The sequence below is a fragment of the Gymnogyps californianus genome, chromosome 22, assembly GCF_018139145.2.
Source record: "Gymnogyps californianus isolate 813 chromosome 22, ASM1813914v2, whole genome shotgun sequence".
NCBI lineage: Eukaryota > Metazoa > Chordata > Aves > Accipitriformes > Cathartidae > Gymnogyps > Gymnogyps californianus.
In genome coordinates this window covers 3,977,692-4,115,914 of record NC_059492.1, presented here as the reverse complement: position 1 = coordinate 4,115,914, position 138,223 = coordinate 3,977,692, and the positions used below count along the sequence as shown (strand labels likewise).

At 51.3% G+C, this 138,223-nt stretch overlaps 5 protein-coding genes across 7 annotated transcripts; 4 read left to right on the top strand and 1 right to left on the bottom strand.

Moving 5' to 3' along the window:
- Nucleotides 1-1,178: 1,178 nt before the first annotated feature.
- ZNF683 (zinc finger protein 683) lies at nt 1,179-4,438 on the bottom strand. Its single transcript, XM_050909705.1, has 5 exons — nt 4,292-4,438; nt 3,759-3,893; nt 3,312-3,440; nt 3,064-3,218; nt 1,179-1,248 (listed from the first exon to the last, which is right to left on the bottom strand). Exons 1-5 carry the CDS (start codon nt 4,436-4,438, stop codon nt 1,179-1,181), a joined length of 636 nt encoding a protein of 211 aa, XP_050765662.1.
- An 11,040-nt stretch (nt 4,439-15,478) lies between these two features.
- On the top strand, nt 15,479-28,377 carry LIN28A (lin-28 homolog A). The gene is made up of 4 exons (XM_050909997.1): nt 15,479-15,509; nt 16,392-16,570; nt 26,757-26,941; nt 28,164-28,377. The coding sequence occupies exons 1-4, from the start codon at nt 15,479-15,481 to the stop codon at nt 28,375-28,377; spliced, it is 609 nt and encodes a 202-aa protein (XP_050765954.1).
- A 4,527-nt stretch (nt 28,378-32,904) lies between these two features.
- On the top strand, nt 32,905-46,642 carry DHDDS (dehydrodolichyl diphosphate synthase subunit). Of its 2 annotated transcripts, none has more exons than XM_050909880.1 (9): nt 32,905-32,940; nt 34,394-34,477; nt 35,423-35,539; nt 36,199-36,341; nt 37,732-37,848; nt 38,047-38,148; nt 38,814-38,928; nt 40,885-40,992; nt 44,074-46,642. In XM_050909880.1, exons 2-9 carry the CDS (start codon nt 34,415-34,417, stop codon nt 44,308-44,310), a joined length of 1,002 nt encoding a protein of 333 aa, XP_050765837.1. In that variant the 5' UTR covers nt 32,905-32,940; nt 34,394-34,414; the 3' UTR covers nt 44,311-46,642. The 2 variants fall into 2 exon arrangements, with proteins under 2 accessions (XP_050765837.1, XP_050765836.1); XM_050909879.1 differs by lacking the exon at nt 32,905-32,940 and adding an exon at nt 33,195-33,292.
- Nucleotides 46,643-47,634: 992 nt separating this feature from the next.
- HMGN2 (high mobility group nucleosomal binding domain 2) lies at nt 47,635-50,830 on the top strand. The gene is made up of 6 exons (XM_050909878.1): nt 47,635-47,998; nt 48,929-48,973; nt 49,335-49,364; nt 49,688-49,738; nt 50,092-50,187; nt 50,640-50,830. Exons 1-6 carry the CDS (start codon nt 47,984-47,986, stop codon nt 50,673-50,675), a joined length of 273 nt encoding a protein of 90 aa, XP_050765835.1. The 5' UTR covers nt 47,635-47,983; the 3' UTR covers nt 50,676-50,830.
- Nucleotides 50,831-67,933: 17,103 nt separating this feature from the next.
- Nucleotides 67,934-110,268, top strand: RPS6KA1 (ribosomal protein S6 kinase A1). Of its 2 annotated transcripts, XM_050909856.1 has the most exons (23): nt 67,934-68,040; nt 74,696-74,740; nt 91,769-91,822; nt 96,564-96,680; nt 97,791-97,872; nt 98,169-98,249; nt 99,052-99,131; nt 99,736-99,842; nt 100,445-100,482; nt 100,617-100,759; nt 101,320-101,390; nt 101,640-101,728; nt 101,950-102,014; nt 103,023-103,125; nt 103,426-103,553; nt 104,043-104,168; nt 104,632-104,721; nt 104,970-105,128; nt 105,350-105,511; nt 106,146-106,222; nt 106,393-106,510; nt 106,941-107,078; nt 107,419-110,268. In XM_050909856.1, the coding sequence occupies exons 1-23, from the start codon at nt 67,978-67,980 to the stop codon at nt 107,539-107,541; spliced, it is 2,259 nt and encodes a 752-aa protein (XP_050765813.1). In that variant the 5' UTR covers nt 67,934-67,977; the 3' UTR covers nt 107,542-110,268. The 2 variants fall into 2 exon arrangements, with proteins under 2 accessions (XP_050765813.1, XP_050765814.1); XM_050909857.1 differs by lacking the exon at nt 74,696-74,740.
- Nucleotides 110,269-138,223: the final 27,955 nt, after the last annotated feature.

The window sequence follows — 138,223 nt, the reverse complement described above, 5'->3', positions numbered from 1 at the left end:
AGGAAAATCAAGGATTTGGTTTGGGTGGCTGCTGCGCAGGCTGGGGTTCATAACGAGGGCAGGGGAACCACCATCGCCCCTCGCTGCCCCTGCCTCCCCCCACGCCGAGCCCTGTCACCGGCAGCCACCTGCCCTGTGGGGAGGAGGGGGACAGGGGTGACAGGGGAGCCCCGCTGTCCCCCCAGCCCAGGTCGCGAGGCCACCAGAGGTGGAGGAGCCCCAGCTCGCTCCGGTGGCTCTGGGGACACACTTTGGTGGCAGGAACGGGGATATAACCCCAGCAGCCCCCCAGATTCGGGGACTGAAGGTGAGAGGGACAAAGCCGAGCTCAGCCCCCACCTCCCAGCCCCGTCCCCCCTCCCTGGCCAGTGCTGATCCCGGGGGAGCAGGTACCCATCCCAGCACACACCAAGCCGGGGCATGGATCCAAGCACCAGGCAGCCCCCATGGGTGGCAGCCGGGATGGGAGCACCGGTGCCCTCCGGCTCCCAGCACCGCGAAGCCTCCCTCCCCGCCAGCACCTGCGCAAGCCGGGCCGGCCCAGGCAGCCCCCTGTGCCCGGGGGCCCCCCCACCCTGCACCCCCATGTACCTGCTGGCCGAGGGTTCTGCCGTGCCGGCTTGGTAGCGAGCGGGGTGCCGTGCCGAGCGGGGCTGGGGGTGCTGCTCCCTGCACGCCACGGCTGGGCGGACCGGCAGAGTCACCCGCCGAGCACCCAGCCCTCGCAGAGCACCCAGCCCTGAGCACCCAGCCCTGGCGCAGCGGAGGTTTGGCATTCCTCAGGTGCTGACAGCCGGGGAGCCGGTCAGGCTGGTTCCCCGGCACCCAGCTCTTCCATTTCCTCCGACTCAGCAGCGCCGGGAGGAAGCCTGGCCGGCCTGGGTGGCTTTGGGCCACCCAGACCCCTGCCCAAGCACCCCCTCCCCACCACCCATCTCGGTGAGGGTGATGGTAACGTCGGAGGGGATCTCAGCGACCAGCTTTGCCACTGCACCTTCAGCCAGCCAGCCGGGGCACCGCGTCAGCTGGGCTCGGCTGGGCCATGGGGCTGCTGGGGTCCCAACACACTGTGGTGAGGGGCTGGGGGGTCCCCAGGGCTGTGACTATACCCAGATGAATCGGCTATGTGGAGGTCCCACGTGGAGCCCCTGGCACTGCAGCACGTTCCTGGGAGGCTCCTAATGCTGGGAGGTCTCCAAGGTCTCCAAGGTCTCGGAGAGCTGGGGCTTTCGAGGGGCTTTGCGCTGGCTTGGGGACGGAGCAGGGGTCACAGTAGCCCTGGGCCACTGTGGGAGACCTGACCCCGGGGTGCAGGGCCCTTTCCTGGCAGGGCTTGGAGTGACAGCAGAGCCAGCACCCGCCCTGTATCCTCACCCTGCCCTCCTGCTCCTCCCCAGCACCCGTGGGTGCCCCGCTGCAGTGCCAGCCTCGCCCCGGGGCCACCACTCCCGGCTGCTGGCCCAGCCCGGGAGCCTCCTCGGCCACCACCAGTCCAGCGCAAGCAGCCGCAGTCCGGCTCTGGTTGGGATGCCCGGGGCCACCCAGCTCTGGGTGCCACCACTTGCGTGCTGGGGAAACTGAGGCAGAGCCCAGCTCCCTCTGCACCTTGGCCAGCAGGACCAGGGTCCGGCCAGGGATGGGGAGCTCGTGGCTCAGCCGTCCTCCACCCGCTGCCAAGCTGGCTTTGCCATCCCAGAGAAGCGCCAGGTCATGGTGGGGGCTGGAGCGGGTCGGCCAGGCTCTGCTCTGTCCCTCCCTGCCGGAGCCGGTGGGATGCAGTTGTGAAACCCCCCGGGAGGAGCTGCGTGCCACTGAGGACACCCGTGGGGACCATGTCCCCGACCCTGCCTGGGCAAGAGCCTCTGAAGCTCCCCCCGTGCCGGTGGTCCCTGTTGGGGAGATCAGCCTGTTGACCCCCAGAGCCATGGGGAGGGGGGGCTCCAGGCAGCCCTGCCAGCCCCTGGCCCCGGGGGCTGCGGTGGCAGGGCACCAAGCCATGCTGCCCACCGGCACCAGAGGAAGTGGCTCCATCCCATGTCCCATGCCCTTCCAAGGGACACTCGTGGTGATGTCCTGGGGACCCTGGGGACCCTCTCTCCCCTCTGTGGGGAGCTGCACCAGGCTGGGGCTGGGTCCTGCCAAGGGCGGGTGAGCTGCAGAGGCAGAAATGTTTATTGAATAAAATCACGGGAGGGATGCCACTCACCAGCCCCAACCTCGGCAGCAGGTGAGGACAGCCGGGGCCGTCGTGTCCTTCGGGTGTCAGTGAGATGCTCGGGGTGCCAGCAGGATGTGGGGAGCAGCACCCAGAGGTATCAGAGATGGAGATGCCCACCCTGGCATGGACGCCCCGAACAGAGCCCCGGGAGGGTTTGGCGGTGGCAGTGAGCCGAGGAAAGCAGCGACGGGCAGAGCCATGTCCCTGCGGGCGCCTGGGAGCTCAGGGTGCGCCTGAGATCGAGGGGGCTGAGAAATTAAAGCTTTTTCTGTGGAAAGAAGGGTTTGTTGCACCCCAGGCACAGCCCCGGGGTGGTAATGCTGCAGGGTGGGGGCACGGGCATGGCCTGGGACGTGGGGCTGGCCAGGGAGACACCCTCCCCGAGGGCTTTGGGGACAGGGGGCTGCTTGACACTTTGGGGGGACCCTCCTCCGTCCTTGTCCCCGAGGCTGGGGCAGCGTTGATGGAGCTTGGGAGTTGCAGTGGATGATGGTGGCGGCTCCTCCTGGCACTGAGGGTCCGGGGCTGGGGGGGACCCCCCGCCCACACAGCCCCCGGGGCTGTCCCAGCTCAGACAGGCCCTGCCAGGGGACATTGCTGCTGCCTGGGGACACTGTGGTGGGTCCCCACGTCCACCCTTGCCCACCCGGGCAGCCCCTTCCCCACCTTCCCCAGCACGAAGCCCTGCAGCAATGCCATAGCCTGGCCGGGCTGGCTCCCTCCTTCCTCCTCCTCCTCCTCCTCCTCCTCCTGCACCGGCCACCCGGCATCCAGGCTGGAGCACCCACCGGCCTGGGTGACGCGGCTGTGCGGGACCGGGGGGCTGGGGGGGTGGGTGCCAGCACTGGTGCAAGCGCTGGTGCAAGCGCTGGTGGAGCTGGAGGTGGATGTGCTGGGAGAAGCGGCTGTGGCACTGGTGGCACTGGAAGGGCTTCTCGCCCGAGTGCAGCCGCAGGTGGGTCTTCAGGTTGCTGCTGCTGCTGAAGCGCTTGTGGCACGTCTGCAGGGGCGAGAGGATGCGGGGCGTGGAGTGGGTGCTGCACCCTGGTTCAGGACCCCCTACCCACCCTCCCAGCACCCAGTGGGCACCTACCGGGCACTGGTGGGGCTTCTCGCCGGTGTGCACCAGTTGGTGCTTCTGCAGGTGTGCCAGCTGCGTGAAGCGCTTCTTGCAGATGGGGCACTGGAAGGGCCGCTCACCGCTGTGTACCCTCAGGTGGACCTGCCGGGGGGGGGCACAGGGCTATGGGGGGGCACCTAGGGAGCCCAGGAGTCCGGACTGCCCCAGCCCCCCGCTCCTGGAAGCATCCCGCAGCCCCCGAGACATGGCTGGAGCACAGGGAGGTATTTCCACAGCCCATCTTGGAGCACTTCACGCTGATGGGCGCTTTGCTGGGGGGAAACTGAGGCACGGGGAGAGGCGCACGACCTGCCCACACAGCTGTCCCTTGTCCCCAGCATGGGCTGACCCTAGGGAGGCAGGAGGGGTGTGCTGCCAGGCTGGGGGGGGGGGTAGCGGGTGCCGGGGCACCCCGGGTACCTTGAGGTTGGAGAGCTGCCCAAAGCTCTTGGCGCAAACGTTGCACTCGTACTTGCTCCTGCCAACGTCCTTCCCCAGCGGGTACGGCCTGGTGCCGGCAGGCGGCTTGGCCACACCATGGCTGGGCACCTCCGGCTGCGGGGCAGAGCAGGGCATCCCCCTCCGTGGCGGCGGGCACCCCTCTGCCCCGCAGCCGGGGAAGGGGAAAGGCATTTGGGGGAGAGGGAGAAATCCCACCCGTGGCTTCAGCAGCCCGGGAGCACCCTGCCCGGGGGGCAGGAGGGTCCCGCACAGGCACAGGCAGGGTGGCAGCTGGAGGAAAGCACTGCCGCAGCCCTGCAAAGGTGACACCGGGGTCCCCATGTCACCCAGGTGGGCGAGGGGCACTGCGGGCTGCAGGGCCAGCAGGAGCGGGGGGCAGTGGGTGCCGCAGAGGCAGAGGCACGGCTGGGGCAGGAGGAGGGGGCACAGGCTGCCCCAGCAGACCCTCAGCTCCCTGGGCAGCGGGGGGGTGGCCAGACCCCCGCCGGCACCGGCTCCACTCGGCCAAAGGGCTCCTTCCTCCAGCCCTCCGCGGCTCCCTGCAGCTCTTCGGCCTTGGCTCTCATCTCCTCCTCTTCCTCTGTGCTGCCGGTGAGGACGTCTTCGGTGCAGAGCGGCCGCGCTGGTGAAAGGGCCATGTCCAGCCCCCCGGGGGTCCCGCAGCTGGTGGCCCTGGTGGCATCGGAGGAGCAGCGGGGGGTCAGCAGGGAGCCTGGAGGGGATGGGGAGCTTGGGGACAAGGGGCTGGTGGGGGGGGAGCCCAACACAGGCAAGAGCAAAGCTGTGTCTGTGGGACAGGCAGGAGCACCCGCTGCCAGATTTGTGGGGCCAGGGGTGCAGGCAGCTGTGAGGGGAGGCAGGGGAGGGTCTGCTGCTGGGGAGGGGGGGGCGGTCTGCCGAGCCCTTGGCCCTGGCCAGGAGCCCTTTGGGGGTAGCTGGCGGCTTGGCCCCAGCCCCTGGGGACGAGGGGCAAGAAACCGGCCACATCCCAGGGAAGGGAGGGAAGAGGCAGAGGAGGGCAGGGAGGAAGAGCAAGGGGAGGAAGGAGTGCGGGAAAGCCCAAGCAGAGAGCACCATCCCCTTCCTGGCCACATCCTCACGGAGCCACGGGGACCACGGCGGTGCCGGCGGTGGCGGTGAGTGCTGGGTGGGCTCCCGGCTGCGCTCCGCAGGGAGCTCGGGGTGGGTGGGCAGCGGCCGCAGGCAGCAGAAGTAGACGCCAAGGCTGCTGGGGCAGAGCAGGAGGTCGGGGACCACGGGGCCCGGGTTCACGTGGCACATCCAGGTGCTGTGACGGGGGCCGGGGTGGTGGTGGGGGACCGGGGGTCTCCTCCAACCAGGAGACCTGCGGGGGCGGGGGACACGAGCTGGGACCTGGAGCAGAGTTATGGGGCTGGATCCCACAGACACCAGCTCTTGGCATAGAGGATTTGGGGTTCAAACCCCAGCCCTGCAGCTTGGGGGTGGTTTTGGAAACAGGGGGTGGCCAAGGACCCCTCTGCCTGCAGAGCAGGCTCTTTGGTTGTCACCATCCTACCACCGCCCCACTGCAGTCGTGCCTCAGTTTCCCCTCTGCAGCAGCATCCGGGGAGAGCTGAGCCATTCCCTGCAGAGCCCAGGGCTGCAATGGGGGGGTTCAGGGTGTCCCCGCAGGTGCTAGAGGTGAGGGGGAGGTTGTGGGGTGACGGAGAACCACGGCGGTGGCAGCGGGGTCAGTACTCACCCTCCAGGAGGGCTGCCGGTCAGATGTCCCCTCCGGCGTAGATGTCCCCGAGCAGCGACCAGACCTGCGTGTCCTGTGGGATGTGCTTGCCGTTCCCCACGGCCAGTTTGGGGGGACACCGGCCACCACTCAGAGGGGGCTTGGGGAGGCTCTGCCACCTCCTCGCCCCACCCTGCACCCCCAAACCCAACGGGCTGAGCCCTCACAGCGGGGCAAGGCTGGGGAGCAGGGCAGGACCCTGTCCTGGCAGGGCCATGCTGGGGGAGCGCTGGGGGCTGCGTGGGGCCCGGCCACGTCCCAGTGCCCTGGGGACGGTGCTGGCACCCAGCCCCGGCACCCCAGTACCGACCCCAACCCTGAGCATGAAAAGCCATCGCCGGGGGAAAAATGGCATTTACAGTAGGGTTGCCCAAACCTGCCAAGCATGAACCGAGGGCCGGGCAGGGAGCAGAGCCGGGGCTGGGACGCGGCCGGGCAGGGAGCAGAGCCCTCAGCTCGGCCCCGCTTCCCCAGCCGTTGGAAAGCAAACAGGCATTTTTTCCCCCCTTTGCTTCTTTTTGGGGTAACTAAACCCAAAGCAACAGTCAAGCCTAAAAACCAGGTTTGCTGTGCGGGCTGGGGAAGTCAAAGCCCGGCAAGCGAAGCCGTACACCGCCCGGCATCACCGTGTCCCGGCACCGAAGAGCTCTCTCCCCCCCAGCCGATGCTGCACCCCATAAAACGGCAAACGGCGGCGATGGCAGCCCCAAGCCGGAGCGATGGGAGCTGGGGTCTGCAGGGGAGGCGGAAAAGGCAGAGCCGGGAGGGATGCCCGCACGTGGGGACATCCCTGCGGGACACGGCAGTGTGGTGGCTCCTACCTGCTCTGCTCTGGTGCCGTGGCTGCGGATGAGCCCTGGCCGCTGCCGCGTTATGGTTCAGTGGCTGCCGGGAGCACGAACAGGAAACCTCTGGGTTCGGGGGCCTTTGCTAAATTTGGAGAGGCAAAGCGAAGCCTCTTTGCGGGGAGGAAGAGGAGGAGGTGGGACCGGGTTGTCTCTAATAGACCCGGCCCCGCGGCCGGGGACTCGGCTCCCTTGCCAAGGCATGACCCGGCATTGGGAGCCACCGCCGGTGACACCGCGACAGGGACTCCCGGGGAGCAGAAAATCCCCAGGAAAGCAGAGGGAGGTCACCCTGTCCCCCGCCCCGTGCTGAGGGCACTGGGGGCACTGGGAGCCGTGTGGGATGGGATGGGGACACAGCAGGGCCCCAGGCCCCGCACAGTCGGGCTCTCCTGCCCTGGCTGGGGGTGGCAGAGGTGCCATCGCCACCCTCCGCAGGGGTGGCGGGACCTCAGCCACTCGCCAGCCGGTGTCACCAGCCCTGGCTGCATGGGGAGCCTGAAAGAAAGTGCCAAGAGCAGCAGCAGCCTCGGCTGGGGCTGGTCGACAGCCTGAGGCCGCATGAATGGCTCCCCTTAAACAGGGTGTTAACTCTGAAACCTACTGGTGGCTAACACGGTCACTGCTTTGAAGAGAAGCACTCAGTGAGCACACAGAGCAGCTCCCAGCTGTGATGGCAGCCCCAGCCCCACGGTCCCGGGTGGGGTCCCTGACCCACGGGGGCTGCCCTGCTCCTGTGACAGTGGAGAGGGGACGAGTCCCACACCCACTCCCGTACCTCCCAAAAAGCTGCCCCGCTGGGGAAGACCAGAAAAAGCTGATTTCTCCTTCTCTGCTGGGTTTCAGCTGAGCCTCCGGCCCCCCTCCAGCGCCCTTCATGGCGAACGTGGTGGCTTGAGAAACCACGTGCAAAACACAACCAGGTGGGGAGTGGCAGGGGAAGGGTTTTGGGGCAGAAACCTCCTTTCACACTGATTTGCTTCGGGAGGAAAGGTTCCTGTGTGGGGTCCCACAGAAAAGGAACGCCGGCAGCTCCTGCCCGGCCACTCCGGAGCCACGGCCCTGCTTCTGCGGTGGTACCAGTGGGTACCAGCTGAGTCCCCTCGGGAACAGCCCCAGAGACAGAGGGGACACAGAGGGGTCCCCAGCAACCCCGGGGAGCCCAAGGGCGGCTGAACACCCATGCGGGGCCCGGCTGCCCGTCCTCGTGGCCCCGGCACAGGAGCAGGATCCAGCCCCTGCATCCCTCCAGCACCGTGGGCTCCCATGATGGGCAGCGATGGGGGGGGGGCTGGTCCTGGGAGCCCCGGGGCTGGCTGCAATGTGTTAGTGCGTGTGTGCATGCGTATGTAAGCGTGTGCAAGCGTGTGCAAGCATGCGTACATGCCAAACCAGCCGAGCCAGCTGGCTGCGGCTCTGTGGGAAGTGGGAGCTCCCTGCCGCATCCCCCAGCACCGCCGGGGCTGGCCGGGGAGGATTTAGTCAGCACTGGGGAGGGTCCCCCCCACGGCAAACCAGTTCCCCAGGCACTGGGGGAACTGGAGGGACACTGGGGCGAGCCTGGGACTTGAGTCACTGTGTGCAAAGGGAGGGACGAGGTATGGGGCAGGCTGCAGGGAGAGGGATGGGCTCAGCCACAGCACCCGGGGGGGACATAGGGCCAGAAGGAGCCCCACAGCACCTGGGGGTGTCCCAGGGGGCTGCAGGGGGGTCCTCACTGTCACCCTCCCTCCAGGCAGGGGGAAACGGGAAGGTGACAGCGAGAAGGGGGAGGGAAAGGAAAAGTAAAAGGAGATTGAGAGAGATCAAGACATGAGACCAAAATAGTGCCGGGGTCGGCGGGGGGGGCGGGCAGGGCTGGGACAGGGATGTGTGTCCTGGGACCCCAGAGCACCCCAGCACCCTGGGGAGAGCCGGGGGAACTGCAGAGTCTGGAGGGGATGGCAGGGTGCTGGGAGGGGTGACAGGGTGCCCAAGGAGGTGGCAGGGTGCCCAAGGCAGGGGTGACAAGGTGCTGGGAGGATGACAGGGTGCCCGAGGGGGGGATGGCAAGGTGCTGGGGGGATGATGGGGTGCCCAAGAGGGTGGCAGGGTGCCCAAAGAGGGGATGGCAGGGTGCTGGGGGGATGACAGGGTGCTCAAGAGGGTGGCAGGGTGCCCAAGCGGTAGATGTCAGGATGCTGGGGGGGATGACAGAGTGCCCAAGGAGGAGATGGCAGGGTGCTGGGGGGATGATTGGGTGCACAGGGGTGCACAGGGGGCAGCTTTGCACGTCTTTGGGTGCATTACAAGCAGCCAGGCGATGGTTAGCAGCCAGCAGGGCAGGAGGGAGGAGGAAGGGGGGTGCCGGGTGCTGGGGATGGGGAGGTTGAGACAGCAAGTGCTTGGGGACCGCAGCGAGATATCACCGCTTCCTCCCTGCCAGCACTTCAAAAAGACAGCAGGCACCACCATCACCCCTGCCTGCACGCCGAGCTCACAGCACCCAGCACCCACTCGGTGCTGCTCGGCACCTGAGCATCTCCCCCTCCAAAATTTCACACCTTCCCTGCCTGCCCATGATGGCTCAAGATAAGCGTCTCCGGCAGCAGCAGCTCGCCAGCACGCGGCTGGAGCTGAGTCCTGACACACTTATGCTATGTGTGACCTGCACAACCTCCCCCATATCCCCCCCCCCCCACCTTGACCCCTCCAGCACCCAGGGATGTTGCTGGCATCCCGGCGGCAGCATCATCCACCATCGGTCCCTGGACCATCCATGGAGCTGGGATTCCTGGCAGCATAGGGTGCTGGTGGCATCCCATGCCCAGGGGTTGGGACAGGGGGGTCCCCAAACCTGCCCCTGTGCTCCCCCTTAGCCTGCGGTTACTCTTGGCACGGGGGTGGCCCCAGCAGCGGGCGCCTTTCCGAAACACCCCCCAGCCCTTCCCGGCCCTTTTGCACTTCACTTGAGTTGGGTTTTCCTGGAAGGGCCTGAGAGCTTAAAATAAATTGAGGTGTTGATAAGAAATGGCTTTGGGTCCGGCCGCTCAGCTGACACCCGGTGGGGAGAGCGGGGCTTGCTGAGGTGCACTGAGTGCGTCGGGTCTCTGCAGCGGCACACGGGGATGGGGATGCTCCAGGGAGAGGCCTTTGCCCATGTCCCCCAGGCTTTTGGGGCACCTGCGGTGGCAGGGACAGAGCCACCTCAGCCCCTGGGCTCCCCCGGGTGACGCTGAGCTGGGGTTTGTCCCTATGAAGGTGCCTGGTGTGGGGCATGTCCCTGTGGACGGTCTCAAAGCACCCGAAAGCTCCTGGGCATGAGGCCCATTTTATGGGTAGGGAAACTGAGGCACGGCAGAAGCAGGGACATGAGAAGGGTCCATCCGGGCTGACCCAGACCCACGCCACCCCCCCGGGCTGTATTTTGGGGGGGGTTGAGCCCCTATGCCCATTTGCACCTATGGGCACACAGGGCTGTATCACCTGCAGGCAGAGCACCCCCCCCCCGCCCCCCCAGGCTGAATGCTGGGTGCCCCCACCCCATCCCCATGGGACAGGCACCTGGAGGGTGCTGCTCCGGCCACACCTGCAATGAGTTTCCAGGTCTCAGCTCTGGGGAAGGGGCTGAGGGCAGGGTGGTGTCGGCTACAGCTGCTGGCACTCGGCAGCGATGGGCTGCGGATGTGCCAGCCGGCCGGCTTCCCTGGGACTTTGGGTGGTGGGGGGTCTCTAGCACCCCAAGAAAGAGGAAAGCCCTCTTTGCCAGACCACCGGTGAGAGGAGGAAGACGCAGGGCAGGCCGATGCTTTGGGAGGTGAGATTCAGCTGCGGGAGGAGAGGTTCTGCCTCCTCTCCCCAACCTCCTGCCCTGGCCCCGCATGTCGTTGTCCCCCCTCCCCAGCCCAGCTCCCCCCCGGAGCAATTTTCTCTCCCACTGCCTGGGTTTGCTGTCAGGGGGAGCAAGGCTTGAACCGGGGTGGGGGGATTTAGGGGGTGAGGGAAGGCTTGTGAGCCCTGGTCTGCCGGAGGCTGCTACCTTGGAGCAATATCTCTTTCAGCTATCGATTTCCCTTTATCAGAGAGCAGGAATATGTATGGGCCTGAAATCCTGATCAATCCCCGCTCTGCAGCCGATCGATCAGCTGCTGCCCAAGGGCTTTTATCGAAGGGAGCTGGGGATGCGAAGAGGAGCTGCCGAATTCGGGCACAGCCCATCGCTCCAGGCCAGGACTGTCTCTACCTGCCTTTACCCCCTCCTGCCTTATCCGAAAGGCAGCGAAGCTGCGGGGAAGACTGGCACCGGGCAGCATCCCGGCATGTCACCCCCATGCGCGCTCCTCGTCCTTCCCTCCTCCAGTGCCGATGCCCTGGGGAGCCCCGTTGCTGATGGCAGCAGGATGGCCACGCTCCATCCCCACCATGGGAACCCCAGAGCCCCAAACCCAGAGGTGTGGGGCACCCATTGACACCCCGGAGCTGGAAAGCAGCCCCAGGGGAACATTTTTGGGGTGTTGGGAAGGAGGTGCCTGGTTAGGGCATCCTTGGGAGCACATCCATATCTCCAGGAGGTCAATGCAGCCCCAGCCCCGTGTCCCCAGCACTGGGAGGTACTGGAGCATCCCTCAATCCCGGCCGTGCTCGTTAGAGGCACGAGGCGAGCGGGGGGTGTGGGGAGCCGGCGAGGGGGAGGAGCGGCACCGTGGCCTCCGTTATTGATTGCTTCGTAGCCAAAGGTCAGCGGCAAGCGTGCAAGGATAGGGAGGAGGGAGGCGGGTGGCGCTGGGATGCGAGGGGCTCGCTGCCAGCACCGGCCCTGTGCCATGGGGGGGCAAGTGCCAGCCTTGGGGAGCGCAGGGCACCAAGCTGGCGTGGAGAGCCCGGCATGAGTTCCTATTGCACAGGCACCCACTGGTCACGGATCCCCTTGTGCCTCAGTTTCTCCACCAGCAGATCGGGTGGCGAGGCTGTGCGGTGGTCGGCAGCGCCCTGGGCTATGCGGGTGGGGAAGGAGACGCTGGGGGCTGTGGGGAAGGGTGGGAGGTGGAGGTGGGCTCAGCGGGGGTTGGAGGAGGTTTGTGCACGTCTGTGTGCAGCCAGGAGGGCTGTATCTCCGGGATGGGCAGGGAATGAGCTCAGGTCTCCCCGATGGGGACTCAGAGGCTGCTTTTGAGCTGGTCTCTACCTTTCTGATGGGCGGGTGGTGATGGTGACTGTGCTGGGAGATGGCGCTGGAGCCACAGCCCCGATAACACCATCCCCAGGGCCCTTCGGTTCCCCAGGACTAGCCCCTGATGGGGTCTGCAGCGTGTTGAGGACACCAGTCCCCATCTCTGCCAAAGCCGTGACGCATCCACCCGGGCTTTGCACATCCCCCGGGCCTCATCCTGCTGGGCTTAGGACCTGGCCAGAGCCAGGCAGCCCCCAGGTAGCATCGTGCTGCCTGTGCAGGGGTCCGCGATGCCGGACCATGGGCAGCACCGCCGGCGCTGGGCTCCGGCAGAGCACTGCCTGCCCTCGCCCCGGCCATGCCGCGAGGGGGAAGATTTACAGGCTGTCAGAGCTGGGGCCAGAGGTCAGCAGGGGTCAGAAAGTCCATTTCGGAGAGGTCACTGTCCACTTCTTTCAATCTAATGAAGCCATTATTTGTGAAAGCAGCCGCTTTGCCGGCTATTCCCTTGAAGCCGAGCAGGGCACAGCGACCGGCTCTGAAAGAACAGGAAGGAGTCCCCTTCCCTTTCGCATTTGCCATTCAACAGGCCCCAAAAACAAATACACCACACACAGAAATATGACGCGGGGCTGTCGCTGCTGCGGGGCTGTGTCACCGGAGCTGGGGGAGATGAGGTTGGGATGTAAAGGGACGCAGCCTGGAAGGGCCATGCTCGGGGATGTGGCTGCGTCACTTGGATGGAAAGTCACCGAGGATGGGCAGAAATTGGGGGATGCTGAGAAACTTGCTGCTGAGTTTAAATAGTTACAGGAAAGTGTCTCTGGGGGCTGCCGGTCCCTCCCATCCATCAGGAAGGGGCTGGGGGGGGGGAAGTTGGTGCGCAGTGATGGATTATTTTCTGAAGGATTCATTTTGGAGAACGCAAGGGCTCATTCCTCCTCACATCCTTCCCCCATACCCCCACACCTCTGCCCACCTCCCACCCCACTCAGGGTGTCCTGGCTGCCCCAGGGCACCGTCTCCATGCCGTGTGGCTGCTGGTACTGAGGTGTCCCCTCCAGGGACAGAAGGGACAGAGCCAATTCTCAGGGCTGCTCTGCAAACCTTGGCCCCAGCCCTGCCCAGTGCCAGAGGCTTGTTCAGGTGCCCCTTATCCCCCACGAGTGGGCTGGGGTCGTTCGTGGGGGTTTTTTTGCAGAAGCATGGGAGCGAAACACGCAGGCAGCCGGCTCTGCCCTCCCCAAATCCCAGGCGAAAGGGGGGAAGCGGGGAAGGAGATGGGCTGGAAGGAGGGATGAGCCGAGAGGAACGGAGCCACACGGAGGGGTCTCCCGCAAGTCTCGGGGTTTTTTTTCCGCCCCCCTTCTTTCCTCTCACCCCAGTTATCCCGCAAACAAGAGGAGAACGAGAATTAACGCAACCCGCGGACCTGGCCCTCGCTGGCCAGGAGAGGGTGCCAGATGTACCCCGGCTTCCGCAGCCACCGGGACGGTCCCGCAGCGGATCCCCACCCGGGACGGCCGTGGGTGCCGGCAGGGAGAGGGGGAGCGTGAACGTGAGCAAGTGTGAACACGCACCGTGGTTTCCCTCTTGCCAAGACTGTCCCCAGCCCGGCGTCCCCTCCGCCAGCCCCACACCCCGGGCAGGGAGCTCTGCAGGCTGCCGGAGCCTGGTCGCGGGTGGGAGTGGGGATCCCGGTGTGTGCCCGGGAAGCACCCGGCCGGACTCTGCTCTCCTGCTGTCGCAGATGAGGGGCTGCTCGTTGGCTTTGGGGATTTGACTCAAGACTGATGCTAAGCATAAGAGACCAGTGGAGTTTCCTCCCCCCCGCCCTGTCTATCCCCATTAAAACCAGCGTAAAGATGAGGTGACGCCCTATTAGCGTCATGGAATTATTAGCGCTGCTGTGGGCGGGTCACAGGCACCTCCTGCCCCACCCGTGCCCCGTGGGACCCTGGTTCACCTGCACTGCGGGAGCTGGCAGAGCCCTGACGGGCTGGGGGGCAGGCTCGGGGACAGCTCTGCCCCAGCCCCGGCCGCCTCCTCCCGAAGGCTCACCCGCCTCCTGCCTTCGAGTTGCCCACGCAGAGAAAAAAACATCCTCCTCCTCCTCCTCTTCCTCCTCTGCCGTCACCCCAAACCCGCGGGTGGGAGTCCGGCGGGGCTGCTCGGCTCTGCGGGGAAGGGGCAACACGGAGTCCCCGGGTGTGGGTGGCCTCGGTGGCGGGCGGGGGGTGTGCGGGGCAGGAGGAGGAGGAGGAAGGGCAGGAGGAAGGGCAGGAGGAGGAGGAAGGGCAGGAGGAAGGGCAGGAGGAGGAAGGCAGCCGCCCAGGACCCTGGACAGGGGCGGCGCCGTTCAGCACCATGGCCAGCGCCGGCGGCCCGGCGGCCCCGGGGGCGGCGGAGCCCTCGCGCGGGGCTTCCCCACGCGGGATTTTGCCGGCAGCACCGGCCCGACCTGGGGGGGGGGGGTCCCCCGTGTGACCCCCCTGTCCCCGGCATTCCCAGCCGCCGCACAGTGCCCCCCGCCCCGCTCCGCGCAATAATACCACGCGGGGCGAGTCCCGCGTGGGGCAGCCACGGTCAGCTCAAACGACCCCCTCCACTCCCCTAGCTCTCCCTGCGGCGGGCGATGGGGGGGTACTGCCGGCTCTATCCCAATTCGGGGGCGGGGGCGGGGGCGGGGGGCCCCCCACGCACACCCCACACCGCCCGGGAGGGGCGGCGGGCGGCGCTGTGCCCCCACGGGCCGGGGCGGCAGCGGGGCATTGTCCGCCCGCCGGAAATGGAGCCGCTGGTCACTCGCCCTTTGTCCCCGCCCGGCCCGGGGGGCGACAGGCCCCCGCCCCCGCCGCGCCTCCCCTCCCCGCCGCCGGCACCGCCTCGGCACCGATCCCCCGCCGGCGGGACGGGGGGAAGCACGGCGGGCCTGGGTTGGGGCGGGGGGGGCACGGCACCCGGGGGGTCACGGGGGTTGCACTGCACGGGGGGGGACACGACAAGGACACGGAAGGGGTTGCATGGCCCGTGGGGTTGGATGGCCCGTAGGGTTGTACGTCCACGAGGGTTGCACGGCCCCGTGGGGGTTGCACGGCTCCGGGGGAGCGCACGGCCTCGGGGTTGCACGGCGCCGGGGGTGCACGACCCACTCGCGGGACACAGGATAGGGCTGGGGGCGCAGGAAGACCCCGGTGTCCCGGAAAACCGGCTCTCCCCGTTCCCCGGTGCCTCAGCCCGGCCCGGTCCCGGTTCCCCCGCCCCGCCGTGTCCCGGGGAACGGGCCGCGGCTCGCAGGTGGCTCCGCTCGTGGGGGCGACCGCGGGGGGGGTGGGGGTGGGGGCGCGGAGAAACAACGTGGAAACTCCCCCCAGTCCTCGGGGATCCCACCTCCTCACCCCCCCCCCCCAGGGGTCACGTCTTCCCTGACAGGTGGCCTCGCCCCTAAGTGGGGGGGGGGTGTCACCCCCCCCCCAAATCCCTCCCGGAATGTGTCGCTATTACCGGGGGGGACACGACGACGTTAATTAGGATCACGTGGGGGCGGGATGGCGGAGCGGGGCCCGGCGCCCCCCGGCCCCGCGGGTGGGTCCGGGGGGGGCGGGGGGGGGGGGCGGGGGCTGCTATTGTCTGCGAGAATTTGGGAGCCTTTGAAAAAACCCTCCCGCTCCCTCCCACCCCTATTGTTGGAGTGAAGATGGAGTCAAACCTCTCCCGGCTCCCTCCCGGCGGGGTCTAAGCTGGGGTTTTTTTTGTTGGGGTTTTTTTTTTTTTCGTTTTTTTTCTTTTTTTTTTTCCTTTTTCCTTTTTTTTTTTTTTTTTTTTTTTTTTTTGGCTGGGCTGATACCCTCAAAGCTGGCCGAGGAGGAGGAGGGAGGAGGCGGTAACAGCCACAACTCGGAATTTGCAAGCGAGTGTCGGGATGGGGTCTGTTTCCAACCAGCAGTTTGCAGGTTAAGTTATATTATTGTCGCAGCCCGCCTCGGCTCCGCGATTATTAATAACGGCGGCAGAGCCCGGCCGGGGGCGCAGGGACCCCCCCCCACCCCCGACCCCGGCCCACCCAGCCCCGCTGCGCCCCAGCAGCGAGGCCGGGCCCGGCGTGGGTTTGCTCCCCCGCTGCAGTTCTGGGGGGGCTCGGAGGGGTTGGGGGGTATATATATTTTTTTTTTTCCCCCAACTTCCCCGCTCCCCCCCCCCCAGTCCCAGGATGAGCCCAGAAGTTTGGGGCCGGTGGCGGCTGCTGGGGTTGTTTGGGAGCGGGGGGGTCCCCGTGCAGCGGGGGGATGCTGACGGCAGGGGAGAGACTCTCCAGCGTGGCTTGCTGGGGGCAGGGGGATTTCGGGTTGGTATTTCGGGGGAGGTTTTCCCTTTTTTGTGTTTTTTATGGGGTTTTGTTGCTTTTTTTTTCTTTTTTGTTTGATTTTTTGGGTTTGGGGGTTGTTGGTTGAGTTTGGGGTTTTTTTCCGTTTTTAATGTTTTTGAGGGGAGAACGGATTTAGGGCCCCAACCCCACGCACCACCCGGGTCATGCCGGCAGGAGCTGCCTTCATTTCCCCCCGCTCCCGGGGCGATCCCCACGCACACGTGGAGGCAGAGCTGACCGCTCTGTTTGGGTTTTTTTTTGGGGGGGGGTGGTTTTTTGGGTTTTGGGTTGTTTTTTTTTTTTTTTTTGCCTTTTCCAGCCTGGGGAACCCGAGCAGGATTTGGGGCTCCTGCTGCGGGTTGCCCGGCTGGGTGCGTGGCGGTTGAGCTGGGGACGGGGACGGGGGGGGGTGGATGACCCACGGATCCCCCAGCCCCTCGGCTCAGCGGCTCGGTGGGTCTCTCCCCAGGTGCCAAGCCGGGCGAGGAGCCGGCCGGAGACTCGCCCAAGGCCGAGAACGAGCCCCAGCCGCTGCACGGCTCCGGCATCTGTAAGTGGTTCAATGTCCGCATGGGCTTCGGCTTCCTCTCCATGACCGCCAAGGGCGGCGCGACCCTGGACTCGCCCGTCGATGTCTTCGTGCACCAGGTACGGGGCCGAATCCCGCGTGGGGTGCAGGAGGTGCAGTCCCTGGCACACCCCCCCCCCCGGGGAGGATGCGAGGCGGGATGGGGACCCCCACGCCGCCTCCACGCGTGCTTACGGCTCCCCCCCCATCCCAGCCCGGCATCCCGGGGGAGCCGGGGTTTCCCGGGCTCGTTTCCCCGGAGCGAAGCGGGTGGCGAAGGGCAGGCACAGCCGCTCGCCCCGCCGCAACCCGGGGGCTCCTCTCCGGGGACCGGCCTTGTAAGCTGATCCCCGAGCGATTTCATTTTCCCATCATGGTTCCCTGGGGAGCTCCTCGGGGCCGGATCCAGGGGAGCAGGTGCCCGGGGGGGCTGAGCGGGATGTGCCGGAGCGGGGATGCTGCTCACCCCATGGAGGGACCTGGGGAAGAGCTGGTTTTCCCCCGGGGACAGGGTCCTGGGAGCCCTGAGGCAGGCAGTGATGCAGGATTAGGCTTTCCCCAGCTGTGGCTCGTCCCGGGGTGGGGGGGGAATCTCTGCCTGAGCCCCTTGTTTCGGCTGTGGCTGGCACAAAGGCGTGCAGGGTCGCCTACATGCCCCTATGGATCCTGTACGATAGTGACAGCCTCATATCCGGATTTGACCCGCACGCACCTTGCTGAGTGGGGAAGCCCCACGCGTGTTGGTGATCCTGCGCCAAGGGAAGTCGTGGAGTCGAGTTTGTGGCTGCTTGAACCCCCCGCTCTGGCTGGCGGGGGAGGATCTGCCGGAGGACCCCATTTAGGGGTTGGAGGAATGGGTTTGGAGATGGTGCCCAAATCGGGGCCAGCGCTGGGAGGGACATGTGGGGCTCAGCGCCGGCTTGCATGGAAAGGGGTCTGTGTGATGAGCGTGGCCCGTGCCCCCTCGCCCCGGGAAAGCAGCTGCTGTCAGGGCTGGGGGGCAGAGTGAGCACGAGCAAAGGGGGTACAGGCGTCTCTGGAGCAAACACAAGTGGTTTTGTGGGTACGGTTGGGAGCAGGCGCACAGGATTCAGCCCGAGGCAGCGTGATGGTGGTGGCTCTGGGGAGACCCTCGACCAGCTGGCTTCGGTGGCTGCGGCTCTCCATGGGCCCAAATTCCCCCAAATTGGGGTCCATCTCACGGTCTGCTGACGGGCTGGGGGTGCAGGACTGAGCCCCTGGGCCGCGCAGGGCTCCTGGGACTGGGGGCTCCCAGGGGTCTCTCACCCCTGCCCACGAGGCAGTGGCTGCTCCAGGCAGGGCTACGGCGATTTGGCAAGTGAATGATGACCAGGGGAGAAGCAAATCCCTTCTCCTTTGGCTGTGGCGTGGTGAAAGTGCCTTGGTAGGAGCTACCGTCCCGGGTCAGAAACATGGCTGGGTTTGGAGGCGAGGGCTCCAAATCAGCCAGGGAAAACCGAGATCCTGGTGCTCTTGAGAGAGCAAATGGGTCTTTGCATCTCAATGTAGCACAGCGGGACCCAGGGCCTGTGGGGTGAAGCCTCCCGCCCTCCCTCCCTTCTCCTGGGGGTTTATTGCCCCCAGACAGTCTGGTTTCCTGATTGCTCTTGCTCACATTCTTGCAGGAAAAGAGAATTAGCTGGGGTGTCTCTGCCGGGAGCATCCCACCATCCGGGGAGAGGTGCAGCCTCCCGTATCCCCCATTTTCCGGGGCCGGGGGAGCCATGGGGCAGGATTTCCCTTGCGCAGGATTTGCTGCGTTCAGGGAATACAGTGAACGCTGGGTAAAAGCGGGTTATTTTGGGTAGCAGAGGGCAGCGTGTGTGTGTGTGTGTGGTTCCCCTGCCGCAGCGAAGGGCAGGGTGCTCCCAGCGTGGGGCTTTGCACCACCAGAAGCGGGGCAGCTTTGGGCTGATGTCGAGTCTTTCTCCTCCAGGTCAGGCTTTGCCTCCTGCCCCGCTCACTGGTGGCACAAAATCGCTGCTCGCCTGCCACGAAACAGCCGGGGCTGATGCCGGCGGCTCTCCCACCACAGAGCATCCCGGCACCAGCTCAGCCCCGGCTCCTCCTCGGAGAGGGACCAAACTCACGCTCCCACCCCGGCCTCGCCGCTTTTGGGTGGCTCGCGGGGAAACGGGCCCTGCTGCCGATGTTCTCCCCATCCCAGCATCCGTGTGCTTCCCAAGAGCCGGTGCCGGCTCCACTCCCCGGGGAGGGAGTCAGGCCTGGGAGGGCAGAAGCCAGCACCGGCCAGGGGGGGAAAACACACAGGGCTCAGGGTGCCGTGCCCAGCACCCACCGCCCACGCCACACAGGGTGCCCCAAACCAGCCATTGGGGTTTAACACCCCAGAGCCCCCCATAACCCGCTCCTTCCCCTCTTCATTTACATATGTGAATGATGACCCACAGGAAGTAATTGTGGGAGAAAGAAGGGAATTGGCCTCTTTAGATCTATTAAATCACTTTATTACAGGAACCAGGTCTGAATGGCCCTTCTCCGCAGGGAGTGCGTCTCCATCTCCCTCTCCCTTTATCTGATCACAAAGAGATTAAAATCTCGGCAGGACAGGAGACTAACAGGGCTCCTCAGGGCTGCCTTTCCCTCGCATTGTGAGCTAAAAATGAGGCATTTGGGTTCAAATGCCTCCCCTGGACACTGGAGATGGATTCATTTGGGGGCTGTGAAGAGACAGGGGGGATGAAGCACAGAGGAGCGGAGCAGGTCGTCCCCGGGGAGGCGAAGGGCTGAGCAGCACCCGTGAAGGGGTGGGAGACTCGAGGTGGCAGAAATCAGGCTGGTGCTGGTGAAGACCCCAAAGCTGCGATGGTTCCCCTGGGAATGTGGCTCCTGGGCTCGCACCGTGGCTCCGGGCATCGCTTACAGGAGTGTGGGGCTGCCGGGGAAGGCAACCTGGGAAAGGGAGAGGACAAAATCTGGGCACCCCGTGGCCCCAAGGCTCAGTGTCGCTGGCCGGAGCAGGAGGAGCGAGCGCAGCCCAACAGGGCTGGGGTTTGCAGCCCAGCCCCAAACCTGGCCCTGCTAGCCCTGGCTGAGAGCAGAGGGGAAGGGGCTGCTCGGCCCCCGGGAACCGCTGCTCCCCACAGCTCAGCTCTGGGTCTCCAAGCGTTTCTTCAAGCCAGCAGGTCTAAATCCTTGATAAAGGCAATGTTAGCTGGGGTTTCTTTTTTGTTCCTTCTCGTGATTTTGGCAAGGAGAGCTTCTGGGCACCGCTGGGATTGCTGTGGCCGCAGGGCATTTGGTGGCATCTCGATGAGATGGTCCCGCATGTCCTTGCGGGGATGTAAGGCTGTGCCCGTGGTTAGACCCGCTGGGGCTGGGATGTGGCACTCCTGCCCTGCCCGAGTGCCCAGGGCAGCGTGGGGCCAGCCGGGCACATGCCAGCACTCGGGGGGCTTTGGTCCCCCCGCAGTCCCCTGGGTGCTGCCGTCCCCGGGAGCCTCGTGGGGGTCGGGGTTGGTAGAGTGGCTCCATCCCCGCTCGGCCGGGCAGGGGACGGGGCAGAGGGGGATGACGGCTGCCATTCGGCCGTGGATTTCGGCTGAGCTGACCTGGGCTGTCGCCCACCTGCGCTCGTGCCGTCCCGCTGCGCGTGGCCGGGGACAGAGCCAGCCAAGACGCGAGCATGACGTGAGGTCTTTTAAAAAAAAAAAAAAAGCACGTGTTTGGAGGCAGCTCCATCCCTAACTGCACAGGAGAGCAAAGGCAGGGGCACAAGGGATGATTTCTCGGTTGGGGAGCAGGGTCCAGCCTTCCCACAGGGTCCTCTGCTGCCTTTCCCCTGGGCAGGATCCGGCCAGGGGGATTTGGTTTGTGCAGAGCTGGGGTGGCAGCGAGGGGAAGGGGGAACCCGCTCAGAGCAGCGGTTTGCATTAGTCGGTGTGTTGGACCCGTGATGCTCAGAGAGGCACAGGACGCATTTAATATCGCGCTTTTTCTGCTTTCTCGTGTGCATCGCTCCTGCGTTTGCTCTCTGCGACCAGGGTCACCCTGCAGCACTGGGTGGGCACCCCAGGGCACCGGCGTGGGTGGCTGCAGGACCCGGGAGCACCAGGGTTATGCATGTCCCTGGGGAAGGGATCCCCTGGGGCAGAAACACAGGTCGGCATCCCTGCTTTCGGGGAGGGGGAGAGGGGTAGAAGCAATTTCTTTGTTGTTTTTTGTTTTGTTTTTCTTTTTAAATAACTGCTGGGATAAAATTTATCGCACCGCTTGCGCGCCACGTCCTGATGGCAAATAGTGAAAGAGAGCGGCTTTATTCCACTCCTGAAACTCCCTCAAGACGCACACAAAAAAAAGCCTCCTGTCTCTGTCTAAAGATTAACTGATGGCTGCAGGCACATCCCTTCCCCCAGCTCCCCCTCTCAGCCCCAGGGTGAGGGGCAGGGAGAGAAAACACCCTTAAATGGTCTCCCAGATAAAATGGCCCAAATGAATGGGATTGCTGCCGTTAAAGCCGGGAGGCTGGGATGGAGCCGAGGAGAGCTGGGATGGAGCCGCTGGTTTGGCGAGCCCCTGTCCCTGCTGCCCCCAGCTCCAGCGTTTCCTTTTCCCTATTTAACTTGTTCCTAAGAATAAGTGGGATGAAGCCGAAGTCACTGACGGAAGGTGTGCTGCTGCTCCCGGCTGTGGTCCTGCTTTAAATACGGGAGTAAGAAATTAATATGCAGCCGCTCATCCCAATTAGCTGCCCCTTGGGAAGTGCGGGAGGGATTGGCACCCTCAGGGTGGGGAAAAATACAACTGAAGGAGCTGAAAGCGTGGATTTAGGGCAGATAGCTGATGGATTAAACTGTGGTGAATGCTGGGTTTTTTTTCCAGAATTAGTATCTAGCATTTAATTTTACTGGCTTATGGTGGAAAATTATGAGCAAGCGTAGTTACTTTGGCAGGAAAGTGGCTTTATTTTGGTTTTACTTGAACTGGAGAAAAAATCCTTGGGGATATTGCTCCAGATGACAGTAGGGAGACACTGGAAAGCCCTGGTAATGTTTTGTTAGATCCCCTGTACTCTCCCCAATGGGCTCCCGCAGGCATCGCCCTCTTTATCTCTGCACCAAGCCCCCGGAGCTGAGGGAGGACCCTCTTTCCTGAGCAGCATCCACCGGCCGCTTGCACGGGGGCTGAGCCGCAGGAAGGGACCACGGGGCGATTCCTGCTCCGAGCCGTACGCGCACGAGCCCGAAAATAGCAGCAGCGCAGTCCTCCAGTGCTTGAACTGCCAGCACCGGGAAAAGATTTGCTGTGTGATTTGGGGAGAGGGAAGGGCTTTGCTCGGGGATGGATCCAGGCGTGGGCTGTGAAGGCAAAGGGACGTTTCCCTGCTGGCCTCGTGGCCAGCGGTGGGGAGCTGAGCTGGTCCTGCTGCGGCACGGGGGCTTGGGTCACTGCTCCGCGTTGGCAGAGCCCCGACCCTGCTGAAATCTGCTTTGGGGGCTGTTTGCCGTCGGGCAGCGCCTGGCTGAGGGGAGACCTGCTCTGCCGGAACAGGGCTCAGAGCTGAGCTGAGGTTGCCGCATCCAGTGGGATTGCAATGGCATCGCCAGTGGCCATCGGAGCCGTGCCCCAAAAAACCTGGGCGAGCGTCAGCCCCCTGTACCCCAGCTTATTCCCGGTGCAGGGGCCGAGGAAGGGGCTGCTCTGTACTGGCCGTGCCAAGCCTGAGCCCTGCGCGGCCGGGGGTGGCTGAGGGCTTCAGGCTGCTTCCCCGGGGATGTGCTTCTCCCCTGGGATGGGTCCTCGGGGGTCGTGGAAGGGGGAAGGTGGTCAGGATGCGTGGGGCTCTGCGGGCTGCCCTGCACCCTGGCCAGGCCGGCTAATTCATCGAAGCCGGCAGCACAGGGCCAGCTTGAGCAAATCAAGGGATTTGGGGGGACGAGGACGCTGCAGGTCTGGGGGACAGAGGGGTGCAGAGGCTGGTGGGGCAGCACAGTGGCTGGGGTGCCCTGGGTGCGGCTGTGGGTGCCGGCTGAGCAGAGAGCACTGAGAACGGGGTACCCCCAGCCTGCGGGTGAAGGTGGGGTGCAGTGATGGGGGCAGAGACCCCCTGAGGGCTCAGCAATCCCTGTGCCCACCGTCAGGACCTGCCCGGCGGGGGGGTGGGGGGTGTCCATCTTTCCTGACCCCTGTGGGCCACTTCCCCTCCGCAGAGTGGGGGAAACTGAGGCACGGGCACTGGCTGCAGTGGGGTCGGGCTGCCTGAAATGCTCTGGGCACGGCATGGCCATACCCCGGCGCAGCTCGGCATCACCGCTCGTGTTCCCAGAGTCGGTCGCAACCCAGCATCCCAACCCGGCTTGTTTTCCAAGGGATTTGAGTTTAAACGGCTGCAATGCTCCCGCGCTGGTAAGAGGCGAGGTGCAGCGGCCGCTCCGCCCCAGGCCCCTCTGGACACAAAGATGGTTTGATTGAGTGGCCGGGGCTGGCTGGGAATAAACGTCCCCTTGTGTCGCGCTGGGGAGGCCGCGGGGACAATGGTGACCCCGGGGCTCGCCGAGCCCCTCTGGAGCCTGGCGGGGTGGGGGCAAACCAGAGCCCGGTGGTTTGGGGAGCAGTGGCCGGATTTGGGGTGCTTCACGGTGTCACCCCTCTGGGAGGAGAAGCAGGTTTAACTCTGGGATCTGTGACGAGGGATTTGCTGGGTGGGAGGAAGAGGAGGGATGAAGGCACCCACGTGCAGGTGGGGAAGGGGTGAGGGTGGGGGACACCCAGCGCCGTGGGGGCGGTGGGCAGCACTTCGCCGCTCATGTGCTGCGTCTTTGTCTGCTGTAAATGACCGCAGAGCTGCCGGGGTGCGGGATGGGTGGAAAGCGGGGAGGTGCCTGCTGTGACACCCAGCGAGGGGGTGCCCGGGGGGCTGCAGAGAGCTGGGTGAAGCGGCGCCAGCTCTGCTTCTGTTCCTTGTCCGCTGGTTAACTCTGGACTCTAATGATGACAAGTGAAATCCCTGTTGCTAGGATCTGCTTTAAAACAGTTTTATTATGAGGATGGCAATGCTTTGTGATCCCAAGCCCAGAGAGAGCCCGGGGTCACCCTATACCTCCCCGTGCCAAAACCATCCCCCCAAGACTAACCCCTCAGCTCCACCACGGGACCCAAACCCCAGCACCCAAGGGGTGAGACCGGCTCTCCCGCAGCGGGTGAGCTGGGCGCAGGGCTGATGTGCGGAGGGGCCGCAGGGGGTCAGAGGGGCCGCGGCCATGCCGGCCACCCTTCCTCCCCCCACCGTGGCCTGGAACTCCTGGAATTTGGGCAGCGGGAGCGGGGCCGCCGCCGGCCCTTTGTTCTCGCTGGCCGGTGGCTCCCGGCCCTGGCCCTCCCCTGCGCTCCCCCTCATCCCCAGCATCCCCGGCTCGCTCCAATCCCCCCCCTTCCTCTCTTTATTTTTGGGGAGGGGGTGTGTGTGTGTGTGTGTGTGTGTGGAGGCCTGGGAAGGCTCCGGCTTTGTGTGTGGTGTGGGACAGGGGCTCTGGGCCCCTTCCTTTCAGATGCAGGAGGTATGCAGCTAATTCAATGGGCTGCAGTTTGATTACCTATCTGATAACAGAGGAATGCCAGCAATGTGTGTGTTTTGGGAAGGGGGCAGGGGGGATGCGCAGGGACCACCAGCCACTCTGCAGCTCACATCAAAAGGTTGCGGCGGGGGGAGAGCTGGGGTGCCCCGGCCGCTGCCCCCCCCTCCTTCCCCGGGGAGAGGGCGTTTCCTTTGGCCTTTTGGCGGAGGGGGCCGGGGGGCCAGGGAGGCGGTTGTCATCCTCACCCGCTCCTGGAAAATAAATCGCTTCCCTCGTCATGTTGCGGCAGCTTCTGCCCCAGCCCTCCTCTTCCTTGAAATGGGGGTAACGGATGGCTGACGGCGGGGGAAGGAGCTGGACCCCCGGCACTGGGGGTGTAGCGGTTTGGCTGCCCACAGGTGATGGTGCCCAAGGCGTGGGCTGAGGTGGGGGGGCCCAGCCTGTGCGCTGGGGTCCCCCCTTGCCATGGCTCGGCTTTGTCCCCAAGCTTGGGGCCGAGCGCCTGGGAGTTTTCATCTCCGCAGTGTAAACACAGCTGGGCCGGCTGGGGCTGTAAACACCCCCGATAAGGATCGCTGGCTCTCGTCCCCCAGCCTCCGGAGCTGCCTCCTGTGCCACGGAGCGATGCTCAGCCCCTCTTCGCTCCCAAAACGCCACGGCTGCTGCTGGAGCGGGGCAAATTCGCCATCCCTGGCAGCCCCCGTCACCCAAACCGCCTCACACGGAGGGGTTTGAGGGGCCGGTGGGACGGCACGTTGGGGACGGGGCAGGGTTGGTGGCTGACCCCAAGGTGCCGAGGCTGAGCCAGGCACCTCCTGGGTTGCGCTGGTAGCTGTTTCAGACACAGAGCTCCTGCTTGGGCGATGCTTAGTGTGCTCCTGGTGATGCTCAGCAGTGGGGGAAAGCTGAGCTGGGGTTGGGGAGCAGTGGCTGGCCATTGCGCTGAGCACAGCAGGGTGTTTGCCAGTGGTAGGTGGTGACGGGACTGCACAGACCAGCCCCAGACGGGCAGAGGTTGCTGCGAGACCCTGTCATGTCCTTGTTGTCATTGGGGACCTCATAGCTCGTGGTTCGGCTCTCCCTTTTGGGAGCGGGAGCGGGTCAGAGAGCAAAGGTTTCTGATGATCCCATCTGGCCCACCCTGGACCCCATCCCAGTAGGCAAGTGGACTGGGTGGATGTGTGTGACTTGGCCCAGTCCATGGGGTCTGTCCCACCCGGAGCTGGGCCCCCAGACACAGAAGTGGGGGGGAAAAAGCAGCAGAAAAAGGGGCCTCAAGGGTTGTTCCTCGAGCTCTGCTGCATTCCCACTTCCCTCGTGTGCCCACGGACACATGCATGTCCTGCAAGACCCTGCTGAAAAAAATTCACTCCTAAAACCCAACCACTCCATTTCCTCCCTCTCTGCTTTTACGCAGGGTGTTTCCACATGGGTCCTGGTGAGATTTGGGGTGGAAGAGGGGAACCGACCATGCCTGCCCGTTCCCAGGCAGCGTGCGCGCGGAGGCTCGGTGCGGGAAGAATGGGCAGCCACGGCCCACGTGACGGGAACTCGCCGGGCCATGAATGGGGGAGATGCTCCATTCATAAATGCAGGGTCCCGCTGCAGCCGCGCAGGCGTTGGCGCCGGCTCTGCCGGGAATCCCCAGCCCGCTGGAGCTGCTCCTCCCTCTGCCAGCAAATCCCCCTTAACTCTTTGCTCACGCTCGTTAGGGCTCCGCTAACGAAGTCGAGCGAAAGCCCTGCTCGAATCGCTGCCCGGGATGCAGTGGTCCTCTGGCAGAGCAGGCAGCGATGTTCACGGCAGCGCTTGCTGGCTGAGATGTCGGCTGCGTCGCCCAGCTCAGCTCCTTATGATTTTGTTCTGCTAAAATGGGCAGAGCTCATGAAAGCGGAGTGGATTTTTCTATCATCTCACAACCCCCCTCCCCAGCCTGGTTCTTTCTGAACTCCCGAGTTTGATTGCACGGTGATGACCAACGTGGTGATCCTGGGAGGGACAAGAGATGCTCCCAGCGGTGACAATCCAGGGCCAAACAGCTACTTGATTAATTATTGGAGGCAATTAAAGGGCTTAAACCGAGGTGAGCTGCAGTGAGGGGGCTGGCTGGCACCCCGGGCTGGCAGCACCAGCTCCCAGCCTCCTGGCCTTGCTGGGTGTGCAGGGGGTTCAGCCCATGTCCCACGGGTCCTGCTCCTCCGCGGGGAAGCCAGCAGGACTGCACATGCCTGTGCAAAGCCTCGAGATCCTTTTGTCTTTTTAAAATGATGTTTTTGGATCTCCCTATGAGCATCCCCAGCCCGGGGTGTCGGGAGGTACAGAAGCAGCTCTTGCTCCCCAGCCTGGGGTGTCGGTGGGAGAAAGGGGCTGTTTTGCAGGCTGAGAGCCAGCGTTTTGCAGCAAATACTGTTGAAATTTGGGGCAGGGCTGGCTCTGCCAGCTCGTGCTTGCCAAATTAGCGAGCCCTACCTGACCGGGTGTCTCAGCTCACTGAAGGCTCTGCGTTATCAAACAGGGCTCCAGAGATTTTAGGGAGATGAAGGTGCCTGGTTGAGCTCAGTCCCTGATATCCAGCCCCTCACAAGGGGCAGGTACAGGATGTTGGCAGCTCTCGTGCCACGGGAGGTTTTTGCTGGGCTGGGGCTTGTCGTGTGCCTGGCAGACACCCCAGCTCCGTGCTGACCCCCGTCCTTTCCCTGTGTCCCCCCAGAGCAAGCTCCACATGGAGGGTTTCCGCAGCCTGAAGGAGGGCGAAGCTGTCGAGTTCACCTTCAAGAAGTCATCCAAAGGTTTGGAGTCCATCCGGGTGACCGGCCCGGGGGGTGTCTTCTGCATCGGCAGCGAGAGGAGACCCAAAGGCAAGAGCCTCCAGAAACGCAGATCGAAAGGAGACCGGTAAGGGGCAGCCGTGGCCTGATCCGGGGCAGGGTCCAAGCTCTGCGGGCACCAAGAGCTGCCCGGCACCCTGCCCACGGCATGGGGACGGGCTCGGATCCGGCGGGGTGGGCAGCGACCCTTCCTCTGGGAAAAGCGGCTTCTTTCGGTGGTTAATGAGTGGCAGATGCAGCTTGGTGGGGAAAGGGCAGCAAACCAGCGGTGAAAGGGCAGAGGTCAGGGACACCCCGGGCGGCCGCTCCCTCGTCTGGGGGAGCTGCTCTGGGCAGGGGTAATTTTCTCGAAGAGAAACCCTTCCTTGTGGGAAGGAAATGGCCGGACGTCCTGGCAGCATCTCCCACGGTGAGGCTAGGAGCCCCAGGGCGAGTTTCTGGCCAGCCCTTCATCCCCCCTCTCCTCTCCCATCCTCTCCATCCCGGCTGCCTGGGGATGCCTCGTCCCAGCTTTCCCAGCGGATGCTGCCCTCCCCACCCGGCTGTTCTCACAAGCAGGTTTTAAAATTAGTCGGAAAGGAACTGGGAAGGAAAAGGAAAGAGCAAAGGGTTGTGGCCATCCTAGACAGATGCAGGATTTAAAATGGGCACAAGGCAGCTCCCTCTGCCCACGCCGCTCTGGTGCGAAGGTGGCACCCGGGGGACAAGCGCTGCAAGGGTACAGCCGTGAGAGAAGTCACGTTTGGGGTCGTCCCCACACCGATGGCCACGGTCCCTACAACCGTTCTCCCAGCTCGGGCTGTCAGTCGTTTGCTGTTGCTGACTGTTGTCAGTCCGATTGCCTGTTCCTGCTCTGCCGCAGGCTTTTGGTCCATAGCATGTCACCCTGGGTGCAGGGACTGTAGACACAGGAGCCAGAACCATGATGGAGCCAGAGAGGTGGAAGCCCCCGACATCCCTGATTTTTGTCCCCAAGTGCTGCCTGATTTTTTGTCCCCAAGTGCTTGGGGTTTCGGTGCGGGGGTTTGCTGCCATCTCCTGGGTACCAGCAGCACCACTGAGCCAGGTCCAAACTGGCCGTGCTGGAGCTGGGGCTCTGTGGGGACCAAACCCACGGCCACCATCCGCCCCAAAGAGCCGATCCCACATCCCTGCAGCGACCGAGCCATTTTAAGCCCAGCTCTGGCTGCGAAGCCAGATGTGTCCCAGGCACGGCCACGGCAGCATCCCAGCTCATTTTATTTCTTCTCCTCGAATCTCTCTCCTTCCCCCTCACCCCTCACCCGCAGATGCTACAACTGCGGCGGGCTGGACCACCATGCCAAAGAGTGCAAGCTCCCGCCGCAGCCCAAGAAATGCCACTTCTGCCAGAGCATCAGCCACATGGTCGCCAACTGCCCCGCGAAAGCACAGCAGTCCCCCAGCTCCCAGGGAAAACCTGCCTACTTCCGAGAGGAGGAGGACATTCACAGCTCGGCCCTCCTCCCCGAAACCCGGGAATGATGGCGGATGGCGGGGAGGGGGGGGCTTCCACCGGGATGAAAAGGCTTTGGCAAGGCAACGGGCAGCCGCGGGGGCTCGGAGGAGGGAGGGCAGGGTGAAGGACTGGGGAGGGAAGATGGCAGTGGTAACGGCGGGGAGCTGGTGTCCCTGCACAGAACTTTTCCCCCTGTTCCCAGCCCGGGGAAAGCCCTGCTTTAATCGGGATGGCTCGTTCCAAAAATAGGGGAAGGCAGCACCCACCACACCTCTTCCAGCTAAAAAAAAAAAAAAAAGACATATCTGATTCATCTTTATTCTTTTCCTAAACAAAGCCAGGCAGTAGTGTCTGTGGGAGGAGGAGCAGAGAAGCAACATCTCAGGGAGGAGCTCGTGGCTCCTTTTTCTCCTAAGCTTCAAACAGACTCCGGCACAGCTTGGATGAGCTGCAGGGGACCCGCTCCTATGCCTGCCCTGTCCCTCTCTGCCCCAAGGAGGGAGGCCGAGGGGGGAAGGCTGGCTGCAGAGTGCCGGGGAGATACCCGTGGGCCGGCCCCACGGGTCCTTCTGCTTCTCACGGCTTCTCACTTGCAGGTCGGTGCGAGGATTTGCAGTTTTTCCATGGTCGCCCCATTGCTGAAACCAGCAGAGCCCAGATTTGGGCTCAGTCTGGAAGGAAATGGGGCATCTCTCGGGGCTGGGCTAATGCTTGCCGCCTGCTCATGGGCTGCGAGCTGCAGCTTGGGGAAGATCAAGTCAAAAGAAAAACACTTTTTTTTTTTTCCCCCCCTCTCCGTAAGCCTTCCCATGTGCCAGCCCAGAGAGCACAAGGTGTTTTATGCAGCCAGCTCTTCCCCTCTAAAGCTTCTCCCTGCCTCCGAAATGCGGAACCGGGGAGCGGGAGGGCTTCGTGGAGCAGAAATGCTCTTCATTAAGCCTCGGGCACCAGACATGGGGCAGAGCTGGCTCCTGGGGATGTTGCTGGCAGCGTTTCCCTCGGAGGCCGCGTACGTAACCCACTCGGGCTCACACAGATCCAGCCATGGCTTGATCCAGACACCAGGCTGTCTGGGTCTTCCCACAGGCTCTGGATCAAACCCACGCAGGACAAAAACGCGCCTCTGTTCCTCCTGCCCATCCCACGCTCCAGAAACCGATGGCACCTGGGCTGAGCCTCCCCAGGGGCAGAGGAAAAGGGTGCCCCAAGTCGTTAGCGGCTGCTGTCCTCCCTCCCCACCGGCCCCCCCAAGTCTTGCCTTTATTTATTGGCCCCGGTGGACAGCCCTTCTCCCAGGGCAGCCCCCCATCCGTGCCGAAGCCAACGCCAAGTGAAACCTGCACTAGGACGTGCGTGAATGACGTATCTTTGGGTTTGTTTGTCGTCTTTGTTTTGGGTTGTTGTTGTTTTGGTTTTGGTTTTTTTTTTTTAATATAAATACTCTGGTTTTGTATTTTTGTATATTTTAATCTTTAAGGGAAAAAAAAAAAAAAAAGAGAGAGAAAGGACATAATTCCTGCAACTTATTCTCAGGTATTCGAGCAATCTCAGGGATAAAATGCCTCTGTAGCCCAGTGCTGGACAGAGAGGAGGGTTTTTTCTAACAGCACAAAGACATGACGAAGTTTGTATTGGAAGTGTAGATCTACCTCACTGGATGTTCGCTAGGTGGACTGACGTGTTGTCGAGCTTTTCAGTTGTGTTTTTTGGTATGTTTGGGATTTGGTTTTCTTTTTAACTGTATTTTAATAGAGTCTCTTTCCCTTCCCCACTGGACTGAGGAGGAATTTGGATCTGTAGATCCGTGTAGTCCCCCTGCGGGGACGGAGAAGCCAGGCAGTGCCACGGGGCAGGGAACAGCTGCTAGAGCCCGTGTTGGCTCCCCAACTCCATATTTTCTCCCAGCCTGGTGGCTTTTGAGGACTGTCCTCCATTTCTCTCTCCTGTTTACGCTCACACGTCCCCTCCCTGCCACCCCGATGGCAACGCTCCAGTCCACCCCGTGCCCAAGTCCTCCCGTTGCCCACGGGCTGGGATGTTGCACAGACTCCCAGCAGGCTGGTGCCGTGTGGCTGGGAGTCGGAAAGCCAGGATGGGGGTCCCAGCCCATTCAGGGGGACGTGGCAAGAGCTGACAGCAGCCGGGGAGGTTGTTGGGAGGCTGAGGGTTATCCTCAGTCCCCTGCCCTAACTCGCCCTCGAGCAAAGGGCTGGCTGGCTGCCCGTGACCTCCTGGGATGAGGGACCTGGTGCCAAGGTGGACCCAAGTCCAAGGGAGATGCAACTGCTCCATCTTTCTCTTCCCTTCCCAGCTTCCCCCAAATGCTGGCTCACGATGGCAGGGGGGGAAACTCTGGATCCCTGGTTTTGGGGCATTAACACTCCACTTTGCAGCCCGGGGGCTGGCTGGAGCCTTCCCAGGGAGGGCATCTCGCCGTGCTGGCGTGTCAGGACGTGGGCACGGTTTCTGCTGTTTTTTAGGTAGTGATAGGTTTAGATGTAGAGCAGGGCTGGAAAAGACGGGGAGCACCTACTCCATCCTCGCTGACGGGCATCACCGGGGGGACTTGCTGAGGCTGCTGGAGCCCAGTGACCCCTCCGAGGCTTTGCTCTGCCCTGCGGCACGCAGGCACCGGCGGGGATGGAGAGCGGCTCCCCAGCTGCTTGCCTGCCCTGCTCCAGTAGTTTTTATGGTGAGGTGGTGGTCTTTTCTTGGGAGGGTGGGGGGAAGGACTTTTGAGTTCTTGACTAGCAATGGGATCTATACAAAAACTACTTCAGGAAAACGGCTTTTTGTCTGAACGGGGTAAATGCAATAGAGCGCACTGGGCTGCGTGTCTAAGCCTGGGCCTCGGTCCCGCTGCCGCGTTGCGAGGGGCTGTTGGCCTTCCCCGGGCACCTCGGTTGTGCTGGGGAAACTGCTGCCCCCCTAATTCTTGTATCTGTCTTGAAGAATCGTGTAGGACCTTTCCCCCCCCACCCCCAGTTTAATGGTTTGGTGATTTTTCTGCTAGATGTCTAGTGTGTGTAAATACCTCTGTAAATCTTTCCATTTTCTCTCAGTATTCTCCTTGATTATTGTTTACAAAAGTAAGAGGAAAGAAAAAAAAAGGAAAAAAAAAGATAAAAAAATAGCCAAAGCATCTAATAGGTTATGGACCAGGGAGACAGGATCTTCTCTGTATACTCTGCCTTGCAACTCTGTGTCGGGATATGAGCTCTGTAACCGTCCCTGTCCTAGGCTAAAGCAAATAGCAAATCGCTTAGAGAATCACTCAGGTTTCCCCCGGGGCCAGCACGGTACCGGGATCCAAGAAAACAGGGATTTTTATCTGTAAAGGGAAGCCACGTTGGAGAAGATGGGATTGATTCGCATCTTCTCGTTGCATTTGCCACTGTGGTTCTTCCCGTATCTTGACAATAATTAACTAAATTGCTGCATCATCACCCACCCTGCCCATGCTCGGCTTGCAGGCGCCGGGCACTATGCATTACGGGATAGTGAAATCGCGGGCGGATGAGGCTGCACTCTCAGGGTCCTGCTGTAACACGGGGAGCGTTTGAATGTATGAGAAAAAGATGTCCCTCACGAGAGGGTGTCTCCCCCGGCGCGAAAGCCTGGAGTCACAAGATTGTCTACGAGGAGACGGAAGAATGTAATCCATGTTTACTGCTAGCAACCAAAGCTTGTTTGTGTCAAACTCTTGAATTTTTATGAAGTGGGTGGGAGGGAGGGAATAATCGGGGTGGCTGTGTGTGGCTCAGGGGTTACCCCGAGCCACGCTTTCCAAAGAGATTTCCTGCTGGAGTCCCTGCAGCGAGATCCCCAGTTCCTGTTGCTGCAGGTTTTTCCCCCTCCTTTCATTTTTTTTTTTTTAAATTTGTTTTTGTACCAACTATGTAAAATGTGCTTTTTTTTTTTTTCTTTTGTGGAAAAAAAAATAATAAAGACCATGGGCAATGGCTGCTGGTGATGTTCTGTGTGCGGTTACTTTTTTTTTTTCTCTCCTGGGGTTGAGAAGCCCAGACCCAAAACGGGTGCTGCCTGGGCAGAGGGGGAGGGAGTGCTGGGAACTGGGGTACCCCACAACTGCCACGGCCAACACACCCCACAACCGCCTCGACTTGCAGCCGATAACCAGCCTGGCCACGCTGCCAGCTTCCAGCCCCCCATAACCACCCTGCAGCCGCCTCTCCTCATACCCCACCTATCCCCACAGCCCCCCCACAACCAACCCAGCCCGTCAGCTTGCAGTGACCCGTGAACACCCCAGTTGCACTAGGCCACCTCAACTCTGGCACGGCCCTGCCAGCCCACAGACCCCCCATAACCACCCAGGCCCTGCCATCGGCCTGCAGCCCCCCGTAACCGCCCAGGCCCGGCTGCTGGCCGCCAGCCCCCCCGTGACCTCCCGGCCATGGCTGCCGGCTGCCCCACTGCGGCCCCGCGCATGCGCACGAGCCCCGCCTCCTGCCCCGCCCTGCGACGCCTGCGCCTGCGCGCGCCTCCCGCCCTGGGCGCCGGCGGGTGACGCAGGCGGAAGGGCACGTCACCCTCTGGTGGAGGCTGAGGCGGTGTCGCCGGGCGAGGTAACGGGAGGCGGCGGCGGCGGCGGCGGGGCGGGCGCCGGGGTTGCCGCAGGCACCGGGGGTCGCGGGGCAGCCCCTCGGGGGTCGGGTGGGGGGGTGTCTCCTTCCACCGGGTCTCTCCCGCCGGTGCCCCTCGGCGGTCGCTTCCCTCCCCTCACGGAGCCGGGGGAGGCCTGAGGGACGCCCCATCCCCGCCGTGAGCGGGGCTTCCCGCCTCCCCCTTGGCTGGCGGGGGAAGGCTGGGGAGAGACTGTCGAGAGCCTGTCTCACCCAGAGGGGGTGGTCCCGGGTGTCCTTCCCTCTCTCCTCCGCGTCTGCTCGCTGCCGGCGGTGGGTGGCAGCCAGGCTGTCGGTAAGGAGAGCTGCCTCCCGGAGAGAGCGGCCAGGGGCGGGGTGGGGTGAAGCCTCCTGGCTGCACCCACCCGGCTGGGCGTGAGCGAGTCATGCCCCTTCTGGTGTTCTGTCCCTGGCTTACAGAGAAGGGGCTTCTTTGTGAAGCTTATTTTTTAAGATGACTGTGTAAAATCGGGTGTAAAAGATTGATTGCTGTTAACAGCCAAAGATGGCATTGGAAGAGGATGTATTTTCAGGCTGAGCTATTCAAGGGGAGCGTTAAGAGCTTTACTAAGAGTCCGAGGTTCAGCAGTTCCTTGCCTTAATGTTTTGTGGCTGCATCTGTGGCTAGACATCCCTTCCTGAGGGAAGAGGCAGAGAAGGCCCATACGGAAAATTAATGCAATCAGTGTAATTTGAATCTGCTTCGGTCCCCAGATGGGTACCAGGTGGTTGGGTCTGGACTGTTGCCCCCATGGCTCTCTCTTCATAGCTGCTTTGTCCATGTCTCTCAGGGTTCCTAGCTGAGAGAATTGAAGATTAACGTGGAAGTTCAGCAAACCCTTGTATCTTGTTAGCTCAAACCAGATCTTAGTATTTGCTGTGCAGATAATGTGGTAAAAAACCCAATATTTTTACAGCTCCAGAGGCTAAAGTTCTCTGTTTGTGAAGGAACAAAAATATCAGGGGTGACACAAGTGCAGGGTAGTTGGTGATGTAGATGGTTGCTTCATTTGAAGGATTTCCAACAACTCCAACACAAAAGCATCGAAGGTCAGTTTGCGCTGCTGCCACCCTGTGACTCGCCTGGTGGTAGCCCAAATGGTGGGTCTGTACTAACTCACCAGCTAGTTCGGCTGGAAGACGCAGGAATGTTTTTTTCTTGCTACCAGCTAGTGCAGAATCCACTCTGATGACATACAGCTGGAAAATTCCAGAGCTCATTTCTGAGCTCTCCCATTGTCTGCTTATCGAAGTACTTGCACAGATGATAAAAAGGGCTCCAAAGCAGCTAGTCAAATCTTATTTTTTCAAGGTGATGGTTTGTAGTGTTGCTTTGGGCTCAAACAGAATCTTCTGTACCTCTAACCCGTTTATTTTCATCTTCCCATTGAAAAAGAAAAGGAGCTCTCAGTAAGACATGTCGTGGATCAGAGAGGGCGAGCTGACCATCATAGAGAGATTTTGTGCCAACATCATTAAGGTAAGGAATGAATTTGGGTGCCTGTGGTAAAGAATTGGCAGGTTCGTCAGAGTTCAGACTGGAACTGTCTCTGTGACTGCTCTGCTCTAGAAAGGTGGTGTTGCCAGCAAGGGTACATATTAATTCTGGCACTGGATGTACATCCCTAAACAGCATCCGGAGATGGAAAATTACTTAAGCTTAGTCTTGCAAATGAGCAAGGCTGTAGGCAGTGCTTGCCAATAATGAGCTTACGCTCCCAGGCTTCCATGTTTTGTGCCCTTGCTGATGAAGGCAGGGCATGGGAAGGAGGGAGAGAAGCAAGATGGTCGGATTATGAGTCTTAAGAAATGAAGCTGAGTTTCTCTTGATTAGAATAATAACTCACCAGTTCCAGGAAAATTCTGTCCTTGCTCAGCAGAGTCTTGAGACTGGTGATGCTGTCCTTCTCGCAAAAGGATCTGTGCAGACCTAATGAGGTCAGTGGAAAGGAATACTCCTCTTAAGTGGGGGGGAAAGTCTCATGACTTTTTTTGTTTTCCCTTAAGTTAATTGTGTCTGTGAAAATGCCCTTGAACTCTGAAATAAAAAATACTTATAATTACGGCAGCATAAAACTGCGTGCACCCTCCCCCGTGGCTGCAGAGAGGTAGCTGTGGCAGTGCTGCGCTCTCTCCCGAGTACTACAGTTCTCTGTCATGCAATAGAAACGGGGAGGGCAAAGTTGCTTTTCCATTTAGGCAATTGTCAACACTGACATGCTTTTTAGAGACCCTAGACTGGGGTTAACAAAGAGGTAATTAGCATCTTACTCTTTCCAGCTCCAGAGCTGAAGCTGGGAGATATGTGCTGCACTCCTACAAGTAGGCGGTGCTGCCAGGAACAGTGGGACTAAACTCGCTGCGATGCAAGATGCCAGCTTGGCTATTCGCTTTCTGGTCTGTTGTGTTTCTCCTTATTTTCTAGGCAGGTCCAATGCCCAAGCATGTTGCCTTCATCATGGATGGCAACCGCCGTTATGCCCAAAAGCGTCATGTGGAGAGACAGCAGGGGCATTCGCAAGGCTTCGATAAGCTGGCGCAGGTGGGAAGGATGTTTTCTGCCTTTAAGTTGTGTGTTGAAAGTTTGAGCCATGTTCACCAGCTGACTTGTCTACTGCTTGACTGGTGTATTGTGTTCCTTTTCTTCGCTGGAGTCAGGCCTGTGCTTGGAGCTGACATTTGTCATCAGGGTTCCCAACTTCAGCTCCTCTGTCTCTCTCTTTCTGTTATCTTGCAGAGTCATTCTAATCAGCTATTTATTTTTTTCCCCTCTGTTTTATACTTGATTAAAATATCTGCCTTGCAGATCTTGAAGCTTTTAATTCTGTGAAACAGCTTGAATTTCTTTGAAAAGGTTTTGAAAGGTATGGTATTGTATTTGGTATATGGTATGTATGGTATAACATTTATAATGTTATCTACAAGAAGTGCTTTCCCTGGTTGGATTAGTCTCATATCTGTTATGGATTCTCATCCTTAGGTAGTGATATTTTCCTCCTGTTCTTTGAAATGAATCTAAAATTCTCATCAAGTGGGTTTCATTGTCAGCTCTTGATGGTTGTTTCTTTTGATCCAGTCTTAGCATAGTGGGAAATGACAGGAAGGTTTTAGCAGTGGAGAAGCTGGGTCTTGCTGACCTGTCTGATTGTCTGAGTCTGCTTATCTGACTTTTGTTTTCCGTTATATTTTGTCTTCTTGCAGACACTACGGTGGTGCTTAAATCTGGGCATTCGGGAGGTCACTGTTTATGCCTTTAGTATTGAGAACTTTAAACGCTCCAAGGAGGAGGTGGATGGACTAATGGATCTGGCAAGACAGAAATTTAGCCGCCTACTGGAAGAACAGTAAGAATCCTCTCATGTCTGTATCCCACAGGGTAGAACTAAAGCAGAACGTGATTAAGAGGTGTTACAGGGATGTTGGAAGTTGTGAAAATGGATTAAATGACGGAAGCCATTCTCCACCTCCAGCTAGAGATTTGTATTCAGGGGCTCTGCCTACCTAGATGGGATGTACAGCTCCTGAGCATGCACAGTCCCCCCGCACACCAGATTTGTGTCTGTATCATATGGCTTACTGTGCAACAATCCCATCCAAACAGTTGGGATAGTGCAGCTTTCAGATGAGCACAGCACAATTAGAAATTCCTGCTTCGCACTAGAGTGCTAGATGTCTTGTTTTCATGAAGTATCAAAGCCTTGTCTTTAATTCTGTCACAGTATTCTTGGCAGATGAGAGTTTAGCTCAGCAACTTGCTTTGTGGTAACTTGAGACTTCTACATGTGGGCACGTGGTGTGTTAAGTCACTTGTTGGAGAACTAGTTCACGTTTTGCGTGTAGAGAAAACTAGTAGAGACCTGAGTGAGCAGGGAGGGGTGTTTCGGTGCCTTGTTGCTCAGTACCTCAGTGGATGTGTTTGTTTCCCCATGCCTGACTGGTGCGAAGAGTGGTGCGTGGAAGGGGTCCTTGTCTGGTTGAAGTAAATTTGAAAGGCAGTGAGGGAACGCAGCTGGAAGAATGGGAGGGAAAGGATAGCGTGTGTGCGCTAGTAGAAGTTGGGAAGATCAGGGCCGTCTGAGCACTGCCGTACATTATGATTCAAAGAGGCCATTTGCCTGGTTTCTACCCAATGCAGCCCTTCATCAGGGAGTCTGTAGCACCAGACACCAGCAGGAACCTGGAAGATCCCATGGGATGTCCTGTCTGCTCAGAATAATGCTATAGCAGGCTTGGATGATTTCCTATCTCATCTGACATCTACTCCACCACCCCCATCCCACCCTCGTTGATAAGTTAATCTTTCCCTACACCAGAAAGTAGTTGTGCTACTCTGTGGGTGACCATTAATCATCTTAATTTTTGATTAGTTATAGGTGCCCAGAGTCTATGGTTGTATTCTAAGTTTTCCATATGGATTTTTATAACGTCAGGTAGGAATGCCTAATCTGTGATCATTTTCTAGTCCTTTGGTTATGCCTGTACCTCAGGAACTTGTATGGGGAACAATCAGTTTCCCTTTATGGAATGGTTTGGGATGATCAAATCTAAGCCAGCTTTCAACACCTGAAAAACATTTGGTCATTTTGCCTTTTTCTAATTCTCGGTTTTGCTGAAGCTATGCCTGCTACATGCCTGTCGTTTTCATTTGGTGGATGTTACACAAGGCTGACGTGGCACTTGTGCAGTAGAGACTGATCTGTTTTCTGTAGTCCTCACTCTTGTTGTTGGGTGTAGGGAGAGCTTGAAGAAGCATGGTGTGTGTATCCGTGTCCTTGGGGACCTGCCACTTCTGCCTTTGGATATTCAGGAGCTGATTGCCCAAGCTGTGCTGGCAACTAGGAACTACAATAAGTAAGTAACGCACAGGTTAAAGTAGCTGATACCTCACGTCTTCCTCTTCTACCTGAAGACTGAGACTTGGCAGACATGCTACACCTTTTTTTTTTTCCTTTGTCCTACAAGCACACGCAACTGTTGTAGATATTCTTCTCTGTGTCATCTGCTGGACCTTCCTTAGGTTAGTCTTTCACATCTTTCTCCTCTTTTCAGATGCTTTCTAAATGTCTGCTTTGCATACACATCGAGACATGAAATCAGCAATGCTGTCAGGGAGATGGCATGGGGGGTGGAACAAGGACTGCTCGAACCCAGGTAACTCTTGTCTTTCTGTGTGAGGCTTCATAGATGAAGACTGCCTGTCTTACCACCTACGCTTTATTAATAACCTCTCAGAAGCCAAGTGGCTTTTAAATAGATCTCATTAAACCAGTATGACTGGAACAAATGACTTAAAGTTACTGTGCAATATTTGGTTTTTATTATTTCAGTTACCATGGTGATAGATACACAACCAAGACAGAAGAGAAATTAGGTCTGTGTCTTAAGTTAGTTTAAATGCGAAGGCAGGTTTTATGCCACGACAATTGGCTGCTTGGCTGGCAGTCTTAGCTATGAGGTCAAACAACAGATGAATCATGAACACTGAACTGTTCCTCCACCCTGGAGGAGATGGAGTAGTTAGCTCTCTGCTCTCTGCTCCAGATGGAAGTCCTCACAGTCTGGTTCCACCACTGCATTATGTTTCAAAGAGCATGGGGGGATGCTCTGGGGGCTGAAAGAGCATTTGAAATAGCCTGTGGAGCAGACAGCAGTGTCCATCAGAAGCAAGTTGATGACTGGCTGTGGTACAGCTCCACCACCCAGTTTTAATCTGTAGTCCTGTGTTTATAAAAAACCCCTCAGTAATTCTGATTGAGTAGTGCCACCGCCGTCGGGTCAGGAAAGTGATCTTAATAAGATGCATCTGTCTTTCTTAGTGATGTGTCTGAATCGTTGCTTGATAAGTGTCTGTACACCAACAACTCCCCTGACCCAGACCTCCTGATTCGAACCTCTGGAGAGGTTCGGTTGAGTGATTTCTTGCTCTGGCAGGTAAAGTCTTTGTTTTCTCCTTGAAATATTCCATCTTTACATCAGAGTGTTCTACTGACTCCTGGCATGAGCTGACATGAGGGCTTTTAAACTCTCTCTGCCAGGGGTTAGGTAACTTCTTGGATGGACTGAGTGCTGGGGCACCTCTGAGGAATCTGTTTCTTGCAGTTCTGTGATTGCCTAAAATACCTTGCAGCACAAGTTTGAAATTGTATCATCCTGAAAACACTTAATAAGAAATCGCAAAGTAGTCTAGCTGACAGCAGTCAAGGAAATAATGCATTGCTCATCCTTTTGCTCCTCTTCTCACATTTAGGTAATTCCTCATTTGATTGGTAAATTCCTGGCTTTGATTAATTTAACCTGGCAATATGTTTCCTGGGATGAGGAAATCCCAGGAAGGATTTCTAGATTCCTGGGAGAGGGGTTTGTCACATGTCAGCTGTAGGTATTGGAGGTCTAGCCCTATAACGTACATGTAATGTACATGCCTGACTTGTCACAGTTTCAGAAGTGTATTTGACTTTCATAATGAAACAAGACCCTGCAAGACAGGTTCTACGGATGGCGAAGTCAAATCAGCATGACTAGGCTGCTAAGCTAAAACACAGTAACTTCTTAAGGCATATAAAGTTCATATATTTGCAGTTACCATATTCAGAACTGCTTCTCTTTCTCCTGTGCTAGGCAATATTGACTTGTTTGTAACCCAGACTTTGCAGGAGAACATTTGAGTCGAGCTGCTTTACTTAAAGCTAATGTTTTGTTTTACATGTACAGTTTGGAGCCAAAACCCAATTGCCTTTAAGCAACCACATCAAATGTTCCTGTTCCAAGTTATTTAATTGGCAAGTTTGCAGAAGTTGTCTGGCCTGAGTTGCGGTTGCCTACCAAGGCATCTCCCTCTCCTCCCTGTATTTTTGGACACACGTATACCCTGGACGGGTGTCAACGCTGCATACTAACATTTTGCTTGCTCCTCTTGGTGGTAGTCCTGGCAGAGATGCCTTGGAGACTGAGCTTGTAACTGGTGAAGCATTACTGAGGAAGTCAGTGCTCTCTGAGTCTGGCTGGCGTGGTGCCCCTCTCCCGTGCCATGGATTACAGCAGAAGCAGCAGAGGAGAACGTGCGCTTGTGTTCCCACTCTGCCAGCTCGCACGCCAGAGCGTTAGCACGAATTTTCCTTCACTAGCAATCGTGTGTGTCCTGACAGCCCCAAAGCAGGAGGACACTGGGCTTTCAGGATGATTCTCTGATGTCAAAGAAAATGTCCTTATGGTGGTTTTTTTGTATAGAATTGACACTAAGATTTTCTGTAGCATTACAATTTTAAGAGTCATGCAGAGTCCTTTCACGTGTTAGATTTTCTAGTACCGGTCATAGGAACACATTTACCTGAAACTTTGAGGAACTTGATGGCAAAAATAGGTTTTAACTTGAAAGCTTGCATCTTTCAGCTCCAGGATATCTTCAGTGCACAGCTCTTAGATTCATTAAGCAGTTTAAATGCCATGAGTGGGCAGTAAGGAATATCACGAGATGGCATTTGATGAATGGCTTAAATGTCATGTCCTGATCCTCAGTTCATCTGTTATTCCCTTAACTCAGCCTTTGGTAGGCCAGTGTTGCTATTTTAGTTTTGTTATAAGTCTGTGATGCTTAAGCTATTAAAAATACCTCTGTGAAGACCAACATAGCATTAGAAAGAATTCTGCTGGTATCTTTGCAGGAATGGATGACTAGTGTCACAGCTTTAAAAACTAATTAGAAAGCCTCTGCATTGTGCAATTTCAAACTCTCCTGGCTGGTATTTATTTCATTTTAAGTAGAATCTGATAACACAGCCTAGGTAAAGTCTTTGTGGGGAAGCCAGCATAGTTTGACCAACAGAGCTGCATCTTGATGACTTTTCCCTCACTAGATGATTAAATTGTTGGTGATCTTGCTTTCTGCAGACATCCCATTCATGCCTGGTGTTTCAGTCAGTCTTGTGGCCAGAATATTCCTTTTGGAACTTGTGTGAGGCTATCCTTCGGTTCCAGATGAACTACAGTGCTTTACAGGTAAGGGAGCCTTAGGGAGATGGAAAGCTCAACACAGCATGTTATCTGCACAGCCATGCGCTGGAGATCAGGTGAGAGTGTGCAAAGTGGGAACAGAGGAATTGTTCCTTTAGTGCGCTTAGTTAAGATCTTGTTTCAGTAGCAGCTAATGCCAGATGTGTTGCTTCTCCTGTACCCATGTGGCTTGTTACAACATCTTAGCGTGTGGACAGACTCCTTTACTTTCGGGAATACCTAAAGTATCTGAAGTCACCACTGCCTCTATTACTCATTGCTCATTCCACCAGCTGGAAGTATCTGTCCGCACTCCTCAGCTGACAGGACAGCACAAGTAAGCACTCCTGATTTGCTACAGGGTAAAATCAGCCAGTTTCACTCAAACCACTTCATCAGTGGTTTAAGCAAAGACTGCTGAGTTCACTCAGGAATGAGCAGGGAGAATTTGCATGCTCTTCCTCTAACTCTGCTATTGTTTTGGGGGTTGTAACCAGTGGGTTTAGCGTTTCCTTTCTGGGAGCTGAAGTGAGGCTGCCTGAGCTATGAAACTGTGGACAAGTGTCCTCTTTCTGGTGGGTCCAGATGTGCCTACTGAAGAGATCGTTCCTATTGCTCATTGTCATTGTTCTTCTGCTCTTAGATTTGTTGTTGTGAGCTCTCCCTGACCTGGTTCAGATAAGTCTGGCCAACTTAGCAGCGACTTAGTAATCTGGCTAATTTTAAGCAAAACAAGTCTGGGAGCAGGAGCTCTTGATGGGGAAATATGGGGGGCAGCAGCTTGTAGCACAGAGACAGCAGTACCTGGCAGGAGGAGGAACTTAGTGTGGTGACTCTTAGCCCCACCGTATCTGGTTGCTGAGTGTGTCTGTTCCTTAATTATTTGGGTCCTCTGTTTTTAAAGACAAGCATTGTATTGCTCCTTTCTACCTTCACGGACCTTGCCCACCTCTGAGAGTTGTCAAAGAGATTATAGACCATTGTGGTTATGGGTGAATTTAATCAGGTCCCGTCAGTCTGGAAGCATCCAAATTCTCCACGTCCTTAACCTCTTTTATTCCTATTTCTGCCCCAAGTCTGCCCTTTTCCTACCAGCAATTCATTGTATTAATACAACTAATGGCAATTCACCTTCTGCATGAAGAGGAAAGCAAAAAGGGCAGTAGTGTTTGTCATTGACATTAGCTTTGCCTCTGTCTTGACCAGTACTGAACAGTAAGGTCACTGTTCTGACTTTGCTCCTAGTGCTAATTTCTGATGGGTAACAAATGCTGCTTCTGTTCCTAGCTAGTCTCATCTTTTCTTAGTTCTCGTTTGTGGCTCTCTGTGTTCATGCTATGCTATTAAGGTTTCTTATCGTCCAGATTTGTTCTTTAGTCAGTTTTCTTGCTGTAAGACCCACTTTGCAGTATATAAGGCTGCCCTTTTTTCAAGGGATGCAGCCCAGTTGTGCAGAAGGGAGGACTTCTCACTCAGAGGAACTGCTGGGATTTAGGAGCTGGGTTTTTTTTGCATTTGAAATAGGTGATCTTGAAAGCCAGAAGTATCTGGAGCTCTTGAAACAGATTACCTTGGTGGAAGGGCTGCTTGTCAGTGAGGATGGTGGGGCTAGGGGCTTGACTTGCTGAGAAGCCAGGATATATTACAGCAGCTGTGTCTGCTTTGGGAGAGTGCTGCTGTGTTGAGGACACTGGAGGCAGTTACGGTGCGGCTAGGCAGCTGGATGGAAGGTTTGACAAAGTACATTAAAAAAAAAAAAAACAACCAACTTGATTTGGAGGTATCTGACAAAAGATATCCTCCTTCCATCAACTCAAACAGCGTCACGTTTAATGGCCATCTTCTTCATTTTCCAGTTAGCCTGCTGCTCAAGGGAGTCTACTAGCTGGTTGTTGCTTGCCACTTAGTCCCAGGATCAGCTATAACCTGCTTTTGGTGGACCTAGGGAGAGAATGCAGATGTTGGTTGGCAAGCCTGCCCTGTGGAAGTGGTCATGCTGAATCTTTTCTGGTGAATAGACAGAATTTCACTTTGTTCAAGGGTGGAAGTCTTATGCTGAACAGGCTGATGATCTTTGCATTTCAAATAAGCAGAGCTACAGCAGTGGAGTGCTATCAATTCAGTGGGCTTTCTGTAGCTAGGGATATTTCTACTCTCGTTCCCAGCACAACAAAAGCTAATTTACAGTGCCAGAGCACAGACTACTGACTTGGGCGCAGGGAAAGTGTGGTGAAGAGTGAGTCAAGCTCTCATTAGAATAATTATTTCTTCTTGCTTGTTTGAAAGGTCAGCACTCCCTAAGTGTCTGTGTGTCAGGTTATGTCACAGTGACCGGTTTTACTTTTTCTAAAAATTAAAGCTTACTATTCCTGCATGCAGATGTGTTTTTGCTGTTGGAGGCTGCAGGCTAGGATACGTGCAATAAGAAGAAATCCAGAAGTGATGTTCTGCAAAAGTATTTCAAATACTTGAAGGGTGGGCAAGGATAGCTACTGCCTTTACCTTTCTCCTGCCCATCCTGCTGTGTCTCGAGCCAGTACATTATTAGATCACAGGCATTTGGGAATGCTGAGCCCACTCATGCTTTTATGCTGAAGCTGATTAGCTCAATACCTGATACCTGCTCCAAGAATTGCCCCATAAATCATTGTTCTGAATCCCCTAAAACCTTTCAGCTGCCATGTGAATAGGATCAAAGATTCTGTGATGACACTGGCGAGGATAGCTTGTGTGCACGTCTGCGGTTTAAAAGTCCTCTTGTATGCTGTTCCTCTCTGATTCCAGTATCTGAGGGTTTTTCCACAATGTGTCATGACCTTTATCTATTTTAACTAGGAGTTAATGCTGTGAGCAGGCTTATGTCTTGGGGAGAAGGTCCAGAAGGATATCCCTGTATTTTTTTTATAACCAATCAAGCAGGCCGCCTCAAAGTGGAGGAGGCGCGCACAGAGCCACCCTTCATTTAACCTGCAGATTGATGGCCAAGCAGAGGCTATTTCTTCCATAACCTATGCTGCCTTGCAGCTGTACCACAGATGAGCTGAAAGGCCTGCTAAAGTGCTAATGCTCTACTGCTTTTCACTCTAGAAGGCCAGAGACTCCTACATGGAGGAAAGGAGGCGACAGCAGATGGAAAGGGATCAGGCTTATGTGACAAAGAAGCTGCAGCAGGAGGGGGTTGCGTCCCACGGAGACTCTCGGCGCCGACGGACACTGTTGCAGAAATGCACCGCCATGCGGGAAGAGAGAATCCAGGGCTTTCTCCAGGCACTAGAACACAAGAGAGTGGACTTCTTTGAAAGATTGTGTATGGTGTCCGCATGACACAGGTGCTGGGTTGTTCTTGGGAAGACAATTTTTAACCGCGTTAGAGGGAACAGCTGCTGCCCAGAGGAATTCACTCGGTGTGGTTCTGCAGTGGGGATGCAGGGCTGCTGTAGGACTTTACATCCCCGCTGGCCCTATCCGAGGACAGGGACAGAGTACTGTGAACCTTTCTAGTTCTGTGAATGCTGCTGAGGAAGGTGATGCCGTCCTTCTGTCTCACCTCCCTGCCTCTGATGATGGAGAATGCACGCACCCCGCCATCTCTCTGCTGCTTGGTACTTCACAGGCCTGGGTGTTTCGGTGACAAGAAGTTAACTAAAAGGAGCCTCCAGTTCTGTTTGAGTCCTCTTGAATTGGCCCAGGCAAACCAATTCAGTCCTGTTAAATCAGTCTGGACTTGAATTCTTTCCATGGCTTTGCAGTAGTGAATCTTCTGTCGAGATTTCCTCTGCTGTCCCATAAGGGGAGCCTTGCTTTCCGCAGGGAGAGGATTATTCCTGGTGTAGAAGGGAGCCCTGTGCCAAGCGGTGGCAGAGATATTCCCCACTGCCTACTTCCTGATAGCATCTTGTCTTTTCCCCACCTTACTGTGCTGGTTTTGAGGTATATGCTCTTGGCTTCCAAAGAGCTAAAGCGAGGTGTTGTCAGCCTTGCCATAAAGAAAAAAAGATACTCCAAAGCTTCACCAGGTTCCGTGATCCCTTCTAAGCAGCGTATGTGGGGAAAACCCAAATGCCAAAGATGCTGATGTTGGAACAGACTGACTGTGCTTAGGAAGAGGCTCCGAGCAGGCAAGGAAAAAGGATTGGTTGGGAATTAACTTCATGGTTTAAAAAGGAAAAGAAGTTAGCTAAAACCAGGTGATGGATACAGTATACCAAATCCCTCTGAGACCTCTCTAGAGCTATGACTTAACGTCCTGTTTCCAGGGAGCGAGGGTGGGCTTAGTTCAGGAATACAGTAGCCAAAACCAACCTCTGACCCCAGCCAAAATGGTTTAGGAGGGCTCTTTAGCTGATTTTAATGGGAGTGGCCAGAGCAGCTGTGGAGTGTTGTTTGTTCTCAATTTTCCATTGGCAGGGAGATGGACTAGCTAACTTCTAAGATTGTTTCCGTCTTTGATTTCTCCTGGTTTCCGTCCCCATGGTCAAAATAACAGAAAATGTCTTGATTTTGTGTTTCTGGTGCACATACAGGTGCAGCAGTACCAGCTATTGCTGTTTTTAAAGTGTTCCTTTTTACCTCCAGGTGAAAACTAGAAAATGCAGATTTAAAAGACTTGTAAGTGCTGCAAACTCAGCACTTTGAATGTGATTGTGAAGAGGATAACTACATTGTCAAATCGTGAATAAAGCATATTCATACCAAACTTACTTAAAAAATAAGCTGAACATTTAAAAGTACGTAGAGCTGCTTATTCTAAGGTGTAATGAAGTTGGCATCCAGGTCTAATATAATATTGTTTAACCTGTGACAGACTCCTCATCTGATTCCTGTTAGGCTGGAAACAATTTGAAGGCTGTTCTTTTTACAGTCTAGTGTGAGCAATTTGCTGATACCCCAAGGCGTAGCCGAATGAAGCTCCGTGCACGTACCTCCTCTTGCGTAAGTAGCAACGAGTAGCTTGGAGAAAAGTGTGCCGAGATGATGGGAGCTGTCGATTTTAAACTTCTTTTGCTGTATTTTATTTTCTCTGTCTTCACATTTCAGGAAGCTGGCTGTGGAAATAGTTTACTCTCCATGAGATGGAGCACTCTCCAGTTGGCTTTGCCAGGCTGATGGGGAGACTGTCTTCTACCTGAGAATGTATTTTTGCCTTAAAAAAAAAAAAAAAAGAAAAGGTTTTCAGTTGTGTTATGATGATACAGGTGACCAAAGCTTTGTGGTTTTCCACAAAGTAGTAGTACTGTTGCAGGTGTGGTAATTGAAAGATCTTGTTTACAAAAGGCTTGTAGGGAAAGTTTTAATCCCTTTTATAAAAGCCATTGCTGTAGTAGGGGAGGAGAAAAAGTCAGTCCTTCAAGGAGTGGAAAAAGGCTTGTGTTACCTGACAGTTTGTTTATTCCACCTGCATCCGTTATTCCAGTAAAATACCAACTTTCCCTGTAAGCCTTGCTTCATTAGAGGGTGGGCATAAGTTATACAGGCAAACTCTGAGTTTCAGGAGTGCATCTTTCCAGTCAGTCTTTGTGACAGTTGTGGAAAGAGAGCTACGGGCTTCTTTCAGTGAGAATTTAACTTCCCTAATTCATGTTTATATGGTGAAGATGTGAAAAATCAGCACGACTGGAAAAATGTGCTGGCCTTGCAGGTGAGGTCTGAAAAAGCCTGGGAGATTACCTGGGGAGGGAAGGGGTGGAGGTGTGCTCCTTGGGGTGTTTTTCTGGATGAGGTTCAATTAAAAGGTTAAAAGTTCGGGGCACAATGAAGTGTATATCTTGTAATTGGATTTGTAGCAAATGGGCTGTGCCTGTATCCAGGTATGAGAAATGGGCCCTTTTGGAAGGAGCCCAACTTCACTGGTCACTCAGCGCAAGTAGCGGGCACCTGTGGGAATTGTTTTAATGTCATTTGCTTGCATTTTGGGTTTGGGGTTTTTTTTTTTTTTTCTTTGGTCTTTTGTTTTAGCACTGCCTCCTCCTCCTCCCCCTTACTTCTCTTTGGGTATAACTCTCCCCATCTCCCATGTTTTTTATTTTTTTTTTTTTTTTAACAGGAAAAACCGCTCACGTTGATTTCCCAGACCTGCACTGCCTCCGGGAGCGCCTCTCCAGCTCGCCGCGCTGCCTGCCCGCCCCCGCGGGAGGGGAAGGAGGCGGGGGGGGTGTGTGGAGCGGGGGGGGGGGGGTGTGTGGGAATGGGGATGCCGTGCTCGCCGGTGGCGGCGGAGGGGCCCCGCGGCAGCGGAGGTGCGCTTGGTGCTGAACGAACAGCTCCGCTCACCTGCGCGCTGCACCGCGCAGCCCTGCGCGCCGCGGGGGCGGGTTGGCAGCTCCCCGCGGAGGAGGAGGAGGATGGGGAGGAAGGTTCCCCCTTTCCCCATGCCGGGGATGGGGGGGGGGGGGAGCGGCCGCGCTCCCCCGCGCCCAGGCAGGGCCCGGCGCCTTTTGCATTGCTGCTTTTCTCCTTTTCCACCTTTTTTTTTGCCTGCCTCCCCCCCACTGTTTCCCGCCCGCGGAGCTCTGCGGGGGGGGGGGGGGAAGAGAGGGAGGGGGGCGCGCGGCCCAGTTGCGCGCGCGCCACCTCCTCAGCGCCCCCCTCCCCGCCTGGCCCCACCTCACGTGACCCTAGCGGGCCAATGGGCAGGCGGGGCGGTGGGGATCCGGCTGGAACCGGTTGGGCCGCGTCCGGCTCTATATAAAACTTTATAAACACCCGATTCAAATTAGTGGGGTCGGGAGCCAGCGTAGCCAGCCGGGAGGCAGCCCCGCCGCGCCGCCCGCCGCCCGCACCGCGCAGACAGCCGGTCCGCTCCCTTCTTCCCCCTCCCGCCCCTCACTCCCTCCCCCGCTTCTCGCCGCCGCCCCGGACCGAGCGCGCCCGGCTCCCCCACCCCCCACCCCCCCTTTCCTCCGCCTTCTCCCTCCGCCCCCTCACGCCGCCCAGCCGAGCTCCTCTCTCCCTCACACATACACACACACACACACACACAACACGCCCGCCCGGAGCCATGCCGAAGAGAAAGGTACGTGGCGCCGCCGGGCCGGGGGACCGGGCCGCCCCACCGCGCCCCTCGCCGCCGTAGGGGCCTACCTTCCCGCCGCGCCCCCCCTCCCCCCCCTTTGCCGCCCGCGCCTGTGGAAGGGGGGGGCGGGACTACGCGCTCATCCCCCCTCCTTTCTCCCCCCCTCCCCCCCCCCTTCGGGGCGGTAACGGTTGCGAGGTGGCGCGCGAGGCCCCAACGGGCGCGGGGGTGGGGGCGGGGCGGCGCGGAGACCGTTACCGGCCGCGCGCGTGGGGGCTAACGGCCGCGGGGGCCCTGCGGCGGGGGCGAGGGGGAAGGGGAGGGGAGGGGCGCGCCGGTCCGATCCGGTTGGTTTTGGCGGGAGGTCGGGGGGGGGGGGGGAGGGGAGCGCCGGTGGGGCGGGAAAGGGCGGGAAGCGGCCGCGCTGCTGGCGCCCGGGCTGCTTTGCCGCCAAAACCGCCGCCCCACGGGGGCAGCCGTGGGCGGGAGCGGGGCCTCCCTGAAGGGGCAGCGCCGCTCCCCCGCCTCCCCCCCCCCCCCTACCCCCGGGGAGGTGTCTGCTCCCGCCCCGCTGTGGGGAGGGTCGGTGTGGGGCTTCCGCCTCGGCCCGGCCCGGCCCGGGGGTTTGCCCGGGGATCCCGCGTCGGAGGGGCTGCTACCCTGGCCCAGCCGGTGCCTCCAGCCCTTCCCCGAATGCCGGTGGCCTCCGGAGCGCTGTCCGCGGCCGGACCGCCCAGCCTGCCGGTGCCGAGGGGCAGGTGGGGTGAGCCCCGCCGGCCCGAGGCGCGGTGAGGGCCTGGCACCCTCCGGGAGCGGGTTGGCAACGTTTCCTTTGCGGATGAGGGGGTTAAAAATAACGGCTGGTGTGGGTATGGGGGCTGAGCGTGCCTCCCCTTAACTTGTGGGTACGACTTATGTTTCACGTCCTAGGCTGAAGGAGATACCAAGGGCGATAAGGCCAAAGTTAAGGATGAGGTAAGAAGTTCAACGTTTTGAGAAAGTTGGATCATAAAGTGTTTACCTTGGAAGATGAGGTTTAACTTCATCAAAATAAAGAACTGGGGAGCAAGGGGAGGGTTGGTCTGACTTGATTCTGACTTTTCAAAGTATTAACTGTCTTTTAACCTTAACCGTGAAAAATCTACTTGACTATTGTTAGCTATCGGTAGTGGTTTAAATGGGGCAGTCTCATGTTTCTTGAGAACGCGGAAAAAGGGAACTAAAAACTTAAACATTAGTTCTTGGATTTTACTACTTTGAAATGAGAGTTACTGTAGGAGTTTTTGAGAGTTCGTATTCCATCACATTAAAGTCAATCATTTTTCTTTTTAAACAGCCACAGCGGAGATCGGCGAGGTTATCTGCTGTGAGTATTCTCTTGTTGAGCTGAGATGTCACAACACTCAGTAGTTCTAAGCTTGAGTGTTAGGTACTGCATCTGTGTGAGAACTGTAGGTATTCTGGAGAGATGCATTGTTCAGTTGAAAGAAAGTTACTGGCGTAACGAACTGCCCCATTGCATGGTGCTATGGGAGTGGTAGAAGAATTGACAAATCAAGTAAATGCTTCAATTTCAAATGTTTTTATTTGCTTTCCTGAAACTAAACTATTTGGGTTGAATGTTTTAAAAAAGTAGTATGTTTCTCTTGAAATGATTTGAATACACAAGGTTTTTTTTCTCACTTACAGAAGCCTGCTCCTCCAAAGCCAGAGCCTAAACCTAAAAAGGCAGCTCCAAAGGTAAGTCGTTGTGTCAGCGCTATTATTGAGAGGTAAATGGTTATGAGGTTTAGATTTGTTCAGTAATAACTAATAAAACTTTGAATAACAGCGTACATAGTGATGAAATTGAGCTGCATCGTCACTTCTATAAAGTTGCACTGAAAACTTTTGAATTTTACAAAATTTGCGTAAAAAATGCTGAAGTGAAGAGACTTCGCAGTTGGCAGTCTCTTGAACGTGCAGACGTTTGTGTTGCGTTCTTTTTGGGCCGACATCCAGTGTTGGTTTTTACCGTTCTAGTTTTTGGATTCTTGTGGCTTAATGACTGGATGTTGGTAATTGTAATGGCGTACATCATCTTACATTTACAGAAGAGCGAGAAGTTGCCCAAGGGAAAGAAGGGGAAAGCTGATGCTGGCAAGGAGGGAAACAACCCTGCAGAAAACGGAGATGCCAAAACAGACCAGGTATAGCAGCGGGTCTGGCAGCTTGTCTTACCTCAGCAAATTATTTTTTTTCCATATCAAACGTAGACAGGTCTAGGCTTGTGCTAATGAAGAGGAGTTATTGCTTGATTATTTAGACCTGTTGCTTTTGACACTTAACAACACGTCTACAGATGGGGGGGTGTTGTTTGGTTGGTAAAGAGTTAAAGTTGTATGTTTGCCAGTTGAAGTTGCCACATGAAAGTTACTGTTCTGCCTTGTCCTGAAAACGTGTAAAGTTAGGACCTAATAAAGCAACTTCAGGTTGCCTTTTACGGTACTTCAAACGTTAGATTTCATTTTGTTAAAAATTACGGTGGTGCAGCCCAGATAAGATTTCTTCTGTTCGGAGAACTGCTATTTAGAAAAATGAGTTGTCAGTGGTTTGGTGCACGTGCATGGTGTATGTTGACTGGTTCCCCTTTTTCTTTTAGGCACAGAAAGCCGAAGGTGCTGGTGAAGCCAAGTAAAATGTGTGAATTTTTGATAACTGTGTACTTCTGGTGACTGTACAGTTTGAAATACTATTTTTTATCAAGTTTTATAACAATGCAGAATTTTGTTTTACTTTTTTTTAAGCTATGTTGTTAGCACACAGACCGCTTCGTTGTTGTGTTTTGAGGGGGGGGGCAGTGGGGACAAATGTCACTTAGTCTATTTCTCGGAATCTAAATTTTAATAAGAAAAGTTTTCCCGATGCCCCAGTTTTTGGAAGAAGGGCCCTTCCTGAATCGAGGAGGAAGGGATTCCTTCATGCTGCACGTCTGTTAAGTTCTGTGAAGTGCATCTGAGTGAACATCGAAGCTCCCAAGATGCCTGTTGCCGACTTCAAAACCGCAGTTTGTAATGCCCTCTGTATTTCCTTTCGCGTCCTCGTTGTTTGCCTAGAGCCTATCACTCCGAAATACGGCAAAAACGGCATTTTGGGACTTACCACTCTAAATGCACTGTCGGGTGATCTGGACTTCTGGTGTCTAATTTGGGATATAAAGGCTCTAAAAGGAGCGGCACTTCCTCTTTTTTTATTGTGGATCTTCAGATTAAGAAACCTGCATTTTAATTTTTTTCCTCTAAAAGTCAGGGTAGGTTTGTGAAGAGTTGTTAAACAACATGCTAAATGTGAAAGTGTCCACCCTCACTCTAAACTTTTCCCTCTACGAGTATGAAATGAAGATTCTTCAGTTTTATAGCAACTTTTACGTTTTGGTAGTCCATGAAGGGAGGGGAGTTTGACAGTTGTTGTAAAATGTTGCAGATTGTAGCCCATGTCCTGCCTAAATTACCATGATTGTTTATGAAAAGTACCTTTAATAAAGCTGGATACGGTTTGGCTTGGACTGTTCTTAATGCCTTTCTAATTTCTCTTGCCTTTGTTTCATTTCTACTGTGGTTAGTGTCAGAAGAATACTTGCTCTGTACATGTATGCGTTTGTATTTAGGCAATGTTTTGCTAATGGCCAAAAATTTGTTTTAAGCATCTTAATTCAGATAATTAATTCAGTCTTAATTCACAAGTGAAAAGCGAGATTTCCTTACTTAAAAGCTAGATCGCTGCAGGATGTTGTGAAGCTCTTGGCTTACTAGGAGGCCCAACATGGAGCATGCAAGTGAATCTGCTGAGATAAATTATCTTCGTTATTGTTTAAAAAGTAGTACTATACAAAAGGGGGAAGAATACAGCAATCTTGCAGTCGCTGTGGGGAAAAATAAGTTTCGGTAAGCTTTTCTTGGTAGTGAAACCAGAACTAGCTCCATAAAACTGATTATGTGTTAGATTTCTGCACTTAAGCTTGAATATTGTTGCTTCTGCTAATCAAATACAGACTTTGCTGTGGTAGTGACTAAGCAGGAAACAAGATTTGTTAAGTAAAAATGCACCATTTTTATAGTCGCTACTTACACTGTAGGGCAGAGCCAAACCAAAAACCCTAATGTGTAAATGTCTCCTTCGGTAACTTTCTCAAATGGAATATTTTTTCCATCTCTGCTTGGCCTTTCCTGGGACTTCAGTGTCTGTTCTTGATTAAGTTCAGTGACCTGTTTCAACCTGTGCTGTTTTCAGAGGGAATCCAATGAAAACGAACAGGGCAGAGTTTCACATCCAGAAATCTTTCGGTGTCTGGAGTGCTAGAAGTGTGCTAGAATGGCTGGACGTACAGAAAACAGCCAGTTTGAAATGTACCAACAGGAACTACTTTTCCATCTTGCATTGGCGTAGCTGGTACATCTTACATTTGCCCTAGCAAATGTAAGAAAAACAATGTTTAATAATCTCGCGTATACCCCACCCAGAAGCAGCAGCTTAGAAACGGCCAACAAAAATACTGACAACTTGCTTGAGCCGCTGAGCAGCAGGATGCAGCTGCTGCGAGGCTGCAGGTCCCCAGCAACGGGAACAGGGAGAAGAGGTTGTTAACTGCCCGGGGTGTTCTCCAAGAGGTGCAGCTTTGTGAGAGGCCCTGGAACACCCGCATGTGGGGTTGAGGTGTCGGGGCAAAGCAGAAAGTGAGTCGAGGATTTCCAAGAGAAAGGCTGTTAACGGTGTCGTGATGTTGCTCTGGTTTGCTCTGCCCCGTCCTGCGGGAGAGGCGCTCTCGTCGCAGGGAGCAAGAGCAGTTCAGGCCCCCGAGCGAGAGGGCTGATGGCAGGTTTTGAACTCTGGATGTCCCAGTGAGTCTCAATTTTCAAGTGCCAGAGGGAGGTGAGCCTCGAGGCTGTGGAATGGAATGGTCTGAGACTCTGTCACAACCCGGGTGATGCTGTAAGCGCTCTCTGGGTGGTGAAATTGGGATTTCACCTGATAATGTAATTATCATGACATTAAAATAGTATTTTAATTAAATGTTCTAAAATCAGAAATTTTGAAATAGCCTACCTTGCCTTCGCAGAGCCTTACGTTGTTGGGCTTCTACAAAGAGAGCGAGCAGTTCCAAACGAGTCGCGTTTTGAACGGGTTGCCGCTGGCCGGGTTGCCAACTGGAATGCTCTGGTGTTCTCTGCGAGCATCTTTGTGGTTTGGAAGGTCTCTTCATCCCCTAGTCATTAAATAAAGTACTGCTAATAAAGTGTAATTGCAGGGTTGCTTTTTGTTGAAGAACTTACTGCTTAACTATTACTTAATCTTTTCAATACCTAGAAGCCTAAACTGTGCGTTGCTGTCCTGTGCGTTACTGTACAGGACGTTTTCTCCAGCCGAGCAGGAAAATGATTATTTTATGTGGTAACTGCCACGTAAGTTCCTCTGTAGTTACTCAGCTGTGCTATCTTACTGCTAACCGGTGAACTTCCAAACCTCATTACATCTCGGATGTACTGAATCGACTGCCTTAATGTCTTTGCCACACGCGTTACTTCATGCTGATGCCGTAATACGCTTTGGAAAGTATTGACGCTTTCATTTTTGCTACAAAACTCCGGTATTTTTCTTTATCCTGGTCTGGAATCTACTTGCTGAGCAGAACGTCCGCTCTCCTCCATACGTGTAAAAGTTGCTAGAGAAGTTTGAACCCCCCTGGATGATCTGTGCCGTGGCTAGGCGAGGGTTCTGCTTGTCTCTTCTCTGCATTGTAAGTGATGCATATATTCGGTGCTGCAAGATTTGAACCTCTTGCTACATCTAAGGTGTTTCCCACTGGATTTGCCCTTGTGCTGGAGTTATTGGCCTGTTGGGCTTGACTTGACGTGCAGGGCTCATCTATTTCTCTTTAAGCAAATAGAGGGTAAGGGATGCTAAAGACAGTAAATCCAACTAATTAGTTCTGTAAATTAAAAGCTAAAGAGCAGGCAACGCTGTGCTGCAATCCATGCATGTTTAGTGGTTAGAATAGCCACAAATCTGCATCTCCAGCTGCCAGAACGCCTTAAGCTAAAAATAAGTTTTTCTGTTAAATCGTAATCATTTTACATGGAAAATTGTCTCTGTGTATCGTCTGGGAATGTGATTTATGCTGCCGGGTGCATTTAAAAAGCTGGCCTGTCAGGTGGTCTTTGCATTAGCATGTGTTTTGTCCTATTTGTTTGAGCTTACAAAAACTGGCGACCACCAGTGTTTGATGGAAACAAAGCTGACGTGAAAAACTACCTAGTGATCTCCTGTTGGAGGGTACCAGTGCTATGCAGTAATGTGCAACTATTTTCTGACTTAAAAGAGCGTATTTTAAATCAAGCTGAGGATTCGAGCTTTAAAAAAACTCGTGGGAATGCACAACAACAGTTCCCTCTTGCAGCTGATGATTAGGAAAGGCCATGGATTACGCTAACTTCAGGTAAAAATACAAGTACTAGGTGCAGAGACAAATCGTGCCGTCAGAGCTGGGTTGCATTCCTGGGCTTTGCTCAAGTATCCTATCTAGGAATTCGTCTCTGTTGAGGAAGACGTCATCCTCCGTTTTTTGTCCACTGTTCTTCAATGCTTCTCAAATGTTGCTATCTTGAGGACCAGCAATGACATTTTGGAAGGGTAGGTCAGCCGGGATCCTGGTAATGGTTGGACAGCTGTATCACTTCATTTTACGTGGTTACGATATGTCTTGAAAGCTGTGCTAGGCTGTTAGGCAGTGCTGGGTACGTTGGATGTGTCCTGTACTTAAAATAAGACACGAAAGCTTTTTGTCTTTCTGCTAATTACCTCAGTTCTGAACATTCACTGTCAATTGACATGATAATTTTTCTTGTTCTGCTGTCTGATACCTTTCCCACCTTCGTTTTATCCATCCTCTTACAGAAAAACTTGACTTGCACAAGAGATGTACAGTGCCTGATGCAGTATGCCGGGGGAACCTGTTGCTGGGAGTTGCAGCTGCTTGTATGCAAAGGGGAACAGCCGCATCCAGGATCCAGAAAGTCACCACTGACAATAGGAAGGCAAATGAGTAGGTTCAGTGTTCCTTATCAGGCCTTGAAGAAGTAGTTGTGTACCACTATGGTTTAAATCCATATAAAATTAGTGGCCATGCCACTAAATTGTTTATCAGTTTATTAATTTCAGCACAAATTATCTGGGAAATAGACCCAATCTGCTGCTATCATTTATTTGCCTCTTAATAGGTAAGATTGCAAAGAATGGCCATGTTCTTAACGGCGCTGAAACCTTTGGCAGGCTTCCAGCGGAGCCTGTGGATGATTCTTCTTTTCCTAATACTTTAGATTTTTGCTGGGGTCTTAAGAACATTTAGATTACTGAGAAATGATAGAGGAAAGTCTCTGGACTCCCCCAAAGCAGTGTACTAGGTGACGATTAAAACTGAGTGGAAGTTAATGTGAGCTAGTTGCAGGCCACTGAGTCACTTACCGTAATCCTACAGGACCACCTTTACGCCAACCATGTTTTTACTTTCAAGTGAAAGTGGATTGGGCTAAAAAAACATAAGAACAAGTGAACTAAATCGTGTTGGGAAGACTCCCCAGGAGCGACAACCCCCTGTCCCTGCTCCTCCCAGTGCAATGCCCTTGGATTAACAGTTTTGAGTTTCAGGATAATTTCCTCCTGCAGTAGTTTTCATCTTGCATTCACAGAGCTCAGTTATATTTGGAAAAAGTGACGGTACACTCCTCACATCGGCTGAGCCCTGCCATGGGTAGGTATGAAAAGGAACAAAGAAGGAAAACGGACTAAATTTCAGTGAGTGCACCCAGTGAATATTGAGTTGCAGGATCATTTGTGTCAGAAGAATCACCTAGCTTGATGGCACAGGGATTTTGCCGTCCCTAAATCATCCCAGATATGGTAATACCATACCCAGGGACTAATATTGCTGACTATAATTTCTGAGAAATGGGTCCTTATCCTGCAGTTCGCAGAGATGAAATGGAGCTAGAGTTAAACTCACAATTTACAGTGCGAGCCCATCCTCATTTGCAAGGGATGGGAAGGAGATGGCACAGGGGGAGCTGATTCTGAGTAAAGTTTGATTGAGGCTAATGAGGATGACATACCGACTAATAAAGAGCTTTACTAAGTTGGCGTTAGGAAGACTTCTAATGTGAAAGGCTGGGTTTTTTTTAAAAAACTGTTTTAACAATCTTTTTGGTTTTTAACCGTCTCCTTGCAAAGGGAATTTTTAGGGTGCAGAAAATCCATGGTGTGGCAGAAGAAACAGCAACAGAAAACATCAGGGAAAACTTCCTGAATGTGAGAACTGTTATAACGCATTAAAGCCTCCGAACAAGAACATTTAATTGCCTTAAGTACATAAAACCAGCCTGGAGAAAGTACTAAGAGAATGTAGAAGGAACGGTCCTACAGTGGCTGCAGATGACCCGGGTGTGGAACATCTTGTCACTCCACCCGCCAAAGCACCTGCAGGTACTGGGAGACTTGGCATTTTGCTACCAGATACTTAAACCCCAAACTTTCTACGTTTCCCCTTCTAAACAGATTTGATAGTGGATTTCATTTTATCTTACTCAATTATCCCACTGAGTTTGCTTTTGGATTTTTAACAAATTTCCCTCTGGGCAACAGCTCTCCCCTGCTCTCAAGCTTGTTGGTTGCTGTTGCTGTGAAGAGGTGAGTGTATACAGCAATCATGAAGCAAGAGAGGAGTTACTATTAGATTACTGTTAATCTAGTTACACTAGATTACTCTTTTAGCATTGCCCAGACAGGAGATTTTGTTTGCCTTTATTCTAATGAAGTGTATCTCGGTGCTTGTTGTTGATGGAAGTAAGTGTTATCTTAATATAAGAACTGAATGTACGTCTATTGGGGGTTCTGAGTCTAGCCTGAGGGCTGATTGTAAACTTAGGCAATTAAATTAGTTTTTCTCGTAATTTCCTTCTTACTGGAGATAATACCAGAGATTGTTACTATGTTGTGGGTGTTTGGTGAATAGGTTTTGTTGGACTGCAGCCTGGTTCGAGATGCCCAGGTTTCCCTGCCATACCGTGATCAAATTAGCTTCCGTGTTGGCAAGCCCTGCAGAACTCAAGGAAGGAAAATTCCATTGATACTGAATTAATTTTTCTTGCAAAAAATACCCATGGTTTCAAAAGTAAGTAGTGCTGTCTATCTCGTTAACGCTGCTTTGATTAACAGCCTTTTCCTTCCCTTCACCACACGGTGGTACCAGGAAACACAGAATCGGTGCTCGGAAGCCAACAAATGGCAGGCAGCGTCCAAACGCAGCACAAGCTGCCTGTTAGCAAACTTGGGAGACTGGAGCCTGGTTTGTCACAATCTAATGTGTGTTATTCGCTTTTAGACAGCAGGAAAAGTGCTCATCCAGCCACCTCCATCGCCCTGCTCTTCTGCCGCCTTCGGAGGATCAGCATTAGAGAAACGATAATCGCCTGAGCAGTGTGAGTCCCCTCTGAGCCTCTCTAATGTATCTATACAATCACAGTATGCGACTGCTGTCCAGTTTTTGTTATGTTTTTGCTTGAAACCCAGATGGAGTGCTCAATTCATCATCGGTTTACAGGCATAGCTGACATCTCACAGGAACCTATCCATGGTATAGCAAGCCTTTGAACTTAGGCTTCCCAAATTCTATTTTAAGAATCACTGGGCCATTCCTTTTCTTCCTCAGGCGGTTATTGCAGCTGCTGTGGCACATGTCCTGAAAGTTTAAGCCTAAACTAGAGCTGCCGCTGTCCATCTCATTTGTCCTCAACTGGGGAAGGGATACTTTATCCTAAACCCGGATTTAAATAGGTATCGTATAAGCCTGATCACTTTTAGGCTTGTTGGCACAAACTACTTATATCAGACTTGCTGAATCTTCAGCCTGAGATTACAGAATAAATTGTATTGTTCAAAGAAATAATACTTTATTGAAAAGCTTCCTGTGCTTTTTTTCATGTCTCCTTTTGCTTTTGTATGCCAGTATTTTGAGTGCGTGTGCTTTTTCTCTACAAGCTAAATCTAGGAAATCGAATTGTAATACTTGTGCTAATTCACAATGCTCCTTAAAAGTCTAACTAGCGTGATTTTTCTGATGCTGTAAAACTCTGTGCTCAGTTTGCTAGCCAGCAACTTTTACCAGCATTGCATTTGTTAAGTCTCACAGAATGCCATCCTATAACGTGTATTGGGCTGAAGTAATGCCATCAATTGCAGAGAGCTGTTTTTCCTTCACCTTTTACATTATGAAATACCTTAGTCATTGGGTTATCTCCTTCTAACACATGCTTTCCATGTTTACCTTTACCGAGGAGCAGTGTGTAAAGTTGGAAAGGAAGTGGCTGCTTCCTAGAGTTGGCGAGATTGCATGTGAAGCACTTGACACCCTCATGATACTTCCTTGAAGGGGATGCAAAATGGAAAGATGAGCTCCTGGTAAGCCAAACTCATTCCTTTTCTTCAGTTCTCAGTACCTGCTTGGGGCAGGGATTTATGCATTTACTGGGGCGGGGATTTATGCCTTTATTGGATGAAGTGGGCAAAACACCACCCAGAATTATAGGGAAGAGGCAGAAGGCAGAGATTTCCAGTCACAAGTATAAATGCTGTGGCATGAAGATGTAGGAAACATTGAAACCAAATGTTTCAGGGACATCTGAGTGTGCACTGTACTGAAAAATATGATGTAGATTTTATTCACATGTCTCCATTAAACAGGCCCTGTCACCATGCCCTGCTAGTTCCTAGATAACAAACCTACAGTGATTAGCAAAATGAGCAGACCAGGGTTCTTATCTGTTTGCATGGGAATGCTTTGGGACTCTGGTTTATTGATTAACTCAGTAAATGAACAATTTCAGCAAAGGAAGAGTGAGCCAGCCTTCAGCTGAGCTTACAATTTGTGTTTGGGGAGGAAAACAATAGGGCAGCTCAGCCCAGAATTGGGGATGCCGATAGACCCTTTCCTCCTGTCATTCACGGAGCTGGTCGGGCTGGCAGCCCCACAGCCGCCTGAGCGAGCACGCTGCTTGGACTGAAGTGTTCTGGCCCCAGCTAGGTCATATTCTATACGCTGCCTGGCTTGCACACATGAGTAAACAGATTGTTTAAGATAAAACACCCCAATGTCATCCCAAGGTCCTTCTCACATGCTGTGTGCTCGGCACTGGGTTTGTGCATTCGCTGCCTTTGTGCACCAGAGCGGTGAGAAGTGCAATGATTTATTTTTTGAAATCAGAGGCGTTGAGTTCCTGCCCAGTGTGAAGAAATGATGTCTGAGCAGGCAGGTCATGACACAACCAGACGTAGGTGAAGACAGAACTGTGGCTTCTTGGCACTTGGGTGCAGCTAACCCAGCAGCAGTTCCCATGCATGGCTGCCTTATGTAAGTCTCTGTGCAATACCGGGCTTTCCTCGCAAGAGGGATTCTTCCAGCATCGCCACCTCACCCACACTCAGGTTCTGCAGATTTTTTGCATTTCAGACACAGTCCCCATCTTACACTGGGAGGCAAATAACTCAATTTTCCCCGTGACTGGTGCTAAGAACTGCAGGACCCTAAGGGGTAACTAACCCATACTCTGGGTAGGCTGATTTACCCTGTTCTTGATCCAGACTGGTTTGCTTTCTCACATCAACCTTTCACTTTACTGAACAATTAATTTCTAAGGCCATAGCGATGATATTTAAACCCATCTGTGTCTGTCTGTATAGGAATGATATTTAAACCCATCCATTTCTGCCTGTATCTTCCTCTTCCGAAACGCTTCTGGCAGCAGGCGAGCTTGTGCCAGAAGTGAGCTGGTGATCTTGTAGAAGGGACATTTGTCCATTGATAATTGACTCCCATATTAATTTCCAAGGAGCTGGCAAACAGCTGCCAAAAAGCTGTTTTCCATCTCTGTTGATCAATATTACCTTTCAACAAGTATATGATGTTACTGAGTGTTAACAGCTAATAGCACTATGTTTCTTGTACTATTTTGAGGACTGTAGCATACCCCAGAGTCCTAATATTTGAGAGAAGACTTTGGAGTTAAATAACGTTACATCAGATGTTATTTGTTATCCATTTCCAACACACTGACCCTATTTCCACCGTATCTTATGCTGGGCTGCTGCCACAGGACATTTATCTCCAACATTATGTTAGTGGCTTCTTAGGTTGAGGGGGAAAATTATTCTGTGCAGACTGTAAATAGAAAAATAAGACAGGAGGGCTGGCCAGGACTTTCTGAAACCAGGTGGTGAGCAAATATCTGACTTCCCACAGGAAAAGGGTGAAAGGAGTCGTTACCTACCATACAAGTCTCATTTTTGCTGTCACTGAAGTCAGCGGCAAAACTCAAACCAGCTTCCAGAGTTGGAACCTTTTAAAATGCTCACTGCCTCTGGAAAAACCTGTATTGATAGAACGCAGCATGCACTGAAGCTTTTATCTATCCATTGGGTGACAAAATACCTGTTGCATCAAGTTTTTACTTTGTAAATTACTGTTACTCAGTGGCTGGAGACACACGTGCGAGCAAAGCAGAGGTGAGCGAGACAGGAGGTCCCACTGCCTGCCCCACCGACAGTGAGGGTGTGTCCCTTGAGCACTCTGGGTGCTGGCGGTTTTTCTGTGCATTGAGCAGTCTTTGATTATTTTAAATTTTTTATGTGCTTATTTTATGAATTCTTGAATATGAATGTTGGGACACATTTCTCTATAAAAGATATTTAGTCCCCAGTGGTAAAACTTTACCATCTGAGCAACGCTACCCTCCCCTCTTTACAGGGACAGAGGAAAGACACAGCCACAGCGTAACAAAGAGGTGGCTTTTGATCACACGGGTGCCCACAAAGTTTAGCGGAAGAAAGATAAAAGTAAGCTTCTTGCTTTTGATGTTAGAAATCATCTTTTGTGAGCAGTTCTGGAGTATGACAATGAAATGAGAGCAGCACACACGAATCAGGCAGGCAGATTTTTAGCCTGCTAACGGAAAACCCTTTGGGCTGAACTTTGAATGCTTATATGGGCACTAGAGAATAATTCTGAAAGAGGATTTTTCTAGTTAAGGATCAAGTGGTTCCTCCCTCATCAGCAGAGGTGTAAGTACTCTAAGTAAACTCACCGAGAAACGTACCAAGCCTCTCCTCAGAGAGCCAGAAAAGGCCCAGCTGGACAGTCCTTACATTGCTAATATAAACCACAAGTGCCTCTTTTGGAAAGAAGAATGTCTAAAGAGCAGTCTCCAAGCTCCCTTCCTTTACTCATCATGAAGGTGAGAGGAGGAAAAGAGCAATTTAAATAGTCGAGCAGCAAAGTACCAACCTTGTATTTCTGCACCATTTTACGGTGTGCTGCGAGACATGCAACACTGCAAAATATCTAAGAGCCTCGCTAACTCCAGAATCTGGGGGGGTTTGTAATCTTGATGGGGGACAGATAGATTTTCTTTTGCCAGGTAATCGGGTTTCTGACATCCCTGAACCTGCTGTGCCTTTTGTTCACTCCCCAACAAGGAAGCCATTAGGCACTGTGTAGATGTACCTGCTACCTGACCATGCAAGCCAGCTGAGTCATATCTGTGCTGCCTTAAGCAGTTTCTAAAATACAGAAAACAAGTGTTATTAGAAGAGAAGTTGGAGACCTGCTTCTCTCTCCCTAAATGATGAAGGCACCTCTGTCCCACACCTCTCAAAAATCATGCTTGTATTCTGTCTTCCTATGTAATACAATTGGTCGTTAGGCCAAAATATTCCCAGTCAGGGTCATTTCTCATCTTTTGGAAGTTTATTTCTCTGGTTATTTTGGGGATGTGGCTTTTCAAGACAGGACGTGTACAACAGTCTCTGTTTTGTAAGAGGACTGAGAAGTAAAATACTGCCAGTCATGAGTATCTCAGTCTTAAACAAATCAGAAATAAAGTTTGTTTTTTCCCCCTAAGGAAAATAGTTTACTGGGGTCTTTAGGCTTCTCATCAGGATTTCTGAAATTCACTTCCAATTTTGAAATGGTTTCTTTTTTTTCTTTTTTTTTTTTTTTAACTTTGAATGATGGCGTCGCAAACTGTGGAATGGGGTAATTAGGAACGGGTATTTGTGTGTGCCCTCTGTTAAGCAGGACGAGACTTGTTCAGTTGCATGATGTAGGCTTGAGACTGCGAACACTGGAATGACATTTTCTCCTCGCTGGAGCCGAGTTTCTGTTGAAATGTGCTTTTGTTTTCCCCTACCCTGTCTGGAGAAACTGGGACCTGTGTGCTCTGTAAGTAGCACAAAACTATTTGTATCCACTTAAAAGCCCCATCACTTGTTTACAAGTTCTTAAACCTAAAAGAACCATAAAAAACGACTGTACTTAGCACTGTTGTTTACTCAGCTTTCTCCCTGGCTAGGTGACAGTGAAAACAGGCCTGGCAGTTTCACTTCTGTTTACAGTTTCTAATAGTTTTCTCTTTCATGTTATCACTCCCTCACATAGCGCTACGCTGAAATAAACTACAAACATATCTGTATGCTAATAAAACCAAAATTTGCTGGATAACTTGCTCTAAATAACTTACCACCTGAACTCCAAACCTGCTTTCAAAATTAAAGTTAAAAAATAAAGCAATTGGTTGTATTTTATGTGGGGTTTTGTAAAAGCCTTTTCCAGATGTAGTTTGAGCCACACTTGACCTCTCGTTTTTCCTTTCAAACAGGGAGCTGAAGTCACTGGAGCCTGCAGAGTTCTGCCCGGGTGTGTGTGTGCTAAGGCAACAGCAAGCGCGTGCAGCCGGCAGAGTCCAAGTCCGTAGCAGCTTGTCATGAATCCAAAAGGCTGAGCGAGAGCAAAGGCTGAATGGACTGTGAAAACAGCTCCTCTGAGGTCCTCGGAGACAGCCAAAGGTTAGGATAGAACCGAATGCAATTGGGCAGAGCATTATCAGACTCACATAGTTCGAATACCGAAAAAGCAAGTCACCTCCCACTCTCCCCTCAGATGATGTTGAGAAGAGATGTCTAGGTTTGAAACAGATGATTTTCTCCTTTTGTTTGGAGGTCAAGGGTTGTGTCCTGCATAGGACCAGGAGCAGACCACCACTCGTTTATTTGCATCCAGGAAAGGGAAGGTAACTGATACAGGAGACCGGCAGCGATTGTATCCATGACAACCAGCAGATATGGCCTCGCTGCCTGGGCGGCTCGTTCCCCATTGCCTCCCCTGCCTTCCCAGGGCACGTCCCGGCTCCGACGAGTCCCTCTCCTCAAGGCACCTCTTGGCTGCAGTTCAGTGTTCCTGAGAGATAGGCGCAAAATTCACAAATTAAGCGCGTTGCCTGGAGCCAACAGCTTAATTCTGCTAGCAAAACTCTTCCCTGGCTTGAGCTGTATGTGCTTCAGCCAGAGGCTCCCTGCGAGATGTTTCAGAAGATCTGGTCCATGGAGGGACGGCACGGTTTACAGTAATACCACGCAGAAGCAGGGTGGGCTTAGCAGGCTGGTAGTCGGTTTGCAGAACCAGCAGGCAAAATGCAATATATTCTGTAAAAGAAAGTGTTTCAGATATGCTAGACACCTTCAGAAATGCAAGTGAGCCGAGCAAGGTAGCACGATGCTCACCTTTGCGGGAAGTATCGGCAGAGGTTAAAGGTGTTTGCTCTATGAATAAGCCTTCAGTCTGCACAAACCCCGTTCAGAGGAATGAAAGCTGCCTGGGCTGCGCTCCTCAAGGAGCTCTTCATCCCACTGCCTGCTGTGGGATGGTTTCTGCATTCCGACTGCTGCCTGGACCTGCCTTAGAAAACGCTGGCATTCGAGGCAGCTGCAGTTGCGCATGATGCTGAGGAACGGAAAGAAATCTGTCAGAAAAGCAAAAAGCAATTCTGCTGTTAAACGCAGCCAAAGTTTCTCATTTCCAGGGCCCCTGCTTTATATCTTCAATGTGATGTTTGTACCACGCTAAGGAAAAATGTGTCCCTGGGATCAAAACAAGGTGATCTGTCACCTCTTCCTTCATAGTGGCAAAACAAAGCAGAAGAAGCAAGGAAATGAGCTCGTGAATTGAGAGCTGGGGATTAGAAGACAGGACGTGGAGTTCAAGTTCTGCCCTGACAACCTATTGAAAACATGACTCAGTTTCCCTATTAGTACAGCGGGGATAACAATGAACTACGGAACTGATTAGTCAATCTTAAAAATACAAACGGGATTCCTGTGAGCTCTAATTAAACAACTGTCTTAGCATAAACACAAAGCAGATTACACGAGTCTGTAAATTGTAGCAGGCATTTGGGACTCAGCCTTGCGAGTTCTTGTGCCTGCAAGCTTTTTGCATTTCCTTATATGTGTAAAAGCAGCGTAGCATGAAGCAGGCAGTTAACGAAAGGTACTCCCTGGCTTCGGTAAAAAGAAAGGATATGGTGAGCCATGGGAGCACTGGGTTACTGTATGGTTAGGTGGAGAATCACTTGGGCAGCTTTTGGAATAATGAGGAAAAATTGGATCCGGTAATGTGGGTAAGGACCAGGCTCGATAACGTCCGCTTTGGAAGTGCTTCTTTGGGGATAACTGGCTTAACGAATGTTGTCAACCTCTCTGAAAAGGAAAACATTACACACCAAAAGCCAGCCAGCTGCAGAGGCAAAAATATCTACAATTGTATTTGAGGAGGATTTGATGTTTTTAAAACCCAACTAAAACCGCGGCATTCTGAATTTTCAGCAAAGGCAATACTGACGAAAGGGCCGTCCAGTTGATCTGGAGTCTCCGTTTACCATAGCAGCAGCTCTCCCTAGCCTGCAACTGTCTGAGAAAAATGCCAGTATATATGTTTTAATCACTGTATTTAGCCATGACACTCACCCAAACAGCAGGCTCTGCTGTTCAACTCCAAAGAACACTTTTTGTACCCTGCTTTCAGGATAGGAGCTGCTTTTTATAGCTGTTCCTTGACTAGGAAATAAACCCTGGGGGAGACCACTACCTCATTTCTCTTACCCAAACATCCTGCCCTGGACTGACCAGCCGTCCGGTGTGGCACGTTTCACGTTCTGTTAATCAACTACAATTCAGCATTATCTGGTGCAGGAATCGAGGGAAGGTCAGTCTGATAACAGGTAGCTTCCATCAGAAGATAAATGGCTTCTCTTTGAGTCCTGGAGCTGGGGCTTGAGAGACCTTAGCTTGTCTGCCCAGCATTGCTGCTGAATTGCTGTGGTATTACCTAGGCTTTTTTGGGGGGTTGTTAGTATAATTTTGAGGGTACTGTAGAGCTACCTCAGCAAAATCCTCTCCTAGCCTTTCATAAAAGTCACTGCAGAGATGCAGGGAATAATCATGCACAAGTCATTTGTGGTCTCCCCAATATCTTTAATTTGCTGTTTTATTAAAAGAAGTGGGCAGGATAATTTGGTAGTTTTATTTGGGTGCAGTGGTACCCGTGGGTTTAGAGCCATCTTTTTCTTCCAGCCTAAAGAAGTCATTGCTCCACAAAGCTTCACAATTTCTGTCTTTTGTCAAGTTCACGGTCAGCCTGCCTGTCTTTCTGCTGTGAAATATGAAGGGCTTTCTGCATCTCAATAGACCTGCCAGGGGGTGGAAGTAGCAGCGGTTCCTGTCTCCCTTCCCTCACCAAATTGCAGTAGGCCTTGCTCTGCCTTTCAAACGGCTCCTCTGGATATTGCCCGTTAACCTTCCACTGAGACCTTGAAAAGGAAGACTTGCTTTTCTACTGGTTACTGTACCACCCTATAACTTTTCAACACTTCAAAAGTCATTTCTTTTATTTTTATCTTCTTTTTACTGTTTATAATAACAGTCGTGACCTTGGAGGCAGAAATTTCCCAGGAGTTAAAAGACCAGCCTGGCTGAGATTACTCCCTCAGCTGCTGCAGGTAACTGCTCAGCGCCTGATCCTGCCTGACTTCCATGCGTAACCCTCCTTGGAAGCTGGGAGGCATTCGGTGGGTCACCTAATGGGAAATGGCCTTTGTGCCTGGCATTATGGCTTAAATATTCCCTGTGGGCTCGTCACCCAAGTGGGAAGCTCCAGGTGCACCAGGATGTGATGTCCAAAGGTTGGATTCATGGGGCCTGGTGTTAAAGCATGGCAGGTCACCAAGTAGTGTCTCATTTTGTTCTCCTTCCAGAAAGGCTGCAGAGAGCGCTGTCCTACCCTCACCCGCCTCTGCATTCCTACCCCAGACTTGTCTAACGTGCATGCAGAGCAGAAGGAAGGGGAGATGCATTTTGCAAACAAATGAAGAAGGTAAACGGGACGCCGGTATTGACATCATCATGTTATTGATGCCATTTAAAGCAGGTTGCAGCAGCTGGAGGATGGATGTAACCAGACGGCACGCCGTGTACCAGGCAATAAGGGGAAATTATGGATAGCTTTGGAGCTGAATGAATAACTCTCCACAAGATCTGCTTCAGCGTGCTCCAACAGTAAGTGACATGAGTTTAATTGGCTATAACAGGACCTCACTTAGTACCAGTCGGGTGGATTTGTGTTATTTAATGCCTTCATCTGGGGCTCCAACGCTTATGGCACAGAGGGGGGCTCCGAGCACAGGACTTGGAGACAGCAGTTCTCAGGCTTGGCTCAAACACTTACTGTCACCATGGGAATTTTCTGCACTCGATTCCCCCACGTGCAAAAAAGATGACAGCTCTAGCCTAAATCACAAGCAGGTCCTGATGATGACTTACAGATTAGCTTCAAGCGCTGTGAAGATTAACTGGAATTTTTCAAAGTGCTGGGCTCTGTCCTGATTTGGCTTTTTCGGAGTTTGCTGCCCTCTCTGAACAGGTTAAGGGCTGAGAGCTGTACAGCCCCAGCTTCCTGGGACAGCTGCCCTCAGAATGCAAAACCCCAGCTGTATATGCTTTTACTTAGGCTCATTAAATATTTCCAGCCACACCTTGATGAAGTCAACCCTTAGTGATGCACCCTTTTAAAAAGATTTTTTTTGTTGTTGTTGTTAACAAATAATTTTTATAATGAAACATGAAAACGTGCTGCTTTGGGGTTTGGTAAAATGTGAGTAGAAGAAAACTTTTTCCTATTTGAGAAACCTAGCAGATGAGAATAGCCATGAATTATGCACAGGTGTGCTTAAGGCACCTTTCCTCTGAGGGTCTCCAAACACTGTAGAAAGGTGGATATGTTTTTTATCCATGTTTTGTAGGGAAGGGGGCGGGGGGCACTGCAGGCGGTGATGAGCAGTGACTCATTGCACATCTCAAACTTGGAATCCGGATTTCCCACAGCAGCTTCCTGCTTTAAGCAGCAATATCTGAATTGTGTCACCGAGTTTATCCTCACCATCTCTTCTTTTGGTGATGCTATGCAGCATTGTGTGTACGGTGAAACAGCTGGATGCTCCTAGAGGAAAAAATAAATCTTTCCAAGGCACAGAAGAGTGGGACGCTCGGTGCCGTGTATTTTTCAGGAGATGTTTGGTGTTCGGGTGTTCTTGGTGCCTTGAGGATTCCCTTGCTAGGCATGAGCACGCAGTGACCGCCCCTCTCACCTTGCGAGGAGCGAGCAGTACCCTACCACCAATTTTAAGCTCTGTTTGCATCCAAAATTTTATCAGGGCAAAACGCGTGGGAAGGGTGCAGCTGGCAGGGAAGGGCTCATCCCTGACCACCCCTGCTACCCACAGAAGCTGCATGGGGCATCTTTGTCCCTTAATAAACCCGCCACGCCTTGGGCTAGCTCCTTGCTGGAGGTATCCCCCCCCCCCCCAGCCCCGCAGCACCGCCTCGCCTTCCCCCGGGACCCGCCGGGCCCAGAGACCCCTCCCGCCCCGCAGCTCGGCGGGCGGAGCCCTCCCGCTCCGCCCCGCTCCGCCCCGCCGCTCCCGGCGCGGCCCGGGGAGCCGGTGCCCAGCGCGGGGCGCCGCTCCGAGCCCAGCCGAGCCCAGCCGAGCCCCGCGGGGCAGCCCGCCGGCAGCATGCCGCTCGCCCAACTGGCCGAGCCTTGGCCCAACATGGAGCTGGTGCATCTGGACACGGAGGTGAGCGGGGGCCACCGGCCCTTCCCGGCGGCGAGGCGGGCGGGGGGGGGGGCTCCGCGCCGCCACCCCCCACCCACACACCCCCCCCCGCCTTCCCCGGGGGCTCCGCCGAACAAAGGAGCTCCCGGCCCGGCCTTCCACCCCCCCCCCCCCGCTCCCGGCTGCGGGTGCTGCGGTGCTCCCCGCCCCGTGCCGTTCCCCGGGGGGTGGTTTGGCGGCCCGGGGGGTCGCAGCCGGCCGGAGCTGTGTGCTGCCGGGGGCTGCTCCGGGGCTCGGTGTGTGTACGGCGGGGCTCCAGCCGGCGTGGGGCTGGGGTGCCAGGGGCTTCCTGGCTCCGCTGCTGCCCTTGCAGGCTTTGATTATTCGGGGAGCGTGAGCAGCGTGCTCCTAAATCTCTTCCCAGACATAGAGGAAAGGGTCCCCGCTGAAGGCCCAGGGAATAAATGTCTCGGATTTTGGGTCTTTCTCCTGCAGGCTTCCTCGCTATCCGCCTTGCCAGCCGCAGCTGCTCTCGCAGGCCCGTGTTTCAAACTCCGATCACGGTCCTGTGTCACTTTCCCTCCTGCTTTGCTCTTTTCCTTCTAATTAAGACCTCCAAGCCAGATGTGCAGGACGGTGCACAGCATCTGTCCACATCTGCAGGCTTGCATCACAGCCATTTCAGAATAAAGGGACAGCTTGTAGCAGTTTTCGCCCATCGCAGAGCAGCCAGCTGAGGCACTGTGCTCTGGCACTCTTTAGTTAAACATCTTCTCATCCAAATTGGAACTAGCAGCTCTCCTGGAGAAACCAGAGGGATGGTGGGGGTTTTGTTCCAGGCGCTTTACTCAGACCTTGGTGCTTTCCCGTCGTTGTGGCTGGATTTGATGCTGTCATGCTCCTCTATCATGCCTAGGGATGTCGCGATGGTTAATTGGTCAGACTTGCTCATTCTTGTTTAAAATTGCCTCTTAAGAGATCTCTGCTTTGAGTGGAGGCAGCATTTCACCACTGCTGCAATGACAGCAGGGAGGTCTGCTGGCGATCGGAGGTGAGGTTGCCTCATTTTTATCAGCCAGATATGGCACGGCATCTCCTAGGGACCCCCCCCGTGCGGGTGGGGTGCTGTGCCGAGGGTCTGCCTGTGCTGGGGGTGCCAAACGGCTGGCACGAAGGTGCGGTGGGCTAAGAGCATCTGCCCTGAAGCATCGCTTGAGTCATGAGGATGGGTTTGTGCTCGAAGGTGGGAGAGGAGGGAAGTCCTGCGGCAACTTGATTGTGATTCCTGAAACCACGTCGTGTGCCCAGAGCTGGGGTGTGGGTTATTGCTGGGAGACAGGGCTTTTTATTTGTGGTTTCTCTCTTCCTAAGTAGGAAGATAGCCTGAAAAGCCAGAAAACGCAACTAGACTTGTAATGGGAGGAAACTAATGCCAGTGCCCAGGGCGGTGAATGCCGTGGGCGAGATTCGTGTACTCCTTAATCCCAGGTCTCCCAGGTGCCAGGCAGGCGCTGTGTCAGCATCATGGGATCTCTTCTGAGCGGAAGCGGCCGGGGGGGTCCGGTATATTTGTCAGCCCGAGTCAGCTGCGAAGATCGCGGCAGCAGCAAGGACTGTTTTCCCCATTGCATTAGTAACGGGTGTGTTAATTGTAAACTGAAACTGGAGGGCCTGCCTCTGGCATCCGAGCTGTCCCCTTCCCCCATCTCACCTTGGCCAGAGCTCTAGGTCAGGGTCAGGAGCCACTCGCAGGTGATATTTCTGCAGATCAGTCTTTTTACATCTCAGGAGCACAAGTGGGACATTAGCAATTTACCTCCCTTTGTTTTAAGGTGAGCAAGTACGTGCCTTTGATTCCAGTGAGGAAAATAATACCGATGTTCTTCACCTCTAAACCTGGCTGCCATCGCCTGGGCCCGATGTTAGAGGGTTCCCTGAGATCCAGCAGCGTACCTGCGAACAGCGGAGAGGGACTTGGGCTTGGGGGGAGTTTTGCACCTTGAGGCTAAAATCGCCAAGGGTTTTCACTACTCCTGGGCAAGGTGGCACCACTGAGAAACCGAGGAGACTTTTCTGGAATGCCAGTTACGTAAATTGCCCTGGGATCACTGCCATCCAGGTTAGAAACCGGCTTCCTCCAACCTTTGCTTTCTGAGTCATGGAGCAGAGGTGCTGTCACCACGCTGGTGGAAGCATCAGTCCTATTGTTAAGGGATTTGGGGTTTTTCCACTGCGCTCCAGGAGCGTTGGCTGTCTGCTGCTGAGGATGGGTCACGGCTGGTGCCCCTTATCCCAGCCCACCGGAGCTCAGCCTGGAGCTGTGCTGGGGAAACGCATGGGACTGGGTGGCAGTGGGAGCTTGAACTGATCCCTTGTGGGAGACAAGTCCCTCTGTCCTGCGGACTGAGCTAGCTTCATGATACTTTTTTCCTCCTTTTTTTTTTTTCCCTCTGTTCTCTCTGCTGCTTATATTATTCAGAATATTGCTTATGTAGTAGAAAAACCTGGCTGGGGCAGAGTACAAGCGATTGAGAGTGGAGTTGAATGACTTCATCACCATAGCGATGGATACTATGGGGCTCTGCTTTTCTTTAAGCTCTTGTTACACAAATATACAGCAACACAACTGACATGGGATTACACCAAATCCAACCACTTCAAGCTAATTATTTTTGCCTGTATATGTGTATCATCCTTTACTGAGCAGGAGCTATTCATGAATAACTATCTTTTTCAAGCATCTTAGCTGAACAATGCATAAAACAATGATCAAAAGATAGGGGAGGAAGCCGAGCGACTGTCGTCTCTGATACGCCTTGTGCATAGACTCCTCGGTCTGTTTGGGCTATGTGAGTTCTTTTGGAGATCTTTATTTTTGCAGAATCATTTCCTTTCTCTGAACTGCAATAGGCAAGATCCATAAATTCCACTTAATAATAATAAATGCCTTGTTCTTGTGTCAAACTAGCAGAAGCTCTGGGGTGAAGGGTTTCTTCCCCCACTCCTTCCTGCTTGAATGCTTCACGGCTCATCAAAGTTGGGTGAAAGAGCGTCTCTGGGTAGCTGGTACCCTTGTTGTGTTGCGTATGGGCATCTCAAAAGTGACTAGTCAAAACCTAGAGGTCCAGAAATAGCAGCAGGCTGCTTTTCTAAGCAGAGCTGTCGATAATCCGGGATGACCGGTGCTGATGGCACTAACTATAGAGCGCAGCCCTTGATGGCAGCAGGAGTGGGCACGGTCTCGCACGGTCCTGCCAGGGGTGCGACTCGTCCTGGTTTCAGATCAGAGCAGCACCGGCCTGTTCTGTAAATTGTTCCCTGTGCTGCGGATTATGTGGAATTAAAGGGATTTGAAATGCAAGATGTCCTAAGATAAATATCTCCCAAGTTCAGCCAGGTTGGCAGTTGTGTAACTGAATGCAGTTGGTTTCCAGTATACTTTTCTGCGTGCCACTAAGACAACTTATTAGAGCAGCATGTGTGCAGAAGGGCTTTTGTGTTACCTCTTGGGCAGTTTTAGCTGTCATTCGCCCAGAGGTGCCCTCGCTGCCAGGCTGCCGCTCCACGTGCCCATCAGATTAGCTCTGTAATCCCCGTTTCCGCTCGCCCCAGAGCAGTGCTGGCTGGAAAGCTGCAGGGACAGGCTGCTGGCCCCCAGTGAGGCTCATGCCGCTGCCTTCTTGGTAGCCCAAGCTCTGCTCTGCCACCAGTCTGCATCAGCTCCTCGCTGCCCTGGGCGCCCAAGGGAAGGAGCTGTGCCTCCCTCCTGCAGCAGGTACTGCTTGGTTACTGCCTGCGGGGAGATCTTCGGGGTTGCTCTCAGAGTAGGACATTCAGGAGGCTCCTTTCCAACACTGAGAACAATGTGCTGTGAGAGGGTATCTGGCACGGAGGCAAACACACATGCACTTGCTAACACACTGCGCGTGGTATGCAGGAGGAGTGCAGAAATAAAGCATTTTAAAGAGACAAATGTCAAACCAAGAAACCCACAAACTATTCCAGCTCTACTTACAATGCAGTGAATGGCCGTATTTTATCTCAGGAGGTGATGAGTCTGTAGCTGTGAGTGTGTTTCCATCTCAGATGCTTACAAATGGCTCTTGAATTCCATATGAGGGAATAAAGACTGGTTTTGCTCTGGGGTAGAAGGAAAGCACTTGGCTCTAAATACTGCAATTCTCTCCTTACACATCTGCCTTATGTCAGCTTGAGAAAGTGACTGTTTCATCAGGAGCTTCATCCCTCTAAGACCATGGACCTACGTGCCCAGGAAACCTCCCTGGCATGGACACTGTTCTCTTTCTTTCCACATCCCTTCCCAGGTAGGATGGATTTCTGTCAACAGCAGTGTGCAGGATACGTGTTCCTCGGGGCAGGGAGCTGATGAAACGCAGCGCTCAAAAGGTCTGGCAGGTCCCAGAGGTAGTACCCGGTGTCTCTTAGCTTATCCTTGAAGCTGAAGGGTTGGACAGACCCTGCATTCACTTGCCACATGCTGCTCTTCCCAGGGGAATAAAAAAGCTTGTCCCATGCATCAGCTCACCCCTCTCCTGACACGTGCCCTGTAGATCCGTTCTCCAGACCATGAGCCAGGCACTGCTTCCCTCTGTCCAGCACGGAAATTCTACTTCTTAAGCTGTTTTAGACATAAACAGCCCTCCCTGAGCTATGGTTTGGATTAGCAGCGAGTTACGAATTGTTGATCAGTGACAGCTGAGCCAGTAAACATAAGCGTGTTTCCAAGTCTGGTTATCTTGAGCGCAGTGTCTCCCCGCTCTTTGTGGAGGCTATACATAAACACAAAATCTTACTTCACTTCTTAGCTATTCTTTCTGCTAATGGCACCAAGAGCTCCGTGTAAACATCAGGGCAACGTTCCTCTGGAAGAACTTGGCTTGCCGTGGTAGTGCTATTGCTTTTTTCAGTCATTGGCTGAAAATACTTAGGAACTTAAGCCCCGTTTAAGTTGGTACTAAGGTGAGTTATGGAGCTCAGAGTGGATCCATATAAATGCAAATTTTGCAGGGCCAGCGTCAGGCCAAGAGGCAGGTGGTCTTCTCCCTAGCTGGTGTGGTGGTACTCCACGTTGCGGTAGGACTAAGCTGTTCCGTGAGGTGCTGCAGGCAGCGCAGGTTGGGCTGAGGTGGGAGCGGAGAGACCTAAATATGAAGATACATGGAGAGTCTGGCCTATTGTCTGTGGATCTGAAGTATCAGAGAACTAAACTGGTGCTGAAATTTAGCTCTTTAGCGTTACACCTTTTGTTGTGAGCCAGCCGCGAGCAGGTAGCCAAGCAGTTTAAAACCAGCAGTGATGATCTCCTGTGGGAAGCAGAAGAATGTGAACCTGGGAGCACCCAGTGAATGTTGTAGAAAGTGAGTGCAGCATTAGAGGGAGGTTTTCTCAGCGGCCCCAAAGCTCTCTCAAGATCAACAGTTGCAAGTTTTGCTTTGTATTAAAAGGAAGTAAGTTAAATTTGGCCCACGGGCGAGAAGGGGATAGTGTAGTCTGAAGACAGATGTGAGGTTGATGTCCCCTTGCTTCTTCAGGGAAGGAGCTAGCTTTGTTTCTGTTAGATTCCTGAAAGGCTCTAAAACGCAGGCATTCAATGAAGAATCTGAAGCTGAAATACAATTGCGTTGCAACTCTTCTCTTGGACCATAACATCTGAAGAGGAGTGAATAAATTTGCCTTGTTCTTTCAAAGAAAGAGAGGAATTCCGTGATTTTTGGAGCCTGAGACTGTAGTGCAAATAGATGTCAAAGCAAAATCTTCTTGCCCTTGTTTTTCTCCACAGTCTGCAGAAAACTTTTTGTACGTGCTTATCCTGCTCTGAGTATCTGTGTCTAAGTAAATCCCACCTGCTTCTGCTCCCGCTGGCTTCTCCAGGCGCGGTGGGGTGCTGAACCTGATCCGTCTTTGGTTCAGCGCCGAGCGTGACTGCCTGATGCTACTCCAGGCGGTTCGGGTCACCTGCTGTGACTTTGTCCCCAGCTCCAGCAGCAGAAGCTGGACTTGCAGGCCAGAGGTGGCCTGGAGCCAAGCAGGTGGTACAGATTTCCTGCAGCGGTATCAGCTGTGATAGGGTAATAAATAACTGATAAATGTTCGTATTAAAGGCAACGTCACGGCAAAATGGCTGTTAACTGCGCTGTAGCGCTGCTTTCCCGTCTTCACCTCCTCTCCCCTGCTCGCTTCTTCCAGTAGTCCCAGAGAAACGGTGGAGGGGGTAGCCGCAGCCTGGGTGCGGGAGGTGGGATGGTGCAACCGCAGGGCTGTGTCTCTAGAGCGGTTTCTGCAGCACGTGCTACTAAGGGTGGGACTCCTGTACCCACCGCCCCGGGGATCCATGCCTGAGGAGCGCAGGGGTGCCGTTTGCCCCACAAGCGATGGTCGGTATACAAGCAGCCCTAATTTCAGCTGCGGGAGTGTGGAGAGTCTTTGGAGAAGAGATTTTTTTTTTTTTTTTTAAAAAACAAGGTTTTTTTCCTTGGCAGAAAGTGTCCCCTCAGTGTATGGGGAGGGTTCAACCGTCTTGTACCATGTCTGAAAGTGGCATCCTCCCCTGTTTGTCCTGCATGGGGGGCTCTCAAAGCCAACAGCCTTTGTAAGGGGGTGTAAGGAGCGGTCCCATGCCTGGCGTGTGCTAATGGCAGGTTCTCTTCCTTTGCAGAATGGGCAGGCTGCTCCAGAAGAAGGTGGGAATCCTCCATCCAAGGTAAAAATGCTCTGGGGTTACGTCTTAAAGTCATCCCTCTGAGCTGCGTGGGGGGTGCGAGCTGACTTGGTGAATGGGTTGAGGACGGCTATTTTTAAATCCTGTAAGCTGCTGCTTTGTAATCTGGATGAGTGCATGTGGGAGTGTAAGGGACTGGAGTAGGGGAAGAGAAAAGATAAACCCTCTTTCTTCCTGTCCCTTTGGTCATCCAAACATATCTGGAAAGTTTCCCAAAGGGCTACCTCAGTCCAGCACACAGGAGATGGACTGGAGGCCATAGCAGAGGGCTAGAAGTGAGAATCCCTGGGGTGTTTCAGTGCCGTATTTACACCTTTCTCTATGTTGTGATCTTGCCAGACGGGATGAGAAATACAAGAGTATTTGATGGTTTTGGCACAGCTGCCCTTGCTGAGCGCCTGGTATCTGTTTATTCTCTTGCCTTGGTGGGGCTGGGCGAAGCTCCACTTCTGTCAAGTTGCCCTCTGCATCCCCATTAACATCAGTTGGGAATTGTAGAGGGAACTGAGCTGCTGTCTTCCATGTTTTGGGCAAGGGTCTTAATCTGCTAGACCTTCTTCAGACACCTAAAGCTCTTCCGGCTCCACAGTGAACAGCGTGGTGTTGAAGGACTTGATTTCTCTGATGTGAGCCCTCTCCAAGTACGCGACTGAGGACCGATGTTGTTAGCATGGGTATTTCCTAATTGTGCTCATAATTCTCTGTCCTGCAAGACGCTGTGCAGGGCAGAAGAGCCATTTCAGTACCTTGAAATCATAAGCCTTCCAGGATTTCCTCTTCTGATACATACATGCTGTAACTGTAAAGAATGACACAACTTGTTTGATTTGGCTTGGGAGACCTTGCTAACTGGGTTGTCAAGAGTTTGTCCTGCGCCTTACCCTCAGTGAGTGCCCTCTAGCAGTTTCTCTCTCTGAATCATCGTCCGTGCTAAAGGCCATGGGGGCTTATTGTATTGTTTTTCCAGTTGGTTACTGTCATCTTTTTAGTAAAAGAAATTTAAAACTAAAAAACCAGTTGTCTACTTTTCAGGCAGTTCTTTGCCAGGAACTTATGCTGGACTTCTAGCATGCCGTTGCATCTCACCTGCCTGTTCTGCATTTCTGTCCCAGTTTGCTGGACTGGCACTTTTCCAGTGGCCTGCAAGAAATCTGGCGGGGGTCAGATGAACTCAGGTCAATGAGACTGTGCACTTCCCTCCCCTGACAATAGTGGTTTTACGGTTCTTCACTGTACCTGCATCTCTGGCATGGGAGAAAAAAAATAATCTGTCTCTTCTGGTTGGATTCCAGCTGGGCTTCTAAGACTTGAGGCTTTGCTCTTTCATCTTCAAATACTTGGTTAAACTGCCCTCCCGTAAAAGCTGCTGAAGGATGTTGCTTTAAAAATAATTGAAGATTTTTTTTCTTTGAAGGACATCACTGGGACAAACCCTGGCTGATTCCATCTGTCGATGCAGCCCCACAGAAAGATCATGAGATAGAGGCCAAAAAGCACTTGGGGTTCTCTTTGCTGCTCTGTGTCTGTCCCTCTGTGGGACAGGGAAGCGAAGTCCCCATTGCAGCTGGGGAGCTGGAGCAGAGCAGCAGGCAGGTTGTCCAACATCCCACAGCAGGGAAACCACAAGAGCCCTGTGCTACGTGCAGGTGTCCTGCTTTCCACTTTTCCGAGGCACCGTGGCCAAAACGCCTGCGAGCGGTGTCTGACAATCCCATTTTCAGTAACTTTTGAACACATGAAGCCCTGCTATGTGCTCCTGAAATAACCTCGGTTGCGTTTTCCAAGTTGGTACAAGGTACGTTTGGTACCAGCACAGACAAATGAAATCCTTCCTATAAACACATACCTTCAACTTCAGGGCAAACTCTGGCACTCTGAAGCAGCTCTGATGCTGCAGATGGGGGAAGCAGGCAGCGCACTGAATCTCTGTGTATTTTTCTGCTCACTTTTGGGGGTAGACGTTGTCAGCAGCAGCTTCTGGCACTGGCTCTACCTACAACAAGGACTAAGGAAGGGGAAGTAAGCGGCAGTAAACATCTGAGGTTGGCTATTGTCAAGTTGAAGGTTGTTCAGGGTCCCTCCCGTGCCCTTCTGTTCTAGCTGTGTGTGGAGAGCTGTGAGGGGAGGAGGCACCTTTATTCTAGGTTTGTACTTGCTATCCTTTTGCGGCTAATTCTGTGATCTCTTCTAAAAATAGCCTGAAGCAGCGACAGCGGCGATTACTCAACACGCACCCAGAAGTGCCGTCCCTCCCCCGTCCCCGTAAGTAGGATGCTGCCAGAAGTACGATCATTATTTGCCTGGGCAATAACCAAAGACACTTTGCGAAGGAGGAAATCCAAGAGTTCCTCAAAAGAGTTGGGAACTCTGCAGCTGGTAGCACGAGACTGATGCAGTTTAATGCCTCCGTCATCATCTCACCTGCTGTTGTTGCACATCGAGGGTCTTTGGGCATGAAACACGATGAAATGGTCACTGCAGAGGTAGCGAGGGGATGTTTTGGGCCAGGCTGGCTGTGATCCGGTACTTTCTAGCTGTCTTTGTAGCTCCAACTCAGCTTCCTACCGAGGACAGCTGGTGCATTTCACAACTTCTTGTGGCTTTTATTCCTGTGTGGATTCCCACCTTTCAAGAACAATTGTGGTACGCAAGTCCCTGCAAGCATCGTACCTCGGTGTGTTTATCTGAGTATCTTGGAAATGCCTGCAAGATCGTACAGGTTGGGCAGAGAGCTGTCTGGAGCATCTGCTTCCCTTTGCATCATCGCAGGGAAAGGAGCCTGGGTCCACTGTCAGGGCCATCCCAACAGCATTCCAGCTCTGTGGCCATAAGGAATTCCAAGCCAAACCCTCTCCTGACAGCGAGCACAATCCTGGATTGCTCATGCCTGAATCCTTGCTGACCTGGATGTTCCCAGTGTGTCCCAACTCTAAGAGTTTGCAATCTGCCAGGCAATCCTGGCCACATCCCTAAAACCAAATTGCTAATCCAGCGCCACGTTGCACAGGAGCCTTTGGCAAAGATAGGTACAAGGATGGCTTTTTCCCCCCCTCTCCTCTTCGGTGGTGGTGTTTGACCCTGTTTAAATTTGGCGTTGGCTTTAGGATAGCAGCAGCGGCAGTTGGTGCAAGGTTTCAGTGCAACGTCTGTGGGCAGCTGAACAGAAGAGCTCCTCTTCCACGTTCGTGTTGGTGGTAGAGGAGCAGGACTGATGCTCGCAGAGCAGGACTGCTGCCCCGGCATCCTCTGCATTGCAGAACGCTCAGGGTCTGCTTTCTTTCTGTTCTGTTTCCTTGGGCACAGCCTGGGCTGACACCGAGAGAAGCATTTCCTGCGAGAGCCTTGGGTTAACCTCCGCTGCGTCTCTGTGTGGGTCAGGAGCAAAACGGGAGGTCTCTTGCCTTGCTCTCAAAAGCTGCTCTGCCCCAGCGGCTAATCGACAGCGCTGTGCATTGGTCCCTAGGTACTGAGCCTCGTTCTCTCCTATGTTCTTTAGATTTTAATTGTCAGGTAGGCTGAAGAGTAGTCCTTGTTCAGCTGGGGAATGGCAACAGAGGGCTTGAATTCGGTGGAAAAATGGAACCTCTCATAATTGGGGTTTTACAGCCTGCTCTGCAGCCAGCTTGGCTGAGGGGTGAGCTTGTGCTCCCTGAAGGTGGCAAGTGTGAGGAATTATGCATGAAAGTACAACACCCAATTAGTGAAATCACTTCATAATGAAGAGCAGAGGAGTGGCTTTGCAGTGCTGAGTGTGCCCACTCTCTCTCTGGAGGTGACGCTGGCACAGGCTGGGAGTGCTGATCAGCTTGTTCTTGGGTGATAATCACAGTGTGCAATGAAAACTGGGGAAGTGAATAAGTAACCTCTTCCAGCTCTGCTTTGCACCATAAAAGAGACCTTTGAGACTGGAGCGAGGGCTTTGCTCTGCTGCACGCACCAGGCATGAGGTGCCCCACCTGCTCGGGCTGAGCCTTGCTGTTAGGCAGCAAACCGTAGTGGGAGTGCCGTAAAGGGGAAGACACGGCTCTTCCCCAGATCTGTGTAGCTCCTGCTGATTTATCCTCGTGTCCTGACCAGGTAAAGCTTGCAGAAAGGCCCTGCCCTGCAGCGCCTTCAGCAAGGGAAGCTATAGGCAGGAACCCTGGACATGGATACTTCTGGCCAGAGAAATACCTCCATCGCCAGCGTTAACATCAGTTTGTGTTGTTCTGGGTGAAACACCCTGCTATAATGCTCTAGTGATGACAAAGTACAGTTGCAGTCACAGCTCTGAATTCTCATTCTTTGGGATGAGTTGGAGGAAACAGGGTTGTAGCCGTCTACCTGTGATAGCTCTGTGCCAGTCCTCTGTGTGGTTCAATAGCAGTCGAGTGCTGTTAGAAATAAGGCTGGTTCTTGGTTTTGCTACGCTCCTCCTGTACCTGCTGAGGTACTCGAGCCCGGCTCTTCACTCCCGCCTGCAAACTGGATGTAGCTGGAGCAGCTTTCCTGCAGGCTGGACTTCACTGCTGGTGAGGAATCCTGCTCTGACCTCTAGTTATGAACTGGGAATTCTTCATGCTCCTTCAGGAGGATGTAAGAGAGGAAGGCTTTGTGCTGCTCCGTCACGGCATACTGCGTTAGTGCTTGCCCATAGCTCTGCTTTCCAACAGTACATCTCTCTCCTTCACCCAGACCTTGCGCTGTGCGTCTTGCTGTAGGCTTTGCTGACTGGCAGAACATCCATTGACAGTTGTCCTGTCTTCTCTGGAGCTGCATCACTAAGTGGGTGGTCAGAGGGGAGATTTGAAGCACCTTCTCTTCACAGTGGGGGAGGAAGAAAGAGTCATCCGAGACCTGCTGGCCACCAAAGGGCAAGTCCTGCGTGCCCATGTAGTGTCCAGGTGATGGAGGGCTCTGGTTGCGTAGGCTGCATGCTGCCAGCGTTGCACGTGAACTCCAGCTCCAGGCTGAGTGCAGGACAGAAGACACATCCAGTGGTGTGATCCTCATCAGTACTGGACACCACTCTAATTATAGCCTCTTAACGTGAAGGGTTTTAAAACAAACAAGTGAAATGCTCTGCTTTGAAACAGGCCTGGCGTGTTTGCACAGCTGCTGCTGTTTTCTCCAAGAACTGGAAAGCTATCGAACGGGGGAAGAGACAGGTACCTCAGCAAATCCCTTCTCTGCCCACTGCCCCTCTTCTGTTGCTTCCAGCCGCTCGGCCAAGAGCGCTCCGGCCAGTCCGGTCCCCCAGAGCTGTGCAGGACCTGGGATAACCTGGTGGGAGCAGAACATCTCAAGCATGGCATGGTGCTGCCTGGAAAGCTGCCTTCCCCTCGGCACCGCAGGGACTGGGCTGCTGCAGCTATTGCCAGTTAACGTTTGGCTTTTTCAGCCTGTCAGTGGTAAAGCTCTTAGTTTAAACTGGCTGCTCCGTCTTGTCAGTTGAAGTAATCAAGTGGATTTGTTTTTAATGTAATGCCTGACAGCTGCCTGGCTTGTTCCTGCCAGAGCGTTTACGCTTTGTCCTTGGCAAAGCCGGGCTATGGTTAACAGCAAGCTTCTGAGCTCTTAAAAAAAATAACAAATAAATGCCTGTTTGAGGAGCAGAGTCTCTGATGAGCTGCAGACTCTAATGAATAATTGAAGAGGGGTCAGTTTACAGGACTTGCACACGAGGAATGCAGCAGAGTCTGCAGAGCCGGCGAGCAGCACTCAAACAGCCCTCACGCATGGTGCACCGACCCATCAAAACTGCTCCGGTTTCTTCTCTTCCATTTCCATCCCCCTCGTGGGTTAATAGAAACTGCCTCACGCTCTGTCTCCAGAAAGCCTCTTTTATTGGCAAGAAAAAAAACAAACATCTTTTACTGTGTGCTGTACCTGGAGGAAACCTGTGTCATCCATCTCCCCATCAGAGTTAAAGGAGTTCTTGAGCCTGCAGCAAAGCGAGGGATCCTCCTGCCAGCTCCTCCTCGGCCAGGCTTCTCCCGGCTGTCTGAGCTGGGGGAGCAGAGGACACGGGATTGCTGAAGTCAAGTTCTTTGTGGACCCAGGAGGAAGCGTGAGCAAGGCCAGAGCTCTGCTGGTGCTTCCCTGGAGGGATGGAGGAGTCGCGGGCTCCTCTCTCTGATTAAGGGAAAGGTAGATGGAGACCGGCCGCAGGGGATGGGGTGGTGGCAGCTCCCTCCGTGCCAGGACAGCGGCAGAGGGCTGGCACCAAAGAGGACCCCGAAGGGCTCAAACCGAAGAACTTAATCACATTTGATTTTTGAAGGGGTCAGAGTGGGCTTGGGTCTCTGGAGCATTGCCACCCCAGCAACTGGGTTTGTTGGGGGGTCACTGGCTCCACGGCTGGCTCAGATGCCGATCCGGGACTCTCCCTGCACACGCAAGCAGTCTCTCTGAAGCTCCTGCAGCTTTACAAGTCTCGGCTTTATTTGGAAGCTGAAGCCTAGTTTTGACACGAGCAGTAAATTCCTTCCGTAGCTCCAGGTGAAGCTGCAATAACTTTTTTTCCCCCCAGTTGCACTGTGCTGCCTGCGAGGGGCTGCCACGGGGCTGGGGGCGGCTGGGGATAGTCCCAGCTATCCGCTAAGGAATCCTGCCTTGCCTGGAGCCCTTCTACTTCGCCCTTAGGAAAAGCTAATCGCTGTGTGCCTGGGGCTGCCTCCGCGGTGAGGGAGGCAGAGGCATTGCCTCCCAGAAACTCCAGCTGATCTCATTGCAACGATGCTCTGAGGCAGAAAGGGTTTCCCAACTGCAGCGTGGAATCCAGGTCCTTCCCTTGCCAGTCCTGGAGTGCACAGCCAGGAAATGTCACCCCTTCGGATATGGAAAATGAGGGCGTTGATCCCTCATTTGTACTTGAAACCTCGGTCTCAGCAGAGCTTCTGGCGTGGCTCTGGGAATACCGAACGGACTGCAAACACAATCTTTTTGTGCTCCCGTAAGCACTCTGAGATGTGGCGGTATTGATTTCCTCGCCATCAGAGAGGTGTATTTAAGCAGACGGCTCGGGCTGGCCTGGTTACAGATGGGCAATATGCAGTGTCTGCTTACGGAGAGGGGGAGGCGATGGCTCTGCACCGTCATCGGGCCAGCCGGAGAGCACCGGGACTGGGGTCAGCGGTGGTCTTTGGGGGGTCACTCCTTTTGTGCAGCAGCACCGGGAGGGGAGCCCCGGGGTCTCGCATGGACAGAGCCGGGGAAAAAAGCTCCTTCAAATAGCACTTTTCGTATCTTAGGGGAACAGGACAAAACATGTTATTCCCTGTGTTTAAGGTGACTGTAATTCCCGTGCTGTGATGTTTGGGAAGGGGATGGATAGTAACCTTCACGTTACGGTCCCGTCCCCAGTCACGCAGGGCAGGCGTGTGCCTGTGTCACGGCCGAGCTGCGGAGCGGGCGGCCGCTGGCTGCATCAGTATTTTTCACAAGCGTTAAATGAAAAAATTGTCCTTTGCTACATCAGGCGCTCATCCTGTATGCTCTCAGTAGGGTGTTGGTGACACACAGCTCAGGGTGTGTTTTGGACATGGTTTTTTTTCTTTTAACACTGCTACAGTTCAGAGCCACCGTGGAAATATGACAATCACTTTTCTTGCAATGTATCTCGCACGTGTGTCCTTCCTGGAGGGTGGGAGAGAGCTGGGTTCTCCCAGCACGCGCATACCAAAATCTGGTAGGTACCAAGCAAAGGCTTTACCAAGTCCTGAGACCACTTTTCGTGTGTCTTGCAACAAGAAAACCGCCAGCAGCATGTGTGCTGTGGGAGGAGTATGGAATTCCTGCGTTCCTGCGATAGAGAATAGTTTCCACATCCCACGATAACTCCAGGGGCAGCAAACAAGTCTCGGTTCTCATTGTGAAACCAGCATGATATTTTATAATTCAGTTGGAAAGAGTTTTCATCTTCTGTACTGAAAGTAGCAAAACTGCATCGTGCCTAGATGGAGGATAGTGCTTTAATGCTGGTTCCTAAGAGTAATATTCTTCATTTAGAAAAGCCTGGGATGGAGTCTCTTGGGTTTACTACCATCAAAGCACGAGTTGATCTGAATTTGCTGAGAGCAGACCTTTCCTCCTTGCTGGGAAATGTGTGTAGGGCTGCAGGAGGGGGAGGCAGTATCCTTTGCACTTTCTAAATGGAGACTAATTTGTTCTGTAGAAGCTGCATAATTAAGTAGTTCCTTATCTCCTGGCAGTTAAAGGTGTTTTCCTCTCCGGCATCTCATTTCACTGGGTGCAAAGTCCTGTTCCACTGCAGCCTGCTGAGAGTTATCGGAAAGTCTCGCTGGGGTTTGGGAACATCTTTTGCCTGAGCATGTATGTTTAGCCCAAACTGCTCAGTGTCAGCTGATCCTGGCCAGCTGTGACTTGTAGTGCCTGGAAAGGGTGGAGAGATTTTATTTAATTGGGGTTTTTAAGAAACTTTCAGGATCTGGTGCCAGAATGCCCCTGGAGAGAGCCAGGAGCAGGGAGGAGACCGGGAGTGCAAGGGGGATGCCTGTGCCTGAGCCTCTCTGCTCTCTCCATCCCACAAGGGACTCGAGCTTTCTGGTGTAAAGCAGATATTTTGGTGCTCCTGGTCAAATGAGTCGGGCAACAACTGAGCAGATCAAAAAGGATGTTGTGAAGCAGAAGGACTTGCCTTGCCATGGGAGCTCTGCTGTGTGAAGCAACCTTCTCCCTTCTCCCTTCTTCAGCCTGAGGCTTTGCTTGAGAAAACATCCCTTAATCAGTTCCTAGATCCCCCCTGTTTTAGGGGTGCTGAATCTTCCCACAGAGGCGTTTATGAAACGGGTGTTTATGAAATGGGTCCTTTTGGCTCTTCACCCTCCTGTTTCAGAACAGAAACACATTTGGGACATTAAAGATGCTCCGAGTGCCACCTGCTGGAGTGTGCTCAAGGGGGAGCGGTGGCCGGGCAGCCAGCCTGGCAGGGTGCCCTGGGCTCTCAGCCCCTTTGGGGTGACACAGCCTGTCCCACGGCTGCAGGCACCGGTACCTGTCACCGCTGTCCCACCACGCTCTGCCGGGAAGTCCCGTGCTCTGTTAACTGCTGCTCTCCTCCTCGTTGCCAGAGCATGCTGGTGTCTGTTTGTGGCCTCCAGGATTTTGCAGTGTTTCCTCCCTGTGACAGCTCCGTCCACCTCCATGGAAGATGATGTGGGTCACTTTCTGACACACAAGAGAAGTGATGAACTTGCTGGTGAGAGTATGGGCCCATGAAAAGAAAAAAGGGTGGAACTGCTCCATCTGAACACCAAACAGGGTAAAACTGTGCTGTCTTGGTCTGAGTTTTCCCTTTTTAGGGATTTGCTTGTAACCTGCATTGTGGGGAGCCAAGAGCACTGCTTGGAGTGGCAGCAAAGTCCTTCCCAAGGGTGACCAAATTAATGTTACACTGAGCATTTGGCTGCCTCTCTGAGTGGAGAGGAATTGCCCCGAGGAAGATGGCAGAGTGCTTCTAGGATGCTCGGAGTCTAAAGCTTTTTTTTTAAGCCATATGGGGAGAGGTTCCTGATGTTACCTGTGCCACGATGGAGTTGGTCATTCACTTGTCCCAGCTGCCTTGGCCCCGTAAGAGTTTGTACATGAGGGTAGGGATGAACAGAATTTCTAGACGCCAGCGTTACCAACACCCTTGCTGTGCAGAGGGCTGACTGTGTGACCTGGGTGTCTTCTCCCTCCCTCGTTTTTGGTTTGTTTAGTTTTTCCGGAGACCCATAAAACAGTCCTTGGAGATGGTGTAGGGTGAAACGTGCCTCTTTTCTACCACAGCACTGTTCCCTCTCAATAAGCCCTTCCTGCAAACCTCTAGCAGCAAAGCTCCTGCCAGGAATCCGCCCCCATCCTTATCCACTTATCGGGAAGTCCCAGTTGCCGAAGTCTCCAGTGCTTCTTAGCTATGTTTGTAGAAGTGACTTTGTCCAAGACTTCCATCTTCAAAGCCTCCCTGTGGCGGGCCCTGCCTCCCCCGGGCCCTGGCTGCCTCCCAAGGCTTTTGTCTGTCAAACAGCAAATGCCCTTGTTCAGCGTGAGTTTAGTTTAAAGGACTAACGAAGGTGTCCCTTTCCCTGCTGATCTTCTTGGATTGCTCTAAGAATCTCCCTCTTCTTTTAAGCTCTGTCCGTGACCCCAAGCGTTTATGCTGTCCTGTTTCTCCCTCCTCCTGCAAAAGCTGTTGCTGATTCTCTGATGTATCGTAGGGGCACGGGCAGACCTCTTCCCTCCATCTGCCGTCTGCTTTTATAAAACCCCCAGCACTGAATTCTTCTGCAGCTTTTCCTGCTCTGAGTGTGGCTGGAAGTGGCTGAGGAGCTCAAGTGAGAGGTCTCATGTCTTTTCTCCCTGACCTTTTGCAGATGCGGGCATGCACGTACTAAGCAAAAGTAACCCTGTCATAAAATGCAATAAAACGGCGGTCAGACCTTTGCTTTAAGCAGGCAGCCCTGCAGTGATGCTGGATCGGTGACGTTTGGGATGATGCCGGAGTGGGAAAACCAAAGCCCACGAGGTTTCATACCTGGAAGGGAGGGCAGCTGTGGGGCTGCGGGAGCTGTATGGCCCAGGGAGCGTGGGCTGGGATTAAACCCATTGGAACATGTGCAGGAGAACAGGACAGAGTCTCCTCTCGGGCAGAGAGGTTTTTAAATCTGCTTGAGGTTTCAAATTATTATTTTTTTCTTTAATTGCCTGTGTGGTATGTGTAAGCATAAGAGAGATGGCTTTGGTGTTTAATCTTTGAATACGACCTTGATACTGCAATGCCCGCTGAATTAGATAAAGTGAAACTCTTGAATTCTCCCAGGTGTTTTTTTTTTTAACTTCGGCAATTGAATGAAATCGGTACGATCTCACAAAATGTTCTGCTTGGCTGGACTTCTGTTTTCAACTTCTCTTCTAAGCTGTAGTGAGTGGCAGGCCAGGAAACAACTCCTTTCCTGAATAAACACGGAGTAGCAGCACCTGCTTACTCTGACCTAGCTCTTGCTCTCCCCTCCCAGCAAAGCCCCAGGAGTGGCGGTGGGCTGACGTGGTGACTGTGCCACGTGCGGGATGTGCATGTAGCACAGGTACACGGTGACATTTTCCAGCTCCTGAGAGGTCCCGGAGCAGTTGCAGACTTCTCAAGAGGCGTCGCTCAGAGGGCAGGTTTCCTGTGGGGGTAGTTAGCATCGCCTGCCTTGCTTTCCTGGAAGTCGGTGGATGGCAACAAAGCGAGTTAAAATCTGCAGCTGCTGGTATGACCATCTCGTTGCTGTGGGCAGCATTTCCTCTCGTGTCAAAATGGCTCTGCCTCGAGGCACAGCTCCCTTCCCTCCGTCCCATCTCTCTAAACAGATCCAGCCCGTCCTCCGTGCTGGGTCCCTTCAGACGCAGGTACCGCAAGCTGAAGCCCTTCGCTTTGCAAGGCTGTGCGGTGTCCCTGCTCAGGGAAGAACGGTGCTGCTCAGGGACAAGAGTCGCACAGGATTTCTCAGGCTGGGGCCAAGTCTGGGGGCTCCCGGGAGCACTGAGCGTGATCCACCAAAGAAGTGCAGACAAAAGTACGTGGTTCTGGCCAGTTCTTTGGTTGCAAATGAGACCAACTGTCAGCCTTGCCCAAATAAGGCCTTTGCAGGAGGGCAGGCAGTGGCTGGGGAGGTTTCTTTGCTTTGTTTGTTCCCCTTTTTGAGAACCACCACTTTAAAAAAAAGTCCCAGACAGAGCAGCCTTTGCCTCTCTGCTCTTTACAACAGCAAAAAGCAGACTCGCTTCCTCTGCAAAGCTGCAGCATCTCTTGCTTCCCATTTATTTCAAGCTCCCTCCAGAGCAGAAGTTGCTGCTCTGCAGGGAGGTTATTGCTCTGCAGTAGGTTGCATAAAATAACTTCGTGCAAAAGTTCAGGAGCGTGAAGCTCCCACACTCCTGAGGCTGGCACCCAGGAGCAATCTGCGCTGGAGGGCTCTGCATGAGCTGCAGCCCCGGCGGCTGCACCCGGTCAGAGGTCTTCTTCATCCAGTGCTTCCTGGCCAGCAGCTGAAACCTCTGCTGAGACATCCCTTTGGTCTAGCATGGGGGCACCAGTCCCACTTCTGAAGCGTATTGACGTGACGGCAGCTGTCCCTCTTCAGGCAGCAGTTCTTCACACCGTCGCCTTCCTGTTTATGAAACCTTGATCCTTCCCTCCCTGATGCTGTTCCCAGTGCTCGGTGGGATGTAACTGGATCCTGGCAGGAGGCAAAGGCAGTCCCTGGTTCTTCTGATTTAAATCCACAGGGCTAGCAAGCATCCTGTGTTTATGGAGCTGATGTTGGGACTTGCTGGAGCTTAGTCCTACAGTCTTGTCTGCTGACACAGAATGGGATTACAGCATCTTTAAACCGTGCACTGGGAACCATTTGTATCTGGCACCACTGGATTTGGGGATCGTCTTTCCTAGGACTGATGTGCCAATGACAGCAGGTTCACGCAGAGTTTACAGCCGGGTCTTGGTACTTCAGTGCCAGCATCTGGCCCGCCGCTGCTCAGACAGCATCATCTCGCTCCTCCCAGGACCCACGGGTATAGGAACAGAAAGAACAGAATTGGCAAACCCACTTCTGCCACCAACTTTTTGCTTTTCAAAAATATGGAATAAGGCCTAGAAGTGACTTAATTCTGCCCTAAAAGCGTCAAACTTACCCGGGATGTGTAAGGTCATTTGGAAGTGTGATGGAGGAAGGCTCTTGCTTCGGCTCAGCCCACGTGTCTCTTGCCCTTAGACCCACCACCTGCCTACTGGCGTGCAGCTGCCTGCACTGCAGTTTCCTTTGGTTTATGCTTCTTGCTTTAGATTTATCGCCCTATATTGGGATTGTTACCTGTTTGTTTGGTTCTGGTCCCTTCTCCTGGGAGCAGAGACAGTGAAGCAGTGGAGGTTTGCACTCTTGCAGCAGTCTTTCCCTCCATGGCTGTTAACTGCATCCGAAGCAAAGAGCTGATGGCTTCTGCTTCTGACCAAGACTGGTTTATGGTCTCTAGGTTTAGCAGAGGGGCTTCAGGATGGGCTTCTTCCTTGTGAAGAGCCTAAGGAATTCAAAGCGATGTTTTTAGGTGAGAAAAGGGGCAGGTAGGCTGAGCCAGGCCCCTGGCAAGGCAGGATGGGGTGAGGATGCAGTTCTTTGTGCCTGTGTTAACACACAGGTCAGAAAACTGATCAGAAGAGAGGCCAGACCACAAACCAGGGTACTGCAGCGTCCCGTCTCACACTGAAGCATGCCTGCCTTCTGTAGCTGCTTTAATTCCTTGCACGAGCTGTAGCTGCCTAAATGTAAGCTCCAGCTTCTGTGTTTCTCTGCTGCAGAATTGTTTTGAGATCCCCTGTGCCTCCAGCCACTGAGGAGGGAGCGATCTCCCTTGGGAAACAGGCTCCAGGAGTGGGAAAGAGCTATTGGGATGCTCTGTGTAGACACAGCTGCAGCCTGGCAGCAGTTTGAATGCTGCAGTCCAGGGCAGCACGAAGCGGCTTAACAAACAGCTGCAAAAGTTGCATGGATCTGGAAAGAAGTTTGGCAGGAACTGTGATTTCAAGGTACAGAGCGGGGACAGCTAAAGGGATTCTAAAAAACAGCAAAGGACCTTGCAGTGACACTGGTGAAACACCTGGGTAACTTTTGAAACCATCTAAGGCATGTGTTTTGCATAGATGAAATGCAGATGGCCTCTTGACGGGAACTAGGAGTAAGTGCATGGCTCACTCTTTTCCTTGCAAACATAGAAATTGGGAGAGAACGGATTCAGAGCCATAGGGCTGAAGACCTTTCCGCTCCGCTCTGCGTGTCTGCCCTGCCTGACTTGGCCAATTCCCATCTCCTTCCCGCTCTTTCCGTATTAAGGCATCCCTGGATGTATAAGAGCAGGGTGCAGAGCAGTGTCACGGTGCAGGAGCTGACTCCTGAGCAAGCGGGCAGGATTGTGCAACCTTCCCATAAGATGTCAGTGTGCAAACCTCAACGCGGGGCCTCGCAGCAGCGTCCCAAAGACCTGATACAGCAGATGACCAAGCGGTGACTCTGACATGGGGCAGGGACAAAGCAGGGAAGGATGCAGAAGCTGCCTCCTCCTGGCCTCTTCCCTGGAGACCTGCAATTCAGCTGATCCTACGGGGAGAGCATTTGTGCTGGACTCAGCATTTGTGCTGCTCAGAGCAGGGGCAGCGTAACTTTGGGGAAGAAAGCTACACAGACTCCCAGTCGCTCGTTGCTGCCTCGTGTAGTGACTGAAATGGCTCTTTCTGTGCCTGTTTTCCTGTCTGTGACGTGGGGGACTATGCTGATCCTCTTGAAAAGCCTGCTGAGATTTGCTGATGGAAGGAGCCATGCCTAAGCACCCGTAAAGCCATCCAGTGTTTTCATTTGGCTGCCGGTATTGTGCAGCCATCGCCACACAATGCAATTTCCCCATACGAAACCGCAGTTTCCTTTCAGTGAAAACTCCCAAAATACATCCCAGTGACGTAACTACTACACTCAGGGTTCTCGTGCTGGTCTGGGTGCTGCAGAGTGCTCTAAGTTCAGAAGCCAGCTTGCAAAGTATGGGAGAATAGCAGCCTAAAGCTTTGGAGATGCTGAGGCTCCTCTTTCGCAGCAAGCCAAGGATCCAGGAGGCAAGTGTCTAGCTGATAAAATATCTGCTCTGCGTACAGTACTGTGCTCTGTCTCTTCTGCAGGACGCAAGAAGTTGGTGAATCGCCCGATCTTAGAGAGTCAGACCTTATCCAGTTTTAATTAACGATTTCTCTTTTGGAAAAGGCATTTCTGATGGTAAAACTGCTTTCTAAGAAGTGTCTTTCCTAGGTGCTGCCAGAATTTGGGAGTGTTTTGGGACCAGAGCATGTGTTGAAGCAACAGAAATTAAAACAGCTTCTGGTTAGTTGTTGATGAATAGGAAGCGAAATGCCAAAAGCGTAATCTGTTTCTAGCTCTTGCAGGGTTTTTTTTTCCTTGCATTTAGATGTGACTGTCTCAACCAGCAAAGTGACAAAACGCGAGCAAAAACAAACCTGTCTCTTGGCTTCTGGCTTGTCAAATCGTTCCTCAAAAAAGGGGAAAGTAGGAAAGAGGACGTGTATTTTGAACTTGGTGTTGGAAAAAAAAACCCCGTATGTCTGTCCCCAGCCTCTGATCTAGGATGACTAAGCCATCTGCGCAGCTTGAAGGCAGCATTGGGAAGTTCAGAACAAGTTATCTCCTCCTCTGACTTGAGCGACCTCCTGGGCTCAGACCTGGCCGGTGGCCGGGGGTGTCCTTTTATTTTCCAGGAGCAGCAAATATCATTTCCCAGTGGTGCAGAAATCTGTGTAAAATGGCCTCCCCCGAGGCTGTGGGTGTCAGAAGATGGCTGGTAGCTCACAGGAGCAGGGTCTTGTGCTGGTAGGGTGGACCTGCAGAGAGATCCGTGCTTGTGAGAGAGAAATCAATCCATCCCTGTCCAAGGCAGGGTTTGGTGCCTGCTCGCTGGTCGGAGCAGGGAAGGAGCCATGAAGGAGCTGGTTTTCCTGTGTGTGGGTGTGATCCCCGGGGGGACCGCTGAGGTTTTTGTGATCGCTTTTGGGCGCTCGGGAAGGGGTTTAGTTGTGGCTTTGGTAGATGTGTCAGCCGGCTGCCCCGGGCATCTGCTTCCCACAGTGGCAGCGGGACAGCCACCTTCTCCCAGACCCAAAGAGATCTTGGCTGCTTCTGCAGCAAGGGCAGAGCGATGGAGGGGAGGAAGGGGAAGAGGTGACTGCAAGGGCCCCCTCTGATCTGATTCGGTCCTTCTGGAGCTGAAAATCAGTTAATTCTTAACTCTAATCTCGCTGTTTTCACACAGCTCCTCCCTTCCCTCAAGGCTTGCTTTTTTTTTCTCTCGCCTCTTCGTAGCTCCTGTCCTACTTTCAGGTCGCTCTGCCTCGTGCTGTGCCCACCCGGTTGACGTTGCTGGCGCCGAAGAGCCCTGCCAGCGCCGCGGGCTCCGCGTGCTGACAAACTGCTTGAAAAGACACAAGAGAAGTCACAGCTCGAGTCTCGCTTAGATCCCTTCTCTCTGCAGTCACATGAGTTTTATCTCATCTGCAGCCAAAGAGTTGAACCTCTCAGAGGAAATGTTTCAAATCTGATTTGATTTGGGGGGGGGGGGTGATTTTTCTATTCAAACTTAGCTCGTTATCTAAAAAACAGGTGAAGGAGTACCTAGATGTGATAGCAAATCTATGTATGTTCATTAAAATACAGCAGGCTTGGGGATTGACCTTGCAAAAACTTACTGACCTTGCAAAAACTTACTTCTTCCCTTAAGCCTGAGTTTTTGGGGGAGAAGGAGCCATATCCTAGCTGAGAAGCAGTTCTTTTCTGCGCTCCCTTTAAATGCTTCTGCATCTCTCCCTGTAAGGGTTCACAGAATTGCATCTGGCCCCAGCGGCAGCATAAACTGACATTTCTAATGCTGCTCAGGGACCTGTCAGAGCAGCTGGGCTGGCCCTGCCCTGCCCTGCCCTGCCCTCGAGGGATGTGGTGAGTTTGGGCATTTGAATATGTTCCTCCTGGTTGCTTTAGAAACGCTGAGCGTGCCCCTGGAGAGAAGCCCTCTCTTTGCCATGGTGGTGCCAAACTTCCCTGCAGACCCAGGACACCCCTACTAGAACAGATGCTTTTGGAGTTTGTCCAGGTGTAGCTGAGAGTAAAATCTGATCAAGACGTTAATCAACCTGCCAGAAATTAATTCTCTCTCCTTGGTGGTGGTGCTCTGATTCTTGGGGAACATGTGTAACCAAGTGCCGGCACCGTGTCCTTCTCCACCGCCCGTCAGAGTTTATCAAAGCCTTTAACAGCAGCTGGCTCCAACTGCTCTCCTGGAGCCACCAACACAGCTCTGAATCGCATCCCGAGGAGCCATGTCTGGTGGGACACCACCAGTGACTGGAAACAGCTCACCTGGTCTTGCTAAACAAGTTCGCTGGGAAAACTTTAGCGGAGTATCACAGCCCCTCTGTGCTGACGCTCATTTATTGTCCCGCAGGCAAAATCAGACATCACTTGGATAGAGAAAGACCTCGTGGACTCAGCAGACAAGGTAAGAGAGCCTGCTGCAGATGTGCACCTCAAGGAGACTCATGCATTTAATTCGCACTTTGTCCCATGACGGGTCGTCCCACGTATGCGAGGGCGTAAGCAGAGCTTGCAAGGACCTCTCTGAAAACCAAACCCGTTCTTGCAGCACGCCCCTACCAGCCCGTCTCAGCTAGGTAGGACTGCTAATACAGAAAACAGCTATTACTCACTTGCTCACGTGACATCCTGGACTTGACTTCATCCTCCTCCTCCTTCCTCCCCACACCAAACCTCTTTCCGTGCTGTCATTTATGTCTCCTGTGGCTTTCTGATCTTGTCAGCTTGCTGGGGCGGGCGCTCCAGCGTTTTAGTTGCGTGGACTTACAGTGGGGTTTTTTGATTGCTTTTCTGAGGCTTCTGTCCCCGTGCTGAGTGCCTGATGATAACACAACATGCAAAATTGTCTTGGTCAGGACGAGATTTATCAGGTCTTGCCGGGCCCACACACAAGAGAGCTGGCTGGCTGCATCTCCTGCACGGCTTCACTGAGCAACGTAAAGCTTCCTTGGAAGCGGTGATGCTCATCTTTGGACGGCACATTGCGGACACAGTTTCTGCTTCACTGGGACTGTGGCAGAATGAAGGAGGTGTCGGTATGAACCGAGGCTCCTGGAGACTTGTGCTCAGCAGCTGCACGGTGCTGTTTCACGCTGCTCTCTGGCACCTGCTCCCAGCTCCCTTGTTTTGGACCTCATCAGCTACTGAGGTTCCCTTCGTGGAGCTGGGGCCAGCTGCCTTGCTGGTATTAAGTCTTCTGTTTCTTTCGTTATCGGTTCTCAAAGAGCACGTTATGGGGGCGGAGGAGGCAAGACAGTCATAAGTAGTCTCTCTGGGTCTACACCAAGATCCTGTTTTCATACTCTGCAGTCTCTGGAGAAATTCAGAAATCAACGCTGACACGGGGTTATTTCTAATTGCAAAGGTGCGTGGGTGTCTTTTTACTCATTTCAAGGGGTTTCTTTCTTACCTGCACTCTCTGGGGTCTTGCTGCAGAAAACATCTGTCTTGACCCAATGGAAAGGTCAAAGGAGAACAGGCTTGGAGGGGGAAGGAGGCAAAACAAGCGATCTAAATACCTCTCCTCTGTCCTGCCAAAAAATCCGGGCAGCAGTGGGTTCAAAAGCTGTCTGCATCAGAAATGCCCTTAAAAATACCACGCATGGAACTTCCCAGAGTGGCTCTTAGATAACTCCAGCATCCACAGCAAGGACTCTTGCGCAGCGTAAAGCAAACGAAGGACTAGATGGCAAATCCTAGTGATGCCAGAGGATTTGCCCATGGGATCGATGCACCCTGAATCCCATCATGGGTGACCCATCATCCCTGTGCCAGTGTGAGAGCAAAGAGCTGTGCGGCTTTCCGAGGTGGTGTCAGACTTCTGTGTGAGGTTTCATGAGTTTTTCTCTTCCTTTTTAAAGAGTAAGTGGCTTCTCAGAATATTCCCCCTTTGTGGAAATACCCCCAAAGCTCACAGCCTGACATGAGATTCGTGCAGCACTAGATGGAAGCCACTTTAACTAGACCACGTATGTTTTCTGTCAGCGTCTTGTCTGAACCAGGGAACCCAAATGTGAACAAGGAGCTGTGAGATTTTTTTTTTTTTTTTAAGAAAAAAAAAAAGCCCCAACCACAAGCGCTGTTGCTGGGGAGTGGGAGCGTGAACCTGCCTCCGTGCGACCGAGTCTCTTGTCTCCACTGCGCATCTGCCAGCTGGGCTTTAACCACCTGTATCTCCTCCATCCGGCAACCTCAAGCGTGGGGCGTCCATGCAGCGCCGTGGGAGCCTCCCTCATCCCCGGGAGCCGGCCCTGCTTCCCCGGGAGCTCGCGGGGGTGGCGGTTACTGGGGCTGTGCGATGTTGATCGGGATGGGAGAATGGAGAGGGACCCTAAACTTCCTCGCATCTGCGCGTTCCTCACGCTCTGGCTGCAGAGGAAACATCGAGCCAAGCCCTGCAGCCTGCAGCTGCCTGCCCCCAGCCAGCTCTCCAGCCCGGTCAGTACTGCCGCTAGCTCGCTTTGCTTCACTTGGTGTCGCTGGTTGCTCATCCAGGTGGGCTGATGCTTCAGATGGATATTCGGAGCGGTCTGGTTTGCTTTTCTTTTTCTGCCTTCTAGGATAGTTTGCTTAATGGTGCCATCAGAAGAAACTTATCGCGGTGCAAGCAAAGCCTGTTTGTGCTGCAGCTCGGTGGCACGCAGGTGCTTTTGTGCTGGAGACTTGTTCTGGTGTGCTGCTAAACAGGCTGTAGGAGCTGGTCTCCAGAGTCCTAACTGTTGAATTGCAAGTTACTGGATGAGTCCATGGGAGGAAACCTCCCTTGTGTCAGCAAGATGCCAAATGGCATCTCAAAGCTTTTCTCGGAAAGCTGTCAACAATGTCTCTGCCGATGCCACTTTTGGTCTAGTATGTATGTTTGCTGATGTGGTCGGGCTGGCAGGCTGCGTATGCAAATCTCTGCCTGCCTTCAGATACAGCTTGGGCTGCTGAAACCGCTTGCAGTTAAACACACTGGGTCTTGCTATTGGCCAAGGCAAAGAATTCCCACAGCTGTGAAAATACGTCGCTCCGCAGCTCCTCACGTGAGCTGTGTCCAGGTGCCTTGGAGGTGGATACGAGAGTTCATTTTAAATGTTCCTCACTGCATAGGTGCGTGATGCTACAGGGTGAAACATGCATGGTGGTACAAGTGCTGATGCTGTGTGGACCTGGTTTCTCTCTAGTGTTTTCATGAAGATAGGGGGGGAGGGAAAGAGCCTACAACTTCCACTGGTCCCACCCCCGGGTCTCTCCCTGCTGTGGGGTCACTCCCTGGAGAGCTGAACAACGTGGAAGGACTAGCAGGAGGAGACCTCTTGGCTGACTCCCGCTCAGGCTCTTGGCTAGAAATGGGAAGCTGTTCTTAACCAAAAGCTGTCTGCCATGGACTAAGCCTCCAAACGAAACCAGAAGTGTAAGGTGGCTACTTTAAGCTGGGAGATCATACGGAACATGAAAACTTGTTGTTACAGGGATTCTAAGATCTTTCTTGTCTGTGATCGCTGAGAGCAGCAAAAGGCAGGGTAACGCGGGGGGAGCTCCTGTCCCCCTGCCCTCTCCCCGTGCTCGGGCTGTACGTGCTGCACCGCTGAGAGCGTGGGCTTCTCTGTTAGGTCTTAGTGTCTGAATAATGCAGGACCTTGAGAGAGCAAAGCTACCAACATGGAAGCAAAGCCGCTTCCTAATCTAGAGAAAAGCCAAGCGTGAGAGCGGGAAGGGAAGGGTGCTCAGTGCGGGTAGGCAACCACATCCGCGGGCGCTTGGCAAGGCCACCCTCCCTGAGAAAGGTGCTGGGGGGGTGAGGAGTGGGCTGGGGTGCAGAGGAGAGGCAGAGCCTGAAACTCGGTTCCTGTTGTTTTTAAAAGCTGCTTTGATTAGGTGGGTTCCAGACCACATATCTGAATAGTTTTAGAAAACAAAGCGTAACTTTTTTTCCCCCAACTCTGCAAGGGGAAACACTAAATAGTAGTTCCAGCTTTCTGGCAGCCTCTGATGGCCACATCTGCCCTAGGGTCAGAGAGCCACCGAGTTTAATGCCCTTTGGAACATAATTGCTGGCCTTCGGGTCCAGATAGCAACCAGACCACGTCTAACACTGGATAACATGGGACTGAAGTGCTAAGAAGCCTGGACTTGCCCTTACAAGATGTGCAGCTACAAGGGATTTCTGGCCTGAGTAAGATTCCTGTCTGTAGAAGTGGGAAGTTGAGTCCAGCCTGCCCTGTGGGCTCTCCCTGCGGTCAGTTGGGAGAGGGGCTGGAACAGGTCAAGCTCAGAGGAAACCTAAGTACAGATACGCTGGCTAGGTACGATGAAGAGAAGTAGAGGGAGAGGCACAGCTGGAAGACTAGTAGTATAAAAAGTCTCTTTATATTTGGGATGCAAATAGAAAGCAGCACAAGGTGTTTCTGTTGAGCTGAACTCTGGGCTTTACGCACCAGAGGTCTGGACGAGGTTTGCTGGGGAAAGGAGGTGTTTCAGCATCACCTCAGGGTCTGTGCTCTTGTGAGCTGGCCTAGCTTCGTTGGTGAGTTTATTCTAGATACTGCTGATTAAATCTCTTTTTCTTCTTTATTTTTTTTAAATAAAAGAATGTGTTTTAAACAAAGCATGTGCCAGAGACCTTGGCTTCCCCTCAATCTTCTTGAAGGCTCGAGTCTGTTAAAGCATCATCTGTATGTGCTGAAGATGCACTAAGACTTATGTTGCAGAGTTGCTCAGATTGCTGAGCAGATGGGCTCCAACATGTCTGATTTTTGCCAGCCCTGGCCGTGTTTTGACAACAGTGCTGTATTTTTGTGTTGTGGGATTTTCAGTGGCATAAACACTCCTGTTTTTGCTACCAGTGCCTTAAAAAGGAAGGTGCTTTTCAAACACTCTTCTGAAACGCAGTTCAAAGAAATGCAGCACCTGTGGTGTGAGCAGCGGAGCCTATGGGGAGAGTGCAGGATATTTAACGAGGCTGCCTGGTGCAAGCCTACCGATGACTTATTTATTCCAGATGTTGAAGCGAGGAGATACCTGTGACAAGCACCAACTTTTATGGTTCTCTCAGATGTGGTTCCTGTGAGTCTGTAGCTACAATCCTTCTTCCTTAATCCGATAAGGCTTGCTTTCCCTTGTTCAGGAGTATATTCCCAATCAACCGTGTCCCTTCTTTTCAGGGTGAAGGTGTTGTGAAAGAAATCAACATCACGCACCATGTGAAGGAAGGCTCCGAGAAAGCCGATCCTTCGCAGTTTGAGCTCCTGAAGGTGCTGGGACAGGGCTCTTTTGGCAAGGTGAGTTCACTTCTTCCTATCTGTCATGCCAGATAAATGATTTTGATGACAAAAGGGACTGTCCCCAACGAAAACACTTTCCTGTTTCCCACCAGATCGTGAGAATCTGACTGATGAGCCCACTTAGCAAATGGTTGCTTCTAACTTGAAAGGCAACTGTAGCGATGCCTTCTCATAAGGGCCAGCCTGTATGTCCAAAGCTCCCCTGTAATTCTTTTTTCAGATGATCAGGAGGAAAGGAATAGTATCCTGCTCGTGAACGCAGGTGTCACGCAGGGCAGAAGGACCTCCTGCAGCTCTCTAGCTGGCTGCCAAGCTGTCAGCTGAATTGAGGACTTGGAGGACTTGAGCATGTTCCTCTCTTCTCAGAAATGATGCTGTGTGCCCAGGACTGGTTTTGGCCCCTGTTTACAGTCCAGTTTCCCTTCTGTGAAGGGGGAAGGAAGTAGCCTGTAACTCTTATCTATTTCAATGTGTAAATCGTCCAGGTCTCTTACAGACCATCTGCTCACACATTAAATCAACTTTATGTCCATCAGTTACCAGCGCTAACAGTGGGGGCTTGTACAGGACTGTGTGCTCTTGCCTGGGCAAATGCAGCAGTGGCTTTATGCAAAAGAAAGGTGGTGTCTCTCTGAAGCCGCCTAAAAGCAGGTAGAATGGGACATCAGGGAAGGGAAGGAGGTAAAAATCCCAAGAGGATGCAGGACCTGAATAATAAGGAGTTGATCTGGCTGTCAAACCAGCAAGTCACCAGGAGGCTTTGTGGTACATTGAAGCATCAGTGCATCAAGTCACAGCTCCCAGGCATCAGCCACAGCCCCAGGGGAGCTGCAGGAGTGAGCAAGAGGTGTGGAAGGCTGGAGAGGAGGAAAGTGCAGTATAAAAGCACGGGTGCTGTAATGGCTGGAGATAGGGGGTGAGAGCAGTGTACACACAGCACTTTCCTGAAAACCTCATGGGGTTTCACGTGGAGAGCTTGAGGTACATCTTAGCAGTCCTGCGGCCAGCTGCTTCTTAGGGTTACTGTGAGGTTTGCCACTTTGGGAGGCATCCAACTCCTACTGCTAATGTTTAATGCTTGGCGAATGTGGTATTCTTCTGCCTCAGGTTTTCTTGGTGAGAAAAATAACACCGCCAGACAGCAACCACCTCTATGCCATGAAAGTGCTCAAGAAGGCGACATTGAAAGGTAGGAGACTCTTACTGCGATGCTCTTATCTGCCATGTCTTAAAGAGCACTGGGGAAATGTCACAGCAGTCACTGCTGGCCCCAGGGTGATCTGGGTGAAAGAGAAGTATCTTTATCTCAGCCAAACAGCCTCCTTTTCTCTCCATCTATATAAGACCGTTGTTGCAGTGACAGAGGTGGGAAAAGATCTGGTTCAAGCTGCCTGGTACTAACGGGCTTAAGGCTGGGGACAAGGCTGACGCCAGGGTACTGTGTGCCTTTTTCTGTGTCTGAGCTGTTCCTCTCTCTTCCCACAGTGCGTGATCGAGTAAGGACAAAGATAGAAAGGGACATCCTGGCTGATGTAAACCATCCCTTTGTGGTGAAACTCCACTACGGTGAGTGTGGAGCTAGTTGGGACACTGGGAGAGGGGCTGCCGGCTCAAACAGACACTGACTGCTTTTAAGCACAATAAAGAAAGATGCTACTACAGGCACGCCTGCCATGAGCAGGTAGATGAGCATGAGGCATCCAGCAGCAGGCTGCTTGGAGGATGCTGGGAGCCTCTCATGGTCCTTAACAGGCTTCTGGAGACACCTGAAATGGAGAAGAGGCCTGGGTCAGTCTGTATCCCTCAATGGCTGTGCTGCTCTGGAGCCTTCACAATCCCCTTAACACAAATCCTTTCTTGGAAAGGTCTTTGGTCCCATGCCTGCTCTAGCTATTGAATGGGGAACAGAGCATAGACCGGGAGAAGAGGTTTAAACATCAAATCCTTGGGATTAAAACATTAAATCAGGAGAAATTGAGAAAGCAGAGTTAACTAGTCAAGCCAGAGTTTGGCAGGATTAATGCTCTGACTCTGAGGAAGGGGAGGACAGCTTCTTTCCCTGTAAAGTGACCAGTGCCTCTCTCGGGAAAACAGCCCTTTCAGTAGGGCATCACTGGCTGAAAGGGAACCAAACCCCCATAAAATGAGGATTTTCTGCAGTGCCGGAGCGCTGCTGGTGAGCTCCCATTTCAACATCACGGACAGGCTATCTTATTTACCCCAAATAATTAGCTCTACCTGTGTTTAAGCTAGTAACCATGCAGGGCATCTGCACAACTGGAGCCATTGGGATTTAAGTGATTAATGTAGCACCACGGAGCCGTCCCTCAGCAGAGGGGTCTGATTCCTGCCCTGGCTTGTGTTTCAGCATTCCAGACGGAGGGGAAGCTGTATCTCATCTTGGATTTCCTCAGAGGAGGTGACCTTTTCACTCGGCTTTCTAAAGAGGTGGGTATGCTCTGGCATCTTGGTGGGTTGCTGAGGCTCTCAGTTCATCTGTGCTTAATTGCCTGGAGAAGCGATTGACCCTTGCGAAGTCTTTGAGAGGGGTGGAAACAACCTCCAACCTGCTGCTAGCCCAGAGCTGGCAACAGGAGAGGATGTGTCGGGAACCCTGTCCTCTGGCAGAAAAGCAGCAGCGCAGGAGGCAGGTCTCACCTCTGCTAAGCATCACGTTAAAAATGAAAACAGGCGAGAACCGCGTTCTGTTGCGGTGTTGGCTGCTTGTGTCGCCTCGCTGGGACGGGGTGAGGGCAGGGAGTGGAAGGGGTAACGAGAAGTTGTGCCAGGGGAAGACAACTGGGAACATAACCTGGTGAACGTAAACAAAGAGTTTTTTAAAAACCTGTCTGCTGCTTAGCAACCTGGTTTGTTTTTTTGGTGTTGCTGCTTAATTGATACTTTAGGATGGTGGGCAAAGCCTGGGAAACTTAGGTATGAAAGGGCAGGAGGGAGCACCATGGATGTGAAAGCTTGCATGGGTGCAGCAGAGGTGGTCCCGCTGCTGGCGTCCTAACCCCAGCGCCTGTCCGCTTCCTCTCCCTTCCTGCAGGTCATGTTCACCGAGGAGGATGTGAAGTTCTACCTAGCAGAGCTGGCTCTGGGGCTCGACCATTTGCACAGCCTGGGAATCATATACAGGGATCTCAAACCAGAGAAGTACGTGCGGCACAGCTGAGGCAGGGAACCGAGCCCTTCAGTTCGGTCCCAAACCTGTAGTCAGCAAACGGCCCAGCCTTCTTCCACCAAGGCGAAGCTGAACGATGCCCCGAGGCCAGCCAGATGGAAGGCGGCAGTGCCAATCGACAAGGCTCCTGCTCCTCAGATCAGCAGTTACGGCCAGGAGCGCTGTGGAGGCAGCATGTGTGCACCACATGTCTGAGCAGTAATCCTTGGCAGTCTCCGGGCTCCAGCTTTAAGCAATTGAGAGCCTTCGGAGGGAAAAGGCACCAGGCTGGGCCTCTGCAGGGACGCATACCAGCTGCATGGCTTGGTTATTCTTACCTGGGGCGTGGGGGGATCAAAGGTGGTGTAACCTGTGTGGGTCATTCGTTCAATGTGAAGTTGAGGGCGTAGAGAGAAGGGAGCTGCTCTTGGTCCCGCTCATGTCTTGGTGATGGAGCTTAAAGCACTGGGGGAAGGGACAGATAACTTTCCTCTGGATTCTGGGAGCAACTCAGAGCAGCCTCTGCTGTGTGCGCTTGTTCTCACCAGCCCTGATTGCAGACAGTAACAACTTGGTTTTTTCATTCATGCTGCAGCATCCTCTTGGATGAAGAAGGGCACATCAAACTCACAGGTAAGGGACTCCCCAAAAGCCTTGTGCTCCAGCAACGCTGGTTCTTGAAACACGGAGCTTCTCTTAGGCCTCTCTGCTCTGTGTGATTGCTCAGAGCACATGGGCGCATGCTGACAGTTTCTTCTCTTATGTAGATTTTGGCTTGAGTAAGGAGGCGATAGACCACGAGAAGAAAGCCTATTCCTTCTGTGGGACAGTGGAATATATGGCACCAGAAGTTGTGAATCGCCAGGGCCACTCGCACAGTGCTGACTGGTGGTCGTACGGGGTGTTAATGGTATGTACCCAGCTAGCGTGTTTGGGGACCCGGCCCAGCAGCTGCTCCAGCGGTAGCTCTGAAACGCCCTTACATGATTCTGCACGTCTAGCAGATGTGCTGACCTGGGGCTCTTCTCCAAGCTCCCCGAAAGGGCTCTGTAACAGGCTCTCCAGGCATCCAGCCAGCAACGCGTGTTTCTCGGGGGAGGCAGAGCTCCTGAGGCCGTTGTCCCAGTGAGTGCTGGGGTGTGCAGCGTGGGGTGCGTGGGGGTGTCCGTGTCCGCCCCAGCGCCGGGATGTCGGTGTCTGTGCAGATCTGGTGCCACCGTCTGGCGGTTGCTGAATCCGAGGGCTTCTGCAGGAGCAGGCGCTGGCTTGAACGCGTTCCCACTGCAAACCTTGTGGACCAAGCTCCTTCTGAGAAAATACGATGTCTGCGATCTTTTCTAGAGCTAGGCTTTTGATCCCTTGCAAGCTTTTCGCTAGCTTTGGCGAGCTCCCAGATGAAGGTGCAGTGGGATCTGTGCAGCCCTCAGACTTGCTCAGACGTGACCTCCCCTTCTTCTCTTTCCCTCCCAGTTTGAAATGCTCACCGGCTCGCTGCCCTTCCAGGGGAAGGATCGTAAGGAGACGATGACCCTCATCCTCAAGTAAGAGGAGTTTCTCTTTCATGTATGTATTGGAGGCGAGCTTCTGCTCTTTCTCTGAGCGTGTTGCAATCTGGGGATTCTCGCAACTTAATGGCATTATTTGGCAAGCTGTTTTGTATCAACAGGTAGTTTGAAGGGTGCAGTGTAAATGCCAAACAGATGATTGTACTTTCGGGGGTGGAGGTGCTGCAGTCGGCTTGTGGGTTGACTTCTTTAAACCTGCAACTGATTGCATAACTTCCTCTCCAGAGCAAAGCTGGGCATGCCGCAGTTCCTGAGCTCTGAAGCACAGAGCCTCCTGCGAGCCCTTTTCAAAAGGAATCCAGCCAACCGATTAGGTAAGACATTTTTTTGGTTTCTGAGTACACCTGATGCTGTATCGGGGCCTCTCTCATCCTCGTGGGTCAGCAGCATGTTCACGCTTGTGCTCGGTTAATGGGCTCATTTCGTTACAGCCAGGTTCCCCGTAATACCTGGCTGTGTTGCACACACGGTAGTAGCCTTCGCTTTGTCGGTGGTCCTGATTTAATGCAACGCGTTCCACGGGTGCATCTTTCAGGTTCTGGACCAGACGGGGCAGAAGAGATCAAGCGCCATCCTTTCTACTCCACCATTGACTGGAATGTGAGTATCAGAAATATAAGAGCAAACTTTTACACCACTCAGCACCAGTAACAGAGTTCTGCTGACTGCAGTAACAGCACGGTCGTGACGCTGGCAGACTGACCAGCTATGGGAGAGCTACCAGTCCCTGTTTCCATCTCTTCCAATAATCCTTCCCGAAACTAAAATTCTGTTTGTCATGTGAATAACTGTTTCATACCTGAGTTGCCTATGTTCTCACCTTGGTTTGAATTTACTCATCTCTCAGCAGTAAGGTGCAGGTTTTAATTGGGGTTTGGCACAACACGGATTGTCTTGCACAAAGTGGGAAGGAATCGGGGAAGCATTTCTGGCAAGGAAATACCTTGTTTTGTACAGAGAAGCAGGGCGATAACTGAACCAGCATTTCCCAATTGCTTCTGGCCAACTCCCTACTTTACCACATAATTTTATTTCTTCCCTGTTTTCCCTTACTTGGTAAGGGATTTTGAAGATCGGTCTTCTCATGCTTTCGAGGCACCCAGCAAGCTGCTAGACTGAACCTCCAGCAATGCTAGTAAAGCTTATTTCAAATTTTTGCTTCAAGAAGCAATTTTAAAAGGCTACTTGTGGGAGCGCTGGGCTATGAATGTCCTCCTAGGGCATCTCCTCTGGCTGTCCCTGGGGAGATATGTGTCAGCAAAGCCCTAATGGGAGTTAGGAGGAGGTGGAAGAGCCTGGCGAGGTAAATACTTTACAGATACTGCTTTTGGAGTGGGGCCAAGTTGCATATAGAACACTTTTTTTTCTTGATTTAATATATGGTAGAACTTGTAGTATATCTCCACAGACTGACTCAAAAGCACCCCACCGGCCAAGAAGTCTTCCCTCAGACTGCTGAGCTGCAGTTAAATGCTAAGCCACAGAGCTGTTTCTAGTTTCGCAAAATCTCTTCTTGGCCTCTCGTTCCTAGCAAGCCTTTGCACCCTTCTGAGCGCGTACGAGAGCGCTGGCCTGTCGGAGCACTTTCGAGCTGTCTTTGTTTTGCAGAAGCTATACCGCAGGGAAATCAAACCACCCTTCAAGCCTGCAGTAGGCCAGCCAGATGACACCTTTTATTTTGACACAGAATTCACGTCACGTACGCCAAAAGGTTTGTATGAATTCACGCAAAGCCAAAGTTTCCTGTGTGAAATGATACTGTACGGCTTAATACTGGTTTGCCGGTGCGAGCAGGGCCAAGTTCGCCTGCTGCTAGCTCCAGGTGGTTGCAGCACTGAGGAGGTGGCCCAGCCACAGGTTTGTGGGGTGTTAGGGGTAAGCTCGGTGCTGCGTGGTGTGGCTCTAGTCTCAGATAACCTCAAGAGGAGCCGTAGCTCCTGGGGAGCGAGGGGAAGGCTTCTGCTTCGGCAGCGCTAGCCCTCTTCAAGTTGTCTCTCAACTCCTGTTGCAGATTCCCCAGGCATCCCCCCTAGTGCGGGCGCCCATCAGCTCTTCCGAGGCTTCAGTTTTGTGGCGACCGGATTGATGGAGGATGGCAAGGTGAAACCTGTCCAGTCGCCTCTACATTCGGTGGTACAGGTAAAAAGCGGGGACAGAGGAACAACTGTTTGAAGCTGCGGTGATACTCCAGCGTGGCTCTGCAGGACCTCTGTACCGTCTGGAGCAGAGCTAACGGGAAGCCTGAGGCAGTGTCGTTCTGTTTTGAATTCTTGCGTCCTGTTGTTCTTTCATTTCTATTGACTGTCATGTGCAAAGGTCGTCAGGGTAATGTGAGTCTGTTTGCTTTCCTCTCCCCAGGTGGACCTGTGCTAGCGGGAGGTCTGTGTAAATGCCCGTGGGTTGAAAGGTGCCACCGACATGCACCATGCTAGATGCAGATAGCGTTAGCCCACTGACCTATATCTGCCTTGTTCTCTTCTCCTCCCTCTCCCCAGCCGCGAGGAGAAGCTGTGGGATGTAGCAGACAGCAGTCTGTCAGCTCGCTCTGTGTTGCAGTTAACTCATCACGTTGCACAAACCCTTCCCTGAACTCTCCCAGCTCATCTGCTCTCCGCTCTCCTCTTGCAGCAGCTGCACGGCAAGAACATCCAGTTCAACGACGGCTACGTGGTGAAGGAGGCAATCGGCGTTGGCTCTTACTCAGTGTGTAAACGCTGCATTCATAAAGCAACCAACATGGAATACGCAGTCAAGGTCTGAGATTTACCATCTGAACGGAACTCCCCTTTAGATTTCTGTTCATCCCCATGATGACCAAAATAACATCCAGGAATGAAGTTGCTTTCCCTGCTTGCGTAGGGCGCAAACGGACAATTTCTGTGCTGCTGTGCATGTAACTGCACAAGCTTTCTTATCTAGGAGTAGCAGGGAAGCAGTGTTCTCTCTCAGAGGGAGGGCAGTATCTCACCTTTCTTTGCAAAGTTTGCTGCAGCTATGTCAGCTCTTAACAAATAAGCCAGACATAAAACTTTGGGATCTGGGGACACAGAACTGATGAAGCAACTAGGGGATTTCTAGAGCTTATTGCTAAAGAGGGCAGGGACAGGGAGCGGCTGTGGTGCAGGATCTCTGCAGGGCTCCAAACACTCAGCTTGTTTGCTTTGTCCTGGCCCCTTTCCCACCCTGTTGTGGCTCATGCTTGTCCGTACTCTTGCAGGTTATTGACAAGAGCAAGCGAGACCCTTCTGAGGAAATAGAAATCCTCCTGCGATATGGGCAGCATCCAAACATCATCACCTTGAAAGATGTGAGTGTGACTTGAATGACTTCTCCCGTATTTTGGTTTAGGAAGCGCAGACTGGTCCATGGGGGGCACAACGCGGCTCCAGCACGGGCAGCCCAGTGGCCCCGCTCAATGTATCGCTCTGGGGTGGGGAAGCAGCCCCAGAGCCACCTCTGCATTGCTGACTTCTGTCTGCTTCTCGGTGGTAGAAGTACAAAAGGGAAGCTCTGGAAGCACTTGTTGGTTAATCCCCTCCGTATTTGCTTTGGTAGGTGTACGATGATGGGAAGTACGTGTATCTGGTGACTGAGCTGATGAGGGGAGGGGAGCTGCTGGATAAAATCCTCAGACAGAAATTTTTCTCGGAGAGGGAAGCCAGTTCAGTCCTGCACACGATCTGTAAAACGGTGGAGTATCTGCATTCCCAAGGGGTGAGTATGGTTACATCTGTTTTCCTGGGAAGCTGTCTGGCATTGCGCTACGCTCCCTTTCCTCCGGGGAGTAACTGTGCCTGTCAGGACTATTATTTCTTGCTGGTGTTGCTGTCTTGGCAAGCCAGATGTGGGGCCAGAGCAGGGGTTGAGTGTCCTGATGCAGCTTCAGACCTTTCGTCCTCCTGGGCTATGAGAGCGGCACTTTCTTTCCTCCACAGGTCGTTCACAGGGACTTGAAACCCAGCAATATTCTCTACGTGGATGAGTCAGGAAACCCCGAAAGCATTCGCATTTGTGACTTTGGCTTTGCCAAGCAGCTGAGGGCTGAGAACGGCCTTCTCATGACTCCTTGTTATACGGCAAACTTTGTGGCACCCGAGGTAAGCGCCTTACTGACCCGAGACCCTTCGGTAGCTCTCGCGTCCCTCCCCTAGCCTGTGCTCTCACGCGGCACAGGTAGGTCTGCCCCGTTCCTAACTCCAGCCTGCTCTGGCATACTCTGTCCTGGAAGAGGTAATTACAGAAATACCACTCGTAGTAATGAACAAATAGGGGATCTCAAGCGCAGTTACAGTGCAGTCCTCCAGCTTGTACGGCCCTGATGGGGGGCTCTGCTTAGGGTAGTGAGACTTTAAAATCCCGGTGATTTTCTAGGCTGCTTCTCTTCCTGATTAACTAACCTGTTAAAAGAGGTGGGACGATTTTCCACTCAGCTATCTTGGTGCAGAAGAAAGAAAAAAGAGCCAGCATGCCATGGAGCATGCATGCAGTGTCACCGCACTGGAACATGGCTTTTGTCTCGCTTGTCGTTTTGATGTGCCTGAGGGGTTCCTCTGTTCTGTGATGCCAAAATCTGAATCCTGATCTTTACTCCAAGACTTTGCTGTTCAGTAGGGCTCTAGAAGCTTTGCATACGGACTGCACGCAGGCGTCAAGCCGCTCTTCACAAGCTGAAGTGAGCACAACGACAAGAACCAAACAGGCTTTTTTTTTTCCTTTGCTTATTCTGTTCAGGTACTAAAACGCCAAGGCTACGACGAGGGCTGTGACATCTGGAGCCTGGGAGTTCTCCTGTATACGATGCTCGCAGGGTAAGCGCCTCTGTCTCGCTGGAAGGCAACGGCGCGGTGACCACCTTGCTCTCGGACGTGCTCTGCGGTAGCAGTTGGACCTCTCCTCGTTGGTCGCTGCTACCTGGAGGGTCCTGGACCCTGGCTGGGTCACAGGACAGTAAATCAAATGCTCTCTCTTCTCTCCTCAGCTGCACTCCGTTTGCAAATGGTCCCAGTGACACTCCAGAAGAGATCCTGACCCGGATAGGTGGGGGGAAGTTCTCTGTCAGTGGAGGCAATTGGGACACTATTTCTGACATGGCCAAGGTACGGTTTGATATTCGTTTGCGTTAAATTAAAGGGTTGAGGTCAAGCACGGCCAGTTGCTGTCCGGGAAGTTTAAAGCAGGTTGGGGAGGGAGGGCAGAAGAGAGAGGAGAAAACCAGCAGTGTGGCTTCTACCCCATGCATATCTCCCCCATAGCAGCTCAGCAGCGTGCCTCTCCCCGCTTTGCTTTAGCTCAGGCTGTGAATATTTGCATGGAACACCAACCTCGTGCTTGACCCATGCTGGCTTTGCTGCTGTGTTACACTCCCAGGCCTACCAAAAACATAGATTATACAAAAGGAGATTGATGTCTGGGGACTTTAAACTTGGCCTCTGAATTTAAATCCCAATTTGGGGGCGGACAGGTGGTATTTTTGCATTTAAAGTATGAAATCTTCTAAAGTCTTAACTTTCGAAACGATGCCCTTAGGATCTGGTATCAAAGATGCTTCACGTAGATCCTCACCAGCGTCTAACAGCCAAGCAGGTCCTGCAGCATCCCTGGATAACCCAGAAAGACAGCTTACCCCAGAGCCAGCTGAATCACCAGGACGTTCAGCTTGTAAAGGTACAAAGTCTGGGCTGGGCCTTCAGCTGGTTCCTCGTGTACCTTGGGCTCTTTGGAAAGCAGCAGTCCAGGTGGGGTGACGGTGGTGCGGGCAAAGCAGGGTGGAAGGCTGGAGAGCTGTGGGCCAGGAGAGGCAACACAAACCAAGCTGGTTTTTGGCAGGAAAACCCAGGGAGGTTCTTTAACAGCAGGTCAGTACAGGAGGGAGATTTAAAGAAAAAAAGAAAGATGCTCCTGGCTTTGTGTGTGGGTCTGGTTACTCTGCTCCCTCACCTTGTAAAGCCGTGAGCCTGAAATACCTCTTCTACATCTGAATGACTTCTCGTGCCTTCTCTCCAAGGGGGCGATGGCCGCCACGTACTCTGCACTGAACAGCTCCAAGCCGAGCCCCCAGCTGAAGCCCATCGAATCCTCCATTCTGGCACAGAGGCGGGTGAAGAAACTCCCTTCCACCACACTGTGAAGCTGGGATGGTCTGCCGCTGCACGGCGTGGTGCAGGCACAGCCCAGACTTTGCACATCTACTGAAGCCGGGGGACAGGAGATCGGGCGGTCAATGCCTGCACAGGAGCTCCCTTGAGGATTTGTTCTCAAAAGGCCAAGTGCCTTCCTGTTCCTGACAGACTGGCTCCTCCTTGCGTGGACTAATCTTTGCTCAGAGAACTTCACTGTACAACTTTTTTGAAGTGTAAATTGTCAATTTTTAAATACATCCATCTGTGTATATGAGAACTAGAATGTATAACTAATGTCAAGTGGCACTAAAAAAGCAGCTCTGATTCACCTGCTCCTGTGTAGGGCCAGATATTTGTTGTAGCTACATCATTTCTTGGAACTGATCCTCTCCAACGCCATTGCAGCTGGAAGACTGCATAATGTTCGGGGTTTAGGCTTTAGGGTTCTTCCTCCCGTGAACCTTTGGATGCCCTTCCCAAAGTCAACCTCGCAGACTCCTAACCAGCAGCGCTCGTGTTTGTAAAGGACTTCCCTCCCCTCCACTTCACTTTTTGTGCGTGCGTGTTCAGAGTGGAAGGTTGATTTTTCAGACTCCGTTTCTTCCTCTCTCCTGCGCTCCCCCAGCCCAGACGGCAGTTCTCTGAACAAAATAAACTACGAGTTTTCCAAACGCCCCCTTAGATGCTCGGCTGTCCAGAATACCTGCTAGGTTTGGCTCAGTCCTTCCCTCTGCCCTCCCATCTTCACGTTCTCCCCGTCACTCCCTGGGGAGTTTGTCACCCGCGCAGGTGGGGACGACAAAGGAACCTTCTCCTCGGCAAAGCTGAGGCTTTGGGCTGGCTCTGGCTGCTGCATTTTTGGTTTTCCTTTCCTTCAGCAGGAACCTATGAAACAAACCATCCTTTTTTAATTAAATTCGTTCTATATCTGGTAACTCAGGGTTTCTTTCTGAATTGTACAATAAACGTGTCATTCAGTTGACATTATTTTACCGACTGACTTTTAGCCGCAGAATAAGCGACCCCGGTCGTTTCCCCACGTCGTACGGGGATAATGTTTCTTGCCCGCCCTTTGGGAGATCTGCAAAGCTTTTTCATCTGGCCCTGCGATGGGAAAACCAGCAGTACTGTAGTAGGGCTGCATATTATGCCACCTTCTCTCAGGTACAATACCTCACTTCGCAGTGGGAAGTGACTAGAACCAGTTACGGAATAAGGCAGTAATCAACAGGAAAGGTGGCAGGACGCGGGCTGCGGAGGGGAACTTCTTACTCTCAGGACATTTCAGTGCTAATAGAAACCAACACCTGGAGGCAAACTGTGCTAGAAATAAATTCCCGACCCATTCTGACTTGCAGGGAATTGCTGGAGCTCCCTGGTTCGGTGGTGGCTGTTTCTCGGGAGGAGCAGGAGAGCTACGGGGACTGCAAACGCTCACGTGCTCAAGGATGCGACTGAAGCCAGCAAAGGTTCTCATGTGAATTTCTGCTCCTTTTGGCTGATCGTATAACGAGAGGGGAAGCTTTCTTTTTTGCTTTTCCCTTTTGCTTAGTCCCAGTCGACTCTAAAATGGAGAATTCCATAAAAAAATTTTCTCTTGAGATGTACAGCTCTCTCCTCCTCTACCCTCATCCAGGCAGGTCCTGTTTTAATCCCTGGAGCAGCCAGTGAGAAGCTGAAATAGTCGCAATTTTTTTCTATATTTATTCCAAGCACTGCCCTAATGCCCAGTGCCGCTGCGAGGAGGAGGCCAGCGCCAGTGCACACTGGATCTTCTCACTGGGTTTGCCGCCGACCCCCAGCAGAGCTGGATTTGATGTTTTGCCGATAGCCGGGGAGGGGGACGCTCCACCACGCAAAATGCCTACCTTAAAAATACTTGCTTTCTCCTCTGGCACAACTGTTGTGTTGGTGCCAGCGAACCTGCCTTATGTTTCCCACAACTGCACAGTAACTCTCGGGCCAGTGAAAAGGCGTGCAAATTTTAGGTACCTGAAACAAATACAATAATTATAACCAGCTTTTTTCTGGAGCTGGGGTCAGTCCCTTTGGGCGCTGTTGGGATTGAAGCAGACGCCTCGACGGTTTTTCAGAGTATTTTCTCCGTTGCAGTTCAAGGGTGGGCTCTGAAACGCTGGATGGGGTTGGACGTGTTGGTGGTGATCGCCGCTCACTGTGAACCTCTCAACAGCATGGACCGTCAGGATGGGTCTTAAACCAAATGTTCGCCCCGCTTGCATGGCAGCTGGCTTGTTGGTGTAAATGTTTTCAAATATCAGTCAGGAAAAACATTACACCCTCTGCTTAATCCTCCCTGTAATGGTGCTGGTGTGAGCCCAACTGGCGACAGCTCAAAGATGCGTAGGACAACCAGGTGCAGAGCTCTGCGGGCACAGGGAGAGCGGCCCACGGTTGCTGCAGACTCTGCCTGGCCGTGAGACGATACCTGGAGCATCAAGCCCTGATACCCGGAGCATGAAAGCCCTCCGCCTCACCGGGGTCTTCAATCGGAGGAACTTTGTGTTTGGTGCAGCTGTAGCTTCTGGGACCTCCATCACTTTGGAGAACAGAGTGAACAAGAAGGGCTACACCTTGCTTTCTGGGGTGCTTTTAAGCAAGTTGTTTTGAGTGATCTTTCCATAACTAAAAATAAGTCTTGATTTTTAGTTCCAAATCAACCAAGTGCTGTTACTTTTTTAATTCCAGTGCTCAATAAAAACGGACTTGTTGATCTTTCTGTGCATGAGAACTGTAGGTGTTTGTAACGGGTCAGGTGAGCCCCCTCGTTCCCTTCCTGGTTTTGTCCTGACAGTATTAAACCTTTGCCGAAATACAGTTGGGACCAACTGCTGTCATCTTCACTGAAATTGCATTATTTCAGGTGAAAGTTGGGCCTGGGTCAGGCCGGGTCTCTAAGGCCTGTTGGGGGGAGCCAGTAGGTGCCTTAGAGAAGACCAAATGATCTGCTCTCGAAAGAGCTTGAGGTCATTCAGCTTTAACTTGGGACAAAGAGGATACACAGCTTACCTTCGTCTTGATTTCAAAAGGGACAAAAACGTATTTAACTTTCATACATAACAAAATCTTGACAAGGAAAACCGCTTGTGTTATTTCAGGTGCTTCATAGCCGACCTGACCTGTAAGATTTTGTCCTGTGTGTCTATATGAAAGCTCAAGGGAGCAGAAATCCCGGAATCCAGCCTTGAATAGCTGAGTCTACCTGGAATTAACCTGTGCAGAAATAGCGTGTTAATCCATAGACAAGGAGCCTGAAAATAATATTGAGCCGCTCTCTTTGTATAATACAGCTTCTGTATAAGAAAGGCTAAACTTCCGTATTGTGGGGCAACTTTTCTGTTGTAAAAGAGGTTGACCAAGCTGAGAGGCTGTTTTCCTTCTTCCCGCTGTGTAAAGTAGTCGTGCCTTCCTCTTAATGATGTGGTACTGACCTCCATCAAATTAAATGGAGCATAAATAAATGTATTTTGGCCTGATAAATATTCCCACCATGACTATTTAGGCTGTCTTTAAACCTGAAGGCCGGTAACTTTCTCAGCAATCATCTCTTTTTTTTTTTTTTCCTTAGTGAAACTTCCCTGAGCAACCAATCAGCTTTTTAACTTTCCATCCAACTAATGCAAATACCCTCTTCAAATCCCCACCTTCCAGTTACTTCACGTAATTCTTGTTCCTGCACCTTTTGCCATATGTGGACAGTGAGTTGTGCAGCCGGTGGCCTCCCGGGTGCCACCACCTCCTCGCGGCAGCCGCTGCCGCCTTCCCAAGAACGTGGGAGGCTTCGGAAGTACTCGGTGACTGCAAGTGTGTTGGACAGTCTGTGGGGCGGATGCTGCGCTTTCATGTAATATTCAACAATTTAATCCCTCTTTTAACACAAAGGAAACATTTAAAATATTTCAAGGTCTTCCTTTGCAAGTACATAGAGGGCTCTGAATAAAAACCTTCATTCATGCTATGAAAGCTGGAGGTCCGCTGCCACTCCATTTTCTTGCCTCTGGTTATTAAAACATCAAGCTGTCTTACTACTTAAGCTCAGCTAACTTGCTGCCTTCCTCCTTTTGTGTTACACTGGAACACCTGCCATTAATACTAATTCTACTCTGAAGAGAAACTCCCTTTCAGATATGCTTGTCTGAAAATAAATTGACATGTAAAAGGTCTCTTTTGTCGAGAAGCGCATGTAAAGTGCTGGGGTAAGAAGCCGATCGCTTACAAAAGGAGCCACTGACTCTTTAAATGATGTATGTGGAGGGGGTTATAAATGTTAAATATGGAGGGTGATGCTGTAAATGGGCTGACGTGATATGACTAGAGAAGGATCGCGTAGCTGCATCCTCCGTTTGGTATTAGACTTCAAGATTTTGGGCGATTTTTGTTTAAACCTGCGGTGATAAAACTACTGCATTGTCTCGAGGAGAATGGCTGGGCTCCGTAGGGACCCATTTGGAGAAAACTCTTCTTTTTTTTTGTTAGAAAAAGTGTTGTTATTGAGAATACCTCCTTGCTTCTTAACACATGCAACAAAAACTAAGAGCATTGGTGGTGAGTCCATCAATTTAGATGTGTAATGAACTCCAGGGCTCTGTTGTTTTTCCTGGGACAAAAATTTGTATCACTTTCAATTAGGAAGCAGTGAAAGAATCCTTGGTTAGAGTATGAAGCAGTGAAAGAATTCCTGGTTAGAGTATTTATTCTGTCATGCAGGCAGCAGTGTGAGACAGCAAAAGGTAAATCTTTTTATTTTTAATAGAATTATTTTCTTTGGGTTCCTCGTACCCTGTGGAGGCTACGGCTCTCTCCTAAGAAAAAGTTTTTACGTAGGTTCTTTGGGCCAGGCTTTGGAGTGGAATTACGCTGCTTCAAAATCTGCTTCGATACTGAAAAGATGGGGTCCCGTGACTGTGGATGAAGATTTAAGTTTTGTGGTGTGGACCTGGCTTTCAGCTGCTGCTCGTTGGGTTTCTGGGTCTTCTAGCAAAGAAATAATTCACTTCAGAATTAAGACCAAGTCGAAATATGTTCAGGGCTTGAAAGAACAAAAGCGAAATGTGCCAATTACAGAAACCTTCTAGATTAGCTGGTGTCACTTCTGGTTTATCAAACAAGTCCAAACTCTCGTGTGCTGCTTAGCTCAAATGCTGTCTTATTTTTAAACAGCAGATGGTGTTAGAAACCTGTAACAGGTGGAACCTCTTCAGTTTTATGTGAGAGATCAGAAGTAGCAGCAATTTCTCGTTTCCTACGCGTAGTTTCTTCACGAGATAAACAGCAAGCTGGCCCTCTACTTGGATATGTATTACAGAGGGAGAAACTTTTGAATCACACATGCTCATACAAAGGAAAGCAATTCTGGTTTGACTTATTCTGGTTATAATAAAAGGAACCTGGTAATGTTCTCCATAATCCTCTGTTAGCAACTCTAAAAGAGAGATGTAGTGGGAGAAATGAGCTGTGTTTGCTGGTGTGCCTCAAAATCCAGCTCCAATCTGCCATAGTCTATCGGTTTCTTGTCTATGAGAATAGCACTTCACATGCTTGAAATGTTTTATAAACATTTAATTACTGCAGCATTTGACTCAAAGCCAGGAATCTCTCATTCATCTGCATCTTGCAAGGTTTGTGAAAATGGTATTCAAATTACAGAATTACAAGAAGGGCCGAGTTCAAACTTCAGTTAAAGAAACCTCCGTTAGCTGGGATCTGTGAGCATCGCTCGTCTCTGCCGCCACATCTGCAAAGCGAATTACTTCTTCAGCAGTGGAAACGATAACGTGGTTTTGAATGCCTGTAGATTTGAGGATTTGTCAGTACCCCAGGACAGGGAGCTGCATTTTAATCATATTAGGGAAACGATATGCTAAATTCTCCTCAGCCTGTGCTGTACGAACTTCTAAGGCAGGCGGGGATTGCAGCTATGTCTAGACTAGAGCCGTGTTTGATCCCCAGTCCCCTGCTGCCGTTAAGCAGTAGGAAAATCATTATTTCTTAAAAGTCACTTTTTTTCCCACCCACCAAACTACTTGTAATTTTAACATGTCTTCTCCCCCCCAACTCCCAGCAATATTTTTTAAAAAAGGTAGAGAAATGCAGGCTTACGGCGTGATTTTTCTGCTGTGCCATCAGCATGCCCACCGCCTGCCTTCCTCGGTCAGCTCGGTGTCGGGGAAGCCCCCAGCAGTTGTGGGGTTTGTGACACCAAGTGGAAGCAGCAACTAAAGGTAAAAAAGCTTGTATCGGATTAATAATTTCTAGCCACCCATCTGCCTCTTTCACCAGCTCCCTTTTCTGTACAGTGTAGCAGAGTAATAGAAATCCTTTACTTTCCATGAAAAAAAGAAGTTGTTGGCTGACTGTGCACTGTTTTCGTGGATGCACGTAAATGATCGCTTCTGGTCAGGGCAGGAAACCCAGATGAGAAGTTGTTCCTCTATGAGACACGTACGAGCTGACCCTGATCTCACTGGCTTGAGGAGCGGTTATCCTAAACTATCGAGGAGAAAACCGAGGTCTGCAACTGCTGACGTTTCCAGTCTTTACTGTAATTCTGAAGGCATATTGTGAGCCCCCTTTAATAAATGCCATTGCTGGCAATTAGACCCTTTTTAATGAGACAGATCCCCAATTTCAAGGCCTCGGATCGCTTGCTGCTACACTCGCTCTCTGTTCAGTGAGTTGTGAGCGCATGATGAGCAGCGACTCACGAAGTAAAACAGGAGTCCCTGTTCCTGCTCTGTTTAAAGAAGGGGTAGGGAGCTCTTCTGATGTTTCATTAAAGCTGGCCTTTCTCCTTGTGGCAGAGCAGATTTAATCAGGCCCGCCTCCTAGTTCCAGCTGCTGGGTTTGAACGCTCTGATCTGTGCACTGGGTGCACGTCTAATTATGGAGGCAATTCCCATGGATACCAAGAAGAATTGTCTGTACTGGCAAAAATGATCCCAGCCGGGAAAACGGTGAAGGAAAATGTGTTGAAATACTCGAGAAGAGACTTCAAAAGTTTCTGGGAATGTAAGTGAAAAACATTTCCAGCATTCTTGCACCCCAATGTGCAAATCTTCATTGTTTTAAAACTAAGATACAGGTTGTTTTCGTTCTGGTTTGCAAGAGTGGTTGCTTTTTGTGCTACTGGAGGATTTACCAGCAGAGCAAAACTGAATGTGGGCCCTCCCTTGTTACCTGCATCCACTCGGGTCTGCTTTTTCACCCTTGCTTTTGTACCCCGCAAGCTTCCTTCTGCTCACCGGTACGGCACGAGAAGCGTGTTTTGAGATAAATGGCCAAGAGTTTGTGTTTCCAGAAGGGCAACTCCCTGGGTGAGGCAGCACGCTCTGCCCGGGGAGACGCCCGCCGAAGGGCTGGTAATTCTGGTTCCATCCGCAGCGCTGGTGTATGGGACTTCGGTAAGTTCCTCCCCTTTACGCCTCATTCTTCTGAAACATATAAATTTAAATAACTTATTTCTGTATAAATTAATATTTGAAGGGTCTGTTCAAGGAAAAAGAGCACTGCCTGGTAAAAAGAGAGGGGGAAATACCTAGTCAAGCGATGCTCAGATGTGGAAAATTAAACAAATATGATTTAAAATTATTTTGTAATTGTTCAGCTGTGAGGCCTTATGTTCAAGCTGCATGGGGAAAAACCAGCTTTTTTTATTTACACAAATTAAAAAGTCTTTTTGAGGGGTTTTTTTTTTTTGCTTTGGGTTTGTTTGGAGGTTTTGGGGAAGATCCTAATCGACTACACAATGGTTGTAACTTGTATTTATTTCACCAATTCATCTCCAGCAGGAGCTCAGACACTTTTCAAGATGTTGCTAGCTAATACAAACATACAGACTAAGAAAAGCTGCAGTACTATTAGGTTGGATTTCCATCTCTTTCTCATCCAGGGCACCTGCTCCCCTTTCCCTCCCCCCCAGTCTTCCCAGCTGTCTGTCTGTCTCATTTATGTCAATTAGAGATTCAATGCTGCCTGATTTAATTGGCCTGACTTTCCCCTCTAATAGAAACCCAAGTGAAGGCAGGGCAGGCAGCTCGGCAGCTCTCTGTGGGCTGCCTGACCAGGGAAGAGAGTCTCTCTTGCAGTTGGGAGGGCTGGGGCTTGTTTGCGGAGCCGAGCACAATAATCTGTTTGTTACCATCCGTGATGGAGAGGTTGGTGACCTCGTAATGGGGATGGGACCCGGGCAATGATGTCATTTGAAAGCTTGGGGGTATTTCTGAGTGGTTAAGGAATTTGTGCAACCAGTCGCTCACCTCGGGTTGGCTTTTCGTGTGCTGTAAAGGTTGAGATTTGCTGCCCGAGCCGGTGTTTCCTCCTGCCGGGAGGCTGACTCCTCGTGCACCGAGGTCAGTAAGCAACACGACTTCCACCGACCGCAGCTGCAGAGGGCTCGTCCTTCCTCATGAGCTCCAGCCACCCCCAGCAGCGTTTAACCACGAGCGAGGCTGACCAAGACCTGGGTTTCACTGGGTTTACACGAGGGCCTGACCCCGTCCCCGCTTCGGGCAGCAGACCTGGAAGCAAAGCAGCTCAGATGAAATCTTTGCCATCCCTCCGCTCCCCCTCCGACAGCCGAATCCCAGGAACCAGATCTGACCTACTTCTTCTCCCTGGCTCCTCGCTTGCATCTCCCTGACAGATTACACGGCCCTTCTTCAGCTCTCAGCAGAAATGCGAGTTTCCCAAATAGCTGGCCCACAGAGGCATCAATATTAAACAGCAACAGTACCATCTAGTGACTTTGACTTACAGGGAGCATCATTTAGAAGGGGAAGAAGAAATCTGTGAATTAGGGAGGCCAAGCAAGGTCCCAGATTTGCAAATGAGATCCTATCTCTGGGTTCATTTGGATTTAGGAAACAAATCATGCTGATGCTGCAACAGTCTGTCTTTTAGAGAGCTGTGCTGTGGCGCTTCCTTAGGAGACAGTCCCATTTTTAGCCTGCTGAACCCAGCCCGGACCCACGCTCCCTCTGCTGGTAACGAACCAATTGATTGAATGTGTTCACAACTTCTCGCACACCCACTCGCACGCACAACAGCAAATCCTTGCAAATGCATGAGGCGAAATCTAGGGCTGTGGTGGTTTCTCAGTCCCAGTAAACGTGCACCTTTTTGCTCTGATGAGCCGCTAGTGAAATCCTGAATTGGACGCGTGAAATCAATAGGTACAATTCAATTTACTAAATCAAAAATGGGCCCACTCCACGCAGATCTGAAATTACACACTCTCCTTCACAGCTGAAGGGAGGAAATCAAATTAGAGCATTTCTTTCTCCATCAAAGGACATTAGTCCTGACACAGGCTTGTTACGCCTCGCCATCGTTTATCGTGCGCAGGAGTTATCCCTGTAAGAATTCCAGTTGACCGAGGCATCGTTTGGAGGTACGAGGTTAATGACGGGCTATGGCGTGTTCTGCGCTTAAGGTGGCAACTTTTCACAGCTGTTGTGCAACGCACGCGTGCGCGTTACCTCTTTCCCAGTGAAAGAGGCTGTTATCACACGCGCAGAATGCACCGGATTGCGGAAAGGTGACACAAAACTCAATGCTGCAGAACTTCAATGCTAAAACACTCTATCAAGCCTATCAAACGCCATCGGTACCGGCAGAAGAAACTGCTTTGCTGGCTAATCAAATGTGTCCCCTCTTTGCTGTCAAGAGTGCAGCACTGCCCTAAGACCACTCAGCCTTGCTCGTGGGCTGATGAGTGCCTCACAATTTTCTGGTTTCAAATTAAACAGAAAACTAAATTAGCAAATTAATTGTTTGCCCTGTTTTTCCTTGGTCCCCATCAGCTGCCTCGGGACCTGCAGCCAATCCAGAGCCCCTCTCCGCAGTCCCGAGTAGAAGGTGGAGCCCGGCACTAGGTCCTGCTATCTACCAAGTGTCAGTCATGTTAATTTTAAATTACTTTTGTACAGCTTGGTGTCAAAACGATTAAAGCATGAAAAGAAAAACTGAACTAGAGGGAGGGAAGGGGGAGGGAGAGAGAGAGAATGAATAATTTACCTTGCATTTACAGCAAGGACATTTAGATTTCTTTAACTCCTTAACTCTGAGAAGCCTGAAACTTTTATTTCCTCGCCTGCAACCTGCTTGGGACTACGTCTGAGCAGGTGCTCTGGATCCTCGTAGTCTACAGGGAGGCAATAACTGCTCGCAGCACGAAGCCGTGATTTTATCTCAGTTTCTTCCCAGGTAAGACTTTTCTCCGCACTGCACTCACCGATTGTTGCAATCACCAACACAGACAAACCCACCCACCCACATGCAGACCTTTCCTCCCCTTCTCAGTGCACCACTCCCAACTGGGTTTACTCCATAACCCGCACGTACTGTGCTAGATAATTACATACTCAAAAAATACAGAAACGCATCATCAGATACGGCCTTAAATGTGCTAGAATTAGAGTTGTAGGATTGCAGCATAACATCCCTGTCGCTGTCTGCATCTAGTTCACACAACCAGCCCATGTGCCTCGTGAAAATTTTGGGTTTGGGGCACAGACTGCTTTTATCTCTCTTCTTAACTCCATCCACAGCTTCTTTCTCTTTCCCGCTGCTGAATGGTATAATCAGTGGTCTCTGAAATACCATTCTAAATCTGTTGAGGCCAGAAGAACAGCAAAAAGATTTGTAAGAGGGCAGCTCGACATCACCAGAAAATGTAAAACAAGTTTAGCCACTTCTGTTGATGTTTACTGTGTCTTCAGCTCACACATAAGAGCATCTTCCATTCATTTAAAAAAAGGTATAAATATTTTGAATTATTTTGTCTCGAGGGACTACAGCTTGCAATGAGGTGCCTTCAATAGATGATCACTAGTAGGGTGACAGAGCTGTTTGGGAAGTGAGAGAGGCTAGATACTGGAGTGCAACGTATCCTGCAGGGTGTGTGTGGGCTTGAACCGATTTGTCAAATTTGAGCAAAGAAAACAATTCGACTAATGGGTGTTTTCTGAAAAATGAGCATGCTGTCCTGGCAATTTTTGTTGTGTCTTGTGCTATCTTCTCACCACCTCTCCTTGGCAGCCACAGAGAGGAGACACCTGTATCTTCTACTTTCATTTTACTTCTTTGGCCTTAGGACTAACACAGCCTTGCCAGATCCCAAACAGGTCGTGCGACGGGTTGAAAAGCGTGCTTGAAATTTCCTCCTCCAAAAGTACTTGCCTGACTTCTCTAACGTGTTTGCTTTGGCTCGGTAATCTCCGCCTCTCTTCATCCTCATGGCTATAGTTCCTGTGACCTGCAGCGTAGTCTCCGGTGAGAAGGTGGGGAAGGCGAACACGGGCACCCTCGACAGTAGCTCGTTCGAACAAACGATGCCATCCTCTCTCTGCTCCCTTGTGTTTCTGCTGCCTGCGCTTGGGGCACGGAAATGGTGTGGGTTTGCACGGTTTCAGAGCTGTGACTGGGCTGCAGCGTTGCACGGGCTTTCACTGAAGCATGCAGGCATGGAAACATTTCTTTCATGAACAGTGGGATTCCCTTCACATGACAATGTTTCTTCAGCTGCTGATTCACAAATACATCATTTAACTGACTTTTTTTTTTTTCCCTTTCCCATTTGGGAAGCTCCTGTAAACTTCCCTCATCCTCCACCAGAGGCCTAGCAGGAGGCTCGAAAGATGAAGAGCAGCATCTCTTGCAGTGTATTTCAGTAATATCACTTCAGACGTACCGTGTGGGAGTACCGAGTATCAAGTACTCCGGTCTGATAACCACAGCCTTCCCTGTTTAATATGCGCTTAGCGCCAGAACAGCAGCTATATAAAACTAACACCTTTTTTACTAGATTCTGCTAGTCCAGATTCAGAGTGATCTCTGCGCACTTGAATAACTTTAAAAATAAAAAACGTTGTCAGCTGGAACTTTAAAAATACAGGTGTAAATACTACACCGGATCTGGTAATTATTTAAAATAAAGCACAATTCTCAACCAGATTATCTTTTTTTTTCCCCCCTAACCAAGCAGGACTGCCCTTCTACCCGGGGCTGGGGAGCTAACAAAACAGCAGGAGAGGGATTTGTATTGGATCTATTATCAACAATACTGTTAAATCACTTCCAACTGCAGAATCTTTCTGTATCAGTTATGAAACGGTTTCAAATTCTAAATTGTCTGCTGGCCAGGCAATTAACGTCATTAATTGAACAAAATTCAGCCAGAATAATTGATTTGTACTTAATCACAGAACCTGAAACTTTTCAAGGTGTACCTTTACATCTTACACAGTCGTGCTGAGGATTGCTGGGTTGGGCTGCGGGTGCGGGAGGCACGTTATCAGTCACACAGTTCTCAGGAATCACTGAAAGAGCTCAAGTGGTTAATATTAAAGTGGTCAATACTGGAGTGGTTGCCATAAAAACAAGAGGACAAACAATAACTTACTCAGACTAGAGCACACTAAAAGGACATTTAGGGATAAACCACTTTTCCTCAATTAAGAGTTCACGAAATCGGGGAGCTGTGGGCTTTTTTTCTTTTTCTCTCCAACGCTCGCATTTCCTGCAGTTGGACAAGAAGAATTTGATTTTTTCATTGTAATGTGTTGGGATTTTTTTTAGGCTTTTGATAATCCTCCCATGATAATTTAAACTATCTACCAGGCAACGTAAAGCTTTTCAGTCCAGACTATTGAATCAGCTCTTTGTTGGTAGACACTTTATCCCCTTGAAGTATCCAGGATGATTTATTCTTATGGGACATGTAGACAAAGTGACATTTTCCTGTCTCCTGCTATCTAAACACAAGCTTGCAATTACTCCAAAACAACTAGCATCAGAATGTGGTGCGCTATCGGCTTTTCAATAGCGGCTGTTTATTAGCTTTCCCCAGGACCTGCCTTTTTTATTGAGGAAAAAAACGGATCTGGAAACAATCCATTCTCAGCCAAAGTTTTTTGAAGGAGTTGTTTTTAATTTGCTGACTTGCTCCAAAGAAAGCTGTCTGTGTGTAAATTCGCAGATCTGCTGATGAGTAATCAGTGAGCTTTTGTGTTTTAATATTTTGATGGTAGAAGGGAAGCAGCGCAAGACTGACGGAATAAATACATATATTTACAAGACGTTCTGTACTGATTGGAGTACGAAGACCAAAATAATAAAAGTGCAGCAGAGAGAGCAACTAACTAAAAGATATTAAAAGGGAGCCAAGGCCTCAAACAGAGCACAGATCATCTTTAATTGACGGGTGCTGGAGGAGTGTAAAGCCGATAGATGTTTCTTTCTTTGTCCCCAAGAGCTGGACGCTGCTCTTTCCAGTAGACCCTGAACTACGTAATTTAGAGCTAAAACCAATGAACGATACAACAGCTTCAAAGAGATCAGGAGACCGAGGACAACCTTCACCCTCGATTTACATTTGGATTTTAGGTTTGTAAATGAAGCCACCTACCGATTTAGGAACGGTGATAAGGAAATAGAAGCGTATGAAAGGTGCTGGGCATCTAGAACCAGGAAATTTCTATGGAAATGCTTGGTCACTAACAGGATTTACAGGTATCTACTTGCTATAATGGATCTTTCTCTTCCACGTAATTTCATTACATGTTGCCTGCTTTTCCCGAATAGTCTCAGCATCCCCAAAACTCATGGATTCAGCGGAGGAAGGGGAGGGTTTTTTTGTGTCAGAGAGTTGCATTGCAACACCAGAGAGGATCAAGGACTCCACGTTTGAAGGGTGGTAAACTCTGGGAACTGGCAGAGCTGGAGAGAGGAGCCTGTAAAAGGCAACAAGCTAGAAAAGGCAGGGGAACTGAGATCTTCAACTGTTAGGCAGAATCACTAAAGCCCGTATCTAATGAACCATACGGTATTTACTGATGCTGTGTGTCCTTGTTTGTGTATCATCACGGGCATTTATCAGCGGACTTGCTTTCCCCTCCTGTTTTTTCCACCTCTTTTTTTTTTTTTTTTGTGGCTTGCATACACTATGCATTTTTACTCTTGTCTCGCTAAATAATGCAAGTACTAAAGTGTAGACCCCAAAGCCCACTCAACTTGCAGGTATCCTTTAACCGAGTCTAACGGGAATGAGTTTTAGCCCCTTAAGGAAGCCTGTTGTTTGGAAGTGAGGGGAGGAGGAGTGCATCCACACCCCGGAAAAAGGATAACCTATTGTATTCAGAGCAAGAAAAGCAACACAGGTGTGAGTGCTGGGCCCCCCCTCTCCTCAATTTCTTCACCCAGGAAAAGACCTGCAAGTTGTCTTCCTGCTATCTAAAGCAAGGAGCTCTGCGCAGGAGGAGGACCCGGGTGCAAGGGGGGGGCAGGCAGGTCCCGGGGGGGGCTCAGCAGGTACCAGCCCTCCCTTCCACAGGCGGCTGAGGCCGAGTTGAGCGCCCGCCCTTGCCGCCGCACCGCACGCCTCGCCGAGCGCAGCGGCAGGCAGAGGGCAGCAAAGGGAGGGTTTTTACTTTTTTTCCTCTTTTTTTTTTTTTTTTTTTTTTGTTCTCAGCCCTTTGCAGTTGGAGCTTTCCAGCCCGATTGTGCTAAATGCTTATGTACCAGTGTTTCCATTTACAAACTCGGCCTCCCCTCCCCCCCCCCCCCCCCCCAGCCGCTCTCGCATTAACTCCCCGCCGCTGCTGCCTGCCGCCAGCCCTCTCGGCCCACGGGGGGGGCACGGAGGGGCCGAGAGCCACCCGGGGAAGGGGGCATTGCCTCCCCTATCCCAAGGAAACGCGGGGGGAAAAGGGGCAGCTTTGGAGGGGCAGCTTTGCCCCTTGCCCCCCCCCCCCGCTCCAGCCAAGCTGCCTCTCCCCGTGCCCCCTCTCTGCCAAGGCCGGGATGAAGGGCTCTTCCTCCCCCAGCCACCCCGCCACGTTCTCCCGCTCCCCATCCCTCTCCTTCGGGGGTACTGAGGGGCGCTCCCCGCGTTATGAAGGAGATAAAGGGGTGTCCGCCTCCCCCCCCCCCGGTTACGAGGGAGTTTATCCCTCACTTCTCTGTGCTCCATCTGCACAGGAAGAGGGGGTGTGGGGGGATCGCTTTGAGGGGTGTCAGCGGGCTCGGGGGCTGTCCGGCCTGCGTGTGCGTGTCCCCGGTGCTGCGGAGAGGAGGGGGCTGTGCCGTGTCCGTCGTGTCCCGTTTCCCCCCCCCGGCTCCCGGCCTGGGACTCTTTCTCTCCCGCCTCCCCCCCCCGCTCCTAAGCGGGAGTTTCCAGGAAGCGCTGAGAAGAGCCGCAGCACCGCGCAGCCTGTCGCACAGCGAGCTCCTTCCGCCGAGACCGTGGCAGGAACGCCAAGTAGTCCCAACCGCCTGTCCTCCCGCATCCGGCAAAAGGCTCCGTCCCGCTCTCCCTTAGCGGGATACCGTTACAGAAACGGGGAGAGAAGTCTTCCTCTCCCCTGCCCGCACCCCGCGGCCTTGGCCGGGATAAGTCAGGAGGAAGCGGAGAGGGGGAGGGGAGGTGAAAAAGCGCCGGCTCCGGCGGAGGAGTCCGGAGGCGCGGAGGAGTGAGGAGGCACGGGGAGCTCTGCGCGAGGGAGGGGGGGGTGAGCGGGAAAACGCGGCGCGGAGCCGGGAACAGCGCCCCCTCCCCCTCCCGCGCGGGGGGGGCTCGCGCAGGGGGGTTTGGCTGAGGGGGCGGCCGGTAGCCCGCTGCCTCACGGCTTCCCTCGCCAGGGCGAGCGGCAAAGTTCGGGGAAACTTTCCCCTCGTTCAGGGTGAGGGTCTGGGGTCGTGCCTCAGCCCCCCCCTCCGCCTCACACGGACGCGGTGTCCTCCTGGCAGGTGAGCGCCCTCGGAGCAGTTTCCACACGGGCCCCGGGGCTGCCCCTTCCCGCCGCCCACACCACCCGTGTTCGGTTTTCCACCCCCTTTCTGAGGGCCCGCGTTTCTGTCAGCACACCTGGGCCCTCCCTCCGGCCCTCGCCGTCAAGCCGGGGAGGCCGGTCTTCCTGCGCCCTACCGATAAGGAGCTGGGCTCACCCCACCCCACCGATGGCCACCGTCACCCCACGGGCAACTTCTTGGCTCATTTTTCTGGATTAGCAGACCTCTGAGTCGCCAAAACGTACCGCCACGTTTAGGGAAGTTTGCCCCAGGTTACCCCCCCCCCCGGATGTTTGGCTTCGCACAGGACCCCACAAGTCCTAACGCTGCCCTTAGACGAGAGCTTCACATCCTCCCGTTAACCCTGCAGGGAGAGCAGGGCAAAAAACTGTGATCTAAGGCCTTAACCCCCCATCCCCTCCCCCTATCCCAGTTACACAGGCTTCGTGTCCTCCTATTAACCCTGTGGAGAGAGGACAAAAGCTAAACTATGATCCTGCTCTGCTTCCCCCATCCCATTCCCAGCTACATGAGCTTCACATCCTCCTGTTAACGCTGAAAGGAGAGGAGAACAAGAGCTGCTGATGATTGTAAGGCCTTGCTCTGCTTCTCCCCACCCCCTCTGCCAGCCCCATCCCCCACTGCAGCTCCCATAGACTTGTATCCCTCCCATTAACGCTGAAAGGGGAGGACAGGAGCTCTGATGGGTTTTTCTCAGGCTTACTCTGTTTTCTCCCCTCCTACCAACCAATACCAGCTCCACAGCCCTGCATAAGTGCAAAGCATGCATCTGGCTCTGCTAGCACATCGACTGAATGCCCCCTTTCCTCTGAGCTCCACAGCCCTGCGAGAAAAAAAACTGATTCCCCTCGTTTTGCTTATTCATTATAAGGGGTTGGTCGTGTGCTTTTTAAAACGTGTGATCTCTTGTTTTAGGAGGATCTGTGCTTTAAGAATAAGGTTTTGTCTTCTATCATCTTGAATGTAGCTCTTCATAATAATCTCTTGAAGTGCTCCATTTTTGTCCTTAAAGTTCTATTTTATTACCTCTTCTGAATCAGTGAAGGTCGGTTTAACCCTTTATATATGAAAATCAGCAGTCACTTTAGAAAAAGGTTGCCTTTTTCTTTACTAATTCATGGTTATAGTAATATTTTGAGTGAGGGTTTTTTTCCAGACCGGTCCTGATGCATGCTGAAAGAAGTGTGTGCTTCAGCACTGATTAAAGTCATGTATGAGTTAATGAGAAGCTTGCAGAGTATGTGAAGCAAGAGAAAATCTTTAACCAGCTCTGCTGTTCCTTCTACATACCACAAACTTGGAAGCTGTAACCAGAAGGTGGATTGAATATGTGTGAAATGCTGCAGTAGGACACTCTTGTAATTGCATCACAGGTGGATGCTCACTCAATTAATGTATTATCATTTTCAAAATACCTTAAAGTTGGGTGGGTTTTGGTTTTTTTAAAGTGTTTTCAGGCTTCATATTTCAAAGTACGTTGAAATCCTTGGATGAAAGATGCTACAAGGTTACAAAGTATTATTTTCTGGATTGTTTTTCTATTTTAAACAATCTCCTTTTTTTTTCCTATGCTGCTTCCCGGATTAATAGATTGATAACACGTAAGAGACTTTCAGGTGCTGGAGGAACATTAGCGGTGGTGTCAACATTCTAGTTGTGGGACTTCTAATTTAAGAAACGTATTGTCATAAGGAGTAAGATCAAGGCTGAATCCTGCTTGCATTTAGGTCCAAATATAACATACGCTTTGGAAGGAGTCCCCAGTGAACACTGAGAGTAATTAAGTAAAAATAAAACCTTTCACTTCAGCCCCCCCTTCCCCTTTTAACACAGACAAGTAAGTGCAACACTGTTTTCATTCCACCATTTTCATTATGTGTCCTGATATTTCTTAATTTTGTTTTGCATCTTAAATCCTCAAGTGACTTATAATTTCTGTGATTTGGGGGTATTTCTAGACCATACTTTTAAAGAAGTCATCTCACTGTGTCCCAAAAGGAGCTATTGAGCAGTCATTCTCATAAAAAGGACTGAACTTCTTATGGCTTTGCCTTTCCAAACACCTTTTTTTTCCCTGTAATTTTCATACTTAATTGTTGAATTCCTTTTTCCTTACATTAAGTAAATATTTATTAGTACCAGTTGGATTTTTTTCATCTTTTTAAAAGAACAGAGCCTTGTCACTGAGACAATCACTTCATGCCGTATTGAGGAGATGACATAAAAAAGGAGTGAAGGAGAGTTGTCTTGTGCTGGGAACGTCAATGCCATTTTTAGAAAACAATACTATAGGAAATGGAAATGAAAAATACGTTTTATGCTGGTGGGAACTTGTAATGAGGCTAAGAGAGGATTTGATGTCTCAGAAAAGCAATCATTACAAGGGAAAAAGCGGGACTTTATCATCCATTTGTAAAAGTTCTCTGGCTGAATATCCTTTTGGGGAACTGAAATTTGGCTCAAGTCTGTTTATGAACATCTGTTGAATGGAATTTTAAAAAGGCACAGATTATAATCTTAGTTTCTGTTGACTGTTTAAGATGATAAAATAAAACAAAATAAATGGATCTGCAAGTAGGTTTTTTGGTTTTTTTTTTTAATAATGAGCTGCATGAATGTTCAGTAGTCTATACTACTGATTACCTGGTCGTGTATGTGTTTTCCATACATTTTTCCCTTTAGCATATGAAATATAGCCTCTACCCATTTCTGTAGCTGTTTAATTCCATTTGAGTACTTTCCTAGTAAGCTTTCAAGTTTTATTTTTTTGTAACAGGAGACTCTTGGATTTTGGTGTCTCTGACATTTTTTGTACAAAGAATACAGCGATATATTTGAGGGGAAATTTTGAGAACTGTTGGGTATTCCCAGAACTGTGGCCGTTTGCTTAGATTCACATCCTGCCCACCTGTCTTCTGCTAGGTTTCTGTAAATGCAATCACTTTGTGTCCACTGTCTCTGGATAGTACTACTTCAGCATCTATTTCTGCAGTGTTTGTGACCTCCTGTTATTCAGGGAGGTCTTCACTGTAATTTTCCCTCCTATTATTTTGCCTCTTTTGCAGCTTGATGTTTTTGCTGTTGTTTTATATTCCAAGCAAGGATCCTGTGAATGCTTCAGCTCAAAATTTAGGTCATCTCCGATGGAAGAAGTAAGACCTAAAAAGTAAAAAGAAGATTTCAATGTGCCTTTAAAAGTGACAACTCTTTTGGAAAAAATGTACAAGCCTATCTGTATTTTGCGGCTGTATGAACTGGGGGGAATGGAGGGAGGCTTTTTTAATTCCAGAATGAAAGCTAAGTATTCTCATGTAAGAGTGGTTTCTTTCCCATGTGCTTTCCTGGTCTTTTTCATTTTCACACCTGCTTTGAGCTTTAATCACTCAAATTATTCATAGACTTGCCCTGGAAAAAGAAGAGAGTGACCTCTTCCCATCTGGAGTAGATGGATTTACCATCAATAATTGTAAATGGACTTGGATGACTTAATAATGGTTTTTACGCTTAAAATTTTTAATTCTGTGATTTCATTGCGTTTTAAGAATTCTGCGCATGGTCTTTCCGAACTGATAAGTTGAAGTTATACCATAGAGATGTATTTCTTGCAAATTATCTCTTAGCATTAGGTTCCCATCTACAAAGTGCTGATGATCCCCCGTGAACTGCTGAGTCGTCAAAGAACATGCGTCTTTCACAAGAGCAGGCCCGTAAGTTGCAGTCTTCTTTTTTCAGTAATTATATACAATGTCTTTCATGACAAAGAACCTCAAGACAATTTATGAAATCAACAGCCACAAAAGTAATGCAGTGCCTGTTGGGGATTATGTATTCACATTGATTACAATTTAGCAGTCCTCTGCCTGAGGGTATCTAAGGGAACGTAGAGCCAACTACTTCTCAATTCGTGTGTGTCGCTGTAAGCAGCAAGCTGGAATTGATAGATATCTGTTGCTATTGCCAGCAACTCTTGCTTTTCTGTTACTTTAGTGGCTTAATTTAAATTATTAAGAAACTTGTGAATCTGTTTTGTTTGTTTTCTGCTCTTCCTAGCAGCTATCTGCAGTTTTATATGTATTAAATGTGCTAAGCTTCATCTGGCCTAGATGTATAATAAATACCTTAGTAAATGTGGTTAAGTCCAGTTTCCTCTATTAACTCAGAAGAGAGTTGTTTCTTATCTGAATTGTTCCTCCATTCAGAAGGAGAGAAGCCTTGCATAGCCAGAATTCACCTCATAAATCACCTAGACAAATTGAACTTGGGGCAGAAGAAGATACAAAATGAGAATAGTTGTGATTTAGACTCAATGACCTTTGTGGTGTTCTGCTATGGAAATGTGCTTGGCATGAGACAGAGAGAGAGCCACTTGTCACCAAATGCATCTTCATGATGGAGGGAGCACCACGAGGGTGACTTCCATGGGCTCAGCAATCATGCAGTGTATTTAGGTAGTTGTCCCGTATTTCTTTAATGCTGTCTTTTGCATATAGTGCTGCCATTTTCTCTGTGTTATGCTTTTTCTGATGCTCAGAAATGCAATGGTATTTTTCACTGGCTGCAGACAGGTTGTTGGGCAGTTTGGTGTCTTCTCAGTGCACTCTCTCGGTTCACAGAACAAGGTATGTTACTTCCTGACACTGATGCGGTATTCTCTGCAGCTGCATGGAAGGGCCGCTTCAGAAATCAGCAGCTCTTCAGCTTCCCAGGTTTTATTTACCGAGTTTAAACTTTGGTGATTAGTAAACAGACATGTTAAGAAAATCTGTGGCCCAGCCGTTCCTCTTTGCAATTCCTGAAACTTGTCAACCAAACTCTGCACCCTTGCCATCTACATTTCAGTATCCCTCTCATTGCAGTTTCTGGCTTTTCTGTTGGAGATGGAGACCTGTAAAGGCATCTTTAAGATGGCAATATTTTTGGTGCAAACAAAGAAAGAAAATGCTCTTCAACTTCTGAATGTAGGTGCTAGGTGCTTTGGTAACACCGGGTCACTCGTTTCTCCTTCCCCCTGCCTCCCATATTTGGTAGAATATTCATTGGGATTAATTCTAACAACTTCATAAATTATTGAGGTATTTCACAGGCCTGTCACTGGCTAGAACAAATCCTGCAAGAAAAAAGGAAGCAACTGCTTTATTTCTTAATTTCTAATAACTATTTGAAATATAAATGTTTAGAATAGTTACTGTTTTCCAACTAGTCCTTCAACTGAATTGCAGTCATCAACTAAGCCCCACTTCTCAAGTGTGCCTCCCTTCACCCTTAAATATCCTCTACATTAAACTAGTATTTGGTGGCTTCCATTTAACAGTATTGGTCTGTTATTGATAACTTTTTTTATCAAAAGATTAGAAAGACCTTCTTGGTCTTCACCCAGCCTCTGCTATGGTACGCAGATACGTCATCATCTACTCGCTAATTTATCGGGCTATATCATAGACGACAGGGCTACCAGACAGCAATCTGTGCAGCCACAGTAATTCATATGACTTGGAGTGCAGGTTCCGTACCAAATGATGCTAATGCGCAGGCTACATCTCTTCCTAACCCCATAGTAACGCTGCGGCTGTTGCTGATGATTAGAACTCTTCTGATTAGTTACCAAGCTGCTCTTTGTTTGGTCTTCTGCCTAATTTAAACAATTCATCTTGTCTTTATTCAATGCAAGTTTATTTTCTACTATTAGCTCTTTTAGAATGTCTTCATTACTTATTGATTACAATTCTGAAATAGTTGGGGGCTGAGGGAGTTCTTTTTGATTCAAAGAGTGTTTGATGAATGTATTTGTTGGCACCTGCAAACTCTGTCCTTGTTTCCTCCACTCCTTATATATCGACTTTAAGGACCCTTCACAACCATCTCGACTCCCCTAGTTATGATGGGTCTTTCTTTCTACTAGATTAGAGCTTCCTGTTGGTGTTTTGTCATTTCTGAGTAAGGAAAGTCTGATATCTTTCAGCTCAGTTGTTGCTTCGTCTCCTCAGCTCTCCCAGGGGTCTTGCATGCGCTTTCAGTTCTGCCTTACGTTTTTGATTTTGTAAGGTTCCCTACTATTTACATTTCTTCACATATATCCTCTTCATACCATCTGCTACCTTATGTTTTGCTCATCTCTGAAATTTAGTAACCATATTGCATGCAACATTGTTCTACGTTATTTTTTTAACATTAAATTAAAAGGTTCTGAAAGAACAAAGCAAATTAGAATTCACCCTTTCTGTGTAGACGCCTTAACTGATGAGGGAACAACTCAATGAAGACCTTCAAATGCCTTGACACAAATGAATTTGTAACCAAAGTTTTGTACATTGTTTATCCAAAAGGTATTTATCAAATCAACTAGGAGAGTCTTATTCCTGACAAAAGTTCAGGTTATTATTAAAGAATGCCGTCCTCTCTATAAACTCTTTTTCTTTGGAATTCAGCAATTCTACTTAGTAGTATTTACTTTTGAGTGAGTGTGTGGCTGTGCCTTGTTAGATAAAAGCTACAGTACTAAAACTGTTTTACTGAACTTAGCTCCTGACCTACCTTCTGAGGCCATGTCTGCAAAGGGATGATACATCAATCTAGTTTGTTTGATCTAATTACAGCTATTTAACTATACTGAGCACAAGTACACTCACCCCACTTTGTTATGCTGATTTAAGGTATTTTCACTGTTAATCGAGTGCACGGTTCTTTCTTGTATTAATTTACCTCTCAAAATATTCTGGGCAGTTATCTCATGGAGTGGTGTTCTGCAACTCAGCTGTGTGGTTTTTCTTCACAGCGTGCTGACAGGGAATTCTCAGGAATTTAGGAATTCTGTGGGTCAACCTGACAAATTACTATTCCTTTTCTCTTGGCATCCATTGATTTTTGCCTATGCAACTTCTTTTTCAAAATGCTGCAAGGTTGCATGAAGAAGAAACTGGTAAATCCATTACAATGCATATTCCTGTGAGGCTGCACAGGTGGAAAGATTTAGTTCTGTGGCTTCATAGAGCTTTTGCTACTTTGATAACGGAACAACTGCACAAAGAGAAACAGTAAGATGTAATCAACCTGCTACTTCTGTACAGGATTTATCTGGAGCAGTTTACTCAATGGTGTACTGTTTCTGGGTGTAGTCAGCTAGCAGTGACTGATAGCACAGGGTACTGGTGCAGAACTGGGATGGCCAGTAGCGGCAGCCAAACATCAGGATGACAAAATTGCATTCCTAGAAACCTGTGCAGATCTCAGCTGCAGAGGCAGAATACAAAACAAAGACTTTCCTTAACATGCGGAAGCCCGTTGCCATCCGTGGAAGAGCCGCATTTCTCATTACTTCCAACTGAAAACTAGCCAGTTTTATGTCAGGGATATTGTCATGGGATTTTTTTTATGTGTATATCTGGAGAAGGTGCTGATCTTCTGTGTCATAAAGCTTGGCAATGCATAAGAAATTACCTAGAGTTTTTCCCAGGTATAGTCCATGAATCAAGTAAGGGTTATGGGGGTTCAAGGAATAGACACGGTCTGTCGAGCCAGGAGAAAGAATTTATGAACGCAGAGAACAAATTCTTAATGGTTGTACACGGCCTTGCTCATCAGTGTAGGTGATTTACCATTGAATGGATGTAGAATGGTATTACAAAACTTCTTCAGAACAAACTCATTAGAAACTTGAGCTTGCCCTGATTTGTACAACATCTGCAAGAGGCAGGGAAAGATACTGAAAGGTGGGTAGTAGCAAGGGATGGAAAGACACTTTCAATGTTATGGACATCCAGTGAAAAAGCCTCTGCAAAATAGCCATTTTATAAAGAAAAAGTGCTCTATGATTTTATGAACAAGAGGTAATGGAGCAAATTAATCAAAGAAACAGTGTTTGACTTTATTAACAATTACTGTAGGTGATATCATGCTACTGTGGGCTGAGGTGGAGCTCAGTGAAGATCTTCAACAAAAGTGTATCAAAGTAGTTTGACTTAGCAAAATAAAATTAATAAAACAAGAAACATTTAATCTGAAATGCCTTGTAAACTTTACACTCAGAGTGCATATGTATTTGCATAAGTGATGCACTTAACGCACTCCCTCATCTCTTCTGGAGCTGGCAGTTGCGAGAAAGTCCTTCAAGTAACTTACTGAAATGGTAGCCTGAGACAGCGGCCCAGAATGGTGTGTGCTTCATCTAAAAGTCCACTTTTCTAATTGAAATTTTCCTTTCTCACCAGTATTTTTCTTCCTGTATTTGCTATAATAATAAATATAGCTGTCATAGAGACATCAGGAGGTCCTTAGATCCCATCCTGACTCTGAGACAAGAGAGAGATGCTTATCTGTATCCCATACACATGTTTGTGTATCCTGTCCTTAAAAAAATCTGAAATGCAGGGCATTCTACAACTTCCCATACTAGTGTTTTCATTGTTTAAATGTCACTTTTGTTACTTTACCAAATCTGACTGTGAGTTAAGTCTATTACCTATTCTACTTTCAGTGGACATGAACATTTGATTGCTGACCTTTACTGTAACAAAATAGACTATTGGGTATTTTGTCCCCTCTCAATTCTCATGATCTCTCTCCTTTTTCTTTTTCTTTTTTTTTTTTTTTTATTTAAGCAAATCCAGTATTTCAATTTGTTCTTGGGGGTTAGATTTCCTCAGCCTCCCAGCATTCTTGTTGCTCTCTTTGTGCTCTTTCTAGTTGGCTTATATCTGGTTTTATTTTTTTATGTGGTACCTGAAAATGGATACAGTATTCCAGCTGAGATTTCACCAACACTGAGTTGAGCAAGATAATTGTCATGGGTGTCCTACGTAAAGCAGCCTTATTAAATATTTCTGTGATATATTACCTTTATTGCGTTGACTCAAATTCAGTTTGTGATCCATTATAGCCACTGGCTTCTTTAGTGCAGTGCTGCTGCCCAGCCAGTTACTCCCCTCCTTGTGCATGCTCATGTCTTGATCCTTGGCTACAAAAAAACCCCACTGAAAATGTCATGTGTGAAAACAAGGGGGAGAAAAAGATCTGAGGTGGTTTTCCAAATGCACTCTTCTTGTGAACTCCAAGTGGGTCAGCCTGCCAATGGAAGAGGAATTGTGAGATAATTTTCAATATTGGATGGAAATTATAATATGTTTTGTCTTATTATTACTCAGAAAGCATTAATTTCATAAAAGTTCTAATATGAGCTGGAATAGGAATGTTTGCTTGCAAATGGAAAAGAACATAGTTATAGTACGTGAGTCTTAGATTATAATTTTCTTGCTAAACTTTTTCACTCTCCTGCTATTCACAAGATGAGCAGAATAACTTTGTTAATGTCCCTTTTAAAAAATAATAGACATAGTTGCTAGAGTTGAGATAAACCAAAGTTGGATCTGAAAGTCATTTGAAGAAAGAAGAAAACAACAACTGAAAAGTTATGGGATTCTGGTTTTGTCCAAAACACTGGTGACATGAAGATACAATTTATGGATGTGAGGTGTCCTCTTGATCTTTCATGCAGTTACCTGGTCAGAACATTGAAAAAAGGGAAAAAAAAAAAAAGGGGGGGGGGGAAAACCCCTGAAAACTGAAGATGCTTTTTGGCTCCATGTCCCTGCCTGTTACTGTTTATAGAAACACAAAGAGGTGGCAGAGACAAGGAAGGAGTCTTTGACAGCATGGAACGCCATGCATTTGAAATCATGAAAAGCATCTCCAGTGGTCAAACAGTTAAGAATAGAAGAGCCCAAGAAGGGCAGCCATGGTTGGTTTGCTGAAGAAAAGTATTGCTAAAGCAGGTATGTTTTGTCTGGAGAGATTAAGAGACCTTAGATGGAAAGAAGTAGGTGATACATATTCCTGGTGATGTTATTTATGATGGAAATGAAAAGCCGTTAGCAAAAACTAGAAATGCAGTGTGAGCCTTTTATGGTCTTCTGGGGAGGTGCAATACTTCGGCTTTTTGGAACGCTTTACCCTTAGAAAAGCTTGTTCTTTAAACAGTTCCCTGCAGAACGAGGGGACCGTTGCACTGCTGAGGTGACAGTGTGGGTAGCCTTGACTACAACAAGGATCACTGCTTAGTTCTCCAAGCACTGTCTGACACAGAGAATTTGCTGAGCTTGTGCGTACTCCAGGGCCGGGTCAGCCTACATATTATTCACTCTCTGTATTTCATGCTTCTTTACGCTCTTGTGACCCGGATGAATTCGACAGGGAACTGAGCAGTGTGTTCAGTTTTCCTGTGTACGGTTCTTACACTTTTGCCCATCTTAATCCAGTTCTTTGCACCGTGATGCAGTCTCTAATTAGAAATCAAATCATACAGCCTGCCTTCTCAAACTCTTGTCTCATTCAATGAATGTTTTTTTCAGATTTTTCTTTTATCCTTGTTATTTGATGTTTGCGTACATATTTTATTTATTGCGTATAATTCAAGTGCTGCAGTAAATACAGAACTACTAATTGTAACGGATTTTCGTTATGCTTTTCACTATAGTATCTGAATACTTTTTAACCACCATATATGTATCTTCACTATTGCAAAGAGATTTTCCTCTAATTTCCTCTGAGGCAAAGCGGGGAAATTAATGGCAAAGCTATCAAAGTTCTCCACTGTATCTGTATGTTCCACAGTGACAATAAACAGATTTCCAACTTGCCCTAGTAAACTAATTGTAAGTATCTTCTTCATTAATCATCCACGAGGTTGCAGGTGAGCTTTCAAAGGGGGCTGCTGGTACTGGTTATCCCCTCTCCTTGGACTTTCCTAACACTGGGTTTGAGGAGCCTCCCTTAGCTGCCTCATGCCAGGCTTTTGAGGCAATCATATCTCATTTTGTCCGTAAGGACATCAAGCTCCAGCATAAAAACAGTTAGTCCCTTTCAGCCTCATAGCCCCACTAGAAGGACTTTTTAAAATCTAATTTTTCTGATAATAAGACATTCTAGTCTAGCTATCATCTTAAATGTACTCAGGCCTTTATATATATTTGGTGCCAACATATAACCCTTTAGTTTAAATACCTGTGTTCAAGCCATAATCTATGTATACAAACTAACCCTATCCTATCTCAGCCTTTCTTTTGTTGGAGTTAGCTGAAATAAAACATTAGTCTTTTCTCATGATAGATTCTTTGCTCTTATAACCACCTTAGGAAGCCTTTTCTATGACTATTTTAGTTTTCACGTATCATTCTTGAATATAAACTGTAGCCAAAATTCTGCAAGGAGCTGTTGCCATAACATCTGGATATGCCTTACCTGCTCTTTAGATCACATTTGTCATCTTCATTTTTGTGATGTTTAGTCATTTCTGTGACTAAATAATGCTTCTGAGTCTTCATCCTTCTCTATTAACTGTGATGAATTCCCAGTTTACAAGAATTTTGGCTTTTAGTCCCTGTGTGAACAGCCTTGTGATTTGCATTAATCTTATTACTGCATTCCACCAGTCCATTCCTCAGGATTCCTGTGCTGTTCCAGAACCTCATCCAGTTCTTCATTTAGGATATTCCAGTCTTCTGTATTGATACTTTTTGATTTTGTCAGTAACTAGCTATATTAACACTCTTTTTTCAATTCCTTGTGCTCATGTCACTTAAAAGCAATAAATAGCACCAGTTCTGAGACCAATGCTGGAGGAGCTTTTAAAGCACTCGCTCTCTAACCCAGAAGTTCCCATTTCAACACAATTCAGCATGGGTTTTTTAGCCATTTTTTACCCACAAAACTTTTCTTGCACTGATCTTCATATTTTCCAGTTTAACTTGTATTTTTGCATGTGGCACCAGATCAAATGCTTTACTGAATTTTAGGTGGGTGAGATCAACTGTGTTTTCCTTTACCGAGAAAAATCTGCTTTCTTATCAAAGAGAGACATCAGATTTGTCTGGCATGATTGCCTTTGTTAAACCTATGTTGCATTTTATCTGTTTATTTTCCTCTACACCTTTTTCCCCTCCAGGAGAAAAATAACTTAAGTTTTACATCTCACTGAGGTCAGGCTAATTAGTCTCTAGTTGTCTGGACATTACTTTCCAAGTCTTTGGCTTGATTTTCGTGTTGTTTTTTTTCCTTTCTCCCCATAGTGGGATGTCAATTTTAGATTATTTTTGTACCCCTAGAGGTAGTAGAAAAAAATTCACTCATTTGCATCACAACTCAACTGTAGTGCTTCATGTTTTGTTTGGGGTTTGTTTGTTGGTGGGGAGTTTTTTGGTATTTTTAAAGAACGATGCTGTGTCACAGCTATTGATACAGGAAAAAGTCATGAATTTTGAAGTATTGCAAAGTCCTTTAAAAAAAAAAAAATAACGAGAAGCTTCTTAACCAGTGATAGCTGAATCCAGGACACCATTATCCTGTGTAACTGTTGATAACTACCAGTGGATCATCACAGCCCGTGGCAACACTGATCACTGACATTCAGAAGTTACGTTCCTCGTGCCGCTTCAGCATTATTTACTGCTATCATTCCTGTGTTTAAACAGAAAGTAAAGTGTACTGGCTACTCTACAGATAAGGTAGTCCTTAAGAAAATACAGTCTAAGAATAGACAAAATAAGTAAAACAATACAATAGGAAGGTAGTGAATCTGGAGGGTCAGGATTACATAGGAAAGGCTGCAGTGCTCTCAGTGATTACATGAAGCCATGCCACTGGAAAACCTAGGTCATTAACTATGTTTCCTGAAGGTAGGAAGAAATAATATCTTTAAATACTTTGTTTCATAATGTATGTAGTTACACTCCTTACCAATACGTATAATGAATATGAATCTTTCTGAGCACATTTTGCTCATGTACCTAATTATAAAGATAGGAATGTAAGTAACAACCATTAAATGTTTGGATTTGGGGTTTTTTTTTGTTGTTTTTGGGTTTTTTTGCCAGATATAGTCAATATTTTTATAAGTATTTGGAAACTGTCTTTTTTATGATTCTTCAGTATGTCTGGAGCTCAGGATTCTGTTTTACAGAGAAAGTAAAGAGTTCTGACCAATGCCTTTGTTTTACTGAAAGTGCATGTGATGATAGTATCAGCCTTTATAAAGAAGTAATATTGCTAAGGTTTGATTGTGGGCCTCTTTAAAGTCATAGATAGCTGTTAGATAAAAATGACCTTGTTTCACAGTTCCAGTACTGAATTCTAAAAGTTCCAGCGAAGCAGGTCTGAATGTGCTTAAATTTTTGTTTCTAATGCAAGTAAATTTCACTGAGGTACATACTTGTGAAGTTAAGAACCTTACTTTTAGGCCATGTACATTTGAGCAAGATTACAGGATGGAGGCCTTAAAAGCAGAAAATCAGGCACATCCCTGCACGCAGACCTCTGTGTGCGTGTGAAGTCCTAAAGCTCCCCATGTGGGTTAGATTACAGAATTAAGATTTTGAAATACACATTTATGGGTGACTGTTGAAAGGTAGGTAAGTAGAATTTCTGTCTGGCCCTTTCATGATCAAATGTTTCAAAGCTGGTCAGCACCTTGTTTATGTGGAATATTGCAATTGTTTTGTTTTATTAAATTTTCTGCCAGTTATTTGTGCCTGCCTTTGTACATCTGAAATGAAGGGACATTACTAAGTGTTCTCCCCATAGCATGAATATTTAATAGTTTGTGTGTTCTTTCTCTGCATTGTGTGCGCGCCTATATAATATCAACAAAATCTCTTAAAATCAATTTTTGCAAGAGATTTTCAAAGCATATCACATGATTGAGTCACAGTGCTGAGTAAACTGAGCTATTGTAGAATTTAACCTAAAATACTAGAATGAATTTGCCAAATGGTGGTGTTTTACAGATAAGCATGGATTCAACTAACTTCCCCTAGAGATTTTATTTCAGTTTGATCTGAGTTCCCGGTACTGAGGAACTGGTGTCTTTTAGAAATCAAAAAATCTTTAGCCCATTTCAAAAGAAGATTTTCTTTGTTTTCTCAGATGTACAGATACTCATTTTCTTGAGCTAGGAGCTGGTATGAGTGTTCTGGGCGGATCCTGCAAAGTGCTGAGTACATGGTTAACTTTAAGGGAGTATATGCTTAAAATCACCGGGACTGCTGATGTTTAAAATTACGCATATACTTAAGTACTCCGATGGCCTGAGGCCAGTGGCTTTTGCATCTCCTAGGACTGAGCCCTAAGGAGACTACAGTGAGCAGTTGCAGCTGAATTTTCTTTTCCCATTTTAAATATAAGGCTTAAAGCACAAATTCTGACAGCTGTTTAATTAAAAGTACTTATTTTAAATGTGAGGAATGCAATATGCAGAGTCGATACGCCTGGTTTCTTTCTGTCTCTCCTGGCATCCGAGCTCACTCCTCTACAGCGTTAGTGCAGGGCTTGCAGTTTTCAGTGGTGCTCCGTTCCTGCCTTATCCTCTTCCATCTTTTCCATCTGCTTCATTCTGTTTGGAAAATGGCAATGTAGAATGTGTTCGGTGTAACCTTAATCCTGACCAGCATCTGGGCTCCGTTTAAAAAAAAAAAAAGAAAAAAAAAAAAAAAGCATCTACTGCAGGCAAGGTTTCTGTATATGTTTCCCTGCTTTAGTAAAACAAAGTTGGGGGGGGAACAACCAAAAATAACCATAGCAAAATAATGTTTATTTTAATTGGCATGTTCATTAATATGTAGGTTTTAATATGTTTTCCTGCATACATGGACAAACCGCGGTGTTGGTACTTTTTACCTCACCTCTGTCCTGGTGGGTGTCATGTCAGAGGTAAACCGGATTTGCACCGTTTTAGAAAAGGAGAGGGGGGGGGGGGGGGGGGCGGGGCTGTCTTCCAATCTTCTTTTAACAGCCGCGCTGTTAATTACTCACAAATACGTAAAAGTTAATGCCACCATAAAAAATGTGATGAACGGACATTCCTGCGTGATGCCTTATGACATT

Coding starts and splice junctions, on each gene's coding strand:
- ZNF683 (XM_050909705.1), bottom strand. CDS start 4,438: ATGGCCCTTTCACCAGCGCGGCCGCTCTGCACCGAAGACGTCCTCACC. Junction 3,894..4,291: donor CCTTTGGCCGAGTGGAGCCG/GTGCCGGCGGGG, acceptor TCTGCCCCGCAG/CCGGAGGTGCCCAGCCATGG. Junction 3,441..3,758: donor GGCAGCTCTCCAACCTCAAG/GTACCCGGGGTG, acceptor CCCCCCCGGCAG/GTCCACCTGAGGGTACACAG.
- LIN28A (XM_050909997.1), top strand. CDS start 15,479: ATGGGGTCTGTTTCCAACCAGCAGTTTGCAG. Junction 15,510..16,391: donor TTCCAACCAGCAGTTTGCAG/GTTAAGTTATAT, acceptor GTCTCTCCCCAG/GTGCCAAGCCGGGCGAGGAG. Junction 26,942..28,163: donor CGCAGATCGAAAGGAGACCG/GTAAGGGGCAGC, acceptor CCTCACCCGCAG/ATGCTACAACTGCGGCGGGC.
- DHDDS (XM_050909880.1), top strand. CDS start 34,415: ATGTCGTGGATCAGAGAGGGCGAGCTGACCATCATAGAGAGATTTTGT. Junction 37,849..38,046: donor GCAACTAGGAACTACAATAA/GTAAGTAACGCA, acceptor TCCTCTTTTCAG/ATGCTTTCTAAATGTCTGCT. Junction 38,149..38,813: donor CAAGGACTGCTCGAACCCAG/GTAACTCTTGTC, acceptor TGTCTTTCTTAG/TGATGTGTCTGAATCGTTGC.
- HMGN2 (XM_050909878.1), top strand. Junction 48,974..49,334: donor AGGCCAAAGTTAAGGATGAG/GTAAGAAGTTCA, acceptor CTTTTTAAACAG/CCACAGCGGAGATCGGCGAG. Junction 49,739..50,091: donor CTAAAAAGGCAGCTCCAAAG/GTAAGTCGTTGT, acceptor TTACATTTACAG/AAGAGCGAGAAGTTGCCCAA.
- RPS6KA1 (XM_050909856.1), top strand. CDS start 67,978: ATGCCGCTCGCCCAACTGGCCGAGCCTTGGCCCAACATGGAGCTGGTG. Junction 100,760..101,319: donor GGTCGTACGGGGTGTTAATG/GTATGTACCCAG, acceptor TTTCCCTCCCAG/TTTGAAATGCTCACCGGCTC. Junction 107,079..107,418: donor AGGACGTTCAGCTTGTAAAG/GTACAAAGTCTG, acceptor CTTCTCTCCAAG/GGGGCGATGGCCGCCACGTA.